The sequence below is a fragment of the Manis pentadactyla genome, chromosome 4 (genome assembly GCF_030020395.1).
Source record: "Manis pentadactyla isolate mManPen7 chromosome 4, mManPen7.hap1, whole genome shotgun sequence".
NCBI lineage: Eukaryota > Metazoa > Chordata > Mammalia > Pholidota > Manidae > Manis > Manis pentadactyla.
Window position 1 is genome coordinate 80,981,200 of NC_080022.1, and position 144,179 is coordinate 81,125,378.

At 37.6% G+C, this 144,179-nt stretch overlaps 1 protein-coding gene across 2 annotated transcripts; it reads right to left on the reverse strand.

Moving 5' to 3' along the window:
• Nucleotides 1-878: 878 nt before the first annotated feature.
• Nucleotides 879-83,916, reverse strand: ARHGAP29 (Rho GTPase activating protein 29). Of its 2 annotated transcripts, none has more exons than XM_036906506.2 (23): nucleotides 83,778-83,916; nucleotides 67,076-67,312; nucleotides 51,299-51,433; nucleotides 34,333-34,429; nucleotides 33,889-33,961; nucleotides 31,688-31,736; nucleotides 31,207-31,344; nucleotides 30,256-30,320; nucleotides 29,736-29,846; nucleotides 29,560-29,640; nucleotides 29,164-29,352; nucleotides 27,971-28,108; nucleotides 16,582-16,739; nucleotides 15,893-16,032; nucleotides 15,506-15,610; nucleotides 13,102-13,200; nucleotides 11,923-12,062; nucleotides 11,450-11,638; nucleotides 11,040-11,177; nucleotides 6,926-7,158; nucleotides 5,323-5,653; nucleotides 5,077-5,185; nucleotides 879-2,946 (listed from the first exon to the last, which is right to left on the reverse strand). In XM_036906506.2, exons 2-23 carry the CDS (start codon nucleotides 67,278-67,280, stop codon nucleotides 2,057-2,059), a joined length of 3,813 nt encoding a protein of 1,270 aa, XP_036762401.2. In that variant the 5' UTR covers nucleotides 67,281-67,312; nucleotides 83,778-83,916; the 3' UTR covers nucleotides 879-2,056. The 2 variants fall into 2 exon arrangements, with proteins under 2 accessions (XP_036762401.2, XP_036762402.2); XM_036906507.2 differs by lacking the exon at nucleotides 83,778-83,916 and adding an exon at nucleotides 72,721-72,852.
• Between the last annotated feature and the right edge of the window lie 60,263 nt (nucleotides 83,917-144,179).

Sequence of the window (144,179 nt, forward strand, 5' to 3'; positions counted from 1 at the left end):
AAAGGACCCAAAAGTGGAAGTCTCACTTGTGAGTGGGAGCACAGAGGCCAGCTGATTATCTATTTCTTTGAGTATATGTTGAGACAAGATTGTGTCAATACATTAAAAAGAAACTAAGGAGTTTAAAAGCACATTTTCTAAGTTTCAGTATGGGATGATGAGAAAGTTCTGGATGTGGCATAATGGTCATGGTTGCAAAACAATATGAATGTGTTTAATGTCATTGAACTACACAATTAAAAACAGTTAAAATGGTGAATTTTACATTATGCACATTTTATAACAATAAAAACTTTTAAAAGGTGCATTTTCTATTGTTAAACACTACTGGATAGTACTTAATAACTATATAGTTATTAAAGAGTATTAACCATCAGACTATGACAGCTCTGTGTGTAAGACAACTCCAGCTGTTACAGCTGTGGAACCTAGAGCACATCATTTAACTAAGCCTCAGTGTCCTTATCTGTAACACAGGAATAATACAAAACTTACCTACCTGAGGCTGCTGTGTACTTGAAATGAAATATATGTAGGACCTTAGGAGAGTTCGTGGCACACAGAAAGGGCTCAATACATTTTGGCTCTTATTATCTTCTTAGGCTTTTGTAGCAATTTAATTCTTTTATATTTTGTACAATGTGAACTAAAAACAAGGCTCTAGCACAAAAAGGTGGGTTGTTCATTTCTCCCTAGTCCTTAAATGTCACATAGAGCTATACAGCAACTTCCTATAAAATGCACTCCATGTTACAGTCAAGGGATAATATGAGCCCAAGTGTTGACCTCTAACCAGTGGTTAATAAACCTTAAAAGTCTCTCATCTTAAGGAACAATTTCAGAGAAGCCATGAGAAGTTGAAATAATTAATAGGTTAATATATATATTTGTATTTTTATCAAGTATAACATGGTCATACAAAAGTATTTACTGCAAATAGAATTCACACATACAAAACGAGGCATTTTATTTTTTTTGTCCCTTTTATATCCTATGACAAAACCCAGAAAATAACAGAACTGCACTAGTTCTAAAATCTGGGAATTTTATAAATGAAATATATCCAATCATCTACACCTTCTCTCAAATTCCAAACAATTAGGCTTATTGAGCTATACTCTTAGTATCAACTTAAATAAATCTTTGCACGATTCAAATGAAACATACATTGTCAATGGTTAAAAGTCCAGGTAGAAAAAGTACATAAAATTATTCATAAGTGAAAACATTTCATACAAAAGGAATGGTTAAAAAAAAAACCAGCCAGACAATATCAATAGGAAATGCATTGAATTTTAAAACATTTTTTGGACCATTAGGCAAAATACCAAAAGGTTCAGAACTGTTGAAGAGCAAAAGTTTATGTAGTATAAAGCCAAGAGATAAAAAACTATTAAATGTATTAAGCAATATAAAGCCAAATAAGACATAACTGAACTATGTAATTTAGGAAGAAGTTTAAGTGCATTTTCTTTGTACAATTCAACTACCAAATGTAAAATCTGACAAGTAATTAAAATGTAATTAAATGCAGATTTGCAAAACTTTTAGCCACTGAAGGTCACATACATACCATAAGAGCACAAATGGTCAAAGATGCACTATAAAATTGTGTGGAAAAATGTAATCATACCAAACAAAGATCTTTCAGGGACTTGCATTCAGAAACATTCCTTTTATAAATAAGCATGTAGTTTCACTTAAAAAAAACATAAAGCTGATTTTCTCCAATTGCACCTATTAGTTGAGAATTATATATTAGGAATGCATTTAAATGGACCGTTTCATGGGAAAAATCAACCGAACTTTAAAAAATATGAGTCCATCTATTTATTCACAACTTCAAAAATACAGATAATTCCAGTGAGGCACAGACGGGGCCCTATCAAAACATTCTACCTTTCAATATAACCGACACAGGAAAACATAATGCAAAAGTAAAATCCAGAATTTGGCAATCGTATACAGAAGGGGCCCTGTCAAAATTTCTTTCACAAAACAAACACAATACCAGAAAACAAAACAACAAAAAAAGAAAAGCTGGGTTTTGATAACCCTACACAAACTGTGGGATCTCATCTTCAAGGTCTTCAAATTGCTGCATGCGTTTTAGCCTTGGTCTCTGACACACTGGGTGCACGTCAGGCGAGTCATGTTCCTCAGAGCTCTCTTTGGACTTACCAACCCGCTGCCCTCGAGCAGCTGGGGCATCTTCTGAGTCTGGAACTGACTTCAGCGCATGCCCCTGGGGCACAGGAGCTGTGCTGGGAGGCACTGTTTCGCAGGCTGCCACGGGTTTGCCCTCATCCCCTCTCACAGCAGCAGCGGCAGCTCGTGGCTTATAAAAAGTTGTCCAGTGCTGGGGCTGCAGGGTTCTGGGTGCTCGCACAAGGGCAGGAGGGCATGAGTCAGAGCACCGCCTCTCTGACACTTGTCCTGTTGACCCGACTGGTTCTGCGTATGGCTTACTAGGCTGGGTGGCCCTGACTGGGTGGTCCCCGCCGATTCCGATGCTCGCTGTTAGGCCTCCTTCCTGGAGCGCATGGGGCACAGTTACTGCAGTCTTTGCAGTTAGGTCATTCTGTTCATACTGTTTCTCCCTAGATTTTTGTAGAGTTTGCTGGTCAAAGCCATAAAATTTGGAACAAACAATAGTAGGGGTGTCTTTTCTATTAATTCCTTCAAAGGCAGGATTCTTATAAAACTTGTCTGAACTTCTATTTCCCATAATTCGGCCATTCCTCTCATTTGGAAGGCTCGCGAGAAGCAGAAGCCTATCCACAGGCAAACTCACAGGTCTAGTCTTGGTCCTAGGAGTGTACCTCTCAACACTGCTTGCTTCCCTGTCGCATTTCAGAGAAGGAGGTTTGCCTGTTCTACAAACATCTTCCATTTTTTGTGATGCTGATTCAAGCTCTTTGTCTGCAAGCAAATGTACTTTGTTATCTGAAAAAGGAAAAGATTTATTTAAAATTCAAACTTCATGGAACACAGTTCCATGAAAAAAGACCGCCTGAATGGAGTTACAGATGAACACCCTCCCAAAACAAGGGTCTTACATATTTTTCCAAGTTATTCTCAGTTGTCTATGTAGGGAAGTTACTCATAAAGTATTAAAGATATTAAAGATGCACTGTAAGAATTATTTATTTAAGTTAATATAATAAACAATTACTAAATCCATTGAAAGTTAGTTAAAAAAAACAACAACACTATCTGAAGTGACTTTTTTTTATGTGCTGTGCCTGAACAAGTATTTGCTGGCTGAAAGGGCTGTCACAATTTTGCAGATATTGGTAAGTTTACCTCAGAAAAGTTGCACCAATTCACACACCAACCAAATTAAGGTGTCCCCTGTATCCCAACGCTTTGGCCAACTCACTTCATCTGCTTTTCAGATTATACTCAAATCACAGTGAGAGCATATCACATGGAACACCTAAGATGCCCTTATCTGATCAACTAATAATGCACTATAACATTCATCCTGTCCAATTAAGGTTGAATAGTTTTAAGTAAAAGGCCGTCCTCCCAGAGTGTTTACTCCCACGCTGACTTCCTTCTCTTTCCTATCAAGTCTGGACCCATGGCCCATGTTTTCTCAAACTAGAACCCTCAGCTCCTCCAAACCCTGTACCTTTTCATAGCATCTCCTCTAAAATAGTCCCATTTTTGGACAATTCCAGCCCTCTGCTCACACTCCTGTCTTGGGCAGCATTTGCAGACAGGAGCCCTTCAGAACCGCTTGGCAGTGGTCACCTCACTGAGCTGCTGCCCTCTCTCCCCGGGGCTGCCAGGGCAATGTTCTCTGGCTTTCCCAGGTCATTCCCCACACTGATGGACCACTCTAAGGGACCCAACTCATTGTGCTCAGGCTGTAGGCACCCACCAAAGTATATTTTTAAAGTTTGGAGGGAAAAACTTAGAGCCTAATGGATATGACAGCAGAACTCTGAAGCCCAGTTTCTGGGTTTAGCTTAGCTCTACCACTTTTGCACTGGGCGAGGCAATCTCACTGTCCCTAAGATTCTTCATTTGTCAAAAAACAACCATAATAATCTATGACAATGTGTACCTAAATCCTCTGATAACAAAAAGTGCTTAGAATTATCTGGCATACATAAAGCACTCAAAAAAATGACAACATTATTAAATATTCTAAATTGGAAGCTCTAGATCATATGAAAGTGAAATAAGAACAACACAGGTTCACAGACTGACCAAACAATTTATTAGGACCTTTAGCATTATTTAACCTCTCTCAGATTATCAGGCTATGAGTTGAATGGGGCTAATACTACCTATTTTATAGTGTAGAACTGTTATGAAGATCAAATCAGATAAATGGAATCAAACAATAAGCACAGAGTAGGCAGGAACTTAATGAATGTTAGCTCCCTTACTTTTCAGACCCTGACAGGCTATGATCACTGATATTTGATTATACATTCAATTTTACATATATGACTACATTTTTAAAAACTGGAATTAAGCTCTAATGATGTATAGAATTATAGTAATAAATGGAAGCCCTTCCACTAGCTTGACAGCTACCAGTCACTGCAGCTAAAGTTATCATACAGTGAATAAAATACAACTGCAGACAAGGAAGTAAAAACTCATGTGTGTGGGGCTTAATGTGTTAAGGGTAGGTGATAGGTAAATGCATTTGAAAAAAATTTAGGAGTTTTAGGAGTCTACATTTTTTTAATTTTAGGAGTCTATATGACTCCTTATGAGCAGTTATGTCAATACAATGATCTACAGTAAAAGAAGATTGTTATTATGCTGCTCAGCACATTTCTTCCTTAACTAAATGATAGCAAAAATGAAAACAAAAAACATTTTCCAAAAAAGCACAAAAACACCTATGATCTCCACTGGGCTCCAAGCACAAAAAGATTATTGTAAAGAGAAACATTCATTTAAATGCAAGACAGCTTTTTTACTGCCTAGCAAAGATTTGTTTACTAATGAAACTTCTTTCTGACTTCTCTATACCGTTTGCCTTAGCTTTTAATCATGGTTTGTTGGCACAGTTTTAAGCTGGCACATGTATTTTACATAGTCACTCACCAATGAGACATGCATCACATTTTTCCGATGTGTTTTGCTTTTGTTCCGATTCCTCAAATGATGTAGCTGGTTCAAAAACTTTGCTTTCCCTATCTGCAGTATGCATATCCTGTTAATGGAAGAGAATTTTTAAACTTAAAGAAGCAAAACATGCTTCAAAATAGATTTTTTTATTAATGTATTTTTAATTTATTAAAAGAAATATTATAAAGTTCAAAACACGATTCTATAAACGTCAAAACTCACTCCCTTTGAAGAGAAAAACAGTGACTTCATGGAATGTTCTGGGTCTCTTTCTTCTGGCGATAACAGAAGTTTCGGAAGACAGCCTTGATCAACCTGAGGTGCAATACCACCTGTACTATACACAACTACATCTTGTGGCTGTAAGGACCCATCGAAGATCTTCTGTGAGTAAGTAATGAGGAACTCGACCAACCGCGCTTGATGTGAATATTCAGTAAGAGAGGAGATGGTGACAGGAGCAGTTGTGGGCCTTGGCCTAATGAGACTTGGTCCAAATATCACCCCCAAGTTTTTGGAGTTCATTTTGTTTTCCTCTGCATGATCTACAACTCTGTAAAGTAGAACACATAACGCTGTATGAGATTTGCTTATCAGATTTCCCTGACGGTAGTATACTATGGGTTGGGAAGGGTGGAGGAAAAATGGGCTGCAGAAGTCGGGGAAAAATGGGCTGCGGAAGTCTAGGAAAAGGATATATTTATTTGATTAAATATTGGCCACACACTAAATTGGGTTCCATAGTATTAGGGAAAGATTTAAATAAGTAGAAGGAACAACTACAGTTTGACCAGCAGAAATAAAAAAAATACTCCTAAAAGCTGCTTCCATCTTAGTGTACATATATATATATATATATATATATATATACACGCACTATATATATATATATGACATCCTTCCAGGCCTTATGCTGTAAACTTAAACATTGTTGATTTCTCTCTCATTGCCCAGAGAGTCTCCTGCCTAAGATCTCTCTGCTTTATTGTCACTCCAGGGCTCTTTCCTTTCTTCAAGCTCTCATCACTTTTTATTTGTATGACTATATGAGGACATCTGAACTGCAGCAGGAGTCCCTTCCAACCCATTCTCATACTGCTGCCAAAAAGAGCTAACAGGAAAAAGCATGTCAAATTCCTGGCTCAAAATTCTTTAGTGGATATAGAAGGAAGATAGTCAACTCGTCTGCCAGCTAGGTATGACTTTCATCAGGCCTCTTAACTAGCTCACTTTCTGCTACTGCTGCTTGCTATATCCTGACCATACAAATTATTTATACTTCCCAAATGCAAAATGATCTCATGTCTCTGTGTGTGTTATGATCTTCTACATACTCTTTGTCACCAAACCACCATTCAGTCTTCAATTCTGGCTCAGGGCTACCCTCTCTGATTCACAAGCCTCCTTTCCTGCATCTTCTGCATGTGTGTGCGGCTCTGGAAGAAGAATGATGCTGCCCTGCACTTGTCTGCAGCTCAGCCCCTCAAGCTGATAAGCACAGCAGAGGACAGACACTTCCACGTTCATCCTCATCTCCCCAGCCATAGCCAAGCACAAAGGAGGAGTCTGAGGGAAAGATGCTGGCTGCATAAAGATATATTCAATATCTCTCTTACCCTAACACATATTAGAAATGAAATGTTCACTTTAAAAATAACATCACAACAATGTGAATGTACTTAATGCTACTGAACTGTACAGTCAAAAATAGTTAAGATGGTAAATTTATGTTATGTGTATTTTACCACAATTAAAACAAAACAAAACAAATCAATTATCTATCCACTAATGGGTGATCGTTATTTGTCTCATACAAAGTTCTTACCGCTTAAGATGTACTATGAGGTAATGAAGACTGTTAAAATTTGATGCGGGCAATTGTCTTAGAAGGTCCTTGCTTTTTAGAAGAATTCGGTTTATTTCTATACACGTACTTGGCCATTTTTTGTCCTCAGGGTTATCCTTTTTTGTCTCTTGTTCTTCATTTACATGTTGGATCTCTTTTGCAAGGTCTATAAATTCTTTGTACAATCGGAATAAAATGAATGGCTCTGGAAGCTAAAGAAATTAAAATTATATTAGGAATATCATTGTGTTCATTTCCTTCTTGTTACTAATTTACTGAATAGTTACTGAGTGGTCTAGCAGGCAGATGAACAAGACTTAGGGTCAATCCATGTTTAAAATGTACGTGTGTGTTACAGACAGGATCTACAAAAGTGAATCTGAGTTTATCACCATAAATTATATCTTATTAAAAATGAGTTAACTGATAATCAATAAAACTCTAAACCTAAAGCTACATGATGGGATTTTAAAGCTCTGATACATACCCTGTATCAATTACTTTCATGATGCCCCTTATTAATAAGCATGATCTTCAACTATTTTATTCAAACAAAACCAGGATAGTGCACAAACTAAGTCAAATTAATTAGAAAAGGCTTATATTCTGAATTTTATTGGTATGGGAGAGACAGAATAAAAAGACAGGGACCTTGTATTTTACTTGGATCAGACTGAAGATTAGCATGATAACATGGCTTACAAGAAAGAAATTGTCAACATTTTATCTAATTTTTAAATACAACTTAAATTGCCATAAGTAGGTTAAATGAAAAAGTTCCTATCTCAAACTATCAAAGGGCATGGCAACTTGATCTGTTTACCACATTACTGATTTCAATGTTTTCACTGCTCAGTGATGGAAAATATAATGTATCTCTGGCTATCTGATGCCCTATACTACCTGTGTATACTACAGGCACTGATTTCTCTAGTATCCCTGCTAGTCCCAGATAGGGTAGGCCTTGAGATCAATTTCTACCTCTACCACTCTGGGGGATCTAATGGTCACTTAACCTCTCAGAGCTCCAGCTTTCCCACACAGTATTTGAGTAAAATGAAGGCTACTTTCTAATACAGTAAGAATTGAGCATAACCCTTCCCACACTAAAGTCTTGGTCCCACAGTATTCCTGAGACAGAATGAAAGCTCATAGTATTAGACTCCATTTAATTCCTCTCTCTGGCTCAAAGAGATGAAGGATGATTCATTGTGAGATTAACAGTCATTCAAAGGTACTCTGTCTCCATTTCTCAGTTGAGAATCTCATTCTCAGTTGAGGATGATTAAAAAGATATCAACAATTTCCTGGGATAATAACATCTTTGTATTTAATTTCTTTCCCTCTAAAATCCCAGTGAAATACAGTTAAGCCCACAGGACTGGGAGAATAAGAATGGAGAAAAAAGCAACATTTCACAAGCTGTGAACATTTCACAAGATGAACAAGTGCTGACTTAGCAGTCCTGAGAAAGAAGAAATTCCAAACTGAGAACCAGTGTGATTTACAGGATCCTAAGGAAACTGAGACACTGTGAGCACTCGGTCCTTGGATCCTGGGGGAGGGTGAGCTACCTAAGAAGTATTAGAGCTCTAGATCCTTGTCTCCACTCTATGCTCCTGAGCAACTCTTCCCCAGAAGTCTGGGGATTTCTTCCCTGGGCAGTATAAAAGAGGGATGCTGGATGGGTAATGCCAAGCACAAGAAACAGGTGGGTATTTATCTAAAAGTAGTAATTCAGCAGCTGTGTGCTCAATGCAGAGATCCTGGAGCCTTCTTATCCAACTTGGCTCTCAGAGTTCTGGCGCCACACCTGTAGGCAGGGAAGGACTCTTCTCTGGGGTATCAGACCAGCCTAAAAGTAGAGACCTAGAGATACAGATATCAGCTGTTTCCCAAACAGCCCTCTTAGATCACATTACAGTAAAGATCAAAGTCTTTAAAGTTTCATGTATTCAAGAGTTTCCAAAGAGATTTTAATTCTCAACTCTTTCATTTTAAGCAGCCATGGAAGGCAGAAATCAAAATATGTAGGAAACAACAACTGAAGGTCTGAAATTATGCTGTCAAAATAGTGGCCACTAGCCACGTGTGGTTGCTGAGCACAACAAATGTGGCTGTTCCAAACTGACATGTGTTCTAAATGAAAAATACACACCAGACTTCAAAGACTCAAGCTAAAGTAAAATTTCACTATAGATGTTCAGATTTATTCAACACATTAAATGAAATATTAAAATTAATTTCACCTGTTTGTTTCTATGTGCCTACTAGATAAATTAACATTATATATAGGGGTCACATTATATTTCTATTGGACAGGGCTAGAGGCTAAGGAGAAAATAGAGTCCTTTTTTTAAAAGAAGCTATGACCATTATAGGTAAGTAAGATACTGTATTCATTAAAAAAGAATGAAGGTTGTGAAAGGAACAGAGAACCAGAGTCTCTAGAAATTAAAACATGATCTCAGAAATGAAACAGTTTACAGTAGGGGTAGAAAGTAAAGCTGAGAAAATCTCTAGAATATGTTTAAGAAACAAAAACAAAAAAAGAAATGAATTAAAGAGAAAAGGTAAGGGAATCAAAGAACCAGTTGAAGTTGCCAAGTAGCCAAAAATAAGTTCCAGAAAGAAAACACAGAGAAAATAGAGAGGAGGAAATGAGCAATAAAGTTCCAAGAAAGAAAGGACATGTAATCAGAATGACAGAGCTTGTGGAGTGCCTGAAATGGGGGAGGAAAATACACCCACAGCAAGGCAAACAATGAGAAATTTTAGAGTAATAGAGAGAAAAAGAAGAACCTACAGGCTTTCAGAGAGAAACAACAGACCACATACAAAGAATCAGAAATGAGAGGAGTAAAGAGTTCAGGCTGCCAAGAGAATTAAAAAAATACCTTCAAAATTCTGAAGAAAAATAATTTCCAGCCTAGAATACTATAACCTTCCACTATATACATTCTTCCATTCCCATTTAAGAAAGTAGAATAAAGACATTTATAGGTAAATAAGGATTCAAATATTTACTCTTACTCTACCTTCCTCAAGGATGGGCATGGCCAAAACAGGAGAATAAAGCAAAAACACAAAGACATGACACAGAAGACAAGTGCCCCCATATAAAAGAGAACACAAGGAACAGAGATCCTAGGATGCCAGCTATTCACCATACTACAAAGGACCCAGGCAAAGAAGAGAACTCTAGATGGATGTGTCGAGGACAATCATCACAATGATCACTACACTTAATATGACTGTCTCATCAATTTCACCTGAGGACAGAATGCAGTGGGGCTTGGCCAAATCTTTTTTATATTTGGCTCATCATGACAATGTGCTGATTGTTCTTACAACCCCACAATGAGCTGCTCCCTGAAACCACTAAGGCCACTGATGTCACTCCACAGAAGTGTCTTCTTTGTACCTACTTCTGCAAACTACAGGTACGATAGCACAGAAAGAAAATAGAGTAGCCCACTTCCCCATCCCATTCCTGCTGAATTTCCAGTACCTGGCTCATAGGACAGCCCTGTCTGATGCCCTCAATATGGTGGACTTCATTCCAAAGATGCATTCATGACCTTGCCTATGACCTCCCCCAATAGCTAATCTAAAATATCAATGAAGGTAATGCCAGACAGTGACCCAGACACTATTCTCTTTACTGAATCCTTCAATAATACTGTGAATAATGGCCTTTCTTTATACAAGTAGATTCATGCTTTCTGCTCAGTTTTTAAAACTTAATGATTCATTGTTTGGGAATACATTATTTAGGAGGGTATTAACATGGTTATAAAATCCATTGGGATGGAGTTGTATGCTACAAATGGAAAGGGGTACACAGGGGTCTTCTATAAATAAGATATAGCAGTGTTGTATTTCTTCAAGCTAGGTGATGGGAAATGAGTGTTTTTATTATTATTGATCTTTAAACTATATATGTATCTTATATACTCTTTGATGTGTACATTAATAATTAGAAAGATATTAATATGGTCTATGTCAATGAAAATATGCATACAGCAAATGTTAGCATATCATATTTTTGCTCTTTTCTATTTACTGTAAGTTTCAAGGATAAAAACTTTACCTGTCGAAGGTATAGTTTCAAGACATCACAGATGTCATGTGAACTAAATTCTGAAATGTCTACCAAGTGCATTCCATTTTCCAAAGCTTGACACAGTTTTTCAGTTTTTATTTTGTTTCCACATACACGATAAATTCCCTTGAGAAGAAAATGAAAATTTTTGCAAAATTCTGGTTTAGTACAAATGGCTAAATACTGATATCTAAACATATTTGATATGTCTACTTTGATTTGTATTGATATTTTAGAAAAAAGCTAGAGTCAAATGAGAATATTTTCTAAATAAGTATGAACAAATTCAGTTACTTACTAAAAATTAGAACAATGTTTTTTTTAAAGTCTCCTTATCACTAGAACAAATCACACTGGCATTTATGTTTAAAAATGTATAATTTAGAGTTACCATGTACCTGTAGACACAAGGCTCTATTTTCAATCTCTGAGGCACATATTTTGAGTATAAAAGGGATGCCATCTGGTTCCTTTTTTGCAACTTGTGTGAATTCTGCTCCAAATAAGTGTATTTTCCCCAGAAGTTTCTGATGACCACAAATAATGACTAAATTTTCCAAACACTTTCGATGACAAACGAGGAGACACTATAAGAAATTGATAGTTTAAAAATTGTTAATTCACTTAAAACTATTCACAGCTGGGCAAACTATAGGTAGAGTGATAACATAACAAAAATGAGGTTAAAAGGTATGACTTGTAATGTTTGAAATATTTTAAATAGCAATATAAAATACAAAATTATACATTACTGTGGTTTAATTCATTAAAAATATATTTGTAAGAGTTCCTAATCAGTAAAATTAAAAACAAAAAAGTACAAAACAAAAAGTGTGAAGGGGCTAATATAATTCCAGAAAGATCATCTTACCTCTTCACATTCAACACCTTGGAATACTACAATGCCTTCACAATCCCTACATTTCGTGGGGGATCTTAATTTGCGAAACTTGTGAGTGAGTGCTGCCTTTGACATCAATGTTTTCTTAAATGTTCCAAGGGAATTGGGTCCTTGCAATAGAAAAAGATTAGTATATAAGAATTCTAAGATGACAGAAAAGTTACACCACATGGTACTATATTTTGAAAAATATTTAGACTTTGCAACCCTCCATGTATTACAGAAAGCTATTATTTTGAGTCTGTAAAATCAAAATAAGCATGCAATTTACAGATCTCTTACAAGGCACAAATATATCAAATACTTTACTATCCATAAAAATCACCACCAAATCAATAAGATGATTCTAAAATAGCATGGCATAATGTTTTCACAATCAGCAAATTTAAACTGTTATTTATATACCTTTTATAGAGCAGGGAAGGGTGTTACATAGGTGGCATGTAAGTCTTAGACAATGCCCCTAATAAGAGCTTCAAAAAAAACTAGCTGTATGAGGCTAGTGTGTCAGCATTATTTGCATTAAAGATAAAGCTATTATTAATCATCATAAACATATAGATAATACTAGCTAGTTATATATTTTATTTTTTATTTAATTTATTTTTATTATATAATAGTCTACCTAAGGTTAGATGTTCCATATGATTTTGGAAAATGATACCAAAACAGGTATCTGGAGGTCTCAATTGTACAAAACTAATTTATATGAGTCTAATTCAAGTTATTAAGATAACCAACATCTCTTATTTATCATTCAATAAGGAGATACTCATTTAATTTTCCTGCCTAGCTTCTTGCACTATTTCTTTTGAAGAGACTTTCAGAATTTCTTATGTGTTGCACCCTTTTAATAGTTAAGTCACTGTATTAGGTTTATGAAAGATCAAACTAGCCATTTAGCACTATGCTCATACATTTCAGATCTAGTAGTTTTTCTGCTTAGTCTTACATTTTTATTTGTAATATTTGATAAATACATTGTCAACCCATACTTGTACATAATTGTTGGGACATATTTAGGTCATTATAATGCCTCTGTTTAATATACAGCAAAGTAATTCTTTAAATTATACTTTTTCCCTAATATTATGCAGTGCTATTGATTCAACTGGCTTAGTGGAAACTTGATTCAGGTGAATGCAATACCAGCTTCTGAAGGGGAAGGTGGCTCTCTTTCATCCAGATCATCTGCAGAAGACATGGTTCCACTGGACGGAGTTCGCGGGAGTTTTCGATGAAAATCTCCTAAAATAAAATTGTGGATACAATTACCTGAAGATTCACTGTAGAGTTTAAGAAACAAGTAACGACAACATTTTTTGAATAACACAGTCATACTATTTTGTTAGCTACAATGTAAAATTTTGCCTCTATTCTCAGACTTTGGACACAGGGATTTCTGATACTTATTCTTGGAAACAAATAGAACTGAAACAAATCTGAGTTTTTCAAATAAATTTGTAACTGAGGATCATATATTCCAATGAGACCTTACTGGCAATTTCTGATAATAGGTATTAGAAAGTGTAAGCTCTTTAAGAACAGGGAGTATTTTCTATTTATGTTTTTTATCTAATATCTGACAGAGTGACAGGCATAATGGTAGAGTTGTCATTAAATGCTTGATGAATTAAGTTGTAGAGAAATGTATATAATGTAACCTAGAGCTTTCTAAAATACATAAAAATCCATGAAGACAGCAATACAATAGTAACATCACACTTATGTTACCTGTGAGACAGGGCACTAGAAACCAAGAGCAAGGATCCCTGGCAGGGAGCTGAGAGCACAGGATGCATGCTACGTCAGCAAAGGTCACTGCCCCATGTATCAGAGCATGTGGAAGCAGCCCAGCTAGGTACTGCGGTTTTCTGCTCCCTGCTGAAATTACAAACAGGGCTATATGTCTAAGTGGAAGAATTAACTCAACTTAAGACCTTAACAGTCTCAGGTTAAGAGAAAGAGCTTTATAAATTATTTAAGCCAAGATCCTCTCTCCCAAAAAGATTTTCTTTCAAAATATGCTTAAAAGATGGTCATCTGATTTTTTCTTTTATCCCCAATGACTAAGAAAGAAGGTCACATGATCCATTTTAGAATTATTCTAATTGTAAATGGCGTCCTTATATTATTGAACAGAATTCTACCTCCATACATATCTCAGTCTTTGGCCATATTTCTCCCGAAAGGGGCAACTAGCAGTCTACCTTTAATCCCTTTTCACTGCCATTATTATATCACTTCCACAGTTGTCATATCTCCAAATATCCTCTTTTCTAGGCTAGCATCCCCAGGTCTTCACCCATTTATATTTGATCAGTTTCCAAATTTTTGTCTTTATCAGATGAAGTCTTACAGGATTCCAAATAATTTAGGGTTTGCTCTACATTGGGTATTAATTTCTCAGACACGTTTTTTCAAAGCTTATCACAAATATTCAGTTCAATATTAAAGCTCACATCTCCAGGATGTCCCTTTAGAAGAGCTGGTTTTAAAGGAAGAAATGAAGAAAACCTAAAAACTCCAGTGCTGCATGGAAGTTATTTCTAACTTCATATTTAAGAGATTTATTTACATGAATAAAATTTCTATAGTATGTAGGACACTTAAAAAAAAAAGCCACAGACTTTGAGATAGGTTAAACCCTATAATGTATCTTCCACAGTGCCAAGATCCTATCCTAGGAGAAAGGAATGTAGCCAGGAAAAACAGGACTGGAGCAGTCTTTGGTAGAAGAATGAAGGAGAAATTATGTCAAAGTAAGAACCGCATGGGTTTGAAGTAAGAATCTCACATGCTCAAGTATGACCTTTTCCTGCTAGCTGTATTACCTATGGCAAGTTATCTTCTTCAAAACAACTAAGGGAGAATTCAGAACATGTATTCTGCCTCACTAAGGAGCAGGAGATTATCTTTATCAAAGCACTTTGAAGTACATTTATAAAAAAATGAGTAAGTAATTACAAGCCCAAGAATTATTGTTTACTGTATTGTTTATCATAGCAATTAACCGCAAGACAATTCAAAAGATAGATAATGACAGTTAATATTCACAGGATAGAATACTATACAGCATATAGTATAAAATAAAGACAAGCTACTCATATCAACATATATCTCAATAAAGAAAAGATGCATGAAAGAAGTCACAAAATAATAATAAAATTCCATCTGTATAACATTCCAATGAGGGCAAAGCTCAACTAGATATGGTACTAAAACATTTAAAATAGGGAATGATTAATTAAGTTTCTGGTGATGATGTGTTCTGGTGGGCGATAGGGCAAAGTTATCAAGGAGGTGTACACAGGGACCTTGTAATATACTGGTAATGTTTTATTTTTTAGACTGGGTGGTGAATATATGAAGATTTGTTTTATTATTTTTCTTTAAAATGTAAATATATATGTACATGCTCCTCTCTATGACAGAGTTCTCATTACTAAAATATTAATACCTCATATTAAAAATAAGGTAGTTAAAAAATCCCCAAAAGGAGTATTTTAATCTTTCATTGAATTCATATAGCTAGACTTTAATAGTTATGTACCTGGACTTATAGATTCAGAATCCAGAGATCTAGACTCACTGCTTCCTCCAGTGCTCTCAGAGTCACTAAACATCCCAAATGTCCATGACCTTATAAAAGAAGGACCTTTAAGAAAAGAATATTTAAAGTCAAACTTGGCTACAGATGGATTTCTTGAGTCAAAATACTGCATTATGAACAAATGAGATAAGTCAAATTTCCTTATCAGTGATCAGTAATTAACTTTTAGACAGGCACAGTGCTTAAATTGTGAACAAGGACTGCCTGATGAAGCTACAATTCAAGACCTGATTTTTAATTGTAGAGCTGCATCTCATCTAATAATCAACATAATTAACAACTTGCGATCTTTCATAAATTAGTACACTCTTAAAAGTGAAAGACTACCTGTTATATCGGCACTGTTAGAGCATCGATCCTCTTCAATCTTATTAGAACTTTCAGGAAGGCGCAAAACATCCTCTAAAGAGTCGGTAGGTCCATATCCAGAATTATGGGAACTGTCTGTTATTTGCTTATTTACATTCCTAAGAAAAATCCAAGTAAAATGCATCATTCGTAAGAATGGCTGATAATAAGCCTATTTTTTTCTACTTTCAGAAAAATCTTTTAATTTAATGAACAAAGTAATTAAATTAACTAAACATTAAGAACAAACCATGTTATATATGGTTCAACTTCTTAAAGGAGATGTGAATAAAACTTATTAATCATTTGTACTTATTACAACTGAAACACAGAAAAGAGTAGCAAAAATGTGGTCAATAACTTATGTCATGGTTAAATTTTCTAGTATAATAAGCTCATGGAAAATTTAGGTAGCTAAATTTGTGGATATGCTACATGAATATCACCATGATTTGCCATTCTCAAAGGATTTCTAAACCTCAAAGAACTGAGGTCTGTGAAAACTTTACACTTAACTGAGTTATATCTTAATATAAAAAAATTCAGACCCAGAAAGTTTTTAAGTCAATTCTGTCAATGTTAGAAAAGATACCACCTTGTACCAGATAAGAGCTAGGCAATAAAAGTTTTAACTCTTGAAATAATTTCACCTATACATTAAGTCTCACCCATCCACTTTTTCTTCTTCAGTTGAATTTGTGGCCTTGACAAACTCACTGTACTTTTGGCCTGGGTCATAGAGTTTGGCGCTATCACAGAGAGACTGTAAATTGTTTGCGAGGGAGGCAGCCTGTAGGTGTTGCATCTGGAAGAGGTTAACTGTTACCTATGGTCACAGAGAGAGACAAAAGGCAGAATAACTCATGCTCTACATAATGCTATATAAATATACATTTATTTAAAGTCACAGCACCAAGGAAAAGACCATACAGTGAAATGTACAGCATTGAATATCACTGTGAACACACCATGTTGGCCTGACTTTGTGCAAGGTCTAGATCAAAAAGAAAAAAAGTTTTAACCCAACACCTAGGAGTGATCATTTCCAGCAAAACTGGCTTTAAGCTGAAAAGTTCAAAATTACACTCCCATGTCCCTACAGGTTCACAATTTTAGGAGATGGATGTGTTTTTGAGGATCACCAGGTCTGTACTCTGATGGGCTGACCACAATTGCTTAAACTCTTAAGTGAAAATTGTGGGGGGAAAAATTCCAATCAGAGCGATATTGTTTTGACTTTCACTTTCCCAATCCTACAAAAATAAATGCTTTATATTTATGATGTTTCCTACAGTACTCAGTTTTTTATGATTAGACATTATCTTGAATCTATTCAAAATACAATACTCCACTGAGCTTCTACAAATGCCTAAATACACTACCACCACTACCACTTACAGTAACAATAGCAGCTGATGAGTAAGTACAATATGTCAGATCCATTCTGAGAGCTTTACATGCATTAACTGATGTTCACAAAACATAGGCTTTGGTATATTATGGCAAATAAACAGGTGAGATCCCAGTCCTCAGCAGTGTTTATGTTCTCCTGAGAGTGGTGTGAGAGAAAGAGAACAAATTAAGTAAGATAATTTCTGATACTGAAAACTGTCATGAATACTACCTAAGATTGTCAAGTTTTGGAATATGATCAAGTATTTTGTGTTTGTGGAAGGATATTTTTGATATGGCAGGTTAGTGAAGGCCTCTCTGAAAAAGTAACATCTGAACCAACACCTGATATAAGAAAGAGTCAATGCAAAGTTTCAGGAAAAAGGCCAACTCAGACAAAAGGAAGAGGTCAAGCAAAGATCCATGGGCAAAAGTGAGTGGGAAAGAGCTCACCATGCTCAAGAGACAGATGAAAGGTTCATATAGCTGAAGCATATTGAAAGAGGTGGAGCTTTGGTTTGAGATAAAGCCAGAAAGCAACCATCTAAACCATGGTAAGGAGTTTGTATTTAAGTTCAGTGTGATGCCAGTGGAGGGTTTTAAACAGTGTTAAGAGCTATAATATGATATACTTTTTAAAATGCACTCTGGCTCCTGTGTGAGGAATATGAATAAATGCCAAATTTCAACTGGATTAATGTTGCTTCACAGATTGTCATGTTTCCTCTTCATCTCTCTGGATATACCTGATGACATACTGAACTTGTGATTAGCCTCTAAGACCTTTCCAAGATAATTAGGAATTCCGAGAGGATAACTAAGACTCAGCACAAACAGTGTTTGAAAGTACTTACTTAAACTTGCTTTTAGGGAGCAAAGGAAATGCAAACTGTGGATGTAAAGTTTAAGTCTGGGAAGTACCTATAATCAGGGAATTCTCCAGTTAATGGTAAGATGAACTTACTGTCTTGGTCCTAAATGCAACTGTACATTTCTAATACTTTTTAATAAACTTTATGAATTTAGCTAAAAACAACAATTTTGAAAGCCAAATAAATAAACTGGCATAATCAACTCATCTGCTGAATGTTTGTCTTTGGCTATTAATAATAAAAGACTTAGAAAACACTATAGAACAGTATCCCAGTCTTAAAATATCTTTTCCCTAAATTATTCAGCCTTGGCCCTCAACTAACAGAAATGTGAGTAAGACCCCCATTAGGTAGATACAAAAGGACTTGCTGGGCATCTAAATGGGATGGCTCACAGGTACCTCAAAAATCATCTTATAGATCTTTTTGTCCCATAATCTTCTCCCTAAGTCAAAGACTTGGCCCTTTTCTTCTAGATCTTTACTGTGTAGCAGCATCTTAGGTGCTCTGTAAAGGGGAAATGACCAAATAAATAGTAATAGAAAGTGTTATTAGTCTAGGTCATACTGTAATTTTGTATGTTTTCTGGTATTGCTCACTCAAGCACACAGGACTTCCAACTCCATGCCCAGCTTTCATCACCTACATCTAATTTTTAGTTATTTCATGGGCACATAAATCAGTACAAATTCTTCTGACAAGCTGTTGAAATTGAATTTCCCATAATTTCAAATCAACGGTAAAAGCTTCTCTCATATAAATTTGCATAATCAAAATATTAATTTTGCTCAATATTTATTTTCTATTCTTTAATTCTTTAAAAGATTTCTTGAATGCTTTATAAAACAAAACAAAAAAATCTTGCTTTACTTTTTCCCATTCTTCAAAAGTCCATTGATTTGATGAGGTCTTTAGTTACTGACTTGGCTATTTCTCCTTCCTTTCACTTAGTAATGTAATTATGATTTACTTCCCATTCCATTCAATACTTCATAATTCAAGACAATTTTAAATATTCAGGAGTAATCATTGATGCCCATGATGTAACTTACAATGCTATTGGAACATGAATCTGGTATGTGTATCTCCCTTAAGACAGTAGTATCTTTATGTCTCTTCTTTATATTTATCTAGTATCTATATATCTCTAAATAAAAACAATTTATTTTATTTTCTCTGCAATTTCATATGCAATGATATGCCCTACAGTGAAAATAAAAATTTTTAAAAAACAATTTGAGAGATGGTATTGGACAATAAGTCATCCCAAATTCCAAATTCTACTTTTGATGGAGGAGAAGAAAAAGAAATCTGAGAAACTCATCGTTCTTACCTAGAAAATAACACTTATATTTAAGAACAATGTTGGATTTGGTATTTGCTTGGATCTGTATGTGAATATGCCATGCAGAACCAATAAAACCGATTAAATGGTTCACAAACTCTAGCTAATAGGGAATTTTACTGACAAATATATATACAGAATCTCACTATAAGCTGTCTCTCTATACATTACATGTGATAGTGACTCTCATGAGTTTGGGGTTTTGTTCAAGTTTGGGGAATTTTAATCTCAAAATCTAATTCATACACTGATAGGGATTGCTCTTAATTTTTCAAATGTATTAATTCTTCCTAAATTTCTTGAGAGCAGGTGTCTGTCTTAAATTTCTTTTACATAAATAACAGGCATTAATAAACATATAAGTTATATATAAAATTAGGTAACCTCTTGCTTATATCACATCAAATTAAAGAAAATCATAATTTTACATTTTGGTTCACCAAATAGCACTGCTTTTTAAAGGGGATGTAGACAAAACAAGATTGTAGCCTGTAAGATAACTTAAAACCGTGTTATACAAAAAATAATCAGATTTTGGGGTGTTTAATCCGGAAAAAACATCAATAAAGAAGATAATAATTATATTTAAGTATTTAAAGACTTACTTTGTGGAAGAGGGATTATATCAAGTACAGTATGACTTGAAAGATCCAAAAGAAAACAGGTTTTTTTTTTTAGTTCAGTACAAACATTAAATTTGTTCAAACTTAGACTGAATTCAACAAGATAGCATAATACTTAACAGCATAGGCTCTGAAGTCATTCAACCAGGATCAACCCTAGCTTTACAAATTACATTACGGGTGACCCCGATGAAGTTATTTATAACTACTCTAAACAAGTGCTTCAAAAAAAACATATTTTGCAAAGAAACCACAGAGTAATCATGTTCAAAATGTAGATTCTGATTCTACAAGTCTACATTCCTCATAGACTCCTAATATAATGAGAATATATTGTATTTGGGTTCAAAGAGCATATTTTGAGAAGAAAGTCTGTAGTTTCCTGATCAGTAAGATAGAGGTAAGAACAATTATATTTACCTAATAGAATTTTGTGAGAATTAAATGAGTTAATGCAGGCAAATAACTTAGTATACAGGCAGGCACTCAGTCTTAGCTATCATCAGCTATTATTTGAGGTGAAAAGGACTTGTGAAAAGTAAATGGTGGGTTCAAATGACTTATAAGGTAATCTCAAATCCTTGGATATTATAATTCTTTTAAATCATTTTACTAAGACTCTGTAAGCTAATCAGATGTTTATCTTAATGTGGGCAAATGAATGAGATACAATTTTAAATACTCAGAAACATTTTAAGAAGGATTTTTGATTCAGATGAAATAAACTAATTCCCCCTGTCTCCTACTGAATTCACCTAAATACTCTGGAAAGAATGCATCAAAGTCCTATCTTAAGACTCTGAAAAGTAAATGATAGCTAGTAAATTATGGTCATACAAATAAAGGTATGACAAATCTAGTGGTAAGCTTGTTTTTTGTTTTGTTTTGTTTTGGTACTGTGTTTCCCAGCCAGTACTCTGCATCCACTCAAAAACATATGACTGAAAGAGTGGAGGAAGCCTTCTAGTTTCTTTTGTATATTTGTATTCTCTCCTGCCCAGCACCCAAGGAAATCCCAAGCCCTAATATGCATTCTGTGGCAGTGATAGCAGATGAAAAGGCATCTAACATTCTGAAGGGAATTTTTCTCTATGACCAGATGAACTATGGTCTGTAGAATATGAGGCTTGAAATATGTTGTTTTTTTCCTTATTTATCCTTCCCCTACTTGGCCCTTGACAGTAGCAGAAGCAATCAACTACAATTTTCCAGCTAGAAGACCTAAAAAGGAGTCCTTAGATAAAATGCTTGCTGAAAGGTTTAAAAATCAACATTCAATATACATTCTGAATAAGACCTAGAGTTACATAAGGTAATATCGAAAATGTCCAGGTCAAAATTACTTGTTACATGAAGAACCAGGAAAATCTCCACAATTCATAAGAGAAGACAATAAAAGACACCAACATTGAGATGACTCAGCTATCTGGACTATCTATCAGATAAGAGTTTAAAGCAGCTTTACAACAATTTCAAGAAGGACAATCTTGAAACATGGAAAGACTTAAGCAAAGAAATAGAAGATACAAAAAAGAAACAAAAGGAAATTTTGGTATTGAAAAATATAATAACCAAAATATTTATTGGATTGACTGTATAGGAAAATGGAGATAACAAAAGAAAGAGTCAGTTAACCTAAGACAGATCAATAGAACAATATAAACAAACAAGATAAAAGATACTGGTAAAAAAAAACAAAGACCCTCCAGACCTGTGGGATAATAACAAAAGATGTAACATTTGAGTCACTGGAGTCTTAGAAGAGAGAGTGCTACAAAAAATATTTGAAGAAACAATACCTGAAAACTTCCCAAATATTTCAAGTCAAACATGCAGATTCAAGAAGTTCAGGCATTCCAAAACAGGATAAATGCAACAAAACTTACATCCAGATATATTTTAATAAAAATCCTGAAAACAAAGAAATCTTGCAAGCAACTAAAGAAAGAGAACATACTCCACATAGGAAAACAATGATTCAAATGGCTATGGATTTCTCATTAGAAACTATGGAGGCCAGAAGCAGTGGGACAACATATTTAAAGTGTTGAAAGAAAAAAATGAATTCTATATCCAGTGAAAATGTCCTTCAAGAGTGAAGATGAATAAAGATATTCTCATATGAAAGACAACCAAGAGAATTCATAGCCAGCAGACCTACTATAAAATAAATGGAAAAGGAAGTTCTTTAGAGTAAAAGGAGAAATGATAGCAGGGGGAAGATGGAGCCTCAAGAATGAAAGAATAATAACAGAAATGGTAAACATCTGGGTAAATATAAAAGCCCAGTTCTCTTTATTTCTCTAAAATGTGTGACTTTTTAAAGAAAAAATTACAAGATTGGTGATGTTTTCAATGTGCATAGATGTAATATACATATGTCAACTACAGCCCAAAGCAGGTACAGGTACAAGTGGTGTAGTTTCTACATTTCACTTGAAACACTTAAGATAGTAATTCAAAGTGGACTTTTAAAAGTTTGTGTGTGTGTGTGTGTGTGTGTGTGTGTGTGTGTGTGTGTGTATCTATCCCTAGTACAACTATTATAAAAAAAACTATGTAGAGATATATCCAAAAACACAACACATAAACTAAAATGTAGATGGCAAATTAAAATAAGCATTTCAGAGAATATAATTCTAACATATAAGTAAAAAAATTAAATTATATCAAATATATAAACAGATAAGTTAAAATGTAGTTCTAAACAATTATCAATTTATCTAAAATATGCAGCAAAAGGGAAACAAAAGAAGGGAAACGTAAGGTACAAAAAAAAACGTAAGAAAACAAGAAAAGCAAAAAGTTGGCCTAAATCTGAACATATATTTACACTAAATATAAGTGGCCTAAACATTTTAGTTAAAAGATAGAAACTGTCAAAGGATTTTTACAAAATCAAGACTGAAGTATATGCTACATAAGAAATTCACAATATATATAATGATAAAAGTAAACAAACAGAAAAAGATAGCCCATGCTAAAAATAATCAGAATAAAAGTGAAACAGTTATATCAATATTACATAAAGTATACTAAAAAGGAAAGTCAACAGGATAAAAAGAGACATTTCATAAGAATAACAGGAATAATTCACCAAGAACATATAATAATCATTAATATATATGTAAATGATGAGTTTCAAAGTACAGAAAGCAAAAACTAATAGGACTATAAATATACAGTATGGTGAAGACTTCAAAATGCCTTTCTCAGTTATTGGCAGAAGTAAAAAATTCATCCCCAAGGATATAGAAAAAATAAGTAAGACCATAAACCAACAGGAAATAACTGACATCACACAACACTGCAGCCAGTAGCAGAATACACAGTCTAAGTGCATGTAAGTGCGCACATGGAGCGTTCACCAAAACAGACCACATTCAGGGTCCTAAAACAAACCATAATTAATTTAAGAGAACTGAAATTATACAAAATAACTTATCTCACCATAACAGAATTAAGCTAGAAATCAGTATCAGGAAGATTAACAGAAAATATTCAAATACTTGTAAATTAAACAACAAACTTCTATATTACCCACAAGTCAATGATGAAGTCTCAAGACAAATTAGAAAATAACTCTGAACTGTATATATATGGTAATACAAAGTTCAAACTTTGTGGGATGTAGATAAGCAGTGACTAGAGGGAACTTTAAATCATTAAATATTAGTATTAAAAAGCAGGAAACTCTCAATTAATCTAAATTTCCACCTTAAAGAAACTAAAAAGAATGGCAAAATAAACCCCAAAGCAAGCAGAAATAAAGAATAAAAAGCAGAAATTTATAAAAGACAAATAGAGAAAAACCAATTAAGTCAAAGCTGTTTCTTTGAAAAAGATCAATAAAATTTGTAACACTCCAGCCAGACTAACAGACAGAGAGAGAAGACAGATTACTAATATCAAGCATGAAAGAGAGAATATCTATAAAGCCTACTGAAACATTCAAAGTATAAGAGATACTATGAATAACTTCATAAACATAAATCCCACAACTTAGATGAAAGGGGCCAATTCTAGGAAAGCCACAAATACCAAAATTTAACCACCCAAAATATAATTACCTTTAATAGGCCTAATCAAAATGATTTTCACACAGTGAAAAATATTCCAAATATGAAAACCCCATCCCCAGATACTTTCATCAGGGAATGCTGCCATTTAAAGCACAATTCTACAAAATCTCTTCCAGAAAACAGAATAGAAAGGAACACTTCCCAACTCATTTTATAAGGCCAGAATTATCTTGATATCAAAACCAGACAAAGACTGTGTAAGAAAAGACAAAAAAAACCAACATGCCAATATATTTCACTAACAGAAAAAGAAAAAAATGCTAAACAAAAATATTAACAAACTGAATCCAACAGTATGAATTGGTTGAATACATCACAACCAGGAGCCACTTAGCCCAGGAATGCAGGGCTAAATCAACACTCAAATTAATCCATTCTATTAAAAGACCCAAGAAGAAAAACTCTATTATCACAACAATCAAATAATACCAAAAAATCATTTGATAAAATCCAACATTTTCAACATAAAACTCTCAGAAAACTAAAAAAGGGGGGAGTCCTTAACCTGATAAAGGGCATCTTCAAAAAACCTACAGATATCATCATATTTATTTGTGAAAGACCAAGTGCTTTATCTCTATGATCAAGAATAAGACAAGGATTATCTTCTCTCACCACTCCTATTTAACAATGAAGTGGAAGTCATAGCCCGTGCAATAAGAAAAAGAAATAAAAGGAATACAGATTGGGAAGAAAGAAATAAAACTGTCCCTATTTGCAGATAAGATGATTTTCTAAGTAGAAAACCTCAATTCTTTTGAAAAAGTTCCTAAAGCTAAGTGAGTTTAACAAGGTTGCAAGATATAAGATCAACATACAAAAATCACTTGCACTTCTAAATACTAACAATGAACTGAAATTTGAAATTAAATGTATGTATATGTATGCTTAGATACACACATACACATAAATTATGCATGTGTATAATTTATATTTATATAATTTGTATATCCATATTTTATATAATTTATATAATTTTTGTAATACATATAAATTTTATATAATTTATTACTACTTATACAAATCACATTCCCAATAGCTCCCAAAACACACACATGTATACAGGTCTAAACCTAAAAAAACATGTAAAATAATTACATGTTGAAAACTATAAAATGCTGATTTTTAAAATATCATATACCTAAATAAATGCAGAGATATACTTTGCTCATGGATTAAACAACTCTATGTATAGTGACGATGTTACATATATAGTCAATTCTCCCCAATCTGATCTAAGCTTGAACAGAACTTCAATCAAAACATTAGCAGGATTTTTTGTATACAGTCAAGCTGATACAAACATCATTTTTTATGGGAAGTGAAAGGATCTTGAATACTCAGAACAATTCTAAAAAAAAAAAAGAAAGAAAAGTTGGAAGACTCATACCACCTGATTTTAAGACTCCCTATAATAGACAGTAATCAACATAGTAGGGTTTTGGTAATTTGGCAATATGACAGACCCATATATCCATGGAACACAACAGAAGGTCTAGACACAGACCTATAAAAATATGGTCAATTGATTTTTGACAAAGACACAATGGCAATTCAATGCAGATGGCACAATGTTTTCAACAAATGGTACTAAAACAAGTGGATGCCTGTATTAACCATGCTTTTTAAAATTTTCTCTATTTCATGCATTTGACGTCTTTAAAAAACTTACTGATAGGGACAGACTGCTCCTCTCACGGCTAGCCAATTCTTAGCTAGGAGCACATCTTTCATATGCAACCCAAACCACTCATTGCCTAACTTTCACACACCAAGCCACTTTTTTCTCCTGCCTTAAATCATCCCAATGCCATGTACCAAGCAAACTAGTCCTACACCCCAAGTCCACTGGAATTATTCAAACTAGCCAATTCTATATTACTTATCCTGCCCTACCTTGCCTTTACTTCAGAAACCCAAGTAAAGGGCTCTGTACTCAGCTTTCCCCTCACTCCTGCTTCAGCTTCATCAAAGCTGGTACTTCACCTATAGCTCTGCCTGGCTTGGCATGTTCCCTTCTCTCAGGAACTGTAAGGAATTCATCTTCCAATGATCTTGACCTTTCCATGTCAGCATTCAGTTACCTCCATAAATTAAAATCCCACGGATATAATTTTAATACAACACCCATATGCAAAAATGAACTTCAACTTGTAGTTCACCCTTTATACAAAAGTTAACTAACTCAAAATAGATAATATATCAACACCAAATTATAAAATTTTAGTTGAAAGCACAGAAAAGTCTTTGTGACTTTGGTTTAGGCAAAGCACTCTTTGATATAATGCCAAAGTATGACCATAAAAGAAGAAATTGGTAAGTTAGACTCCATCAGATATAAAACCTTTTGCTCCTGAAAGACACTGCTAAAAGAAGGAGAAGCCTTAAACTGGAAGAAAATATAAGCAAGCTCAACAATAAGAAAACAACTCAATTTTTAAAAACAGGCACAATTCAAACTGCAAAGAAGCCCTTGAAAAGATGCTCAATAGCATTAGTAACTCTGGAAACACAAATTAAAACCACTACCACTGCACACCTACTAGAACACTTAAAATATAAAAGCAACAGCTGGCAAGTATTGTCAAGGATATAGAACAAGTGGAACTCTTACACACTGCTGATTAGAATAAAAAATGTTATGGCCACTCTGGAAAAGTTTGGCAATTTCTTGTGAAATTAAATAGACATTTATGCATGAAAACTTTTATGCACGAAAGTTCTGCAACAGTCTATGTGTTAAACAGAATATACCGAAAGATAACAATCTGTTTGGTCAGCAACTCAAGGAAACTTCACTTTAATGGATAGATCCAGTAATCTCACTCCTAGACATTTACCCTAGAAATATGAAAACTTATGTTCACACAAAAACCTGGAAACAAATATTCATAATAGCTCTACTTAGCCACCTACAACTGGAAAACAATGCAAATGTCCAAATGGTGAATGGATAAACACTGTAGTACATTCATATAATGAAATACTTTTAGCAATAAAAATAAATGAACTACTGATACACTGACAAATCTCAAAGGCATTTTCCTGAGTAAAAAAGCTTAATATGATTCCATTATACTAACACTCTGAAAAATATAAAACCCTAAGATGGAGAATAGACTAGTACTTGCCAGGGCTTAGAGGTGGGTGAAGATTTTGACTATGAAGGGGTGACATGAGGAAATTTCTTCTGAGTGATGGAATTGTTCTGAATCTTGATTGTGATTGTGGTGGTTACATGAATTTATACATGTGTCAAAACTCATGAAATGTACACCAAAGAAAGTTATTTTGTATGTATATTTTTATAAAAACCATTTTAAAAAGGCAAATGAAAACACTTAATGGCAAGATGCTTTGTCTTCAAATAAATCATTGGGTTAAATTTTAATATTTAATTTACTCAAATTTTGATGAACAGATCTCATGGTATTGATAGAAGAGGTCAAATCCATTTTGTTAAGCAAGGCAAGGAAGGCAGTGGCTTATAGGCAATTTCATACTCTCAGACTTCAATTTTAATTAACCAGATTATCAATCCATGGGGTGGAGAACCAGATGAAACTCAAATCATATACCACTATTAAAAACTAAAAGTCAATTTTCAAACTTTTAATGTTCCACTAATCTCAGAAAAACCTATAAGAATCATGACTCATCAAGCATCTTTCTCCCTCCTGCAGAGACATAGATAGACTCTTGTTTTTCCCTTTGGCCTTCAAAATATCAAAGAAATTACTTACAGCTTTAAGGGTAAGATCACACTGGAAAACAAGTTTCTGGAGTTGTGTTAAAATTTCTCTTTTGGTATTTTCTAGATCATTTCGTCTTTCTTCAACATTTGTCACACAAACTTTGTAGAGTTCATTTGCTTCTTCTACCTTCAGGAATATCACAGAAAAAAAAAATAAAACTGATCACCAGAACCTATATTTTAAAACAAATACTTATTATAGTAAAACTCAATTTAATTTAAATCACTGAAAAGCCTTTTTGGATGAAAAATCTGAAACAGTCTATGTATTAAATAGTATATACCTTGTGGGGAAGTTGGGATTCCTATGGCCAGGATCCTCACTGAACTTAAACCACTTGATGATGTAACTGGCCTGTTCCTAGGCTGCCGCTTCCACACCCATAGGCAATAAGCTATATAGAGAGCTTGGCCCAGTGCTCTGGGCAGAGGCAGAGACGCTAGTGCTTGACCTACCGCCAGGAGAACAAACCGGGTAGTAAACCCTTTCACCCCAAAGAAACGTTCTATTGTCATTTCTTTGGTCACACTGAACCTATAGCAACCTTGCTGGGGGCTGAAACCCATTGGCAAGACATACCTAAAGATAACAATCTGGTCAGCAATTCAATGGCACTTCACTTTAATAGATAGCCAAGTACAATTTATAATTAGTATTTTATTTGTCTATAAAATACATGTCCACTTCTATTTAACAGCCTTTTCTATTTATATTAACCATTTTCCATATAGTACTCTATAGAATTTATCAATTTATATTTCACAATAATACAAAGCTCCAAATTAGTCTTGCTATCGGGTACTGGAATTAGTACACATACACATAGTTGCCTAAACAGTGAACTTTCTGAACAATGAGAACAAAAAATTAAATTACTGCCTTCTCTTAGGCATGTCTTTCACAAACAAATCCAAAAATTAATAAGAGAAGCAAAGCTCTCTTAGCACAGTGGTTCTCAAAGTGGATCCCCAGCAGGAGCAGCTTCACCTGGGAGCTTATTACAGAAATGCAAGTTGTCTGGACCTACCCTAAACCTACTGAATAAGAAACTCTGGGGGTGGGTGCCAGGCAGTCTGTTTAACAAGCTTTCCAGGTGCTGCTGCTGTGTGCTAAAATTTGAGAACCAAAGGCTTAGAAGATTATTGCTAATTCAAGTTGGAAATAACAAAAAAGATGATTACTTTTTGAAGAGCCTCCTCTTCCAGCCTGCGCTTTTTTTCTAACTGCTTGTTGAGATTTTTTACTAATCCTCCACTTGAGTACATATGCTCCTCTTCTGCACGAAACATGGAAGATTTTGCTTTTTCATACTCATCTTGACGTTGCATGCATAGCAATTTTGCCTTTTTAAGAGCAGTCTCTGCTTCAAGCTACACAGGAAAAACAGAGTATTAAATCTAGAAAAAGAAAGAAACCCTAATTACAAGTTTCTTCATCATATTCAGCAAGATTGTTTAGACAGCATTTTAGAAAACCTATTGGGTAAGGTATGCATCTGCATAGGGTAGATGCTTATATACTGTAGATGATTTTGGATGTTCACAAATGGGTAAGTGAAACTTCATTATAATACTCACCATTTTATTTTGTTCCTGTTTCCAAAGTTCTTTTATTTCTTTCCTTTGTTTTTCCATTTCATTTTTCCTCCCAAGTAGAGGCTGTCAAGGGTATTTTAAAAAAAGAAAGAAAAAATACTGTTTGCTAAAGGTTTACTGTTTTTAAAAAAATATGTATTGTACAAATAAATTTTTACCTGCACAAATTTGTTGGCTTGGAGAGCTGCAATTGTTTGTTGTAAAAGGTGACTGCTCTCTATGTCATTAAGAAGGGCATTGGTAAAAAGAGACTTCAATGGCATGAACTCCTAGAATTTAAAATTGAAAATAAATTTTCTAGTAGAAATGGACTCCCCCACTACTCTTCTTCAAAAAAGAGAAATTTTAAGTTTAGACTTTTAGTCCCAGAAAAATGGCTAGTCATAAATATGACTATATGAGAAAAATACTGAAAATTAATTGTAATGAATCATAAAACTAGTTAGCAAAATTAGTAGCTAAAAGAAAACCAATATTTATATAAACTTGTCAATTTCCTTGTTTTTCTCATAACAGGTATCCATGTACATCTCAAAGGAACTTAATTTTGTCAATAAAAAGTTTAGAATTTAAGTTCTTCCCTATATTAACTATGAAATTTTCAGATTTTGCAAGGCACTATCAGGAGCTATCTGAGTAATCTCATTATAGAATCCTAGAAGCTCGCTGAACTCTTACCTGTAGTCCAATGCTAGTTCTAGTTGCCTCTGCCAACTTGACAATATTTCTAGTGGACTCCAATTCTGAAAAGTTCAAAGAAGGCATCAGGAGGTAAAAGTAACTTACTTTTCCCCTCCATATTCTAAAATATTAATAATTCCCCATTAAAAAGTGATCACAAATACTAGTCTGTATCATGATTTGATGCTGTGGTATTTAATCAGAAGTGCTCATCAAAATAAACTAAGAAACTTTGAAAATACATTTGCTTAGACTTCACCTTTCTTGGGGATGGAACCTATGCCTGTCTATGTCCTTTTGTAAGGCTATTCAGGTGATTCTTATAGGCATTCCCTATTACAAGCAAATAATGTAGTAGAAAAGCACAAGCTTTGGGTAAATTCTGTATTTTCAGTTACTACTATATGATCTTAGGCAAATCTGCTATCTGACTTTAGTGAAATCACGTGTCTTGCTTGCCTCAGCTGTAAAATGGGGATAATAATTGTCTTGCCTTCCCCTCAGAGTTTTGGGAAGGATTAAATGCGAGAAAAGATATGAAAACATTTTGTCAACTATAAAACGCTAAGAAAAATGTTAGCTATTAAGATGCTCCTTATATGTTTCCATTGTTTTCTGCTCACACATCTCCTGTTGCCTTTATCTCCTTTAACCATATTATTTGATTGTATTTCTTTTCACCCACTAGAGTGTGACTTCCTTAAAAGCAAAGACAGTATACTATTTGTCTTTGTCCCCAGATCCACTGATTGCCCCACAGTAATGTTCAGTAAGTACATTTATTGTAAGAGTCCTTCCTATTTCAAGAAGAGATAATGGACAATGATTTTATTCATCACAATGAAACAGCTACTAATTTGGAATCACATTATTCATAGCCTGTAGAAAATGAATCACAATTTAGTTCTCATATGCCAAAGTTAATCAGATGCCCAAAGAACAACTCACCCAAGTTAAGTTTCTTTTCAACCCATGAAACTATGTTCTTGGTATATTTTGACCATGTTTTAGCATATGACAAAGCTAATTCTATAGAGTCAGTGTTCTTTAACAGCATGCTGTCTAGTTCCATAGGAGAAAAATTTCCTGAAAATAAAAATATCAAGATAAGTATATATTAAATATGAGCAGCTAACTCTAAACAAAGAAGCATTCAGCAGTTTAAACTACAATGGTTTCAAATTACATAATGTAGGTTTTATCTTAGTATGTATTTTTTCAATTTATAAGCCCTATGTAATTCTTGATCAGTATATTATCACATTACTGTCTACTCTAGCAGTTTTTTCTCATGTTTTATATAAAACATTACATATCCTTTATGTCAAAAAATGAGTACTTTACATTACTAAGCAAGAAGAGAGTGAGTAATCCAATTTATTGAAAGTAACTACAAGAAGTTTGAAGTTGTAAGAACCTCAAGCATTACCTTTTTCATTGGATGAGTCCACTGATTCCACAGAAACATTTTCAAAAGACTTACAACATAGAAGAAAACAGATCTGAGATTAGAGCAGAAGATAACAGATCTTTGCTTCAGCAATTTTTCACTCTAATTTGTTACTGTGACATAATTCCTGCTAAAGAATTTCAAGTATTTAGAACTCACAGAGCCTAAGAAGCCTGTTTTAATACCAGAACATTTTATAAGAATTATATAGCTTTTTACAACAGCTGTTCTCTAGGTCCAAAAATGAATAACCTCATTGTTTACTAACAGCATTATAGTTAACATTAGTGAATCTACTCAAAACTAAATTCTGCCTATCTTAAAAATATCAGTCAGGAAGCTCAGAAGCAATCCATATAGATTGCTATCAAAGTAGAAGACAAAGATCTATCTCGTCCAGCGATCTTTTACCATTTTATTACATGACAAGCTTTTCTCTGAAAGTCTATGGACAGCTTGGTGCAGAGCTTTCTATGATAGAAATGTTTTTTATCTGTACTGTCCAATAAAATAGCTACTAGCTACATCTAGCTGTATGAGCATTTGAAAAGTGGATAATGTAAATGAGGGGGATTTTAAATTTTATGTATTTTAATTAATTTAAATTTAAAGAGGTACATGTGGCAAGTGGCACCTTTATTGGACAATGCAGGAAAACACTCTACCAAAATTGTGAACTCTTAAACAAATCTGACCTACTAAGTTGCACAGTACAGAATATGAAGGGATTTTCAATGCAAAAGGGATCAAAGAGACCTGGGTTTGAAGTCAAGCTCTATTATTTAATAGCTGTATGACACTAGGCCACATAATATTTACAGTCATTTAACTTTGGTTTGCCCTTTTTGTAAAACGGGGTTAAGAACACTCTTTTCATACGGCTATTTTAAGGATTACAATGATACAGACTTAGCACAGTGCCTGGTACATAATGAGCACTATTAAATAAAAGGCAGCATTTTTAAAGATATTTTTCAAAACTCTTCATGAAACGAAGTAATTTTATTTTATTATTAGTATTGTATCATTGTGGACTTCTGAATTTCAATCTCTAGGGTAAATTAAAAACCTCAAAATGGAAAACAAGGTACAAATGAAAAAAAGGAAAAAGTAATTTCCTATTAATTTTAGTATAATGTGTGTGCACAACAGAGACAAAGGAACAGGAAATGTAATGTTTTATTTTCCTTGTCAAACAGATATGTTTTATTATATCTTCTGAACTAGCAGCAAGTTAGAAAAGAAAATTGACAAAAAAATAAAAATAGGAAAATATTTAAAAATCTTAAAATCTTATATGGTTTATACACTATCCTTGATTCATCAATGGATAATTTCAAAACTAGTTACAATCTTTTTCTCAATATTGAGCACACCTAACAAATGCCTTAAGCAGTCATTCATATTTTGTATCTCTTTAAGAAAGACCTAAAAATTTTTACATTATTTTGATAGAACACAAATACTTGGCACATTTCCAAATATTCATTGACATCTTTTTGTATCTGGTCATCCTTAACAGGAAATCATCAACATATATCCCTAATGCAATTTTTAATAATATCTTACATATTATTACATTTTATGAAAAATTTCAATCAAATATAAGTATTACTATTATAAATCTTAAAAGCAATATTCTACATACATTCCTTGTATTCTATTATTTCATATCAATTTTTCGTCCAATTGGGAATCAGAATCCCAAGTCTCTGATATACTTATAGGGATGTTCTTATAGGGAGAATTAAGGCCTATAACCCTGTTAATAATTGTGTCATGGTAACAAACTGTAGGCTGTATGAAAAGATTAACATTTTCTTTAACTTTCTGCATTATTTTTCTAAGTTCCCACTAGTCTTTAAGATGTGCAACAATTTCAGGAGGAAAAAATGGTTAAGAATTACTTACTAAAATTTTGGACCATATGACATATGGATTCATTATATAAATCACTATAAAAAAGCATCAGATACATCCTTTTAAAATGATAGTTCCACTCACAAAGTACAATAAATTTTTGAAGAAACTGACCATAAATTATATTTAAAATTAACTGATCTCTATTTCTTGCTAAACTCCAAACTATCAGGGAGTAATATGAGATTAAGATTAGGAAATTACTGAAATATTAAGTTAAAAAATTAAAGTCTTTGCTTTTACACAAAAATTTGGCCTACCTTACTTTCCCGAGAAACAGGCAGTTGTAATAATGAATCATTGCCTACATCTCCCATAAGGAAATTTGTCAGGCTATCCAAGGAAGTTAAAAAAAAAAAAGAAATAGAAATAAAAAGCCAAGTCATTACATTGCTCTGTCACAGGCTTTACATTCAACATGCCATCTAGAATATATTTTTAAAATTAGGAATCTTGGAAATAAACTTCTAGAAATCTGTTCACATAAGTCACACAGTCACTTGTAAATAGATGTTGCTTCTACACAGCTATAAAGACACCTCTAAATACAGTAATAAAGCCACACTGAATGTAGCCTTTCCAAAGTTGTGATAATATTTTATATTGGTTAAAACTTTATTTTCCATGTATCTACTGAACTATGTGAGAAACTTGCCTTGAGACACCTAAGCCCAAATTTCTTTAAATGACAGTCTTCTACTTACATATTCCCAAAGGTAAAGGCCAAGGTTTCAATGGAAGAAAAGACTTCTCTGAAGAGATCATTTTTGTTTTCTTCATTAACTTCTGTGAAGTTCACAGCTAGGTAAAGGTTGGTTACAATAAATGAGAGAAGAAGTATTTTAAACTAGATTTATACAAAGTCATTTATTTAATCCTTTAAAAATCTACATTACTTCTAGAAGCATTAGAAGGTAAACTGAAAACCTATTATTCAACATGGATATGATATCCAAGTTCTTCATTAAAGAAACCATACCGATCAGATTGCACAGAAGTAGCTGACATTCCAAACTGACTACTCCATGCATGATATAATTTGACACATCTAAAAGTGACTCAATGTGAAATTAATCAGTCTTGGAGTCAGAGTCCATGGTATGCCAGCTCTGTGCTATTTTCTCTTGCTTATCGCTTTATGACATTTTTAAAAACAGCTAAATGTACTGTGGCTCACTTAAGTCTACAGGAAGTATATTTTTCACTACAAATTCCAATTGAAGTCATATATACATTTGACATAGCATAAAACCTATATACAAAACATATCACATAAAAAACAATGTTTTAGAAATTTAAATTCCTATTTACTAATAACCTTATTTCTTATAGGCTCTTGGGTTCTGAGGTACATGTTAATTGATAAATAGCTGTGTATTGCTTACCATAGGGATATTTTAACATTTTGCATTTCGTTAGAGCAAATTGTGAAATATAATTGAAAAAACTTCTTAGTATAATTTCTTCCACATGCACCTTTGTTAAAAAAGCCCAGATACAATTTACTAAGACAAAATCTGAAGGTGGAATTGGCAATTTTTTAAAAGTAACCCCTTTTACTCAGGTTGAGTATAAAGAGCACCTGACTCCCTGTATTTCACCCTCCCTAGGATCCTTGCCAATAAAGGGAAGGTAAAGAAACCAGTACAGAGGAAGCCATCGTTGCTTTAAAACAGATTTTTTCTTAAGCTTAGCTGTACAAAAGAATTACCTGGGGAGTTTTAAAAACAAACTCTGGATTCTGCTATCATAGATTCAGATTTCACAGGTCTGGTGAAGCATAGGTATTTGCTCAAAAGCTCTCCCAGATGATTCTAATGTGCAACTAGGGTTGAAAATCCTTCCTGGAAAGCAAGAATTCCTAAGCAGGGATGAATTAAACTTCAAGCCTGTAAACATCATGAAATTACAATCAAGATTTTACAAATATAAGCCTTTGTAGATATGAGAGACTAATGTCCATACCTATCATTAGATTCTTTTAAGTTTCCTTGATACAAACAAAAAGAAAAACTTAAGAACAACCATAAATAACTTAAAAAATATGTTTGGACTTCTGCTCTGGTGAAAATTGAAGAACAGGTTTTATACTTCTGCCTGGAATAACTACAAGAAACCTGTACAAAACATGAAACAACACCTTTCAAGACATTGTTATCAGACAATAAAAGACAAGAACCCTGACAAACACAAATGTGGTTTGTTCTGCAACTGCCCCAGGTTACTGCCTAGTACCACACAAACTAGATTGCTTTGAGTAAAGGAAACTACCAAAGATAAAAGTCGTTTTTATAATGGTGAAGGAGTCAATCTATCATGACAATTCTTTTTTTTTATTAGGGTATTATTGATATACATTCTTATGAAGGTTTCATATGAAAAAACAATGTGGTTACACATTTTCCCATATTATCAAGTCCCTACCCATACCCCATTGCAGTCACTGTCCATCAGTGTAGCAAGACGCCACAGATTCACTATTTGCCTTCACTGTGCTATACTGTCTTCCCCGTGACACCTCACACCATGAGTACTAAACATAATACCCCTCAATCACCTTCTCCCTCCCTCCCCACCCACCCTCACACACCCCTCCCCTTTGGTAACGGCTAGTCCCTTCTTGGACACTGTGATGCTGCTGCTGTCTGTTTTTTTCCTTCAGTTTTACTTTGTTGTTATACTTCACAAATGAGGGAAACCATTTGGCACTTGTCTTTCTTTGCCTGCCTTATTTCACTGAGCATAATATCCTCCAGCTCCATCCATATTGTTGCAAATGGTAGGATTTGTTTCTTTCTTATGGCTGAATAGTATTCCATTGTGTATATGTATCACCTTTTCTTTATCCATGAATCTACTGATGGACACTTAAGTCGCTTCCATATCCTGGCTATTGTAAATACGGCTGCGATAAACATAGGGGTGCATATGTCTTTTTGAAACTGGGAACTTGTATTCTTTGGGTATTCCAAGAAGTCAGATTCCCGGGTCAAATGGTATTTCTATTTTTAGTTTTTTGAGGAACCTCCATATTGCTTTCCACAATGGTTGAACTAGCTTACATTCCCACCAGCAGTGTAGGAGGGTTTCCCTTTCTCTGCATCCTTGCCAGCATTTGTTCTTAGTCTTTTCATTGCTGGCCATCCTAACTGGTGTGAGGTGATACCTCATTGTAGTTTTAATTTGTATTTGCCTGATGATTAGTGATGTGGAGCATCGTTTCATCTGTCTGTTGGCCATCTGAATTTCTTCATTAGAGAATTGTCTCTTCATATCCTCCGCCCATTTTTTAATCAGGTTATTTGCTTTTTGGGTATTGAGGCACATGAGTTCTTTATATATTTTGGATGTTAACCCCTTGTCGGATATGTCATTTACACATACATTCTCCCACACTGTAGGATGCCTTTTTGTTCTTTTGATGGTGTCCTTTGCTGTACAGAAGCTTTTAGTTTGATGTAGTGTTCATTTTTACTTTTGTTTCCCTTGCTCAAGGAGATGCGTTCAGGAAGAAGTTGCTCATGTTTATATTCAGGAGATTTTTGCCTGTATTGTCTTCTAAGAGTTCTATGGTTTCATGACTTAACATTCAGGTCTTTGATCCATTTCGAATTTACTTTAGTGTATGGGGTTAAACAATAACCCAGTTTCATTCTCTTGCATGTAGCTGTCCAGTTTTGCCAAAAACAGTTGTTGAAGAGGTTGTCATTTCTCCATTGTATGTCCACAATTCCTTTATTGTACATTAATTGACCACATATGGTTGGGTTTATATCTGGGCTCTCTAGTCTGTTCCATTGGTCAATGGGTCTGTTCTTGTGCCAGTACCAAATTGTCTTGATTACTGTGGCTTTATAGTAGAGCTTGAAGTCAGGGAGCATAATCCCCAAAGCTTTATTCTTCCTTCTTAGGTTTGCTTTGGCTATTCGGAGTCTTTTGTGGTTCCATGTGAATTTTAGAACAATTTGTTTTAGTTTATTGAAGAATACTGTTGGTATTCTGATAGGAATTGCACTGAATCTGTCGATTGCTTTAGTCAGGATGGCCATTTTAACAATATTAATTCTTCCTATTCATGAGCATGGGATGTGTTTCCATTTATTGGTATCTCCTTTAATTTCTCTCATGAGTGTCCTGTTGTTTTCACAGCATAGGTCTTTCACTTTCTTGGTTAGGTTTATTCCCAGGTATTTTATTCTTTTTGATGCAATTGTGAATGGAATTATTTTCCTTTTGCTAGTTCAACATTAGTGTACAGGAATGCAACAGATTTCTGTGTTTTAATTTTGTATCCTGCAACTTTGCTGAATTCAGATATTAGATCTAACAGTTTTGGAGTGCATTCTTTAGGGTTTTTTACGTATAGTCTCATGCCATCTGCAAACAGTGACAGTTTAACTTCTTCCTTACCAGTCTGGATGCCCTTTATTTCTTTGTGTTGTCTAATTGTTGTGGCTAGGACCTCCAGAACTATGTTGAATAAAAGTGGAGAGAGTGAGCATCCTTGTCTTGTTCCTGATCTTAAAGGAAAGGCTTTCAGCTTCTCGCTGTTAAGTATGAAGTTGGCTGTGGGTTTGTCACATATGGCCTTTATTATTTCAGGTACTTGCCCTCTATACCCATTTTGTTGAGAGTTTTTATCATGAATGGATGTTGAATTTTGTCAAAAGCTTTTTTGGCATTTATGGAGATGATCATGTGGTTTTTGTCCTTCTTTTTATTGATGTGGTCAATGATGTTGATGGATTTTCTAATAGTGTACTATCCTTGCATCCCTGACATAAATCCTACTTGATAATGGTGGATGATCTTTTTGACATATTTTTCAAGTTGGTTTGCTAATATTTTGTTGAGTATATTTGCATCTATGTTTGCAGGGATATTGGTCTGTAATTTTCTTTTCTTGTGGTGTCTTTGCCTGGTTTTGGTATTAGAGTAATGCTGGCCTCATAGACTGAGTTTAGAAGTATTCCCTCTTCCTCTACTTTTTGGAAAACTTTGAGGAGGATGGGTATTAGGTCTTCACTAAATGTTTGATAAAATTCAGTGGTGACGCCATCTGGTCCAGGAGTTTTGTTCTCAGGTAGTTTTTTTATTACCAATTCAATTTTGTTACTGGTAATTGGTCTGTTCAGGTTTCTGTTTCTTTCTGGGTCAGCCTTGGGAGGTTGTATTTTTCTAGAAAGTCCATTTCTTCTAGGTTATCCAGTTTGTTAGCATATAATTTTTCATAGTATTCTCTAATAATTATTTGTATTTCTGTGGTGTCTGTAGTGATTTTTCCTTTCTCATTTCTGATTATGTGTGTAGACTCTCCTTTTTTTCTTGATAAGTCTGGCTAGGGGTTTATCTATCTTGTTTATTTTCTCAAAGAACCAGCTCTTGCTTTCAGTGGTTCTTTCTATTGTTTTATTCTTCTTGACTTTATTTATTTCTGCTGTAATCTTTATTATGCCCCTCCTTCTACTGACTTTGGGACTCATTTGTTCTTCTTTTTTAGTTTCATTGATTGTCAGTTTAGACTTCATATGGGATTGTTCTTCTTTCCTGAGGTAGGCCTGTATTGCAATATGCTTTCCTCTTAGCATGGCCTTCACTGCGTCCCACAGATTTTTGCATTGTTGAATTATTGTTGTCATTTGTCTCTGTATATTGCTTGATCTCTGTTTTTATTTGGTCACTGATCCATTGGTTATTTAGGAGCATGTTGTGAAGCCTCCATGTGTTTGTGGATTTTTCATGTTCTTTGCATAATTTATTTCTAGTTTCATACCTTTGTGGTCCGAGAAACTGGTTGTTACAATTTCAATCTTTTTGAATTAACCAAGGCTCTTTTTGTGGCCTACTATATGATCTGGTCTTGAAAATGTTCCATGTCCACTTGAGAAGAATGCGTATTCTGCTACTTTGGGTGTAGAGTTCTGTAGATATCTGTTAGGTCCATCTGTTCTAATGTGTTGTTCAGTACATCTGTCTCTTTATTTATTTTCTGTCTGGTTGATCTGTCCTTTGGGGTGAGTGGAGTGTTGAAGTCTTCTTGAATGAATGCATTGCATTCTATTTCCCCTTTTAACTCTGTTAGTATTTGTTTCACATATGTAGGTGCTCCTGTGTTGGGTGCAGAGATATTTATAATGGTTATATCTTGTTGGACTGACACCTTTATCATTATGTAATGTCCTTCTTTGTCTCTTGTGACTTTGTTTTAAAGTCTATTTTGTCTGATACAAGTACTGCAACTCCTGCTTTTTTCTCCCTATTAGTTGCATGAAATACCTTTTTCCATCCCTTCACTGTTAGTCTGTATATGTCTTTGGGTTTAAAGTGAGTCTCTTGTAGGCAGCATATAGATGAGTCTTGTTTTTTATGCATTCAGTGACTCCATGTCTTTCGATTGGTGCATTCAGACCATTTACATTTAGGGTGATTATCGATAGGTATGTACTTATTGCCATTTCAGGCTTTAGATTCATGGTTACCAAAGTTTCAAGGTTAACTTCCTTACTATCTGAGAGTCTAACTTAACTCACTTAATATGCTATTACAAACACAATCTAAAGGTTCTTTTTTTCTCCTTTCTCTTCCTCCTTTAATCTTCATATGTATTAAATATCATATTCTGTATTCTTTGTCTATCCCTTGACTGACTTTGGGGATAGTTGATTTAATTTTGCATTTGCTTAGTAATTAACTCTTCTTTACTATGGTTTTATTGCCTCTGATGACAGCTATTAAACCTTAGGAATACTTCTATCTATAGAAGTCCCTCCAAAATACACTGTAGAGATGGTTTGTGGGATGTAAATTCTCTTAGCTCTTGTTTATCTGGAAATTGTTTAATGCCTCCTTCATATTTAAATGAAAATCTTGCCAGATAAAGTATTCTTGGTTTGAGGCCCTTCTGCTTCATTGCATTAAATACATCATGCCACTCCCTTCTGGCCTGTAAGGTTTCTGCTGAGAAGTCTGATGATAGCCTGATGGGCTTTCCTTTGTATGTGATCTTATTTCTCTTTTTGGTGGCTTTAATAATCTGTCCTTATCCTTGATCTTTGCCATTTTAATTATTATATGTCTTGGTGTTGTCTTCCTTGGGTCACTTGTGTGGAGATCTGTGCACCTCCATGGCCTGAGAGACTATCTCCTTCCCCAGACTGGGGAAGTTGTCAGTAATTACCTCCTCAAAGACACTTGCTATCCATTTTTCTCTCTCTTCTTCTTCTGGTACCACTATAATACAAATATCATTCTGTTTGGATTGGTCACACAATTCTCTCAATATTCTTTCATTCTTAGAGATCTTTTATTCTCTCTGTGTCTCAGCTTCTTTGTATTCCTCTTCTCTAATTTCTATTCCATTTATCATCTCCTCTGCCGTATCTAATCTGCTATTAAAACCTTCCATTGTATGTTTCATTTCTGATACTGTGTCTGTAATGACTGGACCTCCAACTGGAATTCATTCCTAAGTTCTTGAATATTTTTCTCTACCTCTGTGAGCATGTTTATGATTTTTATTTTGAAATCTCTTTTAGGAAGATTCATGAAGTCGGTTTTGTTTGACTCTTTCTCTGGTGTATGTATGATTTTGCTTTGAACCAGTTTCCTTTGATGTTTCCTATTTGTATGTGGCACCCCTAGTGCTGAGAAGCTCTACTCTCTGGAGCTGCTCAGCCCCTGGAGCAATGTCGAGGGTTTCAAGGGAGCGGTGTTGGTGCCTGGGGGGAGGAAAAAGCTGTTTCCTGCTTCCCAGCTGCTATGCCTGTCTCCACTGCCAGAACCAGTAGGCAGAGCAAACAGGTATAAGCCTCTCTGCCTTGTGTTTGTAGCTGCCGTAGGCAGGGCTTCTCTCTGACTTGCCTGACTCCAGGGCAGGGTTTGCCACTTTACAAGCCAGGTGTGGGCTGGCCGGGAGGAAGGCACAGCAGGCTGCATATCATGGAGGGGGTCCTTGGAACTACATAGTCAGCCAGAGGGCTGGAGCGCCTGTAGCTCCTGAAAATTCCCAACCTGCTGGCAGAGTGCACCCAGACAATTTTGTCTACCTGTCCTTTCTCCTGAGCAGTAAGCTCTGTGCAATCCTTGCCCCTTTAGCTGCCCTCTCACTGTTAGGAAGTCTCCCAGACTGCCCGCCTTTCTATTGTCCCAGAGCAGTTGGATATGAATCCCTATTTTCCACAAGCAGCTGGAATCTCAGTCTCTCCAGGTATTCTGCCTGTCTTAGCTTTCCAACCCCCTTAATCACCAGAGCACCATGCAATGTAGGTTTGTGCTCCCAGAGCAGATCTCCAGAGCTAGGTGTTCAGCAGTCCCAGGCCTCCACTCCCTCCACGCTCCATTTCTCTTCCTCCCACCAGTAAGATGGGGTGGGGGAAGGGCTTGGGTCCTGCTGGACCATGGCTTTGGTAAGTTACCCTGTTCTGTGAGGTCTATTCTTTTCTCCAGGTGTATGCAGTCTGGCACAGCCCTCTTTCCTCTTGCTCTTTCAGGATTAGTTGTATTAATTATATTTTTGTATTATATCTCACCTCTCACACCGCCATCTTTAATCCAGCAATCTCAAGACAATTCTATACATTTAGGCACCTAATAAACAAGTTCAAAATACATGAAGCAAAAACTAACAACTGCAATGACAAATGGACAAATTCAGTTATAACCAGAGATTTATAACCCTCTTTCAATAACTGACAGAACACGTAGATGGAAAATCAGTAAGGACATGGAAGGCTTCAACAAGCTTCAACAATCAGCCATCTTGACCAGATAGACGTTTATAGACCAGTGCACCCAATAACAGCAAAACATGTTCAAGTGCACACTGGATATTACCAAAATAGACCATATTGTGGGCATAAAACAAGTCTCAATGGGTTTAAAAGGATTCAAACCAGGCAAAATATGTTCTATGACTAGATGGAATTAAATTAGAAATAACAGAAAGATCTCTGGAAAATTCGTGAGTATTAGGAAACCAAACAACACACTTCTAAATAAATAATCCATGTTAAAGAAGAAAAAGGGAAAGTTAGAAAGTATTTTGAACACAATGAAAATGCAAACACAACATGTCAAAACTGGTGAAATGCAAGATGCAGGGAGGAGAGGGGAGAGATTACAAAGGGACATTATCTGGATTGCAGTGGTTTCACAAGAGCATGCATATCAAAATTGATTAAACTGTACCCCTTAAATATGTGTAGTTTATTGTATGTTAATTACACCTCAATAAAGCTGTTTTAAAAATCTCATTGGAAATTAATTTTAAATAATAATTTATAATGAAATACAGCAAAACAAAAGTCTACTCATATTTCCTAATTTCAAGCTGTTATACTAAAGAAAAAATACTAAGTACTTATAATACATCCAAAGTTTTGTAATTATTCTTTTTTTCCTATAAATATACTTTTTAATAACACAAAACATGACTAGGAGATTTAAAAAGTAATAATTGAATAATGAAAGACAATTATTTGAACTATTTCCTTATCTTCATTCCTACTTGAATGAGGTCACAGCCTTCTAATGAAAATTCGTAATTGCCTCCACTTCAAAACAGCCCTATATTTCTAATATTTCTTCTCTTTTTTGCATCTGCTCAGTGGCTGAAGTTGTCTTTGGATCCTTCCTATAAGAAATCTTCCTACTCTCTCTCACATTCTCCAAAACCCTATACCACCATTACTCTTCCCTTACAGCTTCACTATTTCCCCTTCAACTGACATTTTTTTCTAATGCTATTTTAACATTTGACTCAAATCCTATGTGAAAAAAATCTCATTTTACCATATTTCTTCTTAAAGCTACCATCCAATCTAACATTTCTTTACTGCCAAACCTATAAATAGGTCATGACTGAGTTCACCAGGATTTGGCTTTTCATCCAGTTCAACGGTTATTAGGAGTTGAAAAACTTTTTCTGTAAAGGGCTAGATAATAAACAGTTTAGTTTTAGATCATACAACCTGTTGTAACTATTCAGCTTGGGGTAAAGGAGCCATATATAAATGAATGAGATACAATGATTAAATGAGTAAGAGTGGTTGTGTCCCAATGAACTTTGTTTACAAAAACAATGCAGCAGGCCAGCTTTTGCCCCGCCAGTAGTAGTCTGTGGCCTCTGGCTAACAGGATGGTTCCAAAGCCAGTCTGCCCAGGTTAAATCCTAACTCTGAGTCTTGGTAGGTTAAGTAACTTAACTGCTCCATGCCTCAGTTTCCTTATTTATAAAAAAGGGATAATATGTACTTTGAGAACTGTTGTGAAGACTGAATGAACTTACTAGGACAGAGACTTTTATATAGAAAATACTCAAAAATGTTAGTTGTTATTTTCATTCAGTCCTACTGAACAATGCTGTCAAAAACAATCTCCTATTAGTCAAACTTGGAGGTTTTTGTTCTCCAACATTTTCATCCTAGTTGACCATTCTGCAACTCTCAACAAGTCTACCACTTAATACCTATGCAACTTGGATAAACCTCTCTCTTCCCAGCTTTTCTACCCAAAAAATGGGAAATGATGTAACAACAGTACAACCTCAAAAATTTGCTGTGAGGATTAATGGGCTATCCATAATAAAGAGCTTAACAGTGTCTGGCATACAGTAAGTACATCCTGAATAATGTCAGCTATTCTTATTACAAATACTAACCACTTCCATCCTGAAGTAAGTATTTCACTCTCTTAAGAAGCAAACAGTAACTAGAAGAAGTAAGGCTTCAGAATTTCAGAAACTAGTGTAAAGCTGCTCCTTACCACTTCCTGTGTTACTCTGGATACATTGTCTAACTTCAATTTCTTCACATGTAAAATGGCATATTACTGAAAGGAACAACTGAGAAAACAAATGTAAAGCACCCAGAGTACTATGCTTGGATTAGTAAACATGAATACCCTCATGTTCTGTATCTACCAGTGGACAATCTGTAGTTCATATAGTCGTTCCATTTAGCCTGCAGTTCTTACCTTGGCTTTCTTCTCTATACACTACCTCCACAGAACCTCATTCACTTTCCTACTTTTATGGGACTGCCTCCTTAAACTACTTATTTAGTTTTAACCTCTGAGCTCCAGACCCATATTTCCAATGATCTCTTTGATATATTCCTTCCTCTACTTCCCAGTTTTTACCCACCAGCATTGCAATCCCAAGGCTGCATATGCATTAAGTGGTACAGTTGTTAAGAGTTGCACAATCGTCAACTAGGATGAAAATCCAAGTCCTTTACTCACCATCATCACAATCTATTTTCCCTTCTACTCTTCCTCTCAAGCCTACTCTTTTTCATACATTCCGTAGCTCATTAAGCTTTGCTTTCAGAATGCCTCTAAAATAACTTTTTTTTCCCATTCTGTTCCCCTTACCACTTTAGTTTAAACCACTACATTTTACTTATAATCTGAACTATTTAACAACCTAATTGGTGTTTCTGTCTCCACTGTGTCCCACTGATTATTTGCTGTTCTTCAAAATCTCATTAAAATCTTGCTCAAGGTTTAAGTAGTTGTCTCCCTTGAGTTCCTTATTAAGTCACAAAAACAAGCTAAGACACCTTTAGTATCTCTTTAAGAAGTCACATGAATAGCTTCCTATTAGAATAACACCTTTCAATACTTCTGACCACAGTCTTCAATAAGAAATACATGTCACACTGGTGTTGGCAAAACTGGATGGCTACATGTAAGAGAATGAAACTGGATTATTGTCTAACCCCATACACAAAAGTAAACTCGAAACGGATCAAAGACCTGAATGTAAGTCATGAAACCGTAAAACTCTTAGAAGAAAACATAGGCAAAAATCTCTTGAATATAAATAAGAGCAACTTTTCCTGAATGCATCTCCTTGGGCAAAGGAAAACAAAAGCAAAAATGAACAAATGGGACTACATCAAACTAAAAAGTTTCTGTACAGCAAAGGACACCATCAGAACAAAAAGGCATCCTACATTATGGGAGAATATATTTGTAAACGACATATCCGACAAGGGGTTAACATCCAAAATATATAAAGAACTCACAAGCCTCAACACCCAAAAAGCAAATAACCTGATTAAAAAATGGGCAGAGGATATGAAGAGACAATTCTACAAATAAATTCAGATGGCCAACAGGCATGAAGAGATGTTCACATTGCTAATTATCAGGGAAATGTAAATTAAAACCACAATGAGATATCACCTCACACCAGTTAGGATGGCTAACATCCAAAAGACTAGGAACAGTAAATGCTGGTGAGGATACGGAGAAAGGGGAACCCTCCTACACCGCTAGTGGGAATGTAAACTAGTTCAACCATTGTGGAAAGCAATATAGAAGTTCCTCAAAAAACTAAAAATAGAAATACCATTTGACCCAGGAGTTCTACTCCTAGGAATTTACCCAAAGAACACAAGTTCTCAGATTCAAAAAGACATATTCACCCCTATGTTTATCACAGCACTACTTACAATAGCCAAGATATGGAAGCAACTTAAGTGTCCATCCGTAGATGAATGGATAAAGAAGATGTGGAACATATAACACAATGGAATACTATTCAGCCATAAGAAAGAAACAAATCCTACCATTTGCAACAGTATGGATGGAGATAGAGGGTATTATGATCAGTGAAGTAAGTCAGGCAGAAAAAGACAAGTATCAAATGATTTCCCTCATTTGTGGAGTATAACCATGTAGCAAAACTAAAGGAACAAAACAGCAGTAGACTCACAGACTCCAAGAAGGGACTAGCAGTTACTAAAGGAGATGGATGTGGGAGGGTGGGTGGTTGAGGGAGGGAGATGGGGATTGAGGGGTATTATGATTAGTACACAGTGTAGGGGGGATCATGGGAAAGATAGTGTAGCTCAAGGACAGGTAATGACTCTGTGGCATCTTACTACACTGATGCACAGTGACTTCAATGGGGTATGGGGGTGGATTCGATAATATGAGTAAATGTAGTAACCACATTATTTTTCATGTGAAACCTTTATAAGAGTGTATATCAATGATACCTTAATTTAAAAAAAAAAGAAACACATGTCACATCACGGCTAAGTATACCATACACACATAAGTCAGCAGTTACAGAATATCTATCAAGTTTCTGAAACATCCTCAAGTCTTATACAACAAGGTCACATTCTGATTTTTCTTTTCTATTCTCTTTCATATTTAAAAAATGTTGCTAACAATTCACTAACTTGATGCCATAAATCTGGGTTCACACTTTGAAAACACTGAATTAAAAGATATAACTGAAGAAAACTTTCACCATTTACATGGGAAAAAATGTGCTTAGAGAAAACATAAACCAAAAAAAAGAAGCTACAAGATTTATAAAATGAAACTTTTAAGTTGCTTCTGAGAAACACAAGAGACAACTTGAAGAAATGAAATGTACACTATATTCTCAGCTATAAGTAGCAAGTACATAGCTTATCTTTAATTAATAAATTTAATTATAAATTAATTTATAACTTTAACTCAAATCAACCTCAAAATAGCAATAGATATTTTTTGGGACAAGACAAGCCAATTCAAAAATTTTGATGGAAAAATAAAATCTTGAACAAAAAGAATAAGGAAAAGAGGAGTTACCCCTACCAGATACTAAAACATACTATAAAACTACAATAAAGGCAGTGTGGTACTGGCATATGATTAAATCAATAGGACAGAACAAGGTCTAGAAATCAATATAAATATATGTGACAATTTAGTGTATTTATTACTTGATAAATACCTAGACAATGTAGGTTCTCCAGAATTTATCAAAGACTTAAATTTAATAAATGACACCATGAAAACATCAGAAAAAAACTCTGGAGAATGCTATTATAATCTCAGAGCTGGGAAATCCTTTCTAATACCTAAAGCTCCAAAACCATACAAAAGATTGATAAATTTAAATGCAAAAACATAATGAAATACCACAAGCAAATCAAAAGATAATCTAAAGAAAATCTGAAAATTACAACAAAGAGTACTAATTTCACTTACACAGAGTTTCTATAAATTGATTTTTAAAAAACCCCAACCATCAAAAAAAAATGGATAAAGGGCCAATTCACATAAAAGGATGTACAGATGGCTCCAAAACATCTGAAGAGACATTCAATTCAAAATCAGGGAAATGCAAGTCAAATCTACATTGAGATACCAATTTTTACTATCAGATAGGTTAACAAAGCTTGGTAACTAGCTCTGTTGGCAAAGGTGCAGGAAATCAGTCTTTGCAGCAGTGCTATCAGAAGGGCAGAACCTCTACAGAGAGCATTTGGCAATATAAAAAATGTAAATACACACACCCTCTGATCTAGTAACTATCCATCAAGGAATTTACATAGCTATTGATTGAAGTAGTTTGTAGTAGAAAGAAACTGACAACAATCCAAACATCTATTAAGAGTGAAATGGTTAAATAAATTATAGTACATCAATATAATGCAGCTTTGAAAAAAACAAAACAACAACAAAAGAATAAGGAAACCTTTTACGTACAGATAACTCAGAACAATAAGCAAAGAGCAGAATGCTACCATTTGTGGAAAAAGGAGGGCAAAAGAGAGAATATACTATATATGTGTGATACGTGTCTGGAAAGATTCACAACCAGTAATAGTTATCTAGGGAAAGGAATGAGTGGCTAAGGGTCTAATATAAGAAAGACACGTCACCAATGAATACTCTTTTATTCCACTTGCATTATGGACCATGTAAATGAATTGTCTATTAAAACATGAAGTTTTCAGAATAAAAAAGCACGGGGCTCTATAATTTTGGATGTGTAATTAAAACTTTTTTTCTTTTTTGTTTGCCTATTTTTAAATATAGGGCAAAATACAGAACCTGAAAAAACTAAATAAATGGTCCTCTTAATTTACATTACAAATAAGACTGACCAAAATAATTGTAAATACTGAAAACACAAATACTGAGTACACAATAAATTACTGAGTGCTGAAGATGTCTTTATCTACTTCAAAAATAAACGCATCTCTCTTACCATATTGCAAACATTTTGTCAGACTGAACTTCCTGCTTGGAAATAAGAGGAGACACAGGAAATAGAAATCACTCAGAAAAATGGGGAGAAGCTAAGGATTTTTCCTTTATATTTATTAAAAGGTAAATTCAGCATTTAAAAATAAAAAATAAGAGGATTTAAAGATTCCAATTTTATCAGAATGCACTCATTATGCCTAGGAAGGGATTGATGTCAGCATTCAAACCTATTGTAGCACAAACAAGATTAAACCTCCCTCATTCTAAAGTTATTCTGTGTACTAACAGTTTCGCATATATGCAAAACACATCTGACAGTTCAGACCTCCAGTGCAAGTCAAGTCATTGTCTTTTTTAAAAAATGTAATCAGGAATTTGAGACGAAATGAGCTCCACATTCCTGACAGTTTTCTGATCTTAATATACAACAGTTTTTCTTTAAGTTTTCCTCTTTACAATAGAAATAAAAATGCACCTTTACAGGTTTTTAAAAAAATATTAAACAGCATGTGTAAAACATTTAGACTGCCACAGAATAGACATTCAAAAATGGTTTCTTCCTCCCCCTTGCCTTTCCAGGGTTTGAAAACTAAATTATCATTAAATGAAAGAATTATATAAGATTTGGTTTGATGTCAATTTTTTGGTCACTGAATTTTTTTCATTTGGGGTATCAGTATTTTTAGGTGGCTTCAACAGTAAGAGTGAGGGAAAAGGTATTATTTAAAACCATAAACTTACACCAAAGAAATACAATTTTTAAAGTTTTCTAATCTCATGGAGTCCTATTGAAACAGTAGATTTCCCAACAAGAAAGTAATCTTTTAAATTTCATCCCACAAAAAAGTAAAACTGTAACAGAAATCCCAAGGGTAAAGACAGTCAGAGTGGGAAATAATATTCAAAAGATTGCTTTACCTCAAAGAAGAAAAGATCTTCAAGGCAGCTGAGAGGACACTTTCTTCCAGTCTGTTTCTGGAATGTGGACACCAACTACACACAGGCACACTCCTTCCCCAGGACATCCTGACTGCACACAATAGCTACTGACAATTGAATCAACTGTAGTCGCTATTTCCAAGCATGGAAACTTTACTATCTACAGACACAAATTTCCCTATCTAAGTTAAGTTAAATGGCACTTACAAACAATCTATTTAAAAACAAATTTGGTTACTAAGCACATTTTTGAAAGTCACAACAGAAGCTATCCATTTTCCCCATTTAAAGCCCTCTACATATTTTCAGTGCTTGAAATACAGTAAAAAAGAACACGATTATGTATGTCAAAAAATAGGAGAAGCAGTTAAATATATGGACCATATTTTACTCACAAGATTTTTGTTTTCTCTTCCTGCCTCATCCCTGGACCCTTGCCCCTTTGCCTTTGGTAGATACAAATGTGCTCACCAATTGCATCATGTTCTTCACATCCAGAGCTCTTGTACAAGCACCCTATATCACAGCCCCCAACACCCCCTCTCGCCCAGGTAATGCCCACTCCACTTCTGAAACTAGGACAGATAAATTCCCCTTCCCAAAGAAGCCGTTCCTTTCCTTATTCACCCCATGGTGAATCACTTTCTACAGTTAACATTACTCAAGTTCAGATTACCTATCAGTGAAAAAACACTGCCAATCACTTCCTAGAACCTCAGACTTATTTTAAGTTCCATGACATCTTTCTCCAGATCATCTACTTCTTAGATGTTTCTCAGGTTCCTCTATTTTCTCGCTGTCCCTGGGATCACATACTCAGTCCTCTATTTACTCTACACACTCTGAGTTTGTATTGTCCTCTCCTATCACCACCTATATATCAACATCAACAACTCTCAAATCTACATCTTCAACTCCAAACTTCAATTATAACATTCAACCCATTGTGTGTTTCATTAAATCAGCATGCATCCCCTCTTCTGTAACAACCACATTCTACCTCCACAACACCCTAGGTTTTGCCTTAGAACAGACTGTCAATCCTCCTGCAGCCCATTATTTCTAACAAATCTCCTGAATGAATCTGCCTCCTCTCATTCTTTTCAAATACTCTCTTCACTCTCAATCCTGCTTACATACTACAATCCAGAATACTAGAATTATTATTCTAATTGAGTAATTCTAACTCTTTGGTAGCCAGTCATTTCATCAAAGGATACTATACCAATTCTTGATTCTTTTAGCACATGTAATATATATATATATATATATATGTGTGTGTGTGTCATAAACCTATTTCACATTTTTAGTTTCATTTTTTCACATTTTAAAATAAGGTCCCAATTAAACTAAGGTCTTCTTTTTATCCATGTGGTTCCTTCCTTTAAGAGTTGGTACACATTTACCAGAACCAACTGACCTCAAAAACACCTTTTGCACACTAACAACCTACTTAAAAAGTGCATGTATAAACTCACTTATACATCAGTTATTTAGTTTATTTCAGTTAGTATTTTTAGAATGTTACCTGTCAAATAAAATTTCAACTTTTAAAAGGAAGAGTTTTAGGTGTGACTTGGTAGGAATATTTAAATATCAAAGTATACATAATTCCTATTGATACATACCATACCAGTGTCCTAATAGGAGATGGTCTACAGTCATTTTGGACCAAAATGTATCACTTGGATTCTTTTTCCCCACACCAACCCACTTTTAATATGTCTTTCTTACCTTTCACTTTTGCAGTAAGCATTTCTGCAGCATTTTGAAGATCAACAGAATTTAGATTCTGATGTTTATTCATTACCGAATTTAAAACACGGAGAAGTTCGTCCAGACGTATATGAATGACTTCTTTGAAACAATCTTAAGGAAAAAAAATTTTTTTAATTTGTTTCCCAAACCAGGTTTCTGGAATCTAAACTATGGAGGGCCATCTTGAAGCACATTTCAAATAGAAGCAGTAGCTCCACAATTTTTGCCTACTATTATGTTCACTTATATTTTTACCACTGCAATTATTTATAGTTTATAGAGCCTTATAAAAAAAACCATCATCATTTTAACTCATTAAGGGTTTCAAAGGTTCTCAAAGTTATAGTCAATTTAGCATTATCTTTTTTAGCTTTCTCGGTCTAAATATGCTGTCCAGATTTCCCCTGAGGCAATTTTATAAGGTAAGTTTTTCCTGTCTTACAGTTTTTACTATAAAATACTTTCAAATATCTATGGTAACAGAGCTAAAGCCTTACAATGTCTGATATATTAAAGAACACTTACACGTTAAGTTTTCATGTTAGAATTAAATCTTTGCATTAGTAACTATCAGGTAATCAGAAATCAGCAACTCACAGGTATATATTTAAGGACCACCATTTCACCTGCCCATTTAAAAAACTGTGGTATAATTTACATATGATAATGCATACATTTTTATATGGCTCAAAATATTTTTGTGCTTTTTAGAAGAACTAAATTAGTTGCCTTATAAAGAGCAAAATTTGTAGGGTCATCATTTCAAAAATTCCATATTTCTTTCAACTCTTGAAAAATCAAAATCTGATTACAGCAGGCCCACATTCTCCTGAGCCACAGGTAGCTGCAACAGAGCAGCACTGCTCTTTCAGGTGTGCATTCTTCCCCAGTCCCCACCTGTCTACACCCAGCCTACTCCACTCATTTTCACCAACCCTGATCAGAAGGATGCAGAGAACATTTTATAACCCATGGAAATAAGGTGACCATATAACTTATTCAAACCAAAACATTTTAGCAAGTGAAAATAGGGGTGCTACTCATAATCATGCCAGCACAAAAGACACAGTCCTGGATTGCTATCCCAGGCAAACCAGAAAGTATAATCACTCTAACCTTTAAAACCCCTTAGGTAATCCTCAAAAGTATGAAAAAGCAACTACCTGAAATACAATACTCTGATATAATTTTCCTTTCTGTAACCTTACATAGCATTACTGATTAATAACAATTAACATTTATAAAGTGCTTCCTAAGTGTTTGGCACTATTTTAAGTACTTTAAGGATATTATCTCATTTAAATTTCACATCAATCCTATTAACTGTAGGGTCAGAATTTTAATTCAGGGAGTATAATTCTAGAATACATGCTCAAAATCATCGTGCCTCTCTATTTAAATAGCTTAAAAAACAAAATTTTTAAATATAGTCATTTTATAATTATACGATTGATTTTTTCATAAATGTTAAAAAATAATCACTACTATGAAAAACTGTCTATAGGAGAAAATACACCCACCATCATCTATCAAATAATCCATTCGTTAACAGCATTACCAAGAGAGCAAAATATTTGTAGGATAAGAGGTGCAGGCAAGGTAGGGAGCCTGGAATATTGGGGCAAAGAGTATTCCACGAAGAGGCAAAGAAGAATAGTTCAGTATAATAGTGATGGAAGCAGACAGAACAGAGTGCCTTCAGGAGAAAATATGACTCATTCATGCAACATATTTAATGATAGAAAAAGAAATACAGGGGCATAGGTGCTGGCCTAAGTAGCTTTGGAAATGAGTGGCAGCTATAAGGCTAAAGGTAAAAGGCATGCACATAAATACTGTACTCTAGTTGATAAGGTGTTTTCAATGAGGGCTCAGGTTAACAACTCTTGATACTGCTATAAATGTGTACTGGAACTGGAACAACTAAGTAAATGGATGGTGGATAGTGGGAGCCAAATACCTCTCTGTTAGAGTGGATTTTTACAAATAAGCAGGGGAAGGAGGATATAATGATCCATATGTTGATAGAGATCGATACTTCAGTAAGAATATATGTTTAGCTTAATATAAATATAAGTGGATAGCTATAGAAATATTTATAGATGTATGTATATATCCAGATTGGTATATACACATATATTTCTTTGCTCTATCAGCTAGCTGAGAGAGCCTAAAATAAATGACACCCCAGTAACAACAAGCACACCCAGAACCCTGATCTTGGTTTCTAATACCATTCTCCAATAAAAGGAACCAGGACTCCTTAGAGAAATGGCTGATTTTAGGATTGGGACAGGAAATACAGAAGATGAGTTAGGAGGATCTTGTAGTGCCAGTAAGTATAAGCTTAAAAAAATAAACCCTCACATTGAAGAGGGTATGCTAAGGGTACATAGGAGCCAAATAAAAGAGTTCCCAGTGACTGAAGCTGGAACAATTTGAATAAATAAAGTAGTACTGGATGATAATACAAAGTATAAAGATCCAAGAGTCCACACTAATACAAAGAGATGATCGATTAAACTAATAAATGAAGGAAAATAAAATCTCTTATATAGAAGAATTCCAAATAAATTATACAGATATTTTGTTCTCAGGCAGGTAAAGCATATGCATAGTGACTTCGTTCCAGAGTATATTGTACAGAAGGGGAGACAGAATGAATAACTTTACAGTAAAGAAACTTGACTACTACTTCTTAAGACAGGGGACCAAGGTCAACATCAACAGTGATAAATCATATTCATAGTAAGTATTCTTGATAAGACAAGATGCAAATAACACTTCATATCTGTTATCTTCTTCCCAATATCTGATAATCCCAATCTAATCATGAGAAAAATATCAAATTCTAATCAAGGCACATCCTACAAAATACCTGACCAGTACTCCTTAAAACTATCAAAGTCATCAAATAGGAAAGTTTGAGAAAACTGTCACAACCAAGGAGGGCCTAAGGAGACATGACAATTAAATGGAATATGATGGGATCTTGGAAGAGTAAAAGGACATTAGGAACATTTATGGAAACATGAATAAACTGTGGTCTTACTAATTACACATTAAGAATAATATGTAATTATTATCAAATACTGGTTCATTAACTCTAACAGATACACCATACCAATGTAAGACATTAACAAATGGGAAACTGGATACAGGAGAATGTGGGAACTCTCTGAAATATCTTTTTCGTTTTTTCTGTAAATCCAAAACTGTTCTAAAAATAGTCTATTTAAAAAATGTAATACAAATGAGCAAAAATTTTAGGAATTTTATGTGTTGTTTAATTTTTACCATAAACATACTACTTTTATAATTAAAAATTCATTTTTATATTTTTAATTCCTAGGGAAAATGTGAGTATGCAGTGTAAAGAATTATCTTAAATAAATGATCACTATTTTGTCTGTTTCATATTTGTGGATGTTAGTCTAATAGATTTACTTAGGCAAAATACCTTAGTGGTTGGTTAAAAGCAGTGTCTAGAACCAGACAGCCTGAATCTGAATAACTACTCCATGGCTGGTGAACCCTGGACAAGTTACTTCACCTCTCATTGCTTCAGTTTCCTGGAAAACTGAAGGTAATGGTAGCTATTTCATAGGGTTTTGGGGTTAAATGAGTTGAAACCCTTAAAACACTTAGAACAGTGGCTGGAACACACTAAGCCCTCCATAAACATTTGCAGCTATTTGTATTGGTTTATGCAGCAGTATAAACATTAACATAGGTTAGGTCTGAAATGGAACCTAGTAGCTTTGAAATAAAAGAAATCTGGGGGAAAACAATTTCAATAGTTGTAAGAAATAACATAATTGTATCTTTTCTCAGTTTTATCTTACAAAGTCTATTCTTTGTAAACAAAGTAAGTTCATGCCTACTTTATACTTCTGCCTACTTTATCAAAACCAAGGTTGAGTGATTACCTACATTAATCTTAAAAAAAACAAAGCAAAACCAGCCATTTCTGTCTGCTACTCTGAGGTATCACAATAAAATCTACAGGTATTTAATATGCTAGGGAATACTATAAGAATACACTCCCTTATTTTGAAGTCTCTGGTCAAAAGAGCTTGATTTTTGAGTGTCAACAACAACCATCAATATTCAAAATTAGTGGTGGGTATTAAGCAAGAACTATAAAATACTAATGGCTGAAATGCCTTAACTAACAGAATAAATTCTGGTCTTTTCAGAGTCAGTATATGGAAGATGAGTCAAATCACTAAGCTGCCTGAAACCAATATTGTATATCAACTATATTTCATATATGTACACCTAGAAATATATTTAAAAATTACTGTATGTTTTTCAAATTTCTTAGTTTTAACTTTTAATACAGTAAACAGTAACAGACATAGCCCACATAAACTCTTCAGGATTCTCGGTAATTTTTAACGATTTAAGGGGTTCTGAGGATCCCTGCTATAGCTTTTCTTTTGCTTTTTTTTAATTGAAATAAAGTTGGTATGCTACATTATACTGACTGCAAGTGTACAACATAGTGATTCTACAATTATATACACTACCAAATAATCACCACAATAAATGTAGATACCATCTGTCAACAGATGTTACAATATCATTGACTATTTTGCTATGCTGTACTTTCATCCATGATTATTTTATAATCAATTTTATACTTTATAAATTTATAATTGGAAACCTCTTTATCCCCTTCACCTGTTTGACCTATACTCCCTACGTTCCCCTCTCCAACAGCAACCGCCAGTCTGTTCTCTGTGTTTTGTATGTTTTGTATGGTTGGTTTTTAATGGCTGAGTAATATTCCATTGTGTGTGTGTACACACACACACACACACACACACACACACACACCACATATCCTTTATCCATTCATCTATCAATGGACATTTAGATTGCTTCCAAATCCTGGCTATTGAAAATTATGCAGCAATAAACATAAGAGTGCATGTATCTTTTTGAATTAGTGACTGTTTTCTTTGGGTAAATTCCTAGAAGTGAAATTACTGAGTCATATGTTATGTCTGTTTTAATGTTGTGAGAAACATCCATACTCCTTTCCACAGTGGCTGCACCAATTTATATTTCCACCAACAGTAAGAGGGTTCCCTATTCTCCACATCCTCACCAATACCTGTGGTTTCTTGAGTTTTGATATTAGCTATTCTGACTGGTGTTAGGTGATACCTCAATGTGGTTTTGATTTGCGTATCTCTGAAGATTAGTTTTTGAGCATCTCTTCATGCATTTGTTGGTCATTTGTGTATCTTCTTTGGAAAAATGTCTTCGGGTCCTCTGTCCATTTTTAAATTGGTAATTGGTTTTTTGGTGTTGAGTTGTATGAGTTCTTTATGTATTTTGGATATTTGCTCCTTAACAAGATATATCATTTGCAAATACATTCTCCCATTCATTAGGTTGTCTTTTCATTTTATTGATGGTTTCCTTTGTTATGCAGAAGCTTTTTAATGTGATGTAGTCCCACTTGTTTATTTTTGCTTTTGCTTCCCTTGACCAGAAAAAAATTACTAATGCTTATGTTCAGGAGTTTCCTGTCTATGTCTTCTTCTAGTTTTATGGTTCCACATCACATATTTAGGTCTTGAATCCATTTTCAGTTTTTATATATGGGAATGATCCCATTTCATTCTTTTTTATGTAGCTGTCCAGTTTTGCCACATTCATTGAAGAGAATGTCTTCTCCCCATTGTATATTCTTACCTGATTTGTCATGTATTGATTGATCATATCTATGTGGGTTTCTTGTCTCTCTTTTCAGTTCCATTGATCTATGTATCTACTTTTGGGCCAGTAGCACATTGTTTTAATTATTGTAGCTATGTAGTATAGCTTGAAATCAGGGAGAGGGAAACACCTAGTTTTGTTCTTCTTTATCAAGACTGCTTTGGCTACTGGGGTCTTTTCTGGTTCCATATAAATTAGGATCATTTGCTCTAGTTCACTGAAAAATGCCATTGGTATTTTGATGGAGATTGTAATCAATAAATTGCTTTAGGCAGGATGGCCATTTTGACAATATGAATTCTTCCTATCCATGAGCATAAGATAACTTCACATTTATTTGTGTCTTCTTCAGTTTCTTTCATCAGTGTCTTATAGCTTTCAGAGTACAGGTCTTTCACCTCCTTGGTTAGATTTAGTCCTACATATTTTATTCTTTTTGATGATAATAAATGGAGTTGTTTTCTTGATTTCTCTTTTAGTTCATTATTAGTATATAGGAATACAACAGATTTCTGTATATTATTTTGCATCCTGCAACTTTACTGAATCCACTTATTAGTTATAATTATTAATAATAGTTATAATAGTTTTCTGGTGGAGTCTTCAGAGTTCTATGTATAGTACTGCATCATCTGCAAATAATAACAATTTTACTTCTTCCTTACTAATTTGGATGCTTTTATTTCCTTTCCTTGACTGATTGCTATGGCTAGGACTTACAGTACTGTTAAATAAAAGTGGTGAAAGTGGGCATCCTTTTCTTGTTCCTGATCTTAGGAGGAAAAGCTTTCAGCTTTTCACCATTAAATATGATGTTAGCTGTGGGTTTGTCATATATTGCCTTTATTATGTTGAGATATTCCTTCTGTACCCACTGTGTTGAGAGCTTTTATCATTAAAGGATGTTGAATTTTGCCAAATGCTTTTTTAGCATCTATTGAGATGATCACATGACTTTTATCCTTCCTTTTGTTAATGTGGTGTAACACATTGACTGATTTGCACATTAAACCATCCTTGCATCCCCTGGAATAAATCCCACTTGATCATGGTGAATGGTCCTTTCCATGAATTTTTAAATTACAGCTTGCTAATATTTTGTGGAGCATTTTTGCCTCTATGTTCATCAAGGATATTGGTCACTAATTTTTTGGTGCCTTTGTCTGGTTTGGGCATCAGGGTGATGCTGGCTTTGTAGAATAAATTTGTAAGCTTTCCTTCTTCAATTTTTTGGAATAGTTTGAGAAAGATAGGTATTAACTCTTCTTTAAATGTTTCGCAGAATCTCATTAAGCCATTGGCCTTTAATTTGTTAGGAGTTTATTACCGATTCAATTTTGTTACTACTAGTAATTAGTCTGTTCAGGTTTCTCTTTCTTCCTGGTTCAGGCTTGGAAGACTGCACATTGCTAGGAATTTATCTATTTCATTTATGTTGTCCTATTTGTTGGCATATAGTTTTTCACAGTAATCTCATAATCCTTTGTATTTCTGTGGTGTTGGTTATAACTTCTCCTCTTTCACTTTTGATTCTGAGTCCTTTTTTTCTTGATTAGTCTAGCAAAAGGCTTATTAATTTAATCTTTTCCAAGAACCAGCTCTTAGTTATATTGATATTTTGCATTGTTTTTTTATTCTCTATTTTATTTATTTTTACTCAGATCGTTACTTCCTTCTTTCTACCAACTTTGGGCTTTGTTTGCTCTTCTTTTTCTAGTTCCTTTAAATAATGTAGGGTTAGATTGTTTATTTGAGATATTCCTTGTTTCTTGAGGTAGACTTGTATTGCTATCTGCTTCCCTTTTAGAACTGCTTTTGCTGAGTTCCAAAGATTTTGAACCATTATGTTTCTATTTTCATTATTATACAAGTATTTTTTACCTTTTCTTTGATTTCTTCATTGACCCATTGGCTGTTTAGTAGCATGTTGGTTAGCCTCCCATGTGTGTGTTTCTTCTAGTTTTTTCCTTGTAATTGATTTCCAGTTTTATACTGTTGTGGTCAGAAAAAATGTCTGATATGATTTCAGTCATCTCTGATTTATTGAAACTTGTTTTGTAGGCTAAGATGTGATCTATCATGGAGAATGTGCCATGTGTACTTGAAAAGAACATATATTCTGTTTTTTGGTGTGATGTTCTACATATACCTGTTAAGGCCATTTGGTCTAATATGTCATTTAAAGACACTGTTTCCTTATTGATTTTCTGTCTGGTTGACCCATGCACTAATGTGAGTGAGGTGTTAAAGTCATTTTAGTTTTTCTTAAAAATCACTGCAAGTATTCCAGTAACTATGAACATAAATGTTTTACCAACTTGGTATTTTTTTTCTACAAGGAAGCCCTTATAAACAGATACTGAAATTGTTCCAACTCAAAATACTGAAAAAACAGTAACTGAATTATTTAGTAAGAAATTTTAGAAGTAGCCCAAATTACCCTACAAATATTTCCAATTTCTGTGACTGAACACACTTCTGAAGCCTATAAATCAACAGATATGAACATGACAGCTAAATAAAGAAAATGTTAATTATAAATATTTATCAGCTTTCCTACATATTTGAGTAGACCAGTCAACTACTGGTTTATCAGTATATCCTGATAATACTTCAGATGGGAATTTATAATTAGCAAATCCTTAAATATGTTTTATAAGTGGTAAGAAATGTAATATTTTTATCAAATGTCTTTTCCCTTAAAATAGTTACCTCAAACTATTTTTACAAAAAGTCTCTTAAACTGAAAATATAACTACTTTAAAAAATTTGAAGGCGTTTAAACAGCTTTCTCACCAACAATAAATAATTCCCTGCTCCCCAAAAAGTAGCTGCTATGAGCAAAACAGTAACTGTTCTTCCCTAACACAGATGAAAGGTAAGTGGGTGATTGGTGTGGTAGAAAACAACAGATTTAGATCAAGAAACATGGGTTCCAATGCTTGATCTGCCACTTCCTTGAAATGACCATATATAAAACTCTTACTTTCTTTGATCTCAGATTCATCCTCAGTAACACAGAATTAATAAGAATACCTGTTCCAGCTACCTTAAAAATTTATTGTGAATAAACAAATGAAACTGCTTGATAGTCTTAATGTAGATAAACAACTATTATTACTATTAAATCTGTAAGCCATTGAAACTAAATAACTTTGAAAACAGATTTGTCTCACATAGAATTGCATTCAGTAACAAATAAAGCAAGGGCTCACAATATTTTGGCTAATGAAAAGAATATTAAAGTTAAGTTTCAATTTCATTTTATATGTAAAATCTAAATTAGTAAATTACTTAGAAATAAAATAATTAAGGATATATTTTATAAAAATATTTCTAGACCTATCAAGTTAAATTATAGTATTTAATTTAGTCATATAACTAAATATAATTTTTAAATTACATGTGTAATGAAATTTATGCTATACAGATATTATAAGTGTGAATATTATAATGTTCAACCAAAGTCTTAAAACTAGTTATCTAGAAGAATAAAACTCCCTGAATCCTAATGTTTGCTTGTTTATCTACCATCCCTATAGTATAATATGGTAATCTGAATTTTAATTTACTGTTTGTACCCTTTATTTTCTGCTTCATTCAGCTTATCAAGTGAAAACAGATTAGGCAGCTCCACTCTTTGGTTCTTATGCATGAACACAATACCACAGTGTTTATACTGCAAACACTTCATGGCAATGCTAAACTAAATAAATGAAAAAACCATTGTGTTTTCCTTGACTTAAAAAAACTGACAATAATTTTAAAAATCAGTCCTGTCAACAAAACAGCAGCAGACTCAAAGAACCCAAGAATGGACTAACAGTTACCAAAGGGAAAGGGACTGGGGAAAGTGGGTGGGAAGGGAGGGATACGGGGAATAAGGGGCATTACGATTAGCACACATACGTGGGAGGGGGGCTCGGGGAAGGCAGTATAGCACAGAGAAGACAAGTAGTGACTCTATAGCATCTTACTATGTTGATGGACAGTGACTTTAATGGGTATGTGGTGGGGACTTGGTAGTGGTGGGAATCTAGTAACCACAATGCTGCTCATGTGATTTTAAATTAGCGATACAAAAAAAAAAAATTCAGTCCTGTCAATTCAGCTTAGCCTCTCTGGGAAAGCAATGAGAACAAGGAAGAAAAAAAGTTTCAGAACTTATCACTAGTTAACTCCTTTTTTGCTATAATGACTTCTGAATTTTCAGGATAAAAGCAAAGCCTAAGCAGCAGTTTTCTTTATCCAGCCACTCGGAGACTGTAAGAATAGTAATTGACATTTTGAACCACTTATTCTAAGACCTTTACATATATAAACTTAATTTTCACAACAACACAATGATATCAGTACTATTATTTCTTTTTTATAGATGTAGAAACCAAGGCACAGAGAGATAAGTAACTTGTCCAGGGCTATATACAACCAGCAAATGGCAGAATGAGGATTCCACCTCAAGCACTGCTCTAGAATTTATGCTCTTTTCACTATGGTATATCAACATGGTTAAAGAAATTATAGCTTAATAACAGGCACTCTACAATCTGTGTTTTAATAGGCTTTAACTTCTACTCAAATATGCTGGTTACTATCATAAAAGGTGTTAAATGATGTAAACCATTTTAGGCAAGTGCAGAAGAGGAAAGCAATCTTCTAAGAGCTGGCACATGTGTATAAATAAGATACCTGTATTTCATATCTCACTCCTCAAAGATTCATTTCATACCTTCTAGGCATTAAGCTACAACCTACTAACATTCACATTAACTTTTCCTAAGTGATATCCATTAGACATCACTTCTAGAGAGGTTTACCTCTAAAAGAACACAGCAGGAGGACATATCCAAGCCTAGCAACTTAATGTTTCAAATATTTCACAAAATTTCTGGCACACTATAGAGGCTGAAAGTTAAGTAACAGTCATCAAAGGTAAAATTAACACTCATTGAAATGTATAATAAATTTATTTTTTCAACCCTGGGCAAAAACCTGAGTTAATCCAAAAGACAGTATTTCAATTAAGACTGAAAATTTATGTAGAGCTTCCCTCTCACAACAAACATATTATTAATTGTGTTAAACTTTAGCTTCTTCTGTTCAATAAAATTTGCTTTAGAAAATTAACATACATTTTCTGACTATAGTTCTGTCAAATTCAGGACCTAAAATTCATCAGAAGCGATTATTTATGATATCAGTTGTATTTTTACAAAATAAAAGGGATACACTCTTAAATTAGAAAGCACTTTTAAAAATTAAAGAACTGAACTAGTTTATCTGAAACTGATGATAAAGTTTTATCTTCCTTTCTAGCCTATTTAAAAACCAAACAGAATAAGGCACTATTGTCACAGTAGTAAACTTTTATTAAAAACCATTTAAAAAACAGTATTATATAATAAAAAACTACAAGAAATATTAGACTAACTACTGATTTTCCTTCAAATATATTTCATAATGGCAATGGGTACTTCCAAGCAGTGAGTAGCATAAAAATTACATAATTTGCACTATTCTTTCCAGCCCATTGAAAAGCCTTGCACTTTTCAAATTCTCAGATTTCAATTGAGCTTCCCTGAATGATTTTCCACCTGGAAGTGCAAAGGTATGTCACAAAGAGTTTAAAAATACTGTATAAACTAGAGGAACATTTACAAATGTATTCTTTGGAATTCAGAACACATTATTCCTCAGGAGAGAAAAATAAACCTGAATTAGCATTTATACTACACATATATTCATCTGTGGTGTTATATTAAATAAGTATACACAACATACAATTGAGTGCCTTCAGCATTTTAATATAAGATGTAAAATTTGCCCCTATAATTATACATAATGCACCTTAATGACATTGGACAGAGATATAAAACTTCAAATTCCACATCTGCTCTTTGTGTAAGACTATAGGATTAACCTCCTCCTGGAAATAATTAGTAGTAGACAGAGACTCAACAAACTACCACTTATCCTATCAAATTCAGTGTTTCCAGTTTTTTGATCTCCTACATTAAGCTCTTCATTTTTATTTTTATTTGTAAATCTGTAAAAAGTAGAGACAAACTGTATACATATCTTAGCTTTGTTAGGGGCACAGAACTCTCTGGCAGACACTTATTTTCTCTAATCAGTTCCTCAACAGCTACTGCAATACAAGCTTCACATTCTCACTTGGGAAATCTTCATATACACCACACTTAAGTTAGTCATCACAAAACTCGTATTTAAAAAATCCTATAGACTAGTGGGAGGCAGATGTTCTCTAAAATGCATTATATAGTTTAATAACAAAGACTTAGCTATCTTCTTTAGCTCTGGACTGTCAATATTCAGAATAATGTATAATCTCCAACTTGAATAAGATTTTGAATCAGAATTATAAAGTTGTAAAACAGAATTACAAAATTAATAGCATCTGGTGTAAGCACCTCATTCTTAACAAATTATTAAATGACTTACACCATATCCCAAAACTATCAGTAGCAGAACTAGGCCTAGAAACTATATCATGTTGATTCTCTTTCCAGACCTCTTTCTGCCATCATGTAGTACCAATTTGGCCAAATGGTATAACCTGACTGGAACCTGATCTGCTGGTTCAAATCAAAGAAGGGTATGAGCACTACACACTCAAAAGGCAACATAAGGTAGGGAATTCCAAACATATTCCAAGAGTTCTTATTTCTAGGTAAAATTTTCTTAAATTTGCTCCAGTAACAACTTTTTCTAGTTTTCCTCTTAAAGCTATAAAAATAAAATACTTAGAGCTCAAGTATTCATCTTAGTATTCTCAAGACTGATAAAGACCAAATGTCTATACCAGCACTGTCCAACAGAAATTTCTGCAATGAAGGAAATGTTTGTATCTTCACCATCCAAAATGGTAGCCCTAGCCACATGAAGCTACTAAACATGTGAAATGTGGCTACTACAGTTGGGAAGTTGAATTATTAATCTTAATTAAATTTAAATAGCCACATGTCTAGAGGCTACCATACTGGATAATGTAGGTCTAAATAAACCCCATTGAAAACTGAACTGGTTAATGAAATAATGAAAACCAAGTAGTGTGTTTAGAGTACCTATCATATGAAGCAGCTGAGATAGCATGGGACAATTTAATAGCCAACTGGCCATTCTGCATTCATGACCTCTGGGTTCCAAATAAATCCATTATTTATCAGCAGTAAAAGGTTGATGGAATCATATGATCTAAGTTACACACATAAAATTTATCTGTGAAATGGAGCTACAAGTACCTGCCTTTGTGGGGACTTTGTAATTAACTACTGCATGCAGAAGTACTCTGTAAGACATAAAGCACCACAAACAATCACATATTTCTGTAACTAGCTCAGGGAAAGGAAAATGTGCCTATAACCAATCACAAGGCTATTAATCTAATCCTTGCCTTAAGAAATCCTGAAGCGATAACCAAGTGATTTTGCACATCAATGCCTCATGACAGATAAAGTATATAAATAAGATGGTATTCAGATTACACCAAAAGGTGATTTAATTGTATACTTACATTCTATATTCTTAAAAGCTAACTTTTTAGCTTTTTAACAGCCAATTGACCTGAATTAAGAGGTAATAAACAATGCCAAAAATTTGGCATCCTTCCTCTTAAGGAAGCAAAGGACAAAATATTGGCAAGGACACAGACAAAATGCTGACATGGCTCCCTCACTCCAAAAGAAAAACAGTGAAACAATTCTTTGCTGCCTGGCCATGGTTTATAATTACGGTGGTACTAAAAATTAGAAGTCCAGGGATATTTCTCAATACCTAGAAGACAAAAGCATAGCCTATGCCTAGTTTACAGGAACATATAAAATAATACCACCTTAAACAGATACAGAATTCTAAGCTTTTTACCTGTTTCCCTGAAGATTATATCTCATGTGATTTTTGTAATGATTCTATTAAGTATAGAAGAAATAGCCTGACACTCTAACAAGCTGAAAATCATGACCAAAATCAAACACAAGCATGTTGTTATATAGCACTTCTTAACATTTGTAAGTAGGTTATGCAAGAGACAGCTTTTACACTTCGTGAAATTAGTTTACTAGCCATAGATGGCAAGCTTTTTTTATTATTAGCAACACAATCAAAAATTTAAAATTTGAAGTACTGGTTTTCTTATTATTAAAAGAATAATACCCTTAACAGGTTTTTAACATTAAATTTCCATGAAAAATATATTTCCATTATACACCCTTTTATCTCAAGGGGGTAACTTCCTTTTGCTTCCTCATACTCATTACCAATTTTCTCTTTTGTCACTTAGGATCAGCTTTAATTCCTCGTTCTTCCTCATATCTGAATTGTTTACTCACAAACTAAAACTCATATAGAAAAACTATGGAGATAAAGAATGGCCCAACTTGTTTTAAATTACCAACATTCTACATCTGTGAAACAAGGAATAAATAAGCAAGATGAGGATTTTTGTATGATATAAATCTCCTAAGGTAAACAAATAAAAACAGAGATATCCTAACTAAAAATCTTATTTGTATTAATGAAAATTTATTTATATTGATACATTAAATAAAATCAGATTTTACCCTAAACTGAGATAAGTGCTTTGTCAACTAATACAACACTTAAAATTTCACTTTCAAAATTAACCGAGTGAACCATAGTTCAAAAAGAATAAATTTTACTGTATATAAATTAAAAAACAAATTTAAACCACCTAACCCAGTTATGAACAAGTCTATATAACAAAGCAATGCTTCTTTAAATAAATGGCAGATGTGTTATTTTTTATAAGAAATTTGTTACCAGTATAATGCTTAATGTATTGAGAATATCTTTCCACAATAATAAGATAACTTTATTACCATTTGATCATCTATAATTAGATTTCAAGCTATTTAAATGAACAGAGTGCAGGCAATTTTTTTCTACTTATATGTGTATATGTATGTATGTATATGTACATATATATGCATAGATATATATATAGCCTCAAAAGAATGACTTTTGTGATTGTTTTGAGGAGAACTCAAATACTAAAATTTTGAAGCTACAATTCAAGTCCAGTTATTTCAGACATTTCAACCTGAAAATAATAGTTAGGTTAGAAATAAGCTCTTAAAAGCAGCATTTGGTACAAAATTTGGTTTTAGTTTCTGTTTTTCTGAATGCCTATCAGAAAATGAATATTTAACTTATATACAAAGAAAATATTTATTGAAATCTTATGTCTATGAAGCCCCAAGAGGTCTCATATAAGTAAAACTAAGGATCTTCATTTTCTACATCTAGACATACCATTATGAATATGGAAATGAACAGCTACTAATCACAAAAAAATAAGTTGTATCTTTATTAATTATATCACCATCAAATTTGGATATAAAAGAGGCATTAAAAGTTTAAAGAATTAGGTACTAAGATCAAGTCAGGGAGTATAGCTATATATACCTCTTTACTTCAAGAGAATCAAGTCTCATACTCTACTATCCATTTCTAATTAGACAGAATAAATTCTTTTATTATCTTTTCATTGCAGAAGAGGCTACAGAACAGCAAAACAAAACTGATTTTTCAGAAAAAATTTCACTCAAATGCAGTGGTTCTAGATAAATTTTAGTGACAATATAGATAACTGAATCTAGGCATAAGTATTAAGAATGTAAGTTGTAAATATCAGTCTGTGTATTAAGGGTCGATCAATGCACTGTTACCATTAACATTAAGGTTAAAATTCCAATGATCTAAAATTTCCCAATGTCAAATAGGCCCAAGTGCTAATAACGAAGGACTGATTTTTTTGTTTCTTGTATTCCTGTTCTCTGACACCTACCAAGGTTTCTACTATATATTGCACTGTGATTATATACACTGTAAATATCAAACATTTGGGAGGAAAAGTCATAAAATAGCTAAGGTAGAATATCCTATTCCTACCACTGTGCACACACTTATCTGTAGCTGGGCTGGCATCTGAAATTTTACATACTATCCAGTAAAAATGCTAAAAGAAAATAGTTGACAAACCTGAAAGAATAGCTTCTTTCAAATACAGTAACATATGCGAGAACTTCCTGATATCATTCACCAACTCCTTGATGTAATCCGGATCAAAAATGGAGTTGGAACTTACGGACTTGAGCCCCATTTCAGAAGTTGTAACATCAGTAGAGAGCTGGCCTGATGACAACACACGTTTTTTCTTTGTCTTTTTCTGTTTATGAGCAATCATCCTTTCATGTAACAGTCAAAAAAACTGAAATCCTTAAGGGGGGAAACAAGAGAAACATAAATACTCCATCAACAAGGGGAAACATTAAATTAGGTTTTCACAAATAGCCTGTATCCGCCTATTAAATTCTATTAAAACCGACAACCATTTAATCTATTTATTAATTTATTTAATCCAGTCCATTAAAACCAACAACCAACACTGTAATACTAACAGTAGCAGTTTCCATTTATTACCTGCCAGTAATATTGACAAGCCTATCATATACAAATTACTATTCTTTTTATTTCACTAGTAAGGAACCTAAAACTTGGAGGTTAAATAATTTATCTAAGCTCTCAGCTGATAAATGATGAACTGGTACTTAAACCCAGATCTGCTTTGTTGCCAAAATCCATGATTTTACTAACTTCCCCTTAACTCCCAGGGTACAGAATTTTTTAATTGTAAAAATTATTCTGAAATGTCACTTAATGGAAGGACATAATCTCCCTTCAGGACATCAACTTCAAAAATAAAGATGAAATATCAGCTTTAAAAAGAAAGACCTGTTTTCAAAATCTCCCTCCATCACTTATTGTGTGACTGTTAATCATCTCTTCATTTTGGTATGCTCATTTACAAAATAGGAATAACAATCTGAGAACACCTGCCTCATGAGATTATTGTAAATATTAAAAGAGACAATGGTATGGAGGTGTTCAGCACATAAAAGAGGTTCAATTACAGCTAGCTCTCAATGATAATATAAACACACACATACATATTCTGGGTTATCAATATTTCATTAAGAATATTTCTTTGTTGAAAACAAGCTCTAAGGGTATGTACTAATCTGACACACCCTGATTGGTTAAACAAATCAATGTATGATTATCAGAGCAATATTTTCAGTAATTTCAGGATAGTATAATAAAACACAATCTTTTGGAATGAGAAAGATTTATACTGGAACCTGAACCTGACTGAATACTTTCTAGATATGTGACCTGTACAATTTGCTTCTATCTGTGTGAGGATTAAAAGGCAACACAAAATTAAAAGACTTCATGTTGAAACAATTATAGCACATGGATGGAACTCAAGAAAATCTGTTTCTGCTTCACCCTCACATTTTATCTTTCCAGTATTCAAAGTCCTAACTTTGTATCTCTTGAAACCAAAAAGGAAATGACTGAAGGAATTAAATTAGCCCAAGCATTATCAGTAAAACATTTTTCAAATATTCTGTCTTGAATATTTTAATACTTTCAAAATGACAGAATTACTAAGGACGTCTGTGAAATTTACAGTGGGAAGTTTCAGGTAATACTCGTTTCCAGGTCATGTATAAGATAAATTATTGTATCACTCTTCCTATATCTCACCCAACTCTATAGGTGTTTTTCCTCCTCATCACAGCCCTTTAATCTATCCATTTTTATCTCTACTACAAAACTAGGTGAATCACCATCATTTCTTCTCTGAGCTATTGCTATAATTTCCTAATCATTTCTCCACATCCATTCTTGTCCCATGTCAATATACTGAATATGCTTTTCAAAACGAATCTCTTCATGGCCTTTCTCTGCTCAAAACTCTTCCAAAGGACAAGTGAGAAGTTACTGTGCACTACACAAGGCTCAACATGAGATGTCTCCTACCTATCTCTGTAATGTCATCTGCAGTCACAATTCCTACTCAACACTCTCAACACTCCTGCCATACACACTTCCTTATTCTTCCCACAATATTTGTTTCCTGTGACCCACAGTAGGAAATAAGTTTCTAGTATGAGCCGGTATACACATTAAGTATGTTAAGTTTGTGTGTGGTGTGTGTGTAGGAATGTATAAAACATAAAACAGATTCTGACCAAGAAGCCAGGTGGTATACTCAGATGTTTTCTATCCTATCCCATTTCATTTTTTAAAATACTGGTTGCAACTCACCAAATTGGTTTCATACTCCTAATGGGTCATGACCCTACGACTTGAAAAACACTGACTCTTTGACGAGGGTCATCTATATACTGTTCCATTTGCCTGGACTACCCCTTCCCCTTTGTTTACTCATTCTGATCTCAGCTCAAAGATCACTTCCTCAGAAACTTTCCTGGACCACCCTGCCTCCGTAACCATCACCACCAAACTAGAGCAGAATCTCGTTTGATGCTTTATAGCATCTTTACTTTTCATCACTGTACTTACCAAGTTCAAATAGATGACTCATGTCTTCCCAACTAGATTATTATCTCAAGGAAATCAAGACCATGTCTGTTTGCTAACCATGTGTTCTCTGCTTCCAGCAGCACAGTGCTTATGAACTACTCAAAACTATTTGGAGAATGAATAATGAATTTGCAGAATGAATAATGGGCTTATAAATTTATAAAGTTTCAATTACTTTTTTTAAAAAACAAAAATGGTTAACTTCGGATTTACTATAGTGTTTTCAAAGGAAAACATAGTTTTCTAAAACGACTTTAAAACCGTATCTTCCAAAAAAACAAAGCCAAGCATATGAAACTGAGTAAAGGCAAGATTACATGAAAGTGAAACAGAAGTTGGATCTCTATTACATTTCTCTATTTCTAATTATTAAATAAGGTGTCCCAACCCTTCTCTAATAGCTTTTAAAGTTCCTTTATTCAATATTCTTGTTAATCTCATATTTCTGAGGATGTAATTTCTACATTTAAACTAATTTCAAACCTAACATTAATCCTTAAATGTGCAGATAATTTCTGAAATGAATTTAGGACAATTTTTTGAGCACTATTATTTCACCTACGTCTTCCCACAAAATACTCAAATGCCTTGTTTGGGCAGCTCTTTTACAAGTCACTAATTGGGAAAACTATTAACCTAACTTACCACTTTTGTAGCTTACTTAATAGTCACACTGATTAATTTTGATGGCTTTCAGTTTAGTAAATTAAGGTCTCTGTCACTGGTAAAAGATGTATTAAAGACCTATCACAAGTTTCAAAGAAAACAATTCACTTATCTCAGAAAAAAGAATTTACTTTAATTTAATAACCCAGAGCTGTAAAAAGCATTTCAAAAAATGATTAAACATTTTAAATCAATACCGAGAAAATGTGTAAACAAAAACAGGGGGGAAAGGAGGAACTAAAAAGGGTTATACTCTACCTCCATTCAGCATTATGGTGAGCAGGAACCAATTTTGTTACATATACTTCACTACTTTTCATATTTCAGATTGAGAAAAGAAAATATTACAGTAGAAAAAACTTTTTCAAGTAACATGAATTTAATCCAAGCTTTCATATAATTGAACTCTGATAATGAGTTTGGAGGATATGTATTTTCCAAGATCATCCACACTATTTTCCCATATCCCAAAATGAACATCCTCTAGTTGGTGGTAACATAAAATGTAGTTACTAACAGACTGCAACTGGACATCTAATCAAATGAAGTAATAACATGGAAAGCAGCACTGTGCCTTGGTCTCTGTGAGGACTCAATAACTGTTAGCCACTATTACCAGGGGTGCTTTATTGGGGGAGATTGTTTTCTAACATACTTGAGTGATGAACAAGATGTGGCTTTACTACATTGTATCTGTAATTAGTGAGCAAGAAAATACAGGACTAGAAACAATTCCAGAAGCTTAACCAGCATGGAAACCTACTAAATGGCTTCCAAGTGAAGTTTGAACTGTGCAAACAGATTGTTGAGCAAAATATTTGTTAAACTTGAATCCTCAAGCATCTTTCTCAACTCCAAACCATCAACATTAAAAATGTTTTATCTACTTCAAACAGAACTTTTTAGCAAACAGAAAAGTCACTGTGCAAAACTACTTTCTCTGTATGTTCTAAATTCTAATATGTCCACAAAAAATGTGAACGCTAACTTCCCAGTATCCTGGAATGTGGCTTTTCCAAGACTTCAGTAGACTGTGTTAATCAAAGGTCCCCTGCTTTATGTACCTCCCCCACCAAATGTATGTATCATTATAGAAGTATTTTCATTTTAGGCACTAGGCTGTCTAATTGTAAAGTGTAAACTGCCCCAAATATCTGTACTTAATAGTTTCCATCTTACTATTTCTATCTCAGGAAGACTGCCAGATATTTCAGAAATCTGCTATTTCAGCACAATTTCTGATTTGGTTAAGAATCTACTTAAAGATGCTTTTTAAAAAAAAAAATCAGAAAAATTCATTCTTAAGGTTTTTTATATTTTTTAAAGAACTCCCCGTAAAAACAGAATAGGAGCATGTCAAACGCTTTATCTGTAATATGCAAGTAATTGTAATTTCTAAAGAAAGGGGTGCAATGTACATACACTTCATTCCTGTGTAGTTAGAATCCAGCACGTTTGAAGAAGAGGAAGCTGCCCAACCTCCCACGCCACCGGAATGTCTAGCATTCCTGGCAGGCAGGGCTCCCCCTTGACCAGCCAAAACTACCCAATGCCAAAGAGCACGTTCTCCGTCCCAGTATTTAAACACAGAGTGGGAAAACGAAGCAACCAAAAAGGGCAGCGGACAAGGACAGCGACGGACAAGAGATCGTCAGAGAGAAAGCTGGAGAAAGGGGAAAGGGCGCTCAGCTCCAACCCCTAGCAGCTGATAGTCCTGCCCCCTGAATTGGTATGAGAGCCAGTTTCTTCTTGAGAAAAAGAGTAAAAAAAAAAGATGAACATGGAGACGCGAGGTTCATCAGTCACTAGCGTTCCAGCTTGAAGTTTCAGACTTGAGCTCACTCATCAAAAAAAAAAAACCCGTCAAACCCCAAACACATTAACGACGGAACTGGGAAAAACCAATTTTTTGACGGAGGGGGCCTCCTAACAAAACAGCCCTCCTAAACCGAAAAGACAGAGGCGAGGTCAACGTAGCACGGAAATCCTAAGCTATCTCGGGGAGCAGACCCAGTGGAAGTGAGGACTGCGTTCAGGGTAGGTGGGAGCGGGGCAAAATCAGAAGCAAGATCAGGCTCTGTAACGGTCAAGGGTAGATTCTAGAGCAAAAATGCTGGGCTTTAAATCCGCACTCTGCCCATTACTAGACTGAGTGCTCCAGCAGGCTTCTAACCTCAATTTCCCCGAGGGAATGGTGAGTTAAAAGAATCACGGACCCGTCGTGAGAGTTAAACAAGTTAAAAATGTCGAGGGCTCTTAGAACAGGGCCCGGACGGTGGGACCTGCTGTGACTGCTTTTATTTTCCTCGTCATCCGCTTAGGGCCGCCGCTCGCGCCCTGCGCGGTGCTCCGCTCCTGTCGCTTTGGGCGCGCCCCTCTCCCGGGTCGAACTCCTCCCCGAGGACCAGGAGCCCCGAAGACTCCGGCCCGGCCCCCGCGCCGCCTCCTCTCGGGACCGCCGCGTGGGCAGCCCGGGCCCTGGTCCGCACGCAACTCGGGGGCTGCCGCCGCCGACTACCCCAGCCCCGAGCCTCCGGGAGCGGGCACCGCCACCCCACACTCACCGCGGCGCTCCATGCCGCGTCTGGGACGTGGACGTCGTCCCACACTCACGGTCGCCGCCGTCGCCGCCGCCGCCGGCGGCAAGGGCTGGAGCTCTCCGCTCCCATCCCCCACGCTCGTGGACACCCGGCCAAGCTGCCACCGCCGCCCCTGCAGCTACGGCCCTGACCGCGCCGGCCGCGGCCGCCCCGCCCCCCGGCCTCGCACCTCCCGCCCGGCCGCGGCCCCGCCCCCTGCGGCCCTGTCCATTGGCCCGCGCGCCAGGGGGCGGGACTCCCGCCGTGGATCCAGCAGGCAGCTCGCGCCCGCGCGCCGCGCGGACTGTCAGTGCGCCTGGGCCCGCAGGCTCTCGCCGGTGTTGCAGGATTTGTTAGCCACTGTGCGGCTGGCGGGCGGGCAGGCAGGGAGCGAACCTTACGCACAAGTCGCCTGGTCATTACATCTGGGGAATAGGAGTTTCCCAGATGAGCAATCTACACTGCTTATGAGGTACTTCTTTTGACCATCCTGCTCCCCCCACTCTCCAGCACCTTTAAGAATAACGAAAATAGAAACCACCACAGGTAAGGTGTAACAGGCCTGGCTCAACTCCATGTCAGAAGACTGAACTAACTCAAAACCAGCCAAGCACTCTGCTCTCTGTAAAGAGTAGTATTTTCCACTTAGACGTCTATTATTTTCTTCAACTGCACTCTCAAACTCGCTCAGAATGAGACAGATGGAAAAATTAAAGCAAGCAGCAGGGGCCGAAAGTACATAAGCCTCCACATCACACTACTCACTGGAACAAGCAATTTATCATTTACCTTAGTTCTGGAACATTCAGAATGAACTTATGGAGAAACGGCACATGGGGAGAGTGAGTAGTTGTGGAGGCAGAGAAAAATTATCACACATAGGGGGAAGCAGAAGATGACACGAGAGAGTGTGAGGAGGACAAGCAGAAAGAAAATGATAAGGGTGCAGACAGTGGCAAAACCAAGGAAGGCAGAAAAAGGTGAAGGCAGGAAGAAAAAGTAAGAATGAGAAAAGAGGAGAGAAAGACTATTTGCAGACAGGAAAAAGAAATGAGCATGTATAGCCAACAAGTGAGACAGGGAGAAAATACTCATTGATGAAGTGAAGAAAAACATCTCTCCTATCTTTGAATCCTTACAGGAAAAACAATGTTGGGAAAATAAAGCAAATTTGCCCCCTCAGGTGCTACTTGGAAAAGATAAATATGAAAATGCTCAAGTTCTTAGTTGCTTTAGCTCCACAGTGGATTTTTCAGACTCAAATTTACACAAATTTACCCATTCAAACTCTGAACACAACAAACCAAGGACATGCCACAGACTCAGGAAATGTCAAAACCAAGCTGACCACCTAACCACACTTAAAGAAGAAAACTGCACCATGGACTCTTACCATGGAGACAGATGATGCCTTGAACTGAAACAAACTAATAAGAGGAGAGGTTGGAAGTCTCCAGGTCAAAGGGGTTTGGAGCAGTGCAACTCTGATTAAATCATAAGAAAGGTTCTGGAGAAGAAATCTGAGGAAGTCATGCAATCTCAAACACCCATTAACATCTTCTTTGTGGTATCTTATCCACAATTCCCCTTAATAAAGAGAATTATGTTCCTTATTAAAGTGGAGCTGGCAATGTTGCTGACAATGTCTTAAACAGAGTCCTGAATGGGGAGAACAGATGCGTAGGGTGGAGGTGGTGGTGTGACAGACCGAGAAAAGTACACGGGAGGGAAGGGGAGAAAAAGCAGGGACAAAGATAGGAGAAAAAAGACAAAAATGTGAGAAGGCAAAAAACACTTGTGGAGAGGAGAGAAAGAGAGGGAAAGAACAAGAAAAATGCAGAGACAAGTACAGGCAGAGAAAAAGAAAATAAGCTGGAAACAGAATAAGGAAGATAAGTGAGACAAAGAGAGGTGATAAAGAGAGGAAGAGAGAGACTACCCACTGACAGAATGAGAAGAGGGACAACTCTCACACACAAAAGCCAATTAGGCCCCTAGGTTTTTACCTGGAAAAGATAACTATGAGAACCCTAGGATACTTTATTACCTGGGCTTTACAATTATTTTGCAAACTTAATTTTTAAAAACTTACTCGTTAAGGCTGAACAACAATTGTACCAAGATCAAAAGCACTAGAAATGCTGGAGACACCTAATAACCAAATGTTCCTGCAAACCCCAGTGGGGGAGAATAATGAACCATGGACACTCATCATGGAAACCACTGATGACTGAACTGAAGCACATCAGTGGGGAGAGAGGAAAGGAGGCCAGGAAGAGTAGGAAGAGGGCAACCCTCTGGGAGCTCAAGAGAGGAAAGTCTGCCCCTCAGATCTGTTCTGGGTTAACCTTAGACCCTTTCCACCAGATCTACCTCTAAACCATCTCAAAACAGCCAACTATTGTGCATATAACCTGACACAGAGCAGGTCTTCAGTGAATAATAGACATTTAAATTACAAGTAATGTTACGTGAGGGAATTTTTGAGAAGTCTTTCAATCCCAGTCCTCTTCTCAAAACCTTTAAAAATCTATTAATTACCTGTCATCTTCTCCACCCTTCTTCCTTACTAAGGAGGGTAATGACATTTGGAAACATTCGCAAAAATGGTAGTTCACTTTTAAATTAAAAGGGTTATTTTTTTTAACTCCCCAACTTGCATTTTGTTTAATTTTATGTCACAAAAACCAGTTTCAAGTATAAAAAGTACATTATTGGAACAATACCTTTCTGCAAGTCCAAACTTTTTGGTTTATAATTAAACTTTAGTGTTCCCCAAAAAAGAAAGAAAAACGAAAACCACCCATTATCTACTATAGAAGTCCAACATCCTGAAATGTTCAACAAGTTGCAGAAAAACATTTATGAAAACAACATATAATTGAAATGAAACTACTTGTGTTTTTACCAGTTTACATTACTGTCTCTAGTACTTTTTCCTTCTCAAATACAAATTTACATCTGTAATGTTACTCTTGAGTCAGCCATTCTGTGGACACTCAACTAGCATATTTGTTAAAATATTTTTCATGTGTCTTCTGCAGTGTTAACATAGTCAGTATTGTTATATTTGCTAGATAAGTGTCTTCATATACCTGAAGTTCATTCTGCAATTTAGGTAGCCTACTTTTCATAACTGAATATGGGTCTGAAGACATTTTCTGATGTCTGGATACATTTTTGGTTATCACAGCTGGGGAGGGGATTGTACTGACATCTAGTGGGTAGAGGCCAGAGATACTGCTAAATATCCTACTTGCACAGGAGAGTACCACAACCCTCCCACCGCCACTCCTAACAAGGATCCAGTCCAAAATAGTCAATAGTGTCAAGGTTGAGAAACCTTGCTCTAGATCCAATTACCACATTGTAAGCAATATAGAAGATAAAGGAACATGGTCAATTACGTAACAGGACGCACCAGAAAAATCTAGACTGTGAGCCATTTTACAGGAACAAACAACACAATTTCTTAAACAACTAAATTGCTAGGATAAAGATGAAAAGAAAATCTTTATATTAAAAAAGCCTTAACATTTTTGCTATATCAAGTGCAGAAATAAATGAGACCAGACTTGCCCTTCCACTGTTTTGTTTTCAGACTTTGGACCACAGTTTGGAACTCTGATCCTTGAGAGATGGGAGCACAAACAAATGAAGTAAGCCTCACAATTGCCCCAGCTTTCTGCCTGGAGAAACATTCTAGATCATGGCACAGGAAGAGGGAAGCCAAGTAGAATGTGGTGCTCTTGCTGAGGAAACAGGAATTATAATTCGGGGAGACTGAGGAAGCAGGAACCTGAAGGGACAGAGTACTAGAGAGATAGAAGGTAGACAGAGGAAAGATATAAGCAATTCCTTAATTCTTTTGCTGAATACAAACTGCACATGTATAGATGGAATCTCCATAAAGATGAGCAAAGAATTTCCAGGCAGCTGTGGCTGAACAATTTGCAGGGCTTCTATGGGGTTGGGAGACCTCTTAAGTTTTTATCAGAGTAGAGAGACTTGTTGAACATTCAAGGAGAGATCCCAGAAGGGCATGTGTTAGTAGTACTTCTGACCCAGCCATAATAAAAATTATATCTAGATTCATCCCAATGAAATTTCAAAACAAGGCTTATTTTGTAAATTAAAAAGAAAAACTCTGATATTTCAAAACAAAACAACATGTTGTGGCATTTACAACACATACAGAAGTAAAATGTATAACAACAGCAGAAAGCAAGGGAGAAGGGAAAATATAAGTTCTTACATTATATGTGAAGTAGCATATTATTTGAAAGTATACTATTATAAGTTAAAAATGCACATTAAAATCTTCAGAGGTATAGTTAGTAAGCAAATAGAAGACATAAATGGGATTTCAAACAATCAAGCCAAAAAAGGCAGGTCAAGAAGAAAAAACACATTAGACAAATTAAAACAAACAGAAAGATGGTAGACTTAAACCTAATCATATCAGAACCTACATTAAATATAACTACCCCTATAAAAAGGCAGAGATTGTCAAATTGGGTAAGACTCAACTGCATAGTGCCTCTAAGAAACAAACTTGAAATATAAAGATACAGATAGGTTCAAAGTAAAACAACAGAATAAGATACATCATGCAAATATTTTCATAAGAAAGCAGGAGTAGCTCTAGTCTATCAGCAAGGCAAGGAAAAAGAGTAACATTTCATAATGATAAATGAGTCAATTTCTCATATAGACATAATCCTAAAAATGAATACACCTTTAAAAATAGACCTCTAGAATATGAGTCAAAAACTGAGAGAAATGTTAGGAAAAATAGACAAATCCTAATGACAGTTAAGATTTTAACAATCTTCTCTCATTAATTGATAGAACAAATAACAGAAAATCTGCAAGGATGTAGAAGACTTAAGCAATACCATCAACCAACTTGAACTAATAGACATTTACACAAAATTCTGCCAATAATGGCAGAATACATGTTCTTTTCAAAGGCACATAAACTGATCACTAAAATGTACTATATAACAAGGTCTAGCCAATTTAAGATGGAAATCATACAGTGCACATTCTTTGACCCAAACAAAAGAAAATTTGGAATTAATAACAGTAAGACAATTGGGAAATTCCCAAATATTTAGATTATAAAATATACTTTTAAATAATCCATGTGTCAAATCTCCAGAAGGGAATTGGAAAATATCTTGAACTGAATGAAAATTAAAACACAACATTTCAAAATGTGCTTTTATATAGTACAGCTTTATAGATACTTTATTAAAAAGAAGGGTCTAAAGAAAGAAAGAAGGGTCTAAAATCAATGATCTAAGCTTCTACTTTAAGAACCTAGAAAACAAAGAGCAAATTAAATACTAAGTAAAAAGAAGGAAATAAATGACATAGGAAACAGCAGAGAAAAATCAAAGTAACTAAAAGCTAGTTTTTCAAAAAGATCAATTAAACAGATAAATATCTAGCTAGACTGATCAAAAAGTAAAGAGGGAAAACAAAAATTACTAATACCGTGAATGAAAAAAGGGACCTCAGTATAGACCCTTACAGATATTAAAAGGGTAATAAGAGAAAAGGTACAGATACTTTTGCCAATAAATTCAACTCAGATAAAATGGAAAAATTCCTTGAAAGACACAAATGACCAAACCTAACAAGAAACAAAAAATCTGAAAGACCTTATATGTATTAAGGAAATGGAATCCATAATTTAAAAAATCTCACAAAGAAAACTGCAGACCCAGATGGCCTCAATGATGAAATCTATTGAACTAGATAATATAATCCTACACAAACTCCCAGAAAATAGAGGAAGCAGGAACATTTCCCAACTCATTTTATGGGGTCTACATTACCCTGATACTGAAACCAGACAAAGACTTTACAAGAAAACTATGGCCTAAATTTCTTAACATAGCAAGACAAATCCAACAATATACAAAAACAATAATATGTTATGACCAAGAACAGTTTGTCCTAGATATGTAAGCTTAGTTGAATATTCAATAGAGAAAAACCATGTAATCATCTCAACAGATCCAGAAAAAGCATCTGACAAAATTGTGCATCTACTTATGATTAAAGCAGTCACCAAACAGGGACAGGAAATAATCTCTTCAAGCTAATTAAAGGCATCTAAAAAAATCTAAAGCTGACATCACAGTTAGTGATGAGATACAATGTTTTCCACTTAAGATCAGGATCAATATTGTTACTAAAGGTCTTAGCAGGTACAATAGCACAAGAAAATGAAAAACACCTTCAGATTGAAAGGAAAAGTAAAACGCTTTATTTCAAGCTGACATGTTTGTGTACCTAGAAAATCCTAAGTAACCTATAAATAAGCTACTACAACTAATAAGTGAATATAACAAGGTTGGAGAATATAAGGTCAATATACTACAATCAGGTTAATTTCTATATGCCAACAACAAACAATTGAGCAATACATTTTAGAAACTAATGCCATTAACAATAACATCAAAAAACAAGATATTTTTGGGAACAAATTTAATAAAAGGTGCAAGATCATAAAATTAAAACTACAAAACACTGGCACAAGAAATTAAAGAACTGAGTAAATCAACAAGTATACCATGTTCATGGATTAGAAGACTCCCGTTAAGATTTTAATTTCCATCAAATTAATCTATAATTTCAAGCAATCCCAAACAAAATACCTCTTGGCTTTTTTGTGGAAATTGACAGGCTCTAACATGTATATAAACATACAAAAGATCTGAACGGCCAAAATCATTTTGAAAAAGAACAAAGTTGAAGGACTTACACTGCCTGATTTCAAGACTTAACTATAGAGCTACAGTAATCAAGACTGTGAAATATTGGTTTAAAAAGAGATACAGATCAACAGCGTAGAATAAAGTCCAGACATAGATATATACAGACAACTGAATTTTCAAGAGGTGCCAAAGTAATTAAATGGGGGAAAAGTTTTTTCAATAAATGGTGCCGAAATAAAACTTGATATCCATATGAGAAAAAAATCATCTTTGACCCTTACTTCGTAGCATACCATAAAACTACCTCAACACATACCATAGATGTAAGCATATTATTTAAAAACTATTAGTCTTTTAAGTTCAGGAGTCAGAGGGGGCAGCTGCCTGTTTTTATAAATAAATATTTGTAGTGATGGGGAAACATGGCCATTTTCAATAGTTTCTGTATTGGAAAAAAATGTTTTTGAGCTACAATAGCAGAGTTGAGTAGCTGAGGTGCTATAGCCTATAAGCCTAAAATATTTACCATCTGGTCCTTTAAGAAAAAGTCTGAGGATCCCACTTCTAAAAGAAAACATAGGAGCAAATCTAGGGAACAACTTCTCAAATAGACATGAAAAGCAAGAATCATAAAAGAAAACATTGGTAAACTGAACTTTATCAAAGTTTAAAACTTCTCTTTCAAAGACAACTGTTAAGAAACGAAATACAAACCATAAATTAGGAAAAAATCTGACAAAGGAATGGTATCCTAATTATATCAAGGAATCCTACAACTCATTAAGAAAAAAAGCAACCAATGAATTAATGAGTACAAGATTTGGACAGACACTTGACAAAAGAAGATACACAACTGAGCAATATGCACATGAAATACCATTCAAGATCATTCATATCAATGAAATGCAAATTTAAACCACAAAGAGATACCACTAAATATTTACTAGAATTAATTTTAGCTAGACTGAAATACCAACTTTTGGGTAGGATATGGAGTAATAAAAACTCACACATTGCTGCTACATGAGGTACACAATCACTTTGGAAAATAGCCTCGAAGTTTCTTATCCAGTCAAACATACATTTACCACACAACTGAGCAATTCTACTCTTTTATATACCCAAAAGAAATGAAAACACATTCATCCAAAAACTTGTGTACAAATGTACATAGCAACTGTTTTCTTGACAATCAAAAACTGAAAACCCAAATGTCCAATCAAAAATGGAAAACCCAAATGTCCATCAACAGATAAATGGATAAATTGTGATACAGCCTTAGTTAGGGATACTACTTAACAATAAATACCCATGGTACAGCAAAAAACCATAGATTAATCTCAAAAGCATTATGCTAAATGGAATAGGTCAGACACAAGAGAACATATACTGTATGATTGCATTTACATAAAATTCTAGAAAAAATGAACCTAATCTTTAGTAACAGAAAGCATTAGTTGTTTCCTGGCAGATAGAGGTTGCAGTATGGGGTTGGGGGAAGGTCCAAATAAGCATGAGAGAACTTTCTGGAGCGATGGAAATGTTCTCTACCTTGATTATAGTGGTGATTACATGGTGTATACACTCTTCAAAATTCATTCAAAGTGTATAAAATCTGGTATCATGCTGGTGTTCAATGAATAGTAGATCGATACATTATAAGTAAAATTATAAGAGGTCCCACTTAAATAGCTTCTCAAATTCAACTTCCTCCCTCCCTTAATACTTTTCACAATATTTTCCATCCTCTTCCTTAGGAAAGAAGGCCACAGTATTTGAAAATTTTTCCAGCAACAAATCCTAGAACATTTTTTAAGAAAAAGAAAAATTCTTATCTAGGGAGGCAGTATCATCAAATGCTCTTTTGCCTTCCAGAGTAATAATAAAGGCAAAGAAGAAAGTCGGACCTTCCACAAAAATCCTCATCATATCAAAACTATGTTCCTAACCTTCCTTTCAAACCTCCTTGTTTCTTTACACATGAATGTGTCTTTATGTGTCATGGCTCATCACCATGCTGGAGGTGAGGTAGGAAATTAAAAACAAACAAAATGGCCTTCAAAGCAGGATCATGGAAGCTGATCAGTGCCATCCTGGTATGCTTTAGAGATAACCAGCAATTCTGCCCAGAAGGACCCTTCTGCCTTCTGTGCTTATTAAAATCATTCTCTTAACTTCAACCTCACACAAAACATCACTTTTTTCAAGAAGCCTTTTCATTCTCTCCATTGAAAGTAAGTCATCCCTCTACTTTCCCATAGGACAATCAACATGCTTCTCTTGGGTAACCCAAGATACTATGCCTTGGGCCTTTTTTATCCAGAATTGCCTGCTTCTATCCAATAGTCTGAAAGGTTCTACAGGACCCTACCATAGTGGGATAACACTAAATTTTCTGAGTGAATCCTGAATGAATCATCCTTGGCACAGGAATGAAAATCCTTCCAGGGTCCCTCCTGAGCGTGAGCTTTGTTCAACAGATTACTAACCCCTGGGACCAAAAGTAGTGGTTGTAGAGACCCACATGCCCAGGTCAAAGGCCTTTATAGTTGGGAATAAAGGTGCTGATAATTTAGGTGGATGTTTTATTTTAGGGAAGTATGCAGAGCAGGAATGACAAGCCACCATAGATTCACTGAATAGTGCTTTCTTCCTCATTGCCAAAGTTCTATTTCCTGCCAGTTTGGGGACGGAAACATTTTCTACCCAGGCCTATCTTACTTTTCTTCAAGTTCACTCTTAAACTCTTCTCAGAATCAGGAGACTAGAGCTATTTGTACCATAAAGCTAATGAAGTTTAAACCTCAGGGTTCCTCACTTGCACAGTTCCTACATCAGGAAGCATTTCTAAGTACTTTTCTGGCAAACTGCCTAAAGAAATCTCTGAAGAAAGGGATCCACATCTCATAATTTGTTGTCATTTCTTTACTCATTCTAAATATTCACTTTCATATCTGATTTTGACTTCTTTTTCTTAAAGAGGGAACACTCTCCCCCAACCTGAATAAGAAGGCAAAGCTAATTCCCAAAAAAGAACAGGAAAAGAAAGGGTAATGTGGAACAGAAAGCTTCTTGGCAATTTAGGCTCCACTATAATCTTGGAACTTGCACAGAACACCTTAAACACTCCTAAAAGGTACATGTTAGGAGTTAGAGAATGTCAATGATAAAAACAAAAAAACACCAATGTGGGTGCTGGGGGAATGGTGGTAAAGAAACCTCACCCTTGTCTCCAAAGAGGGGTGGTAATGAAAAAGCAAGAAAGACCCTGGACAAGTCAGAGGGGTTCAAAACAGAGAGTCCCACTTGGCTACTCTTCCGGTCAAAGGAAGGACTTCTCCCAAGCACCAGGTTTTGATTATGGGGTCCCGGGACATCCTGGGAAATAAACGCACAGGGATACGCTGTCCTTAATAGTAGTTGCAAACCCCCGCCTGTCAATTCCTATTTTACAAAGCACAGGACTTGCCCTAGGGCCGTGGCTGGGAAAAGGTGGATAGAGGCGGGAGTTGGGGTCGGCGGGTGGCGGTGGTGAAGCGACAGCTACAGCAGGAAAGGAGAGAAGGGGTGGGGAGTGGTGGGGGACGGAGTGTGAAGAGACTGACAGAGACGCACCACAGGAGGCACTCGGATTGAAAGGGAAGAATTTTCTACCTTAAACACCCCTCAACCCGCCACTTCCAAAAACAAAAAACAAAAAACCAAAAACCCAGCCTGGGCCTAGGTGAGGTGAGGTGCGATAAGAAATGGTTGCTAGAGAACTCGAGATGTCTGTTCCCTTATTTCAGGCTTCGCATTTGTCAGACTGAAATTTGAGAAAACCCAACAAACTTCCAAAAACATCCTAAGTGTGGACGAACATGAACACGTGATGAAGGAAACCAGGGGAGGTAAGAGTAAAGGTGCCCCTGAATACTGCATGGAGGCAGATGAGGGCTTGTAGCCAGAAAAGGGAGAGGGGCTGCGGGACGCTCTGGGGAACCTGCAATGCGAGGGAAGTCGGCCTGGCGAGCCTCTCCCCGGCGGCAAGGCGGCGTCACTAAACTGGGGATGCCAGTCTGGGGTCCGCAGAGTCAGTCCATTGACCGCTCGCGCCCTGCGCGGTGCTCCGCTCCTGTCGCTTTGGGCGCGCCCCTCTCCCGGGTCGGACCCCTCCCCGAGGACCATGAGCCCCGAAGACCCCTGCCCCGCCCCCGCGCCGCCCGCAGCTGCCTCCTCTCGGGACTGCCGCGTGGGCAGCCCGGATCCTGTTCCGCACGCAACTCGGGGTCTGCCGCCGCGGCCGGAGAGGGCACCGCCGCCCACACTCACCGCGGGGCTCCATGCCGCGTCCGGGATGCGGACGTTCGCCCCACACTCACGGTCGCCGCCGCCGCCGCCGAGGGCTGGAGCTCGCCGCCCCCATCCCCCACGCCCGTGGACACCCGGCCGAGCCGCCGCCGCCCCTGCAGCTACGGCTCTGACTGCGCCGACCGCGGCCGCCCCGCCCCCCAGCTTCGCACCTCCCGCCCGGCCGCGGCCCCGTCCCCTGAGGCCCAGATCATTGGCCCCCGCGCCAGGGGGCGGGGCTGTCGCCGCTGGTCCGGCCGGCTGCTCTCGCGCCGGGCGCCGGCTGTCACTGAGTCTGGGCCCGCAGGCTCTCGCCCGTGTTGCACGACCTATTAGCCACTGTGCAGCTTGCGGCCGGGCGGGCGGGGAGCGAACCTTAGGAGTAAGTCACACTTTGCAACTTCCAGCGTGGAACAGGTCCTCTGTCCTTGTTTAAGTGGACATTTCTCAGGTGGACACTGAATTCCTTCCATTTGAGAATCTGCTGCTCTTCAACTTGTTTTGTCGGCCTTCTTCCCACACCTTCCTCCCTTTCGGAACAAAAATACATTTAAAACTACCCCACTCTTTTTTGTCTGTACCTAATTGTCATTTTCATAAATAAATAAAAACATCAAATGTCATGTACTCTTCCTGGCTTATAGAATTGCTTAATAAATACTACTTGAATGCATGTTCCCCTAACTATGCTGCTTGCATCTTACCATGAAATGCTCCTTGAGTAATGGGACTTACTGACACAGTTGGGGAAAGGAACAACCAAAGCTAAAGCATTCTCTAAATGTCAGATCATACATCATATATGAAAAGAGTACAGCGTTTTTATGAATAGAGTTTATCTTAGTAACACTTAGCAACTCTACCAAGAATGCTCTTCCTGTCATCTATGCTGAGACTGAGCAGACACTCCATGAATATTAAATGAATGGATAAAATTACGGAAAGGGAAATTGGAAAACTTCCTCAATCTTATCCCCCCTTTAAATCTTTCTCAAAATGTATTAAGCATCTGCCATCTCCACTCTTCTTCGTTAGTCAGAAGGAATATGATATTTGAAACATTCTCAGAGAAAAATGGTAGTCATTTTGGCAATAAAATTAATTCAGTTGTTAACTGAGAAAGAATAAATATCAGAAACCTTTTATTTGGGACTCATATATTTGGTGGCTCATATATTTGGTAAAGAAAAGAAGGAATAAAGGACAATACCCTCACCAAATCCTATAACAGTGACCCAGCACAAGGCCTAAGACACTAACCTGTTTTTTGCCTATAAATGTTTCTTGCTTTAAGTGGCTCAGAATTATAGCTTTGGAGGATGAGGAATCACAAACAAAAAAATCAGAGGCAGAATCAATGCTGGATTAATAATGAAACATATATGACAGATGATATGTTATTGCTATTTTATAATTACAGTAATTATTAATAGCACATAGCCACTCTGCCTATTGAAACATCCTTCATTCTTTCCATGATAGAATAACACTTCTTCTCCGAAGCCTCCCTGTTCTTCTCACTAAAAATCAATCCCTTGACATTTTATGGTACATAGAATCTATTGTTGTGGCACCTGTGGTTCTCATGCAGCATTTTATTTGGTAGTGTTTATTTATACTAATTAGACTGTGAAGGTCTGCAGTATTACCTTACCTAGATCTGTGTGCAGTACAGAAGGGATCCGACTGAGCATTTTCTGGAGGAATGTTGAGGGAATGACCAGTGAGCTCAGGAATAAAAATCCTTCCAGGACTTTGTTGTTTTTTTTTTAACTAGAAGCTCTGCTCAACCTGCTGTAACTAGTGAAACCAAGTGCAATGGCCACAAACCCCACATGCCTAAAGCAAAGCCTGTCCCAGGTACGCTGTGCCCTGAGATAAAGGGGCTGAAACTGAAGGGGGATGCTTCATGTGGAAGTGCAGATGGGAGCCCAGACCCACTGTAGAGTACAGTGCATTGCCTCTCGGCCAGGCTCCAGTGACAGTCTGTTTAAGGGAGTACATTATCCACCAGACCTATCCCATTTTTATTCATTCCACAAATATTTATTTGTGCCAGGCATTGTTCTAAGCACAGGAGATGTATTAATGAACTTTAAATCCACTGCCAGTCTCTCCTCAACCATGATTAAATGGCTGGGAGAGGAGAAAAAATAATGGAAGCAGGTAAGGGTGTCCCAAAGGCAGGCACACTCCCAGTCTCTGTTGCTGTCCTTGACACTCACTGCTGAAGCATTTAGGAAGAACCACCGAGAGCCCGATAGGCCATAATGCGTACAAAGGCTCTAGATTCCAAAGTGTGCAAAACTCACCAAGCAGGTTATTAATCTTGATTCCATGATGGTTGTAATTGAGAAACAAGGAATCAGTTCAGACTACATGCTGGAAATGAATGTGAAAGACACTGCAAACATTGGCGAATTCTGTGTTTCCATGAGGAAAGAAAACTGATTGACTGAAAAAAATAAAGAAAAACCCAAGTGAGGGTACAGATATGATATTACATTCATTTTATATTTAGATTAATAAACTCTAAACCTCAGTTTTATGTTATTTTAAGCTCTCTGTAAGACACTTGATGACATGACCCTCTGTGCTTGAATCACCATGTACCCCTTGAATCACACGCCTAATGTCGTAACAACTTGTATAAGGAAACTCTCCTAATAATTAATGACTGGTACAAAATAATACTATTGGCCTAAAAAATTGAATTATTGCTGTTGTGAATGAAGAGATGATAATGATGATAGTAACAAAAACTAGCCTTCCATCATTTACTCTTCGCTAGACACTATTTTATTCTTTACATTTAGGAAGTCATTTAGTCCTCACAACAACCACTTGAAGTACTATTATCATTTCACAAATGAAAAACTGAGGCATAGAACAAAAGAAGTTAAATAAAGAGTTTCTGCTGTTAAGGTGAAGGTAAGTTGGACTGTACTTTTCTTCTTAGAAAAAGAGAGTGGGAAATCATTTCTCTTATTCTTCCTCTGCCACTCTGCTCTCTTGCTGTTCCCCATGGACCCCAAGGTCCCTCTTATCTTACTTAGGACTTTTGCCTTTTCTGTTCCCTCTGCCTGGAGTGGGCTCCCTCAAAATCTGTGTGACCTTCTTTTTAATCCCTTCCTGTCCTTCCTCAAGTGGTCCATATCATTAACAAGTTCCCTGGCCACTGTGTAGAAAACTGCATTTCCGGCTTTTGATACTCCCTATCTTCCTTACCCTGTTTTACATGTTGTCATAGCATTTACTTCTCTACTGGCCTTGTATAGTTACTAATATATTTATATACTTTTATTTCCCTTCATTGGTGTGGGAATGTGAGCTCTGTGATGGAAGGGACTGTGCCTGTTTTGCTCACCATTGTATACCCAGCCCCTGGAAAAAAACTTGAGAATAGTCAATAAATAGAAAAGTTTAAAGAAAATAATAGTACATATGCCTAAATACTAGGTTTATCTTTTGAAAAGATTAGTTTGTTAACATTTTGAAAGTTTTATTCAGATAAGAGAACCATATTGCTTTGTTTGACAAGGATTTTACATTAGGTGCTTATAACCAGCGTATTAACACATGCCAAGTTTGATTACTTCACCTAATCTTTATCTGAAAGAACCATAAATAACTCTAGAATCTAAAATTATTTCCTTCCTTCTTTAAAGTGGAGACGTAAACACTTTCTGCTATTGTTTTTATTTCATCTATTCCACCAAGTGTACACGTGATAAGAAAGCAAATACAGCTACCCCTCATCTGTGTATTCTATTTGATGGATGACACTGCTTTGGGGTATATCATGTCATTTGATCCTCACGAAAACCTCATGAGATACGAAAATGAGATCTGTTTTTCCCAAGAGACTATCATAATCAGAGACAGAGATGTTAGATCTCATCTACTCCATTCTCCTTTATTTTATAAAGTAAGCCCAGCACAGCTTTCCAAGAGATTACAGTCGATCATTGGTCTAATTAGACTGGAACCAAGACCAGGTTCTAAAATGCCTGTAAATCTATGAAATTAGATTGGAGCACCTACCTAAATCGTTTTTAGTCTGATGTGCAAATATTTAAGCTATACTAACATGTTTAAATATGAAATTTGTTCTACAAATTTACTCTTTATTATTTAGGAGTACCGACTTTTAAATAACTAAAAAATAATCGCCCTAAAGAAATAGGTGACTTAGCACGGAACAAATGAGGATCTTGGTTTGCTCTTGAGTAGAAAGTTGTCCTGAGGCATTCTGGAACACAAGCACAGATTGCTGCCTTTCTCCTAGGGAGAAGGCTGGCTGTCTTCAGGAAGGAGTACAGCCCAATGGAAACATTGCTAATCTCTTTCTTTACCTACCCACTGAACAAATATTGCTGAACCCTGAGAAACAATAGTACCACTAGGGACTTTAATGAGTGTTTATCTTTCTAACTGCGTATTTATATAGGGGTGGCTGCCTACATGCTCGCCAGAGGATTGGAAGGCGGCTGGTTGTAAAAGCTGAAGAAATTGCGATTTACAAACCTGTTTCAGCAAAGTCTCTTTTTAAGTTCATTCAAGAGGATGTTACATTCCACAGCCTCAGAAGAACTATCATTATCTAGTCAGTAAGATACCTGTATTTAAATGATTTTATCCTGAAACTTTCTCAACAGCTGACAACACAGGCCTTACCTTAGAAGAGAGAAAATGCAGGAAAAAAATGAAACTATGAGTTAATAATCCTGTAATATTGGTGTCGCAAACTGTCTATAAACACTTTTGCTTCAAAGACCTTGACAAATATTGATTATCGCTAATTGATTAATATCCTCTGCCAATGATGGATTTGGTATCCTTAGTAAGCTTTATGACGTATTCAGTTGAGAATGTTATCAGTGTAATTAAATCTGTCTGGAAGCTACATGGTACTAGAGTATATGAACTCACCAACATAACCATGTATCATACTAGCCAAAAAACTGATGAAATACCTATTATGTAACATCACTGAAACCATCAGCTTAGTATATTCAGGGTGGAGAACAAATGGAATGGCAAACAAGACATCAAGATAGTAACTTGCCTTGCTTAGGAGTTAGCCTGAGTTGGGCTGCAAGGTGAAACACGGTTTAGATCTCTCCTGTGAATAGATGAAGACAATATTCTTCATTGGAATGAAAAAGATCAAGCTGACTTCTAATCACTTCTTTCTGAATAATGACTAAGGCCAAGAGGGAAAAAAAAAAAAAAGAGTTTCATTGTGGAAAAAAGACCAAGATGAAACAAGCTTGCCAAGAAACCAGAATCTAAGGAAATGAATAGACTGGTAGACAAGATATCTTGGTATAGACATTGGAGTTACTTAGAGACTAAAATAAGTAGAAGCAGAGCATATGGGTTAAAGAACAGTAGATTCTAGAAAGTCTTTTATAAGTTGTTTCACAGAGACTGGTATTTTAATATCCACAAGCTTTGCTTGAATACTAACTAATCAGTGAAATGGAGCCGCAAGGCCAATAGCAATGTGGTATATACATTAACGAGTGTTTGAAGTGCTCTGAAAACTGAAAGAGCAAGGTGGTTTTGGTAGGGGAGCCAGGGCAGGACTCTGGGGAGGAGGAAAAGATAAAGGGGAGAGATCACAGGGAAATTTTCTTAAGAACAATGTAGATCTTTGGTTTATCTGACAAGGTGTTGTAGGCTAAATTGTGTCCCTTAAAAATTCCTCTGTTGAAGTCCTAACCAACAGCACCTCAGAATCTTTCAATGTTTGGACGTAGAGTCTTTAAAGAGAAACTCAAAATGAGATCATTAGTGTGGGCTCTAATCCAATATGACCGGTATCCTCATAAGAAGAGAAGGTTAGAATACAGACACATGCAGATCATGTGAAGACACAGGGAGACTATGTTTAGTCCTTGTGAAGACCAGGAAGACCATGCAAAGACACAGGGAGATGACAGCCACAAGGCAAGAAAAGCCTGAGAAGAAACCATTCCTGCCCACATCTTGATCTCAGACTTTTAGCTTCCAGAACTATAAGAAAACAAATTTCTGTTAAGACACCCAAACTGCTGTACTTTGTTATGGCAGCTGTAGCAAACTGACACACAAGACAACACCATTTAAGTTCTAGGAATCAATTATTCATGCCATTAATGAGCTCTAGTTGGACCCAATGCCATTTCCTCCCCCACCCAAAGAAATATTAAGTCCAAGTCTGATTGAAAGTTGCCATTTTTCAAATTTTTGAGTGGGGCATTTCTTCTTCATAATATTTACAAGTCACAATGAGTCAATATCACTCCTATTCTGGGGTGTAGGCCAGAATGCAGCATCATATCCATTGTGATATTGTCAATAAAATCAGAAGGCGGGATGTTTACAAGCCTGGCATCCTATGAGTATTTTCAGTGGGAGGAGGCTGACTGGTTTCTGCTCAGAGTGGAAGGCATGCCCTGGTATCTTCATCTGTATCCAACAGAAGAGGATTTAAAGTGGCAATTTTAAGGATACTTTTTCAGCCACTGCAATTAATATTGGTTGCTGGTTAATAATAGTGATTCCATCACAGTTCTTAATTCAAATAAGGTATTGATAAGCATTAATTTATAGAATTTCACACTGTACACAGCTCTATCACATACATTATCTCAATTTATCATCAAAACAAATCTGTGCAATATTGTTGTTACCTTTCTTATTCAGATTCCTGATAAGAAAGCTGTATGTCAATGTGGGTAAGTTGTTTGCCCAAAATTTCACACGTTAGTAACAGAGATTGAACTCAAAGCAAGGCCACCTGTCTTCTCAAGTAGGGCTCTTTTCAATACACCCCCAGCTCTAAAAAGTCCTATTCCACACTGTAAATTTTAAATAATCCACTTTGATCACAGAATGACAGTTTTGGTATTTATCAAATATTTAAATAATAAATAGCCTTGATATTTAGTATGTAGATGATATCTATCCTACAAAATGACATGAATAAATATTTTGCACATACAAATGGACAGAAAAAGAGAATGTTCCCCAAACTCCCTCAGTAAGTTATTCTCCCACCACTGGCCTTTGTTTGGAATTTCTAAAGAGTACTTAAAAAAAAATACTTAAAAAATACTTTCTCTTACATAAATACAGAGTTCTAACTACTAATACCTGAGGATATATCAGTACTTGGTACTAATATTTAGGTATGTTACAGTTTATTTATTTTATAATATATACAATATATTTTATTTGGGGTGTATATGTGTGTGTGAGGTGGGGAGGCAAAAACGTTGTTTCTATAGGAATATGCCTTTTGATCTTTACGATAGACTTACACGCAAACTTCTGGAATCCATTCATTGGATGGGGACTCCTTGAAAATTAAGAATTCCCATAGAATTGGTTTATGCTCCTTTCAAACCAATCCTTTAATGATTCAGGAGGCACTTCAAGAATGTCTCTAAATGATTATTGTGACATATGTGACATAACCCGATGATATATGTCCTATAGATGCAGAGAGGGACTAATTAATAAGACAATGGATGATGACAAAGTGTTAGTGACATTACATAGGTGTTGCTGTGCTACTGGAAACTATCAGAATCCCTGATGGCACCTGAATGAAGTCCAGCATAGGCACTGGTTGATAAGTCCCACTGCACTCTTTCTGTCTTAGAGAAGAAGGAAGATGATAGAAACCCACGGCGGAGTTGCTGAATTCTGGTGATGAAGGGCCAAATATTAGTGTGATGTACAAAGATATTAAACAGAGGTAGAAAATTAAAAACTCTAAAGCTAGGGGCAAATGGAAAGAGCCAAACCCCTACTGGGGGCATTCACTCCTATTTAGTTTCAGACCACTGAGGACGGGTGGGGTGACCAACCACAGGTCACAGTGTGCCTAAGGCAGTTTCAGTTCATGCCTGTTGTCCAGGTATAATAATTAGTAGGTCCTCTTCTGATTCTCAAGTGTACCAATTTGTGAAATACAGTATATGGCACTGTAGTCAGAGAAATATTTAGGCATAGTATCGCCAGGTCTTCTGATTTTTCATGTCAGAAATTTGGGTTTTTAAAGAACATCTTGGATTTTTTTAATGTGGCCTAGAAATTCCAAATTTAAACAAATTTTGTTCAGACAAAGGAAAAGTCACAAGGCGCAGAATCTGGGAGCTGACAATTTTTAATCTCTAGGTTAAAACCTCTGGCTGATATGACAGTGCTCTTGATTTACTTTTTGGTTAACTTGTTTCTCATACAGCTAATGGTGGAAGGTCCTAAGGTGCCTCCCACATCTGAGGGCCTTCTGAAGCTCCTGTAGAAATCAGTGTGAGGCGGAGGAGATTAAAAGCCTGGTGTTTAGGCCAGTGTTCTAGGCCTTAGTAATGATTATAGCCAGCATTTCCCATGTACTACTAAACGCATTATGTAGATTATTTCATTTGCTCTTCACAATAGGTCTGTGAGGAAGATCCTTATCTCTATTGCTGCTCATTAGGAAACTGAGACTTAAAGAGACTAATCAGTTTGAACAAGGTCACCCAGCTCTAAGTGGTGAAACCAGGATCTAAACTCATGTCAAATTTGACTCCAAAGCCCATGCCTTTATCCTCTGTGTCTACTGCTTCCCAAGGCAGAGAGAGAGATCAACTTTCTCTTTCCCTTTGGAGATTTTTCATTTGAGTGAATCCTTTTTGACCTCCTTGTCACTATGGAAAATTATAGTGCTAATTCTTGGTCTATAAGAAGATATTTCTTTGCTTTTCGTCAGGGCTTTCTACCAGAGGCCCAGTGGTTCAGCCCACATCTTTGGACTGGGGGGCTCCATGGGAGTTTAGAGCCAAAGTCCCAGTTAGTTGTAAGCAGTGTTCATTTACCAGGTGTCCCTTCTACTCAGATCCCTTGAGAATCTATGGTGGTGCTAGGCACCTGGTCAAAGGTTTAAGGTTTCATAATCTCAGTCTTCTCTGTATCTCATATCCATTTTAGAGAGGGCCTATCCAATAGGCCTCATCCAATGGAGGCTAAAAAAAAACTCATAGGATTTTCTTTTCATTATTAATTTGACCAAAGACTAGAAGTGCTTAACAGGTTGCACTGGGTTTAATAATGTCTCCACCAAATTCATGTCTGCCTGGAACTTCAGAATGTGGCCTTACCTGGAAATAGGGTCTTTGCAAATATACTTATTTGAAATGAGGTCATACTGGATTAGGGTGGGCTCTAATGATGACTACAATCCTTATAAGAAGAGAAAGAGACACAGAGACCTACACAGAGGGAAGATGTCCATAGAAAGACAGATAGAGGTCAGAGCAATGCAGCTGTAAACCAAGGAGCACCAAGGACTGCAGGCAAGCAAGAGGAGCCAGGAAGGGGCAGGCAAGGACTCTCCTCTGAAGCCTCAGAGGGTGTATGGTCCTGCCAATGCCTTGATTTTGGACTTCTAGCCTCCAGAACTATTAGAGAATCAATTTCTCTTGCTTTAAATTATCCAAGTTTATGGCTATTTATTATACAGCCACAGGAAAGTAATACACCTGTTAAAGAAAAAAAAATGTAAATACTGTAATGCCCTTTAGGATTGAATAGAGGAATCTGTGTTGAATGTTTAAATTTGGAGTTCCAGAGTCAAAAGTTCAGGAAGCATTTCCTGACCCACTATTAGCTAAAACATAGACTCTTCAGAGAAGAAAAACTCCCCCCCTACATAATGCGAAAACATCTGTGGAATTTCTACAGAGGGCCAGAGGCATCCCCTGTGTTGGTTCAATATGGCTCAGTTCTGAGCTAACTCTGATCAAGATTTGTGATAGTTCATATACCAATCTACCAACTTTTGTCATCCTGTTCAAAGCCTCAAATCTGATATGGCAGGGGTGAGCTATAGGCATTTGAGTGTGCATGATGTGGCGGTATTTCCCATCCTCTGCCATGTATGCCCGACAGTCTGGTGTCTCATTTTCCCTCCTGGCAGTATGATTCGGGCAACTTCATTAAGTCTTATTTCATATCCCTGCCTTTATCCTCTTGCTGGGGTCTGCCTCAAATGGATGGACTCTGCACTGGGGAGGAATCTCTTTCACTCTCAAATCCTAGAATGCCCATTGCTCCTCTTGAGGAAAGCTGGCCACAGCTCCTATATACTGGCCTAAGCTGATTGAATCAAATTTGAACATGCACAGGCCTCTAATTGTCCTAGGAAGTAATCTGGCAAGTGAGCTCTACCTAGTGAGGAAAAAGATAAGCAGCAGCACCAATAAGACCTTTTATGCTAGAGAATTTAAATAGCAGGACTTCGGGGAGAGCTTCCCGTTGATAGTAGGGACAGACGTTAGAAAAACACACAGGCCAAAGGACATACATAGAAAGCAGAAAACATGAGGTGGCAGATGCCATTAGTGAACAGAAGTCATGAAACCAAAAGAAGAATATGGGAGATTGGCAGTGAGTGGCAGGAACAGTACAAGCCAAGATCAAGAGCAGCTGCATTGCTGGAAAAATGGCAGAGCTTTAGAGTCCGGCTGATGGGCACACAGGGGCCCAGAGCACAACCCGAGCTGCCTTGTATTCTTAGGCAGTTTCTGGTTCTTAAATGAGGCACTGGCCTCTGGGAGGTACAGCTGTGCAGCCTTTAAGAGTGTTCCCTGTCTTCCTTACAGCTTTCATCCCCACAACCCCATTTTCTTATACCTCCAGCCCCAAAACCATTAATGAAGGGAAATGCATCTCTATTTTTGAAACATGAAAAAGCCAGGCCATAAAACCACCATCTCCCACTGCTGAATTCCATCAGATTAGCATTCTTGGATACCATCCCAGTGATCCTGAGTATCTAGGGCCCTGTTAGACACTGACACTAGACTGCTCATTACTCTAGCTTGGCTTCTCCTTCTTTCCCCCAGCTCTCCTGCTTCCCTTTTCCAAACTCACTTGCTGCAGATGCTCTGGCATGTTTTATAAATCAGGGAATAGGGGTTATGGTAACACTGATAATATTTTGTGATGACAAACACTTGTATTTGTTTCAATGGGATTGGGTCTTACTTGGCTTTACTGTGTCATGCATATGGGTCAAGTATAGCTGCATCTCAACAAAATTAATGGTTTCAGTAATTTAGAAGTAAGAAATTTGGGGTCTTATGTGTTGGTTTACCTGTAATCAGAAATAACAGTACTCTAAAGGTACAGTTATAAGTGTCACATAGGGAAGCAGAGCCCCAATGTCGATGTGATGAATTTCACACCACCCCTTAATTCTCCAATATGCTTATGCTTTCTGTTTATAATAATACAAGTTCACTTTAGAAAATTGGTGAGAACTTTAAAATAATCTGTAAGATCACTGCCCACAACAGTGATTACTAATGCCTTCGCATTCCTCATTTCAGTTGTTTTTTTCTCTATAGATGTATTTACATTTCTTCACAAAATTGGAATAATTCTGTGTATGCCACTTTCTACTTCTATTTATTTTGTTTTGTTTTTGCTTTTTCAACTTAGCATTTTACACCATAAGCATTTTCCCATGCCATTTAGGATTCTTCAAAAGCATGATTTAGTTTGGCTACATAATAGTTCTTTTTCTGGAAGTTCCTTACCTTAGCCAGTTCAGTTCTCTATGTTGAACATTTGCATTACTTCTGATTTTCCTTGGGTGTGAATGACATGACAGTGAGCTTTCTTGTACATAAGGCTGAGTTGTATCAATCCTTATTTCCTTAGATTAGAGCCCTAGAAGTGAAAGTTTTTGGTTAAAGGCTGGGCTTATACTTATGAATCTTTCTACATATTGCCAAATCAGTCCCCAGACTATACACAGTCTTGGCAGTGACACATCAGAATGGCCATCTCACTACAGCAGCCCTTGATTCTTTCTCTTCAATGTTAGCATCAGTCCTATTGAGCCTCAGGAGTTCTTGCTGGCTCCTCTCTGAGTCCTGGTTTGTTAGGTTCTATACTGATTCTTATCTCTTCTGCATGGTTCATGATTGGTACCTAGACATCCAGAGCCTACTCCTTTGATCCCAAGACTAAGAGGGCTTCATTGGGAAGAACATCAGTAGCCCTTGCCCTACTAATCAGTGGAGGTCTGGAAATGGTCTTTGGTTCTCAGGCTGAAATAACACCCAGGTGTTTCAGTGTCCTAGGCAATAATTCTCCCTGGAGGTCCCTGGAGGCCCCTCTACAGCACTCTTCCACTGGCTTCTTTTGGGCTTATGAGTTCATTCAGGGGAGTCCTGTCTTGCACCCCACCTTCAAGCTGGTATCTGCCCCATTTCCTGGGGCTGGACCATTGTTTGCTCTTCTCCACCCGCTGTTGGATAGACTTCCTTGGAAAATTTAAATTGCTTTTCATCTCACAATCCTCCAACCCAACATCTTCCATCCCACTCCACTCCTGGTCTCTGCCAGAGGCCATTAAGCCCGTTCTCTTAAGCGGTTCCCCTGTGTTAGTTGTCCCTTTGACCCTACTGTCTATGAAATGGGACAGTATTTTCCATACCCTTGCTTGGCTTTGGGCTCTTATTGCCGTCCTCTCCTCTGGACAGCCAACTCTACCCTAGCTTTGCCCCTGCCTCTGGCAAGTCCCTCTCACTTTTTGGCTCAGGACTTCTTCTCTATTCCCAGCTGCAAATCCACTGAGAAACTGGTGCTTGCTGGCCTTGCTTCAGGATATTAAGGGAGTGAACTAAATGTGCACCGAAGGGCTGTGGCAGTTTGCCAGTTTCATCTTAATAAACTGTTCCCTCCCAAGACTTACTCCCTCCCTGTTCAACTCCTCTTTGGTCCTTCCTGCCTCCCATTTGTTTCGGCTCCGTCTCTGGCACCAGCACCTTGATTGACCTTCCCTCTGGCCTCTGGCCCTCCATATGACATATCCATGCCCCATATATCTCTCCCCTCTTGCCCTGGCATTACTAGCCTGGCCAGGCTTCCTGTGAGCTGTATCCCCAAGCTGCCCTGGCAGGGGTGACCTGGCATTCCTGAGGGCCCAGCTTCGCCCTGGTTGTGGCCCTGCTCCAGAAGCTGTGTGGATAGGACATTTTAACACCTCCAATCTTGGTCTTCTCCTAAGAAGATTAAGTCTAATACTTGATACAGGCAGATGAGGCTCAGTCCACCCCTTTCCAGCAAACCCTTTCCAAGGACATGCATTGGGAAGGAATGTGGAAAATAGGCACAGCCACTCAGAAATGCTAAGAAACAAACCATCAGTTTTTACCATAATGCCCCAATCATCCCCCATGAGATGTTCTTACCCAATAGCATATCATCAAATTATTGGGAGCTGCCACAACATGTACACAGTTGGGATCTTCTCCCCTTGACATCACTGCCTGCTCCCCAAGTGCCAATGACTTTTCTTAGACCTGCTGCTGACTGTCTGAATCCCCCTGATTCAAGGATAGGAGTGGCCAGTTGCCTTAGTGATGCTATAGGGCCAGGGCTATTTCACCAGAGTTAATAAGGGACACCAAAATCAAGGGAGTGAGGAGATATATCTTGGTTTGTGAAGCCAAAGTCCAAAAGGAGCTTCTGGTGCTTCTCCAATCTAGCAGTTGTTACAGACTTGGCACAGCACCAGGAATGTGACATAGGGAGATGGGGGAGAAGCACTATTTTTGTTTTTGGCCAGTTTTATGAGCCAGCAGGCAAGGCACATAGTAGTGTTCTTTTTGGTCAAGCTGCTTTTGATTAAAGGAAGCCAAAACCTACTCAGAGTTCAGGCAAATGCAATGAGAAGAATGGCTGATCCCTGCAAGGTAAAACTAGCAGGGAAGTGGGGCATGATGTGCAAAATTGACTGACACATCCAGGGCAGGGGTTCTGCCAGGCTCAAATACCAGTCACGAAGTGGACCCTCTTCACTGTCATTCCCTCCCTCTGCAGCATGCTCATTCCTGGGCTCCCTCCTGCCTACACAAGCTAGAAACTTCTGAAGCCTATCCTGCTCCAGAAACTGCTCTAAACAAAGTCAGTATCCTCTCACCTGCCAACTATGTGGGGAATCATCAGAGGTTTGGTTCTGAGTCTCTCTCCTTTCCCGATAGAGCAGGGCTAACTTTCCCTGCGCAGAGTGCTTTCTCTGCTGGTCTAAGGGCTAACAGTGTCTCCTTGCCTCTCTGCTCTTTCCCCTCTGCTCCTCTCTCCTCCCCATTCATGAACCAAGCCCCTTAGTGCTGAACCACCTCATTACCATAACAGTGGTTCTAAAGAGGACTCTTTGGGGTCGATGGGTTAACTGATAGCCACTCTGCACAAAACTCATGATAACTTAGCTCTTAGTATTTGTCGCCTCTGTAGCACTGGAAGTTCCCATTTCAGCTTTCTGAATCTGACTTTCTGGTTCCAGAAACACATATGCAAATAAATTGTATGTGGCAACTAATCATTAGCTCCTGGGGAAGTACACCCATAGGCATTCTTTAGCTTTATAGCACTGGACAGCATGTGTATGAGGAAACCATAGCTCAGAGAGGTGAGGTGATGTATCACATGAGTTAATGGTAGAGCCAGGACAAGAACTCTGATATTCTGTCCTCAGTACAGGAATCTGTGCATTACCCCATCATGCCATCCTCAGGGCTTGGTTCACTTTGGCTTGTGCAACAGTATCTCTTCAGTCGAAATTACTTCCATAGCTTTGAAATAGGCCAGTTGCATGTTCAGTATTTTCTTCCTGGCATTCTATAATGGAGCCTTAAAATAGTACGGCCTGCTAAAATAGAAAACCAGGGCACCATGAGGCTATCGTAAGTCCTCAATGGGTGTGTCAGCAATGCCAAATTCTGGAAAGCCCTTGTTGGTGTGTTTTCACTTCAGATGCAATTCTACCGCCTTGGTTTCCAGAGGCTATAGTGTCACAGAGCTTGGATATGGATTATGGCCTTTGTGTCCCCAGGTAACCCTTTCTTAAGTTCTGAGTCCTGATAAAAGTACAATATGATTGTCAGACCCTTCTGACAGTTCTCGTCTGTTCTCATGAAGATTTAATGCACCTGCATTTTATCTCCCATTATAGACACAAATGTAATAGAAGAATGTAGTGGAGAGGTTATACAGCATCAAGAGTGAGATGGTGGGTTCTGATGTCAAACAGATCTGGGATTCTCTCCTGACCCTGGCCACTTGCTAACTGTGTGACCTTGGGTAAATTATGTAACTTCTCCAAGACTCAGATTTCTCATTCACAAAATGAGTATTACTTGAAATAATTATATGAAATAATCGATGGAAAAGGTTTAAGCCAGGGTGTGGCCAATAGCAAATGACCCCCAAATAATGATTTATTATTCTTACATTCCTTTGAACTACCTCATTCTTCACTATATAATAGGAGACCTTGATACTCAAGCTGCAAGATGAAATAACTGTATTTCCTTGGCTTATCAGCAGTGCTAATATTTGCTCTTTTAACTTTTTCCTCTTCTTCTAGCTCTTTTAATTATTTTTACACTGTATAAGTTTCAGTTAAAGATAGGCTTATTCTGACAAACAGAAAAGAATGATTAGTAAATTTCATTAATCATAGTTCTATTTAATACTTTGATTTTTAAAATTTATTATGAGTATGTTAATTCAAATATTCATTTTGAATATAACCATTGAAACTCATAATTTAATTAAAATATTTGTTATATGTGGCAAGATCTATAGACAATATATGATATGTTAATTTCAAAGTTATCCACATTACTAATTCCCTCCCCTTATTTAAGTTTTTGCTCAGATCTCACCTTCTTAATGGGGTTTACCCTGATCATCTCATTTAATTCTGCAAGCGTCCATCTTCCCCCACTTCTGCCACGCCCCACCCCTGGCATTCCTGAACCACCTAATCTTGTGCAATAACTTTTTCACAGCACTTATCACCACCTAACATCTGACCCTTGAACAACACAGGGGTTATGGACACCAACTCCCACGCAGTCAAAAAACCATGTATAACTTTTGACTTCCCAAAAACTTAACTATTAATAGCCTGCTCTTGACTGGAAGCCTTACTGACAGCATATACAATTGGCTGACATACATTTTGTATGTTATATGGACTCTACACTGTATTCCAGCAACAAATAAAGTAAGCTAGAGAAAAGAAAATGTTTTTTCAAATTGAGTCCAGTTTTGGCCCAGATCCAGTTAGACAACTGAATCATTTGCCATGTTGGTGCTTGAATAGGGAGCATCATTTCAGAATGCAGCTCAGAAGGAATCTGTTTCTATCTAAATTAAAGTTGTTATTTGCTGTTTAATTCTTATAAGTTGACTTAATTAATTTTTTTCATGAAAATTCATTTAATTAACTTATTAATTTCCCACTCTTTTTTAGGCATTGTGCTATACCCTGGCTATATATGATGAAAGGGCAAAGTTCCTTCCCTTAAGGAATCTAATCTAGGGGAAGTAATAGACAAGTGAAAATCCAATTGTAATGCAATGTAAGTGCCTCTCTACAGCTGACAACAGGATGCTAAAGGAACACAGGAGATTAGGATATATTCATGGTCTGTAAATAATCCAGATCACTGCCAAGTTTATCCTTAGGCAATCAGATTTTGAGATTGGATCAGCCCTTTTGTCTGCTCTGAACTGACAATTATTCATGGCCAGGAACAAAGGGAGCAAAATTTATTATTATCATCACTATTATTACTATTATTGTATTTTTAAAGATAATGATAATAGTCATGAAAAAGCATTTTAAGGAACAAGAAATACAATCTTGCTCATAATTAAAGCAATACAAGTTAAAATAATAATAGATTATATTAATTCAGTTATTGAGTACCTTTTCTCTCCAGGCACCATTGAAGGTGTTGGAGAAACAGCAGAGACTAAAACTAAAAGTTGTGGCTCTCAAGGAGCTTATATTATAACAGGGGAGACATAAAATAAACAAATGAATGATTAATAGGTAGGTATATGAGCTTATAATTAGAGTCCTGGCTAAAGCCCACTTTATAGTTTGTTCACTGTGCCCATGGACCCAAATGGGGGTCCTTTCCCTTGTTCTCAAGTGTATAATTGAGATCAACAATCATGGAAGTTGGAGATGGAGAAAGTCAAGGGAATAAACAACAATATTACAGTTCTGCTCTAGGGTTATGTTAACTATCCCACTTGCCATAGTGTAGTCTCAAAAAGAGAGCTGGATTTCCCTCAGAATATTGTTTCATTGATAACATTATGCTGACGAAGCAAAAAACTAAGAGGTGGTTAGCACACTGGAGACCTTGGTAAGATACAGGCATTCCAGAGGGTGGGAAATAAACCCTGGAAAGAATTACTGCCACTTCAATATAGTGTTCAGGGTCCAGTGATCAGAGGCATGCTGGGATAAGCCTTCAAAGTAAGAGATGCATTACTATGTTACCTCTGTTACTACAAAGAAGGAAGCCCTGTACATGATAAGCCTTTCGGGTTTTGGAAATAATACTTTCTATACCTAGGAATATTGTGTCAGTCCATAGAATGGTGACTTGGGAGACTATGAGCTTTGAGTGAGACCCAGAAAAGAAAAGGGCTCTTTATCAAGTCCAACACAGGCAGCTGAGCTGCTTGGGCCATAAATTTTGGCAGACCTATGATAGTTGAGTTATCAGTGCCGGAAATTTAGAGTTTACAGTAAGTCCCAGTGGGAGAGTCATGATGCAGGCCCTTGGAGTTTTGGAGCATGGTCATGCCATCTGCAGCTAAAGAGTAGGCACCTTTTGAGAAATATATCTTGATGTGTTATTGAGCCCTAGTAGACAGGGAATGTTTAACCATGGGGACACCAAGCACCCAAAACTACCCATTATGACTTGGGTTATTTTGGATTCACCAAGTCATAAAGTCAGGCAGATCCAGCAGTAGTCCATTAAAAGACAGAACTGGTACATCTGGAACTGAGCCTAAGCAGCACCAGAGGGCACAAGTAAGCTTCATGAGCAGGGAGTCCATGTCACTCACAAAAGTTACAAAAGCATCTCTCTATCAGCTTATATCTACCTATGCCATATGGGGGTCCCTGTATGACCAGCTTACACAGAAAGGAAAAGCTCTGAGTTATGGATGGGTTGACTTTGCATATGGAAACAAGCCAAAAATGGACAGTAGCTACATTACAGAACCCACTCAGGGATGGCTTGAAAGAGAGTAAAAAGAGAAAATCTTCCCAATGGACAGAGTCACAAGCACCATACCTGAATATCTACTTTGTGAAGGAGTTGTTCAAGATAAGAATGTACATCTCTTATCTATTGCTGAATTACAAATTACCTTAAAACCTAACAGCTTAAAACAACACATATCTGACAGTTCCTGTGGGTTAGAAATCTGGGTGTGGCTTGGGTGGATCTTCTGGCTCAGGATCTCTTACAAGGCTGCAATTAAGATGCTAGCCAAACTGGAGTCATCCAGGCTTCAGTGAGGGAGGATCTGCAGCCAGTCTCACTCATATGCTCCTTCTCAAGACTCAGTTTCTCTCTGGATGTTACACTGAGGGCCTCAGGTCCTTGCTGCCTTTGCCCAGAGGCCTCCCTCAGTTCCTTGCCACATGGGTCTCTCTGCAGAATAACTCACAACAGGGCAGCTGACTTCCATGAGAGTGGCAAGTAAGAGAATAAGAGAGAGCAAGCAAGATGGAAGCTAGTCTTTTTTGTAACCAGTCTCTGAAGTGATATCCCATTACTACTGGCTGTGTCCTATTTGTGAAAAGTAAGTCCCTATGTCCAGCCCACACTCAAGGCACGGGTTTGGGGAGGTGGAGGGGAGGATTGTTTAAGGGCATGAACATGGGTAGTAGAGATCACTAGGAGTCATCTTAGAAACTGCCTTCCACAATACAGATTCCTGGATGATGACCACTAGCAGTGGCCCATTAGGGCACCTGAATAGCCTGTGGAAGGTACAGCTGAAATGTCAGTTTGGTGGCAATACCCTACAGCATGGAGTACCATCCTTCAAAACACAGTGCCTTTTAGAGACCTCTTTATGAAACTGCTTCCTCTCTAAGAAGAATACAAAGAGTGAAAGCAAGAGTAGTCTCGGTCACCATTGCTCCCTATGACTCACCCTGGTGGTTTTAAGCTCTGCAGGGTTAGAATTCCTGGTACTTAAAGGAAGTGCCCTCTTGCCATGGAACACAGCAAAGAGTCCCTACATTCTATTACAAGGTATAGCTCCCACCTAGACACTTTAGAACCCTGTGTTCAGAGACCAGCAGAAAATAAAATAAGAGAGATAGGGCTGCTTTTACACAGTGGGAGCAGGGATGAGCACATGTAGACCTCAAATTATCTACCTGTGCACTTCTTGGTAATCTGTTACCCAATTGTAACTGTAAACAGGCACATACAGAAACCATGGTACAGGAAAGCTATGAACGTTCCTCAAGGATGAGGGTTTGAGTTCAGCCACCAAGAGAGGGATCAATACTTAAAGTAGCAAAAGTAAAGAGATTTAGGATGGATAGTAGAGGTGGGAAAGGGTGAGTACTAGTTCTGATCTAGGACTAACTGCAGAGATGGAACTCTAGTTTGTCCCACTAATCTTTTTCTGAGTTTCTCCGCAGGAAGAGAGGACCATGGGAACCACAGAGGAGCTGCTCTTTGACCTTGTGTGGAGAAACAGATGCCTTCTGAGGTACAAGGGGGGCTGTCTGTGGTGACCGTGGAAGGGTGGTGTGGCTCAGATCTCTCTTCAAGAGAACTTGATGCAAGGCCAGCTACTGCGCCTTTGGGTACATCCCAGCATTCACCCACTCTGGTGTCTCAGCCAGTGATCGAGGTGGTGGGGTACTAGAGCTAGGCCATTTCTGCCTAACATGAGACTCCTCTGACGGGCAGTCTTAGGCCTGGAGCTCTACAATGACCTGATTGAACTTTCTCAGCATTGTGCTACAGTCCAATTCCCCTCCTTCTCTCTTGTCACTTATGTTAGACCTACATCATAGTCTGAAGGCTCTTCCTGCCTACTCCACTTCTCTTGCTCTCTAAGTCCTTCCTAGGCTTTGCCCTCAGTAAATCTTGGGCATGTCTGACTCCTTCTTGGTGACAGCTTCTTGGGGAACCCAAACTAACACAAGAGCAGAATGAACTTATCCCTTGGAGTTCAGGGTAAAACTCCAACAGAAATTTCTTATATCTAGATAGATTCTAATCCAACATATGAGTATCCCAACTATGCCCATCCACACTGTAGTCCAACTTCCAGAACATAGATTTGTACATTAACAAAAACTGTAAATACCCATTGCCAAGGGTGATAGCCACAGTGCCCAGGTGGGTGTCTGCAGATAAGTACTGAAAAGAGTCAAGGTAGGAGTCGCCCACTGCTGTAAATGGCTGCAGGGCAGAGTTTTGGTGAATGCCGAAATTCTGGAAATTGTACATGCTAACGGGAAAACTGTAATTCCATTTAAGCTCCATGATCAGAAAGAGAAACTAATAAATAGATGAGTCAGAGAGCTGTCTTTCTTTACATGAACTACAATCCCCTCTGCAGGACATCTGTCTGATTAGAGGACTTAAGGAATTTATTTTAATAAGAGTGGTTGGCAGGCTTTCCAGCAATGCGGGCTACAAGTTAAGTAAAAGATGCCTTTGGAGATTCTTGTCTTGGCCTATTGTTTATCATTCAGAACTTTCTTGCTACAAAAAACCGTTTGACGTATTTAGTGCTCTATCCCCACCTCCATGTTTTTTTTTTCCAAGAAATTTACTAGAAGTGCTGTGGATATTTGGTTTTAGAGGCAATGAAGTACTACGTAAGACAGATACCAAATTAGGGGATAATGTATGTGAAGTCAAGCCTCACTTCTGTTTATTGTGATTGAAGCTTGTGTAAAACAAACATCTTATATCAAAGGCATGTTTATTAAACACCCAAAGATTTTGCGTTGGGTTTTTTTAAATAAAGAATCTTTGTTTTGAGGAGCAGAGTAGTTTATCATCAAAAAGTAGTTGAACCCAAAGTACTTTGATATGGAAATGCCTCCATTAAAGTTAGAGAATGCTTGGGCTTTGTTTTTATTAAAATTTTTAAAAACAGAAAAGACGAATAGCAGAAAAAGAACACGAAGGAATATAGGCAAGTTTTTAAATTATTAATATAGCAGGAAATCTTTACTGAACACCAACCTCTGCAGGTTTATAAGGATAATCCTATTTATGCCAAACAAAAACCCTCTAAGATAGAATGCCATTATTATCCCTCCCATCCAGATGAGAAAAGTGTGATTTAGAGAAGTGAAGCAATGGGTCCAATGTCACAGTCAGGTCTGTACATTCTAGAGCAGGAGTTAACCAGCCCTTCTGTGTTAAAGGACCAGATCAAAAATATTTTTGGCTTTGTGGGCCATGCAGTCTATCTTTCCACTGCAACTGCTCAATTCTGCCACCGCATTGTGAAAGCAACTCTAAATGAATGGACATATGACTCTTCTTCAATTCCAGTAAAACTGTATTTACAGAAATAGGCCATCTGGATTTGGCAGGCGGCTGTCACCTCTGTGAATGTTGTTTCCTGTTCTCAGATGGGACAGTGTTTTCAAATGTGAAGCATATAGGTTGCTTTTCAAAATAAATGTAATTGGAATCTTGTGAAGAAAATTCTAACTAAGTTGGAACTATCTAAAATAGAGATTCATTCATTCAGCAAGTACTGAATACTCAGTGCTGGGACAATGGTAATACAGTGAAAACGGATAGCTTAGATGGAGTTTACAGGAAAAAAGACAAGTAAATTGACAACTATTGTTTCAATATACTGTACAAGTGCTATATGACCAAGGACACTGATTGAGCATCAAGGCTACCAGCCTGGCTGGGGGAATTGGGGAGCTTCAGGCAAATGGGCCAATGATCCACTGCCAGCTCTATGCTCCCACCACTCAGCTCACCCTCTAGAAGCAAAGGTTATTTGAATAACAACCGGAGCATGGCTTCAGCTTGGTATATAGACTCTGAATTTCCAGTTCAGGCTCTTGACAGTGTAAATGTCTTATGTGCCAGGGTTTGACAGTGGCACCTGAAGATCTGTTCAAAACCAGTTTATTTTTAAGGATCTTAGTTTTTCTAACTGTGTCTCTCAGCAATGAAACCATAGGGCTCACTCTCAATTGTCATCTGCTCCCCCAAAGAACAGCATGTAGAGCAAATTGGGGACTGTGGACTGGCCTACCCAGGAGTTCTGAAACCTGGCTGTCTAGGAGATACTTACTTGAAATAGAGTTCTAGGGTCTAGACCCTAGAGATTGTGATTTAGGTCTTGGTTAAGTGTACAAGAATCCCACTTTTTGACAAGAGTCACAAGTGATTTTGATATGTATGAACTATGTTTAGAAACTGCTATTGGGGAGGATTTCTAAAGTTGCTTTTAGCCTTTCCAGCTGGCTATTCTGTGTTTATTGCCATGGCTACACTTACAAATATCCTACCCAGAAGGAAGGAAAAATCTAACTGGTTTTAGGGATGTTTACCACGGTTACTACCTTCCCATCACTACCATATAGGGACAATGATTTGTTTGATAGGCTGTTTTGCGGGAGTCAACTTTGTTGCCCTAATATGCTGAAGACTGGTCAGACGTTCCTCCCTGTTAGGTAACAGAACAAAAATGTGACTCTTGGATGGATCGTGCCTGCATGCTTACTTCAGGCATGCTTTACATAGCCAAAGACCAGCACCTGTGTAAAAGTCAAGCCTAAGAGAGCACAAGTAAGATGCCTCCTACCTCCAGGTTCTGGACAGGTAGGATTGGCTGTCTTCTTAGCCCCCGAGGTGGTTTAACCTAATGTCCAGGCAGTCACTAAGTGCCAGCTGGCAAAAGTTATAAGCTGGTAAAGGAAAAGAGTAAATGAGAAGGATCATACAAGAGAGGGAGTATTAAAAAGCATTGAGAAGTCAAGAGATGGTGGACAGAAGGTCTCCTGTTTCCTGATCCTGCTTAAAATATTAGCCCAGTTATCGGGTTTTAGATTCTCTGGTACTCCAAAGATCTGAGATTCTCAGCTCCTATTCCAAACTAGGGCATCTGGGGAGAGCCTAGCCACAGCCCAGCAGGAGGGTTTTCAACTTAAAAACAATTCTGGAAGCTTTCTGGGTATTAAGTTTTTACATTTGTTTCTTCAGAGGGTATAGGGAAGGGAGCATCTTGTTAGACTATAGAAATATGAATAAGATGACCTCATGGGGACCATCTTATAAGGCATTAAATTATCACATTATGCTATAATTGCTTATACATGGAGTTGAGGCTTAGAGGTTTTAAAAAGATACAATATACAGGTTTTAAAAATTCTTGAATCACAATTCTCCATTGTCTCTGTAGTTCCTATTGTTGATAAATGGGAAAAAATACTCATCCTGTATGTTTCTCAATTTCTTTTTTATATTTGTCACTCTGCTCCCGAGCATTGTAAACAGCCAGCTAACTTTAGCAAATAATTATGACTTAAGAGTCTTCGCATTAACCAGGCAATGGCTTAACTTCCATAGCTATGACCCCAAAGTTGTTACTAAGGCCTTTGTGAATACTAAAAATGAAAACAGGCTTTCTTTTAACTGGTTTTGACACAGCAGGAACTTTCCGAAACAGTCAAACTCTTAATTTTCCATGCTTTGGAGTGAAGTGCACTTTTTCATCTTCCTTTGGAATGTGTTTTTATTCTAACATTTAAATATGGATGTTTCTAGAATTCTGGGAATTCAATGGACTTTAAACATAATAATGTTGCCATTCTGGCTCAGAATGAAACAGCTCAGAAGAAACTGGAAATCAGGCCAACTTCTTATTCTTAAAGATGAGTTAAATATGCAGGGGGAGGGAGTAAAGTGGCAAAGGAACTGAAAGGCAGATTTGTCATGGGTTTGGACAATCAACATTTGGCTGTACTGAACGAGACAGTTCAGACTTTGTTTTTCCTCAAATATTGCTCCCCTAAATTACTGCTATAGGTGAAAGCAAGTGCTCATTTTGACTAGAATTTTAAAAGAATTATAGAAGTTATTTTTCCAAGTATCAATAATTTTTAAAGTATCAATAAATCGATCAGAATAGCATTTTATTCTGTCTTGTGTGTGTGTGTGTGTGCATGTGGTGTTTTGTTTTAGGTTAGAGGAGAAAAAGTTAAGGGATTATATTCTCCAAGTCTACCTGGGAAAAAGGACCATCCAATACTAGCAATGAAATAGTTAATATTCAAATTTTTCTCCTTTTTTCACTCTGAAATTATCTCCTTCCCCCATAAATATCCCAGTGTGATCTGCCTAACATGGTGATAGAAGAAAGGAAAGGAAAAGGACAGGCTGAGGATTTGCTTTTTCTTAAGCTCCCTTCTAGAGCGAGGCAGGCTGGCAAAGCTATTCTCTGTCACTGCCAGTGGGTCCTCCCAGGAGGAGCTCCTGGAGGGAAAATAAACTAAGCCCTCGGAAGCAGATGCGTTACGTAGTTTGGAGCAAATTAATTCATCTTTGTAACTCCAGATTGTCTCCAAATTTTAACTGTACATTAACCAGTTAATAAAATCTTTCAAAGAATCTTTCTGCACACTGATAACATACCTGATCCTAATTCTACTACTTGTACAAAGCCATCAGATTGTTGGAGACTGATTGAACTACACACATACACACATTATGTTTTTGTACAGTTTAGGACCCTCTGCTTTACTAAAAGGAAAGTACTGAGAACAGCCATTCAGCTGTTGCCTTAATAAGAGGTAAGAACTGGAAGGAACTTTGGAAACTTCTGTCCAAACCTTTTCCTTTATAGATAAGGAAAAAGCAGCCAAGAGAAGTTCAGTGATTTTTCCCAAGGTCACACAGCTAGTACCTGGCAAATTAAAGGCTGACATCCACACTGGGTGCCTGTGCATGCCTGTCTGTTTCTCACCACATCTTGGGAAGAAATATCCCGAGAGACATTCTGAAACTCATTAAAAAATTAACCTAATGGGGTTGAAATTAAGGGTGTCTTAATTATTTATTAAATTTATTAAACCAAACTCTTTGCTGAGGTCCCTCAGGGCAGGTCACATTAAAATATTTTAAGCCATATAAAAACCCCATTTTAATTACTAAGTAGGCATGCCAGTCTGGAAAGATGGGTTTTGGACCAACATGCCTGTCAATAAATAGGGGCAAATGCTTAACAGTTCCACATTTTAGGCCTCTCCACCTGGTAGAACTACTGTTCCTGCTTGGGTTTATCATAGGCCTTTGAGAAAGTAGAGTAATGAGAACTGTATTCAAACTTATGGGGTAAATGCACAAATGTGACCATTAGGAAAAATACTAACTCTTGATGTATAGGAGATAAGATGGTAATATAGTGATCAGTTTGTATTTGTAAGCAAAAATAGTAACTAATTATAATGTACATTTGTAAGGAATCAAGTTGACTAAACTTGTTGTTAATCCAGATAACGTTCATGTAAGCATTGGACAAGAGTGTCCTACTTTCTTTGACCACTTTGGCCAAGTTTCCTATTTTTCATGGTTTCCTCTTGTCCATTAACACAGTGGTTCCCAAAGAGCAGCAGTGAGGGCCCTCCAGATGGCTAACTTCCAGTAGTCCTAGTCTTTCGGCAGAGATTAGTGGGCAGCCACCTATAGGCATGAAGCAATGTTTTAGTTGCATGCAATTTTATGCCCCATTTTGTCTGGCTATACACTGCCTGAATGCCCTGTCCCTCTTCTCTGACTAGCTTCTACGTACACCCAAAGACTAGGTTTAAATGTGATCTGTCTATGAGCTTTTCCTAACCCCAGAAGAATGGCACTAATCTCTCCTTGCACTATATACCACTGCATTGAGCAAATAATCTCTAGGACAGTCCTTTACAGAGCATATCAAAATCACTAATTTACCTTTCTACCTTTCAGAATAGGATGGAGGCTGTGAAGACAGACTGTCTTACCCAGCTCTGTGGCTACAGGGACAGCCTGGTTAGGCCTTTAGTCCATGCTTATCAAATGCATGTCATTGTTTCATTGTTTTACTACTCACTAAATGTGTTCATAGAATCTCTTGTCTGGTCTAATTTCTGGCTTAATTCTTGGGGCCCACCTCCACCCCTATTCCCACCCCAGTGTCCTGAGGGCCCTCGTAATGGTGGGGTTATCTTGGACTTTGACATAGTCTTCCCTTCAGGTTTTTCTTTCCATTCATTCTGATGGGAATTTGGTAGGATTGCTCTTTTGGGCCAAGATTTCTCTTATTGATTCTAACTTTGTTTCATATCATCTTGCTACTACCTTCTACCATACAACCTGACCACAACCGGCTATTATATACCATTTCTCAAAGTTTCTTTACACTTTCACAGTCCCCAGCCTCTGATCAGATGTGGCCTCTTTCATTTATTCATTTACATCTACTTGCATTTCATTCATCCTTTCAATAAGTAATTATTGAGCACTTACTACATGCCAACCACTATTCTTCTCTGTGTTCTACCAGAACTACCCTTCTCTTCCTTTAGAAATTCTATTCATCTCCTGATCACCCCCAGTTAGAACTAATTCTTCTTTCTGTCTTCCACCTTTCAGGACTTGTTGTTGTTTTTTTTTGTATCTAAGTATTGGTCTGGCTTTCTTCTCCAGCACAGGAGGAGCACTTAAAGGATAGGAGATGGTGTGAAAAGTTGTATCTCCCAACCACCTGGCATAGCCTTTACGGGTAACCTTCCCACAGTAAAAGTCCCTTGAATTGAAAAGTGAGTAAACCAACAAGGAACCTGTAGGGGAAGGTAGAAGTTTAGAGGCTTCCAGAGTTTTCACTTGTACGCTTTCACTTGTACGCTTTTGTTAATCTCTTCCATAAGCCACAAAAATTAGCTACAATAAGCATGGGAGACTCGCAGAAGTCAACATTAGATACAACATTTTTTGCCACTGAATTGTACCCTTACAAGTACTTAAAATGGTAAAATATTATGGTATTTATAGTTTACCCCAATTTTTTAGAAAAAGAAATCTTTTGCCCTAGCATTATGGAAATAAAAAATAAAAGAAGACCCACAACTTGGAGGCACTAGCAAGGAGTTTTTTTCAGGATGGAGAAAAAGAATGCCTAGAGCATTTTCTGACTCTTTTCTGTAAACTGCAGTCCAATTTGCATGACCCGTTCCTCTTCGGTAAATGGGAAGATGGGATGGATTTGTCAAACTGCCCTAGAGACAGAGTAATGGCAGGAAAGGCAGAGAGACAATTGTTCTTCATTCCCTTCTCCTGTGCCACATCCTCCAATCCTGAACTTCTAGGTGTCACTTCCCAGCTTTGAAAAATGACTTCCAGTAACACAGAAACATTCCAACCATTTCAAGGGTTAATTAAATCTGCATAGATGACATCAGTGCTCTATTAAAATCATTAGATATATAAGCAGCCATAATATTGCTACTCTTTGAGACATAAAAAATAATAGAAAATTTGTCTTTTAAGTATACTGGTGTACAAATCTACCTTAATATTACACATACACATGCCCATACACATTTGTAAAATATTTTTAAGTATTGATAAAATTCACATTTATAAAGTATTCATGTACATTTATGTGTATAAACATTTAAAATCACTCTCTAAAATAAGGATCTGTAATTTTCTAAAATTACACCAAATCCTTATGTTTACCAAACAGGACAGCATGACAGGCAAGGAACTGGGGCTCTTGTGATGTCACATCCCACTGAGCAAGCACAAGGCAGAAGGTGCACTAGAGGCTGCTCTTTCTGGAAACAGCACAGCACTTAAAGCTAACCCCAAGATCAACAACACCAGTAAGACAAGTAACAGGATTTCATGGCAGTGCCCCGCAGAAATTCAGTCAGGAACGTATGAAAGCATTTGTCACTCTGGTGGCAGGAAATAAGCTGGAAGAATTTAGAGAATTGCAATCACACATAACAACTTCATTGCTGGGAGCTGTAGAATTTGAATTATGTGCACACAGGCTTCTCCTTTCAAATGAATTCCTCTGGCAGGTACTGTTTACAAACACTCAAGGAAAAGGGAGTTCTGGATAAAATCAACTAGGAACCAGCTACCTGCAGTTGGACAAATGCTATCTATAGTGTAAACAGCAGGATGGGAAGCAGCTAGAGTGGGTGAGAATCAATTCTAAGCAACAAGTGCAGGTTTGTCAGCAACACCAGGGGATTTTTTTTCTCCTGGGGATGTGGTAGTTTAGAACTGTCATCTTGATGGATATGCAATCACTGAGGTCCTTTCGTGGAATATTCTGGGGACAAACTTCACAGAGCTGGTTATCATTTTAAGCAGTGTGCACATAGCCCCTTTTTTTGGTGCCTTTTCTTCTTCATGAAGCAGTTCATAGCTCTCTAGCTTGCAGGGCTTCCCCTCCTATCATTCAGAGAGAGCTGTATTTCTGATCAGACCTCTCTAGCTGACAAATGACCCAAGCCCCAGGTATAGCCCTGTTACCAAGGAGACGGATCCATGGAGCCCACAGCCTGGCAAGGCTCTCAACACTTTCCAATGTTGGCAGATACTAAGAATCGCCAAGGAACTCCTTAAAAAAACACAGATCCCAAAGCACTACCACCCAAAGCATTTGATTCAGAAGATCTGGGCTGGAATCCAGAACTCTGTCTTCTTTTAAAAATTCCATGAGTGGTCTGTAATCCAATAGGTTTGGGAACCACTGGTTTCAGTGATGGCCCATTTTTGGTAATCCTTGGTAAAAATGAAGAGAAGAGAAAGAGAAAGATGACAGAATGAGATTGAGAGTTCCTTCCTGTCTCTCAGGGTCTTCAATGCTCTATTCTGCTGCATGGGTGTCCATGACCCTGTGGATTTTTCCTGAATGATGGGAGGGGAAGCCCTGCAAGCTAGAGAGCTATGAACTGCTTCATGAAGAAGAAAAGGCACCAAAAAAGGGGCTATGTGCACACTGCTTAAAATGGTAACCAGCTCTGTGAAGTTTGTCCCCAGGCAACAATTAGCACTGAACATTTGAATGAATCTAAATTAATCTAGTCTAGTTCAAGTCAGTATTTTTCCCTCTATGAGTGAGGGAGGATGTGTTTGTTCCCCTTTTGTGGACATAGTCTCTACTTTTCTCTCCCTCGACAGTCCAGGCGTTAAGAGATTTATAAACACCAAATTAAAAAGTTTAGCAAAAACACAAAGTTGTCAGCAACCTTTTCTTAAGCTTGAAAAAAAACATGTAAAAGCATCATTCTAGACCCAAATGCCAACCCTGTAAGATTCTTGTTATTGAGCATATTTTAATGAGATTACAAACATGGCATGTTCTATTTTTTGTAAACCAAACAGGAGGCCGTTAGTTTGAATGGCAGTGTGGGTGCCACTGCTCCTATCTTCAAAGCATTCATTGCACTGTCACATAGGATATTCTACACAGGATGTCATTGCTGAGGGATAGCCTGGTGTACATGCACACATGGCTCACAAGGCTGAATGGTCTAGAGAAATCCACAAAGGCGCCCCCCGTGTGACTTCTGACCATCACTCCCATCCCTCACATCAAATTAGTTTTCTTAAGAGGTTAAATTGGAAGATACATATCTCAAAGTCTTACTTTGGAATGCCCCCAATTGCCTAATGTTTTTAAAATCACATTTGATAATTTGTAAGATTACCAAATTTCTAAAAGAACTAGAGTCGTTTACCTCATGGAAAGAATTTTCAACTCTCTACATATATAGAATTTCTTTTAGTCATTCTAAGAAGAGTAATGAAAAATGGCAAATTATTATTCTACTTAGTTTTCAGTGGGTGAATCCTGAAGCAATCTTACCAACATTTGTGTAACTCAATGGATATGCCAATTCAGACAACCATGCTCTTTGCTCTGACATTATTTGGTAGAAAAGTATATGTAAACTTAAATAAATAAGATGCCATTAAAAATAAATATCTCCAAAATGTAATATAAACTTAGAAAATCAGTGGACACTGCAAAATGATAACATGAAGTCCTAATTCTGTTTCCAAACATCTTTATCAAGAGCAAGAAATTCCCTGGGTGGGGGAATTGTGCTCGTTTCTAGAGATGCAAAAAGGTATGAGACATGGCCCTGACACAGCTGCTTACAATCTTATTTGGAAAAAAAGACCTTGAACATGAAAAAGTAAATTAAAAAATTATAGAATTTTTATATACCCTATTGCTTCACAGATCATCTTAACTTGCAGAAGAATCATCTTGATGGAAAAAAAAATCAAGCCAGTGCAGCAAACATAGTTCAGACAGTTTAAGTGGGGTCTTCAAAGAAAAAATTCGAAGGAAGTGAGAACTGATTTCCTTTATTCTGAAGTGCTCAGAGAGCTTCACCTACAGCAATGTTTTTTAAGCTGTTAGGGTTTTAAAACTTTTAAACCAAAATAACTACCATTTCCTAACAGACTTCAATGTATCGAGCATTTCATGTACATTATTTTGCATCCTCGCCTCAGTCTCAAATGCGGAGATTATTATTATTATTTAACAAATGATAAAACAGGGGCTTGAACAGGTTAGGATGTAGAGTAAGGTATATTATATTACAATTCACTCTTAATTACCCCTCTTTGTGTCAATCCAGATACGGCCATTTGACTTGCTTCAGCCAAAAAAATGTGAGCAGAAGTCATGTGTGTCATTTCTGGCAGAAGCTTTAACAGCCAGTGCATGGTTCGTTCACAAAGCTTTTTCTCTCTCTGCTGTGAAACCAGCAGTATTCCCGGTGGAGGCAGCCTGCGTCCTGGAGTGAAGACTCTGGAAGAGAGTCACAGTCAGACCATGATGGGCATGTAGCATGAATGAGAAACAAAACTGGTATGTGGTCAACCATTGACATTTTGGGATTATTTGTTTCTGCAACAAAACTTAGCCTATCCTAACCAATATACATAGTAAATGGCAAAACTAGGATTCAAACTTAAGTCTGTTTAATTTCCAAGCCCTTGGCAGAGAGGAAGAGTGCATGGCACAAAGTAGGCACTCCATAAATATTTGTTAAAGGAGGGGATGCATAGCTGCTGCACAGTATGGAATGCAATACTTCACATGTGGCCTGATCTGCATAACAATTATTAGGACACTTTTTACAGTGAACATCTGTTAATGAGGCTTAGAAGGCATTAGCTTTTTTTTTGGTCAACCATACTTATTTCTTTAACAAAAATGTATTGTTTACCTAACATGTACTAAGTACAGAGTAAGACTTCATGGGTGATGCAAAAATAAAAGTTAAAAATAATTTTCTTCCAGCTATTCATAATTTCATGAGTGAGAATCACACATTCACAGCCAGCTGTATCACAAGGCAATATATAAGGGGCTGGAGATGGTGTGTTGAATGCAGACTAACTGTAGAACTAGGCAGTTGTGAGTTTCATTCATTCATTCTACAAATACATGTTGAGTATTAACAATGCATTGGGTGCTATGTTTGCCTCTTCAGATACAGATTTTAAAAATGCCAGCCCCAGATTTCAAAAGCTAGTAGGATATACAGATTCATTAAAAGGGAGTTACAATAAAAGCTGTGATAAATTTAAGCTCAGGGAGCAATGGGTATATAAAGGAGGAATATGAAATCAACCTGGAAAAAGCAAGGGAGACTTTCTGGAGGAAGTGATCCTTAAGATGATTCCTAACAGATAAGTGAGTGTTTGCAACACAAAGAAGGGAGGGGGAAATACTAGTAGAGAGGAGGAGTTAATTCAAATCCAAGCAAACAGTGGGTGAAAAAGCCTGGCAGATAACAAACACAAGGTAGTCTGGAAGAGTGTGACTTGCTCTTGGAGACAGCAAGTAGCACACTGTCTTAGCCCAGGCTGCAGGAACAAAATAGCATATACCAGGTGGTTATAATGACAGTAGCTTATTTTCTCACAGCCACACTGGGGGCTAGGGCTTCAACATATGAATTTTGAGGGGATATAACATTTGGTCCATAACATGCACGGTGGATGGAAAATAAGGTACAATTTGAGGAACAGCGGAGGGGAGAAAGGAAATTGGAAGGTAAGAAGCACGGAGTATAGTGGACACTCATTAGATATACTCTCAGTTTACAGTGATTCCCAGTTCTTTGAGAATGCCCTATGTCCAGGAGAGAGTCACCAATGGTCACACCTGGGCCATGTGCTCCTCCCATGACTCTTGAGATTAATTGATTTATCCAAGCTGAACCAATCAGAATATTATTCCTGGGAATTTTGAAACAAGTAGCAAGTGACACAGAACCTGGGAATCTTGAAGTTGAGTCATACTGGTGACAATCCCATAGACAGAAGGGCCCTAGAAACAATGCTCAATCACCATACTTATGAGTGGTAGCTCTGGATAAGGCTTTTTAACTCTGGCTGCTGACATCCTCATAGCTGCCCTGGTTCAGTTTCTTCCTGGCCCTTGGCTGTTCAATTCTTCCAGTTCCTTAAGTTTCTCTGATATTTTCAAATAACCTACCTTTGCTTTTTTCTTGAGTTAGCCAGAAGCTTGTGAACAAAGGAATTTATACTATTGGAGATTATTATATGTTAGTATCTAGATTTTACCCTCAAGGCAATGGAGAGTCACTGAAGGGCTCTGAGAAGGGAAGTAGCATGATAAGACTTTTGTTGTAGAATGATCATGCTTTTGGTGATATGAAAAATGGGTAGATTAGAATTATAAAGATCAGTTAGAAGGTTATTGTAACATTCTAAGCAAGAAAGAGTGAGCTTAGAAGGAATAGAGCAGATGAATGAATTTCAGAACTATTAAGAAAGAAATAAAATCAACAAAGGCTTATGATCAAATGAATGAGAAAGAACTGGTGCGTTAGGAATCAAAGATGACTGCAGAAAGTTGGGTTCCAGTGACTGAGAAAATGGAAAATGGTACCATTCAATTAAGGAGGAGGACTTTGACAGACTATAATGTGGAGAGAAATATTACTCTTTAATTTGTAACGTATTGAGTTCTGGGTACGGGTCAAACATAGTCATAAGTCTCAGCAACTAGATGTGCTAATTTAGAACTTAGTAGCAGTTTTTGACTTACAGACTTAGGAACAATCAGTGTATAGGTTGTTCATGCTAGTGACCATTGGTGGTGGATAAAAATACCCAGAAAGATAAAAAGAGAGGGGAAAAAATGAAACCCTTGGCAAATGTCAACATTTAAGAGATAAGAGATCTTACTGGCATGAGATCTTACTGTCCTAGAAGGTAAGACAGAGAAAGTTTCATAAAGGAAACCGACAGCTGTGTCAAATGTGTTCTAGAGGCCAACTAAGGCAAAGCCTGAAAATTCAATTGTATTGAGAAATAAGGAATATATTGCTGACCATGGTGAAAGCCACTCCAGTTGACAGTGTGAGGCTGAAAGAGAGTAGAATGAATTCAGGTGAGAAGGGTAAAATGGCAAGCACAGGCCCTCTCTCTCCCCCAACTCCAGTTTAAAAGGTTTGAAATTATATTGTTTCGGGGAAAGAGAGATATTATAAGGGACACCAAGAAGGGTTTGAGGTGAGGTTGGAGATCTTAAAAGAATAGTAACACCAGTAAGTACTGATCAGTGCTACATGTAAGGTGGAAAAGGTGGATAGTCAGACTAACCCAGAATTGGGATTATTCCAGGTGATCATGTAGAGGAATGAGGAGAAACAGAGTTGAGAGTATTAAGCAAGAGAAAGATTGAAATGATGTATTTTTGTTTTGAAACTGCCTGGAGAAGGAAATGAGGACAAAATGAGACTAAGAAACTGGAGGTCGGGTAGAGGAGTCAAGGAGATTAGTGCTCCTGATGCAAGTAAGAAATATGCATTGATAAGGTTAGGAGATTGTGCTCAGATATTGGCTGTTTTAGATTTCAGAGAGAGAAGATTCCAACTGATGACAAGATTTGGGATGTGATCAAGAGTGTAAGATAGAAACAGTATGTAACAGGTAAAGATTAAGAATCTGTGAGGCCAGGATACTTGAGCATGTCTATATGTTGATGAGAAGAATTCATTGGAGTGAGAGTGTCAGTAGGAAAGAGATGAAATACATTAGGAAATTTAGAGGAGACTAATGGTGTATTTACAATACAGGGAACTACAAGGGCTTGTAGAATATCCTGGGGCAAGAAACAGTAGAACAATTACCTCAGATTTAAAGGGATAAAGGAGTGGAGCAATTACCAGAACCCGGAAGGAGAAGGCTGACTTGAAAGGACAATGACTTTGGTCCAATGAAACAGCCAACTCAGGAAGACTTAGAGGGAAAGAAGAGAAATAAATGCTCCTATCTCGGCTCCTCCCTCTCTCAGATCTCACTCTGAGGCTTACCGTTGCCCAACCCGACCAGAGAGTAGAGGGCAAAGAAGCTTGCTGATAAAGTTCCTTAAGAATTCAGCATCCCCTAGCACAAACAGGGTAGAGAAAGATAAAAAAAAGTGGCCCTGGAGAGGCAAACCAAGCTATCCAGCCTAGTGAGGTTAGAGATACAAGCTAGAGAAGGGCGACTGAATAGTGTGGATTTCTGACAAGGTGGGAGGAGATGAGATCCAAGTCTCAGATAGATGAATAGAACTCAAATAGGAAGGATAACTCCTTTATTATGAGAAGAGAGAACAAATAGAGGATAGATTGTATTAGCAGATGGTCTTATGGTCCCCATTTTGTCATGAGGCAGAGGTCATCAGTTGAGATGGAGTGGGGAGAGCATGAGAGTAATGAAGGTTTGGTGTTATCATTGGGGAACAGAAGAGAACGCTACCCAGAGAACTGCAGCAGGATTGCTGAACCATACTGAGGGCCCAGCCATACAGTCATGAATTTAGGGTGAAGTCAACCTGTTCTTTGTGTGATTTTTCTCATGTTGTTTAATTGCATGTGTGCAGGTATGGAGAAAGCGGGCACTTAGGCTCCATGGACTGAATTTTTGCCAAATGGAGGCAAGGGAGTTTTTGAAATGATGAACCATAAATCTGAGTTTCAAAGGGAGGAAAGTGAAGGCAGAAGGGGACTAATACATATGGAAAAGTGGAGGAATTGATAGAGGACTGGTGCCCTGATAAGACGTAGCCGAACAAACTAGCTGTGGAGAAAAGCAGGATGCCTGAACTCATGATTTTGAAGGTTGCATTGTTCTGTACCCTTTCAGTTATAAGAAACTAAACTCAAACTAGCTTAAAATAAAAAGGAATGTATTGGCTCATATAACTGGCATGTCCAAGAGCAGAGGGAGCTTCAGACATATCTGGATCCATGGGTAGGAGGACACCATCAGGACTCCTCTTCATTTCTGAAGTTTCTTAGAGGTTTCCATTCCGTATTCTCTCTTGCAACAGAAAGACTTTCTCCATATGGCCCCACATGGAAATATGGCTTCCAGCAAGAAAGGAAAGGAGCGACACACAGCAGCAATTCACCGGAGAATTCCGCTTTATTAGGGAAAGGTGCGGGGTTATATAGAAAGGGGCATGGGGTGATTGTGGTGTTACTTCTACGGGGCTGGTGGCTATTGGCTAGGTGCTGGGATTAGGGGGGCAAGGGGTGATTGGGCTTCAGGTGGCGCCGGCGGGAACCGAGGATCCGGAAGAGAAGCAGGAGGTTCGCCATCTTATGGGTGGGGGCCCTTCATTCCCCCCTTTCTCCTCTATGGGGTTGTGGACGTTGCTTTCTCTCTGACTGCTTCCTGCTGAATGGGGGTGGAGAAGGGAGTGAGGGCTTGAGGACTGGGAGGAAAGGGTTGATAGGACTCCCCACAGTAAGGACGAGTAGATGTGGACTTCTTCAGGTTGGAAATCAGTGAAGGTTCCCTGTAACCATAGGTCGAGGACTTGTTGATTCTAATGGTGCCAAGAGGATACGGGTGCCAGAAGCCAGGCGTCTGCGGCCATTGTTTCCAGGAACAGTTTCCAGCGGAGAGAGGGGTCCATCTCAGCATGTGGTGAGGAGGTTACGTGAGGGTGAGGGATCTTCTGTGGCTAAAAGCTGGTAGTTCCTGAGTAAAAGCTGGTTGAAAGTTTGATTAGAGATTTTACCACCTTGGGATTTGATAAACTTTATTATGCAAGGCAAGAAGAGACAGGCGAGAAGAGTGATTATTATAGGGCCTGCAATGGGCCAAAGCCAGGTAAGGAGGGGGTTTGTTAGTATTGAAGAGAATGGGTTGGAATTGGAAGCAGAGTGGAGGCTGGAGGCAAGGTCGGTGAGTTTGGTAATGTCAGTTTCTACAATGCCAGATTCATTTATGTAATAGTGGCACTCTTCCTGAAGGAAGACGCAGGTGCTGCCCTTCTCGGGTGTAAGCAGATCTAAGGCCCGCTGGTTTTGAAGGGTGACCTTAGCTAGCGAAGTGACCTGTCTTTGGAGAGAGGCCAGGGAATCGGCAGTGGATGTCAGGGCTCCCTCAAGTTTGGTGTTGAGATCTTTAATTGCCCATAGAAAGTGACCCAAGGCTCCTCCCAAAAACCCTGCCCCAATGGCTGAGGTGGTCAAAGAGATACCGACCATGATGGGAAGGAAAGCAGCCCTTTTTGTGCGCGAGAGCAAGGGAGGTTGGAGCTCAAGAAATTCTGCCATGCTGTAAAGTGAAAGCTGCGGGATTAGGGTGACGAGAATGCAGGGTATATTGGAATTGGGAGGCAGTGAGTTAAAAAGACTGCCATTGCACCAAAAGAAGTGACCTGGTTGCGTAAAAGTCTTAGAGCCAGAGGTAGGGGTGCAGACAGAGAGACAGTGAAGTGCGCTGGAAGGGGGAGGGGTTGGGCCTACACAGTGGTGGATGGTGAGATTATCTGCGTATTCTGGTTCCCATAGGGGTATGTCTGCCAGGGGATGGAAGGGTTGTCCTTCTGCATGGAAGGAGTAGTTGGAAATATTAAGGGGCACGGCGGCCAGCAGTGGGCGCTGTAGTGATGCACACAAGAAACAATTGGCAGTGTTGAGGATGTGATTGAGAAAGATGGTGGTGTCTTGAATGTGCTGTAACCAAGAGTAGGAGCGGGGGTAAGAAGATGAAGAGGCGCCATCAAGAGTTTGGACAATAACTTTTTCGGAATGTCTGATGTCTGATGCAACTTGAGAGATCTGGGAATGAGAGGGAACATACTCTCAAGAGATATGAAGGGTACCGTGGGGGGTCGAGGACCCCCCATAGTAAACTGAGGCTGTGACTCCAGTGGCCCATTGAGAGTTCCAGGGATCTGGGATTGTTAGGGAGAAAGAGCTGTTGGGATATTTTATGAAACAGTTGGAGGAGTAATACTGTGGGTACCGGGAGTTACCCATGTAGTGAATGGCACAAGACCTGTAGGGACATCCCCCGTAGGTGTCTGGCCATCGCCTGCAACAGGCTTGTTTTTGGTCATAGACGAAGCAGAGGTAGGGAGAATAAAGGTACCTGCTAGTGAACACTTTGGTGGAGGGAGGAAAGTGGAGGTATAAAGGCTCGGAGCAGCCTTTCAGAGGGCAGTCTGATGTGGCAATGAGGGCAGTAATTTTTGTTTGATGCTGTGTGTAAGTCTGTCTGACTTTGAATTGCCATACAAAGGAGGCTGGGGTGGAGGGGAAGACAATAGGAATGAGTAAAAAAAGCGAGAAAGAGCGAGGGAGCAGTAAAGGAGGAAAAAGTCATGAGTCGGGTATGGATGGCAAAGGGGGTGAACGGGATTTTGGAGGAAAGAGGACAGTAAGGTCAGGAGTCTGGAGGGAGGGAGAGTCTGTAAACTTTTGTAGGTTAAGAGATCCTTTAGGTGATATGGGGACAGAATGGTAAGGGGCGCCCCGAATGTCAGTTAATGGGCTTCCTTCTGCAAGAGCGGTCCAGCGGCTAATGCCCGTAGGCAGGGGGCCCATCCCCGAACTGTGGGGTCTAATTGCTTGAAAGATAAGCTACTGGGGCAAAGGATGGGCCATAATGTTGGCCTAGTACTCCTAGAGCTTGACTGGACCTCTCATGAATGTATAATGAGAAGGGCTTCGACAAATCAGGAAGATGGAGAGCTGGGGCTTCCACAAGGGCTTGATGAAGTTTAATGAAGGAGTGTTGGGGTAAGGAGGATAATGGTTCTTCAGCGGGGCCCTTGCTGAGGTTGTATAGGGGTCTTGCCAACAGGGAGAAGTTAGGGATCCACGCTCTAAAATACCCAGCCAGGCCTAGAAAGGAAAGGATTTCTGTCTTGGTTTTGGGAACAGGCAGGTCAGAGAGGAGCCGTTTTCTGTAAAAAATCTTGGGAGGAGGGATCCAGAGGGATAGAAGAAAAAGAAAAAAAAAATGTGTCCTTGAGATCTAGGACTGAGAAGTGGGAGGCTGAGGCAGGGATCCGCGATAAAAGGGTGTATGGATTTGGAACTAAGGGATGGATAGGGACGACGGCCATGTTGATGAGGCGAAGGTCTTGGACAAGGCGGAAAGATCCGTTGGTTTTTTTAACAGCTTATATGGGGGTATTAAACGGGGAGTGAGTGGGTCTGAGGTAATTTTTGTTTAAAAGATCTTGAATGATGGATTGGAGGCCTATGAGGGCTGAAGTGGTTAGGGGGTATTGGGCCTGACAGATATACTGAGAGGGGTCACGTAATTTTATAGAGGCAGGAGGACATAGAGCCACGGAGGGGCTTGTAATGTCCCAAACTTTCGGATTCACAGGGTGTATGAGGGCGGAGCTGGAGCTTTCATTGGGTAGAGGGGGGTCATCGGCTATGAGGGCCATCAGAAAGGGAGTACTGGGGCTGTGGGAGTGGATATAGTTATGGAAACATGGAGGAGAGAAAGGATGTCCCGTCCTAGTAAAGGGATGGGACACTGGGGCATAACCAGGAAGGAGTGGGAGAAAGGTATGGGATTGTCTTGGATTGTGCATAAAAGGGGGGGGGTTTAATGGGAAAATCTGTTTACCTCCTACCCTGACTATAGGAGTAATGGCAGGCGTGGTAGGGCCCCGGTATTCTCGCAAGACTGAGAAGGTGGCTCCTGTATCTAAGAGGAAGGAGATGGGGCGACCGTCTACTATTAAAGTAACCCTGGACTCCTGTTTGGTGATGGAAATGGTCGGGCGAGAAGCCCCCGGGCCCCGTCAATCTTCTTCTGCCAGCCCCACTACAGCGGGCTTAGGATGGGGGTTGTTCATCCAGCCTCCCCTTTGGGTGGCTGGGCAATCAGATCCCCAGTGGCCCCTTTTGTGGCATCTGGGGCATGGGGTGGTAGGAGATCTGGGGGAGGGGCATGCCCTTGACCAATGTCCTTCTTTTACTCACTTGAAACAAGCTCCTGGGGGGGGCTTGCTTGTTGAGGGGCGCCCAGGTTGTGGTTTTATCAGCTGGGCCAACATTTGGAAATTGGCCTGATCGGCCTGATCAGCCTTTTGTTTACAGCGTTCTTTCTCCTCCTCCCGGTTATGGAAGACTTTAAAGGCCACTGTTAGGATCTCAGTCTGTGGGGTAGCGGGGCCCTGTTCTAACTTTTTGAGTTTAGCTTTAATGTCGGGGTAGCTTTGAGCCAGGAAGTATGTCATAAGGACATGTCTCCCGTCAGGCGTTTCTGGGTCCAGGCTGGTGTACTGTAATAGGGCTTGAGTGAGTCTGTCTAAGAACTCGGAGGGAGTCTCCTCCCTCCTTTGAATTATGTCTTGGAGCTTTTGAAAATTGACTACTTTACGAGCTGACTTTTTCAGACCTGCTATTAAGCAGCAGGTGAAGATATCTCGAGAGCGGAGACCCACGGCGGTGGGGGACTGAAGGGTTCTGGCTCAGTCTGTGGGGGAGAAACAGGTGATGGGGGCAAAGACGGAGGAGGCTCCTGGGACTTAGAGGGGGGCTGAAAGGCTCAGGCTTGATCTGCAGGGGGGTGAGGTGGGGGAGGAGATGGTGGTGGAGGAAGGGGAGGGGCTGTTGTAGGAGAGGAGGGGGAAGGGAGTGGGCGGGAGGCTTCTGCGGGGGAGACGGCCTGCAGGCTAGGAGAACTTGGGGGGAGGCGGGAGGAGGAGGCGGAAAGCTTCGGTATAGGGAATCTCCTTCCATTTTTTCAGGCACTGGCAGTAGTTAAAGAGATCGCGAGTGATGTTAGGATCAAGAGTTCCCCCTGCCGGCCATTGGTTGTGATTGTCTAGGGGGTATGTCGGCCAATCTTGGGAGCAGTATTTACGGAGAAATTTTGGTTTTATATCAGGCGTCAGGGAGAGGGTGGCTAGATGCTTGAGCAGGCATTCAAGAGGTGAACCTTCAGGGAGGGATGAGGAGGCTCCCATGGCTAAAGGACAGAGAAGGAGACAAACAGGGGAAGACGAACGGAGACCCTCGGACTGGGAGCCAACCGCAAGGAGACAAAGGGTGTCCCCGATGATCCTTGGGGGTCTGCGGAAACTCGTATACGAGTCGGTTTCTTAGGAAGTGTGGGTCGTCACCCAGGCTTCTCTAAGAAGGCAGAGTGCCGGAGTCACGCAGTACCTAGTACTAGGAATTTTTGACGGAAGGAATTTTCGGCAGAAGGAACGGAAGGGGGGGAGCATTCTCATCCTCAAAGGAGTCACCTCGTTTATGGCTGTTGGAGGAGGGGCCTGAGGGTCCGCTGCAGCCGTGAAGGCCTAAGGTGGGGAGAGTTCCCTCCTCGTCCTGAGCATCAGGGCCTTGCTGGACGATCACGGTCAATGGCGCTGCGATAGCTCGGGTAAGAGCGGCCTGCTTCGGGGGAAAACTTACCCAAAGGCCAGAGAGGAGTGGTGAGTGTGAGGAGCCAGCGCCGGAAAAAGAGGACGAGGGCAAGCTGCTGCTGGTGTCGGGGGAAGACGGGGCCCAGTTGGGGTGTCCCGTCTCCCAGATTTCGGCACCAATGAAAGGAAAGGAGCGACACACAGCAGCAATTCACCGGAGAATTCCGCTTTATTAGGGAAAGGTGCTGGGTTATATAGGAAGGGGCATGGGGTGATTGTGGTGTTACTTCTATGGGGCTGGTGGCTATTGGCTAGGTGCTGGGATTCGGGGAACGAGGGGTGATTGGGCTTCAGGTGGCGCCGGCGGGAACCGAGGACCTGGAAGAGAAGCAGAAGGTTCACCATCTTATGGGTGGGGGCCCTTTACAGCAGCTCTAAGCTCACACATGGGCATCTCATGATCTTTTAAAAAGAAGGACTCCTCCAGTGTCCATAGACCAAATATTCTGGAAGGACTTCTTTTTATATTATATTTATTATATATATTATATATATATTATTATATTTATATTATATATATTATATATTATATTATATTTATATTATATATTATATTATATATTATATATTATAATATATTATATTATATTTATTATATATATATTTTTTATATATGATATTTATTTTTTATATTATATTCCATTCTTTATATTATAAAATTATGTCCATTGTAGGAAATATAAATGGTTTGTATCATTTACAGTAAGACTGAGTTTTTATGGTCATTTCTATAAAGATTGAGCACCAGATCTCTGACCAGAAGAAAAATTCTTCACTATTTAAAATCACCTTAGCTTCGATCTTTTCAATTTATATTATCTAATTTAGGAGCTCAGTCATGATGAAGATGAGGATTACTCACCTCTTAGTCTCTCTCTGTTTCTTCCCCACATTCTTGCCTTAGATTTGTGTTTGTGTTTGTAACTTTTTACACAGAAGAAGTTAACTATAATCCTTAAAAATTGTTTTTGTTTTTGTTGTTTTTTTGCCTACAACGTAGTCATAAAAACATTTACCAAAGAGCAATAGATAAATATCTGTCTTTACGGTCAAGAACCTATGATGCTATTTGCCACAAAAGTAGAGAGATGAAGAACTAGAAGATTAAATAAGCACATTGTTCATTTGTATGGTTTTACATATTGAATCTTGCAAATTCAAGTAATGATGATAAACTTATCAAAACAAAACAAACAAAACATAAAAACTAAGAAAGTAATAAACACAATGCTGCTGAAACTCAGCTTCCCCACATTCTCAGCTCTGATTTGGATGTAACACAAGTGTTTCAAATTGCACTGGGTGGAGGGCCCAGCAGGAAGGAAGCATCGGATATTGCTGGAACATATCTTTGTTTGAGCAACAGCTAATGAGAAAGGTCACCATTATGCTTTGCTTTCAAATGCTGTGTCTGTTTTGAAATTAGTACTGAACACTGCATAGCAAATACTGGCTTATAATCTTTGAGGTATACCATCTATAGTATTAACCTGTCTAAGTGGAAAACAAAAATTAAAGTTCATGTTCTCACCACTGTTTTGATCAGCATATGCAGTGAAAGATAAAACAGCTTCTTATTTATGTGCTCTGGGTTCTTGGTTATTTGTAAAATTCCACTAGAGAATTTAAAGGAAATTGAGTCTTAGAAATTTTTTCCTGCAGATTTAGTATTATTTGTACTCTTGTTAAATTCCTGGCCATGGTTTGAGATGCAATGCTTTCTGTACTTTGTTTCCTAACATTTTATTGCATTTGTTTAATGTATCAAGTCAGCGGCACTGAAATCCTAAGAAAGAGCTTAGCTTTTTACTGTGAAAAGTGTTTGCTGACAAACGCAATAAACTCCAGAAGGCCTCCTCCCGGGAAGGGCTGACTTACATCAAGAACAGTAAAAGCAGTAATAGCCAAAATTTCTGCTACAACTTTGGGGGAGAGCGAGAGTGAAATCTATTAAATCTCTCTGTTTGTATTTTTGGTTTTCCCTGTTGGCTAGGCTGTTGTATTCCCATGTCCGCGGCACGTCCCACTGTGGGAGCCTGGAGCTCTCAGAATAAACTTTGGGAAAGGCTGGATCCACCCTCTGGGGATAAGGGAGCCAGAGGGAGGAAGGGGAGGGGGAAGGGAAAGGGAAGGGGATGGCTGTCTTCCTGTGTTTAAATGACCTTTCCTTGTGTTTATCTGGAGGGACTGGGCAGCCACGCTGTGTTTGGTGTCAGTCTACCGTGTTGCCCTATGTGATGTCTTTCTTAGCATTGTATGGCTGAAAGGGTTTTGCTTCTGCTGGAAGAAGTAGATTTAAATCTCTGAGGAAAAGAAAGTATACAAGTTTGCTAGGGCTGAGTGCCTAGGGAAAGAAGGGTGCGCAAACCCATGCTTACGCCTGTGTCTAGCGGACTCATCCCAGGGTCTCGAGCCATTTGAGGAAGGCCCACTTGTGCTTCCACACGCCTCCTGAGAACTAGCCTAGAGATTGTCTTCCTTCTCCTGAATCCTCGGCATTAACATAATGCCCCCCACCAGTGGCAATTCCATAGCTAGTTCTTGAATGAGTAAATAAATGAACGAATGAATGAGCAGAGTCATTGAGAGGTGACTGAGCAACAGGCAGTGGGGTCCCTACAATACTTGATTTATTTGCCAGTTCCCGGCTCTAAAGGCCCTGTGTAGCTCCACTTCAAAGAAGCCAGTTTCAAGTCTTCCTGCCTCACATTCCTGAAGGATGACTCGCTTGTTTCTTCTGAGTAGGTGAGGCCATTGCCTTCGCCTTCCACTTTTCCTCTCAATCTCAGTGTGGTCTTCCCACCCAGGCCTAGCCTTACCTTAGAAGTTATTTCCCCAGAGAAACCAGCCCTTGATGCCCTCACTCTCCACCATCCACATTAGATCCCCCCCAGATATCTCTTATTGAAACTCCGTTTTCTTCATAGCACTGTCTTGTCAATGAGTTTCAGCCCTGGGCAAGTTCACTGTAGATTCAGTGAGACCAAAGAAAAGACAATGGAATGTTCTTGGGGTGCTCTCCTGCAGCCTTGCAGCTGTGCCACCATGTCTCTTAGAGCACTGGGTGGAGCTCTTTACATAGAGTCAATATGACGTACTGCCCACAGGTGTGCAGTGAGCTAGCCAACCAGGGCCAGGTGAGAATCCTGGCCACAGGAACCTTCACTTTATTGACAAACACTTAACACAATTTCTAAATATATTCATTTGTGTGATAATCATCCTGTGTTTTCTCCACTAGATTCCGTACTCCTGAAGAGAGGGTGCCATGCCTGTTTTCTCATCACAGTGCTCTCAGCACCCAGCATAGTACTTGGCATATACTAAGCACTCAACAAATAGGTGTTACATGAATGAATGAGCAAATCAGTAAATGGATTATATTTGGAAGGAGAATTTATATTGGGCTACTGAGTGGGGGTGGAGGACAAAGGTCAGAGTCCAAAAGCCCTGTCCCAATCAGACCCTGGACACATCATAGTTTGAGATTCTGGAAGAGGATAAAGTGGTTAGCAGACATAAGTAATGTGCATTTTTACCTCCGGAAGTTAGCTAGCACCCAGGTTTCCTGGGAATACCAGTGATTTTCTCTTTCATACTCAAAATAGCAACTTCTTCCACCTTTTCAGCAATAGTTTTTTGGTTACCAGGTCTCCAAACCTCAGAAGGACCCTTGGTTTTTCCCTTTTCTTCACACCACACGGCTTCTTGTCAGTTTCTTCCTTCCCATTCCCTTGAGGACACCGGATCCAGCATGATAGGTATTTTTCCCTTGCAAGCTATGGAAATTCAACTCTAATTAGCTTAAAAGCAAAAACCAGGAATGTATTGGTTCATGTATTGGGGAAGTTGGAAGCTGAAGGGGTGGGTTGGCTTCAGACACGTCTAAATCCAGCAGTCAGATGGTTGCTCAGGATTCCACCTCTCTCACCATCCCCCAGCTTTGCTTAGACAGCTATGACCCCTGGCTCACAAACTCCTCATGGCACCAGAGAGGATTCTGATTGCACCCATGTGACCACTCCTGAATAAGTCCCTGTTGGTGGATAAGGCAAGGCTCTGATTAGCCTGGTTTGGGTGACATGTTTACTCTTGGGGCCTGTGTATAGGATGTGGTACAACAACAGAAAGAGTTCCTCAGTGGAAAAAAGAATTGTGTTGCCAGAGTCAATTAAGGACATGGTGCTAGATAATCAATAGCAATAGAATGTTTTCCTGCAATGCCCACTCTGTGCCAGGTGCAGTGGTAGGTCCTTAACCTACATGAGATAGAATATATGGTGGAAATGAGAAGGTGCTATGGAATCAGATTGCTTCCATCCAAACCCTACCTCTTTCTCTTACTAGCTTGTTATTTTGGACAAGTTAACCTCTCTAAGTCCAATTTTCTCATGATAAAATGGTGATGAAAGATTACTCAGCCTTAAGAGGGAAGGAAATGCTGACACATGCTACAACGTGAATGAATCTTGAAGACATGCTAAGCGAATAAGTCAGACACAAGAGGACAAATACTTTTTGATTCCACTTATATGAAATACCTAAAGTAGTCAGATATATAGAGACAGGAAGTAGAAAGGTGGTTGCCAAGGCTGCAGGCTGGAACAGGAAGCTATTTTTTAAGTGGATGTGGAGTTTCACTTCGGGAAGATGAGAAAAGTTCTGAAGAGAGATGGTGGTGATGGTTGCTCAATGATGCAAATGTGCTCACTACTCAATAGTACACTTAAAAGTAGTTAAAATGGTTAATTTTATGTTACATATATTTTACCACAATAAAATAAAACAGTGATGCAAGGATTAAGTGACACAACAGGCATAAATGTCAGATATTACTCTCATAATAACCCTTAGGATGAGGTATTCGTATTCATATTTTTGTTGCTGATTAAATGGAGACTTGAAAGTTAAGTAACTGCTCCAAGCCCACCCAGGTAGAAAGTGTCAGAGCCAGACTCAAACCCAATGCCTAACTCCTGAGCGCTGCTGTTTTCCATTATACCACATTTCCCCCCCCAACATACTGCTTGCTAGCCAGCTACTAGTGCCTGCTTAATATTTTTTAATGCTGCTTTATGTCAAGTTCCTGTTTAACAAAAGCTTAAGGGATCTACTCCTGGTCTAAAGCCCACATGCCTCCTCTTGGCACAGTTCTATTTACAGTCTGACCCCAATTACTTTCCTAGTCTCATCTCAAGATCAAGGTCCTGCTTTACCCTGCCCTGTGTTATCTATGTCCACATCCTGTACTAGTTCTCCTGCTGTGACAACGTTGAAACTCAACCCACATTTCAATGGTCAGCTCAAGACCTGACTCCTCCAGAAAGCCTCCCCTCACTGAAAGAGAGACGGTCACTTCTTCCCCTTAACTGCCGTAGTGTTTATTGTTTGTGGCAACATATAATATACCACGTTGGTCAAGTTATTACTTCAGTTGTTCATGTTGTAACTCCACAGCACACCACTGGCTCATGGAGAACAGGCATTATGTTGGGTACTTCTTTAAATTTCCCTCAATGCCAGTTAAATGTTTTGCAGTGAGCAGCAACTTAAGAACAATTTCTTAATGATGCTAATGCAGGAAATATAATTAATGGTGACTACTTCATTAACCATAATTTGGACTGAGGAAAAGCATTATTATTAGAAAAGACAAGTATTATTTTCTTCCCTGTTAGAGAAGGTACTGGAACTTTCCCTTGTGCTTTTAGGTCAGATCGGGACAAAATGTTTCCTAGTCAGCTTGGAAGTAAAAAGATTGAGCCTGGCTAAAAAACTGATCTGCTGGTAGGACCATGTGAGAGGAAGATGTCTCTTGCTGATTAAATTCTGAGAAACAGAAGCAGACAAAGCTATTTATGAAGCAATCAGAGACAAAGCAGTAAGGTGTTTTTGTTTTTCTTTTAAGCACATCTCAAAAAATATAAAAGGTCATATCAGGTTCTGCAAATAGTGCCTATTGTGCAAATATTTCAGTCTCTAATAGGTCCTGGAAATGTTAATCATGGTGTCTTCAAGTCCACAAACCTTCCTGAATAACACTGCCCCTTATCTCCAGCGCCTGCTCAAAGGCTAGTCCTCCATGGACCACATAAAGGACCTACAGAAGTTCCCCAGACGGAGAATCTCAGTCAGGGTGCTGGAAACAGCAGCCAGAGCTGATGTTCAACAGAATGTCCTCATACTGTAGTTCTGAGTGGTTATGGACTTTGTTCTGATTGTCTACTTCCTGTTCTTTAAATATTTTTATTTTTATATTAAGTGTTTTATTCCCCCTGGGCAAGGGGAACAGCACTAGAACTGCAGGCAGTTCTATGTGGTAGGAGCATAGAACACCAGTGAAAGAAAGACAGAAGATAAGGCAGGAAAATAGTTAAGGACCAGAACTTAAAGAACTTCAGAACAACCATTTGGGCAGATAAGCCATAGAAAATTGTTAAGGAGAAAAATACTTTAAAGACATTTTCGAAAGATTAGAGAGACAAGTTAACAGGCTTTTATGATGGACCATTGAACCAAGAACTTGGCAGTGCCAATGGACAGGATGAGACAGATGTAAAAGATGTGCTTTTAGGTAAAATTGACTGGATTTATAATTGGGTAGAGACAGTGGGAGAAGAGGCATTAAGAGGAGTCAGAATCTGAAATGTGAATTTTCTAATTGGTGGTATGTGCCAAAAATACATTGATGGTTCATGTTTATTTTCACTGTCTTACCTTACAGTTCAGGGAATAAGTTGTAGTTGATCATACAGAAGATACATAGCAGAGCAGTTGAATGTGAGTTTGTTGGCAACTCTGGAAAAATGCAGTCACCTCATCTGACCACATTTTGGTTCACTGAGAATCTAGACTGGAACAATAACTCATTTAGGATCTCATGAGTCCACCTTGCCATGCCTGAAGGTGGTATGGAGAATGTTCTGAAGGCTTATGGGAATCGTGAAAGCAGCAGCTAGATGGCTTTGGAGGGGGACATTTCCTAACCATCTTACAGGGCATCATTTCCTCTTCTTGCAGTAGTTGGGTCCTGGGTATCATTGGATTGCTACCGTTTCATCAGCTCTGGCTGCCAGTCAGGCAGGATGGGAATGGGGAAGAGCCTGGGAAGCCCAGGAGGGGAAACTGGGTTCTTTTCCTAGGGTAGAATAGAGCGTCACCTTGCTGAAGCCTCCCTTCTTGGGGAAGGAAAATACAAAGAGGTTGATTAAGATCCGTAAGATCCATCATCCATTTATCATTTCCGTGGTCATATCCTTTATGACTGCCTTCTTTGATAGTTCTTTCACTTTGTCTAAGTAAGAAAAATATAATAAACCTAAGCAATAGAAACATTAGTAGACTTTTATATTTCATCTGGATTTGGGTCTTCCATTTTCTGATGTGGGGTTTTATTTTGAATGATATTTTTTCAGCAACAGCGATGACCACTCTCCTTTCGAGGACCTAGGATACTGCATCTTTACTGTTTGAAGAGGAAGCTGTTCTTTGGACCTGTAAAGAAATATTCAGATGTCATAACCTGAAAATACCTCAGAATTTTCCCACAGTCTAACAAATCCCTAAACTGCCAAATGGATGTGTACCAACATTTCCAGATCCCCCTGGGAACACATTTGTGAGTGCTTAGGACCAAAGAAAATGTTAGGGAAATATATATACACTCAAAAGTGCTCTCCTTTCACAGGGAAAGTATATCTCAGTATAACATGATAAACAAGCTATATCTATCTATCTGAGCAGGAGATATGATGAGATAAATTATTTATACAATACAAAGAGCAGTTGTAATTTAGCTTTCTTGTCCACAAGTTAAGATTTTTATTTTATTGCAATGTTTAAAACAGCCACAGAACAAAAAAGTTGTACTTCTCTTCATTTATTCAAATATATTCCTATATGGTGAATAGAAAGCACAATTTTTTCTATTCTATTTTTACTGAAAGCAAGGCAAAGAAATAAAAATATCTTCATTTCTTTTGCTCCCTCCCCCTGTTATGCTGGCCTTAGCCACACCCAACCCCAGCAGGAACCCAACGAAGTCATTCTTCTGCATCCTCCTGAGCAGCTGAGCACTGATGAAGAAAATCTCCCAAACTGCAGGTAGATGCTATTATAAATTCTTGGTTGCCTCCTCATCTGGAGGACAATCTAATAAGCTAGCTCTTCTCTTTCCATAACAATTATTTCTCTCACATCTTCATTCTCCTCAAATGTCTGATCTTCTCCTCCATGCCTTACTATAAATCGATGATTTGGGATAATGTTTCATACAAAAAATATAGGCAAGTTATGACCAAAACTCTAAAAGGATTTAATAATGGAGCATAAAATGATTATAAAGGTTGTCTATGAAAGTAAATTCACAAGAAAAATCAAGAAAATTAGAAAAACAAAAACAACAGGGGTGAGGCTGCCCTCCCAGTTATCAAAGAAACTATAAAGCTACCATAATTAAATAATACAGAATTGTTGCTGGAGTAGATAACACATCTGTGGCACAGAGACCACATATAAGAACATAAGATAAAGTTAGTATTTCAAAATACTGGGGAAGGATAGAATATTTAATAAATGGTTGGAAAAATTGGCTAGCCGTTTGGAAAAAAATAAAATTTTATCTCCATTTCTCACCAATTCAGAAAAAAAGCAGATTTATTATAAAAGTACCAAGTGAAAATATGGGAGTGTTTATGATTTTCATAATGGGAAAGGCCTTACAAAGGAAGACTTAAAACCAAGAGATAAACAACCAAAAAATGGACAAATTGACTATCATTTGACATATATATTGACCTATCATTTAAGGAAGTCAATCTTGCATTAGGTATCAACATGTTCTGATCTATTCATTTCTAAGACTCTTTTCCTTTCAAACAGTTATGTTCATTTCAAACAGTAGCGCTGTTTGAAACTTTAAAAAATTAGAAACAATCTATTCCTTCTCAGTCTCCCTTGGTGGCTTCTCATTTGTGGGTCACCTGACTCCTAAATGTTAGCATATTTGGTGGCTGGTCCTGAATCCCCCTCCCTCCTCAGTCTCTACTCCTTCCCTAGATGATAATCCCAACCATTTTCATGAAGACAGTAACCATCTGTGTTGTTCCCCATTTTATACCCACCAGCACTTAACACAGTGCCTGGCATTAGAGTTGATGCTTAATAAATAACCACTGAGTGAATTAATAAATGACTAATGATTTCCTGACTCTTGCTCATATTTATTAGATTTTACTACCATGGAATCATATAAATGTGTATTTAATTGTTTTAAAATCATTTTGGAGTAAAAAGTACTCCTGAATTTAGGAGTGTAATTTTAATAACTGTCCTTGGCAAGAGCATTGCCAGACCTTACCTCCCATTAAACAATACTAGACTAGGGAAATTAGAGAAACATCCAATATGTTATTTAATTCTTTCAGTTGTTATGACTGCTGGACAACATATACTCATTTTCAACCTTTGTAAGACATTGGTTTCTAAACAGTTCCAACTAGCAAAGCACTGATGTAGCTGCTCTTACTCCCTGAGTAACACTCAAGAGGAAACATAACTTTTTATGTCACCTTTTTATGCATGTTTGAATCCTTAGTGGATTACACAGGACCTGGCACAAAGTATGTGCTCTAGATATGAATTGATTTGAGTTGATTGAACTTGAATTATTTTGATGATGATGGAATGTCTCGGAAAAATGGATGTTAGTAATCAATGCTTAATAATGCCCAAATGATAATAATTTACCTTCCTAGTTTACAAAATATTTTCACATAGGTTATTTGATGAATTTCCCTTCCTCACCAAAAACATACTAGACTATAGGAAGGAAGAGAGGAATAGTAGTAGTAGTAGCAGTAGCAGTAATAGTAGTAGCAGTAGTAATGGTAGTAGTAGTAGTAGTGGCAGTAGCAGTAGTAGTAGCAGTAGCAGCTGTAGTAGCAATTTACCCCACAATCCCTGCCCCTGCTTCCAGAGAAATCAAGCAGTTTACCCAAGGTCTTGGTCTGAGTCCCTTTCCATTAGGTCCTGCTGTCTCTAATAATCTGGTACAAAAAGCCAGGTGGGACATTTACAGATTGTATTTCTTAATTCTACTGAAACACATAGTGCCTAGAAAAATAGGGTGGAAAACTAATGTGTAGGACGTACCCTCTTTTTCTATAAACATGTGGCCTATGATACGTACTATAAAGCCCAGCCATGTCATCATTTACCTTGCTGTCATCTCTGTCAGGCGGGGTTGTATCTTGTCCACCATTTCAAAGTGTCCTGATCCTACCTCTTACTCCAGCTACTGCTGCAGGAACACATTTTGAGCAAGTTTCAAGGGACAGCTGACATGGCCTCTCCTCATCCTGCACTGTTACTTTCACTTTCTGCCCTGGGTTCCTCTTGGTGCTCATGTGTGTGCAGCTCTGAAAAGAGGAGGAGTCAATGCCTAGTGGGCCACCCTAAGTCAATAGAGATGGAATCTTTGGATAAATGCTCCTCCTTTTAGTCCCCTGAGGGGACAGTCCGATGGGCTCCTCAGAAGGTCTCTGGGGATTGTGCACCAGTCACCCACAGCCCTGACCAACGTAGTAACACAGCCTTGTGCTGGCCTTCCCTCCTGTTTCCCTCCTTCTCCTCCCCAGTCCTGCTTCCCAGGATCATGTCCCAAATGCATAACAACAAGGTCATGTGTGCAAGCCTTTGGCCCAGGTTTTGATTTGGGAGGGACCCAGACTCAGACAGGGGTGTGCCCCTTCTTTTAAATGTAGTGGAGGAGTATTTCTATACAATAATACTTCCTGACATTTATTTCATACTTACCTTTCAGGTGTTCTCTATCATTGTCACAACAAACTTATGACAGAGACATATTTACTTTCATTTGACAGATGAGGAAACTGAGGTTCAAGAAGTTAAGAAACTTGACCAGGTCACTTTAGCTAGAAAAGGGTAGAACCAGGACTCAGCAAAGTTCCCCTAAGGGGAGATCACTGCCCGTCTGCTATAATACAGCCATTTCCTATCAAAATATTTGCTAAGCCCTTTGATCTCAGGGCCTACCACTCTGGAAAGTGCTCTCCCTCACTTATCAGCATTCTGCCATGACACTCACAGCTGTTCCAAACACATCCATGCTTTTTCCAGGCTCAGATACACCATGCATAGAGGATTTCAAAGGAACAAACTGGAGCATGCTCAGTAGAAAGCAACCAGGATGTTTATAAATATAGTGGAAACATTCTCATCTGAGGACCAGTGAAGGAACTGGGTATGTTTAATTCCAGCAAGAAAACTCAAGAGGACCAGAACAATGATTTTCCTAAATGGCATCATATCAGAGATTAACCCCCTGCCTAATATAAGATACAAGTCCTTCTTCCTCCCCATGATCACTCCATGCTTCATTTTTCCTCATAACACTTCTTAACACCTGATGTTATCTTTTTTATTATTTAAAATGTATCTCCCCACTAGAAAGTAAGTGTTTGAGGGCAGAGAGTCTGAACATTTTGTTTATTGCTCTCATCCCTAACACTTAAAACACTTATTCAAAAATTCAGTGGCAGCCTCAGAGAGCTCCTCACTAGCATCAGTGGGGTGGGCAAGCAGGGAACATCTGGGGTGTTTGTCAGGGGTGAGGGTGAATATTTAGGTTAACTGAACCCCAGATTCTGTGATTCTGTGACTTATGCTCTCTGAGGTCATCAATAGCTTCCTGAACCCCAAACCCAGGGGTCATTGTCAGTTACCATCCTTAGGGATGACGTTTCCTCCCGCCTCTCTCATCTTAGGAGGGTATTGAGCTAGTTTTCCCTCCCTTCTCTGACCACCGCTCCGACCCCCTTTGCTGCCTACTCTTCCACCTGCTGGTCCTTTAAATGTAGGTGTTACTCAACTCTGCTTCTGACCTCCTCCTTAAACACTCTCAACTTCTGTTAATCATTATCTTTAGATGCTATCAATAGTATGAAAAGATTAGCAAAAATGCTAGAAGGAATATTTTAAAAAGCAAAACACATTTTGCTTTGTATTTTAATGAGGAATCCTGATTTTGAGAAGATCTAGTTTTGAGCCCGCTGTGCCACTCACCTGTTTTGTTTCTGTGGCCAAGAATCCTAACTCCTCCGGGCTTCCATTTCTGCATTTATAAAATGAGTATAATAATGCCCTGCCTTACATACATTATCTTAATGAATGAGGTTTGAATGATGTATGTGTGGAAAGGTTCTGTAAAAAAACAAAAAATGAAAAACTGTATCTATAAAAGGATTCTGTCTTGAAAGAAAGGGGTCATGAACCCATTGTCCATAGGGAATAACAATTGATGCAGGGAATTGTCCTTTCATTTCTATGTACTTATAGGGAGAAGGTTGTAAGGTTGTACTTGAGGCCCAAGGTTGCCTTTTAGGCCCTATATCAAGACCCAATCAAATCAGTAATGCACTGTAACTGCCTGTGGACCTAAGATTGAATTCTCAAATAATCTAAAAATGTACAGCCAACAAAACTAAGCTTGAAATGCTTCTTTTGCCCAAATCAACCAGGACTCCATTTCACTCCTAGAAGTTAACAAACCTCAAATTGTCATTAACTTCATTCACATTGGCCCTGCCTATTTGCTGATTATAATTGGAATCGGTCCCAGTCCCCCTCCCCAGGCAAGGGGTTTCAGGCAGACACACCAGGATATTTCAGTATAAGAGGGGAAATCTCAACACATTTCAGGCTGAGCTTTCTTTTTAGTTACAGAACACACAAGGAGACAACCTTAGTTTAATTTTATTTTTTGTTGCTGTTTTTTTATTTTTCCTCCATGACCTAGAAGTATACACTTTAGAGGGCAATAAAATTCTACCTTTTTTATGGTTGGTTCCCTGAGAAATCTGTTTATTAAAAGTTGGAAATATTTTAAGATGCTCAGCTGAGATTGTAATGGTTCCTGTCTATTCGTTAACACACAAACCTCCTTAACCAGACCATTTGTGAGGGGTGACTTCTTAACAGGATCTGAAATCAACCCCTTCCCAAAAGTCCTGTTAAAAATTACACATTTGGAATTTTGTCCCCAGCTTGACTCAGCTGCTGAATTCCCTTTTGATATTTCCTGAAGGGAGGGTGGCCAACATTCCATTCCAGTTTGCCCAGGATTGAGGGATTTCCCAATGCGTGGGCTGAGATAATCACTCTAGAAAGGAAACCCTAGTCCGAATCTCTCACAAGACAGTTGAGGAAACTGAGACCAGCAAGATGAGAGGATTTTCCCTGATATCACATAAGCACAAACACTCACTGTACTGCTGACACTGGGACCCAGATCTCCTAAGCCCCACATTAGGGCTCCACGGGCCCACTGTCCTTGTCCTTGGTGGTAGGATGTTCTAAAGCAACATAAAAATAACAGCCACTTGTACATCCATGTTTACAGCAGCATTATTCACAATAGCTAAAACATGGAAGGAACCCAAGTGCCCAACAGGGTTGATGAATGAATAAGCAAAAGGTGGTATATACACGCAATGGAAGCCTTAAAAAGGAAGGAAATTCTGACACATGCCACAGCATGGGTGGAACTTGAGGATATTGTGCTAAGTGAAATAAGCCAGACACAAAAGGACAAATATTTTGTATTTGACTACACTAGGAAGTCAAAATCATGGTGGCAGAAAGTAGAATGGGGGTCACCAGGGACTCTGGGAATGGGGAAAATGTACAGTTAGTATTTAATGAGTACAGAGTTTTGGTGTTGCAAGATAGAAATAGTTCTGGAGGTAGGTGGTGGTGAGCATTATATAGAACTACATTTTTAAATGGTTTAAGATAGTATATGTTATGTTATGTGTACTTTACCACAGATTTTTTTAAATGTACAAAAACAATGACCACAAATAGCTCATTTCATTGGTGGAGTGGTTCTGTTCCTGACGTCTGGCACAGTGCTTTGCAGCTATTTATTAGCCTTGGGATGTCTTGTTATCAAACCACATTCTTCAGATAAGGAGTTTGGTTTGTTTCGATATTTAATGACCTTGCCTTTACTTTGGGCATAGAATTTCCAGATGCATAACACCCCTAACGCCTAGTGGGAGCTCACAGCCTGGCACTAGTACGTGCTCCACAAACATTTTTCAAATAAATAAATAACAGAAGAGGCTAACATCTTTTCTGAACATTTATTCAGAGGCAGATTTACCTTAAAGGAGATGAGGCTTAAGTTTCTGAACCTCTCACTTTATGCACCCATCCCAGATCTCAGCAGGGGCCTTAGCAATGTATTCACAGAGCCATCAATTCATATAAAACCTGCAAAATAAGATTTGTATTCTTTTTATTAAAGAGGGCTCCTAAATTTGTACAATCTTCAGGCCCCACAAAACCTGGATCTGCCACTGTACTTAATTGCCTTTCTAAGGACTCTGCTAATTTCTTGCCGTGGTTACCTAGTATAATAAGCACAACAACCCTGTGAGGTAGCACCCTTGTTATCTCCACTCCTCAGAAGAAGAAACTGGGTAACTTGACCACAGTTACTCCACCAGGCAGTGATATGCCAGGATCTGTACCATGGCATGTGAGGCTAACTCAGCACCTCCACTGAGGACTGGGGAGGCCACACCAGACTCCAGGCCATGTTAAATTTGGTGGGTACTTGGTAAGTGTTATTTCACCTGAGTAACAACAATGACAGCTAGTCTTTTAAAATCACCTGTGATTTGGGAAGACATTTACTATACACACTTTTTCCTATCCTCACCTCCATGTGGTATTCTTGTTTATTATATGGAAGGAAATTTAGGAAGGAGAGGGGAATGATAAAAGCAGGCTGAAAAGGGAAGGGAGAGGAGCAGAGATGTAATCGACGTTTACGACGTTTACTAGGTTTCTCCACACCCCTCCCCAGCCTTTTCCCTTTCTTTCTGAGGGATGGGCAAGGGTGCTTTGTTGCTTGGGAAGTTCCATTTTGGTTTTGTTTATTATTTGTATCTGCTCTGTCCTCCTTGGACTTCTACCCTGGGGACCCTATTTCTAGTCTACAGGCTCCACAAGTCAAAGGGCAGAAAGGAATCTTTCCTGTAAACATCCTCTGGGCTGCTCCCGGAAAAGGTAACCAGCAACCACCACTTCCTGTCTTTATTCTGATTCTCAGAGCAAATAATACCATTTTCTATTTCTCTACAATTCTTGGGGTCAATGGGAGAACAGAATTGAAATGGCACAGAATTACAAATATCCTCCTATTGAGGATACTGCTCTTTTCACATTTGGATTTTCTGGCTACAAAACTCCTTCATATACCTGGCTTCCATTAAGACACTGTGCCTATCACTCTGCTTGGCACTCAAGAATTGTTGCTGACTGACTCTCATCTCCTCAAAGAGGTGCTGCCATCAACCCAAAGGCAAAACCCCCCCGGGCTTCTGTCCCCATCCAAAGTTTTCTGTCCTGATTTCCCTATTTCCGACTGCAGTGAAATTATCACCCAGCTCGCCCAGTCTTAGGATGACGTCTGCTGATTCCTGCCTCTCCTCAGATCCCATTAGCACTGAGCACCATGAGTTTTCCTTGCTGTTGATGCCCAAACTCGGTCTCCGTTTTCTTTTTTCTTTGCTGATACTTTGTTCTTGGCTCTTTGTTCTTGGGTTATTGCTTCCTGACTGGGTTCTCTGCCTTTAGAGTCTCTCTCTTCCAGAGGTGGATTTATCATTTAACTAATAAATCTCAAACTCCAGGATGCCTTGCTTACATAGACAGACCCCTTTCAAATTTTTGTATCTAATTTTGTATTTGCAACTTTACATCCTTTTTCTTAAAAAAAACTCCCCAAACAATATATGATTCAGGATTCTCAAAACAGCATCTTCTGCACCCTTACCCATTTTTCACTTAGCTGCCAGATTAATCTGTTTAGATTTTAATAGATTTTACTTTTTAGAGTATTTTAGGTTCACAGAAAAATTGATTAGAAAGTACAGACAGAACCCATATAACCTCTGCCCCTACAAAGGCACAGCCTCCCCTACTACACATATCCCATGGCAGAGTGGTACGTTTCTTACAATTGATGAACCTAGTCACACATCATTACTATTCAAAGTCCACAGTTTACATTAGGAAGAATCTTTTTATTTTTATTCTTCAATCTTTTCACCATTTAAGAGTTTTAAGCAAGGTGGTAACCTTTGGCACCAGTGAGAATGCATTAGAAGAGATTAAGTCTAGAGATCAGGTATATGGCTGGGAAGCTATTCAGATAGTAAGGAGGGTATAGTAGCTTGAATATAGAAAGAAATGCAATCAAGAGATATGTAGGAGTGGAAGTGTAGAACTTAGTGATTACTTGGATGTTGAGGCCAGAAAGAAGTTTCATAGAAGTCTACAGCGATTTTATATATATTTATTTCTTTACAGTGGTGTCAACTGTATTCACAGAATTATGCAACCATCACCACTATTTATTTATTTATTTATTTTTACTGCTATTTTAATTTTTCCTAGCACCCAGTACATGAAGAACTGTTCTTTAAGTAGGCACCTACTCTAGTGGTTTTTGGAGCATTACCTAATGCATTTGTAGTCCCAGCCTTATAAAATCTAGTATACACTTCCTTTAGCAAAACTCTTTATTGAGGGATAGTTCCCTTCTTTATCAAGTGATTTTCAAATCTCATTGTTAGATAATATCCAAAACCATCTAGTCCAACACTTTCTTTTTCTTTCTTTTTCAAGGCTTCAGGAATCTGTATGTTTATTTTGCTCCCCAAGTTATTCTGGAACAGGCAGCCTGGTGATATCACACTGTGGTTTTCATTTGCATTTCCCTGATGATTAATGATGTTGGGCATATTTTCCTATATCTCTTGGTCCTCTGTATATCTTCTTTAAAAACATGTCTATTCAGATCTGCCTATTTTATAATTGGTTTATTTGTTTTTTACTATTGAGTTATATCAATTTTATATATTTTTTGGATATCAGCCCCTTATCAGATATATGATTTGCAAATATTTTCTCCCATTCAGTAGCTTGCCTTTCCATTTTGTTGATAAGTTCTTTTGCTTTGGAGAAAGTTTGACCTAGTCCCACTTGCTTATTTTGCTTTTGCTTTTGATGTCAGATTAAAAACTCTTTGCCAAGTATAGCACGAGAAAGACAAGTAGTGACTCTATAGCATCTTACTACACTGATGGACAGTGACTGCAATGGGGAATTGGGGGACTTGATAATATGTGTGAATGTTATAACCACAATGTTGCTCATGTGAAATCTTCATATGATTGTATATCAATGATACTTGATAAAAAAAATCATTGCCGAGACCTACGCAAAGGAGCTTACTGCCTAGTTTTCTTTTAGAAGTTTTATGGTTTTGGGTCGTACATTCAAGTTTTCAATCCATTTTGAGTTAATTTTTGTGTATGGTGTATGATAGTGGTCCAGTTTCATTTCTTCATATGTGGCTGTCTAATTTTCCCAGCACCATTTACTAAAGAAATTATCCTTTCCTTTATTTTATATTCTTAGCTCCTTTGTTGTAAATTAATTGACCATATATATGTGGAGTTCTTTTTTTTTTAGCTTTTTATTCCTTTCTTCTGATAAATGTGCCTGTTTTTATGCCAATACCATACTGTTTTGATATCCATAGTTTTGTAATATAATTTGAAAATTGGGAGCATGATGCCTCCAGTTTTGTTATTCTTTCTCAAGATTGTTTTGGCTATTCAGGATCTTTTATAGTTCTATACAAATTTTAATATTGTTTGTCATATTTCTGTGGAAAATGTTACTGGAATTTTGGTAGGGATTGCATTGAATCTGTATATTGCTTTGGGTAGCATGGACATTTTAACAATATTAATTCTTCCTACCCAGAGCATGGAATATCTTTCCACTTATTTGTGTCTTCAACTTCTTTCATTAATATCTTATAGTCTTCAATGTACAAGTCTTTCACTTCCTTGATTAAGTTATTCCTAGGTTATTTTATTATTTTTGATGCAATTGTAATGAGATTGTTTTCTATCTTTATCTTTTTGCTAGTTCATTATAGTGTAAAGGAACTCAACAGATCTTTGTGTATATATCTGTATCCTGCAACTTTACTGAATTCACTTATTAGTTCTAATAGTTTTATAATAATGTCTTTAGGGTTTTCTATATATAATATCATGTCATCTGCAAATAGTGACAGCTTTGCTTCTTCCTCTCCAATTTGGCTGCCTTTAGTTGCTTAAGTGCTGTGGTTATAACTTCAAGAGTAGGCATCCTTCTTGTTCCTAATCTTAGAGGAAATGTTTTCAGCTTTTCAACAGCAAGTATGTTAGCTGTGGGTTTGTCATATATAGCATTTATTGTCTTGAGGTATGTGCCTTCTATGCCCACTTTGTTGAGGGTTTTTATCATTAATGGGTGTTCAATATTGTTAAATGCTTTTTTTGCACCTATAAAGATGATCATATGATTTTTATCCTTCATTTTGTTAATGTGGTATATCATGTTGACCAGTTTACAGATGTTGAGCCACCCATGCATTCTTGGAATAAATCCCACTTGATCATAGTGTATGATCCTTTTAATGTATTATTGAATTTGGTTTGATAATATTTCATTGAGGAGCTTTGCATCTGTGTTCATCAGGGATAACTGGCCTTTTTTTTTGCATTGCCCTTGTTTGCTTCAAAAATGAATTTGGAAGAGCTCTCTCCTTTTCTCCTTTTTTGGAACTGTTTGAGAAGAATTGGCATTAATTATTCTTGGTATGTTTGGTAGAATTCACCAGTGAAGCCATCTAGTCCTTGACATAGTTTGCTGGGAGGTTTTGATTACTGATTCAATATTCTTACTAGCAATCTGCTCATATTTTCTTTTATCATGATACAGTCTTGATAGGTTGTATGTTTCTAGGAATTTATCCATTTCTTCTAAATTGTCTAATTAGTTGGTGTATAATTGTTCATAGCAGTCCTTCATGATCCTTTGCATTTCTGAAATATCAGTTATAACATCTCCTCTTTCATGTCAGATTTTATTTAAGCCCTCTCTGTCTTTCTCTTGGTAGATCTAGCTAGCTAAAGTTTGTCAGTTTTGTTTATCTTTTCATAGAAGCAGATCTTAGTTTCACTCATGTTTTCTATTGTCTTTTTCATCTTGGTTTCATTTATTTCTGCTCTAATCTTTGTTATTTTCTTTCTTCTACTAAACTTTGAATTTCATTTGTTCTTCTTTTCTCGAGGTATAAAGTTGGATTGTTTCTTTGAGAATTTTCTTTTTTCTTGAGGTATTTATCACTAAGAACTCCTTCTTAGAACTGCTTTTGCTGCATCCTGTAAGTGTTAGTATGTTCCACTTCCATTTTCATTTGTCTCAAGGTCCTTTTTGATTTCTCTTTTGATTTCTTCTTTGACCCACTGGTTATTCAGTAACACATTGTTTAATCTCCACATATTTGTGAATTTTTCAGTGTTCCTTATGTAATTAATATATAGTTTCATACCATTGTAATAAAAAAGTGCTTGATAAGATTTCAACTTTCTTAAGCTTATAAAGATTTATTTTGTGGTCTAACATATGAGCTATACTGGGAAATGTTCCATGTATACTTGAGAAGATTGTGTATTCTGTTGCTTTTGGTTGGAATGTTTTATATATATACAAATCTCTGTTATGTCCACCTGGTCTAATGTGTCATTTAAGGCTAATGTTTCCTTATTGATTTTCTGTCTGGGTGATCCATGCATTAATGTAAGTAAGGTATTAAAATCCTCTACT

What these genes read in the sequence shown, in the direction of transcription:
- ARHGAP29 (XM_036906506.2), bottom strand. Translation starts at nt 67,280, where the DNA reads ATGATTGCTCATAAACAGAAAAAGACAAAGAAAAAACGTGTGTTGTCA. An exon ending in GCTTACTGCAAAAGTGAAAG is followed by an intron (nt 34,430 to 51,298) that starts GTAAGAAAGACA and finishes ACCTTTACCTAG; the next exon opens with CTGTGAACTTCACAGAAGTT. An exon ending in ACCTTCCCCTTCAGAAGCTG is followed by an intron (nt 12,063 to 13,101) that starts GTATTGCATTCA and finishes TTCTATTGCAAG; the next exon opens with GACCCAATTCCCTTGGAACA.